The sequence below is a fragment of the Symphalangus syndactylus genome, chromosome 10 (assembly GCF_028878055.3).
Source record: "Symphalangus syndactylus isolate Jambi chromosome 10, NHGRI_mSymSyn1-v2.1_pri, whole genome shotgun sequence".
Lineage (NCBI taxonomy): Eukaryota > Metazoa > Chordata > Mammalia > Primates > Hylobatidae > Symphalangus > Symphalangus syndactylus.
The window spans coordinates 130476934-130621112 of NC_072432.2; the positions used below are offsets into that span (position 1 = coordinate 130476934).

The 144179-nt window shown below is 44.0% G+C and overlaps 1 long non-coding RNA gene across 1 annotated transcript; it reads right to left on the reverse strand.

The window, feature by feature from the left end:
* Window positions 1–6382: 6382 nt before the first annotated feature.
* On the reverse strand, window positions 6383–91304 carry LOC129491823 (uncharacterized). The gene is made up of 5 exons (XR_008660635.2): window positions 90890–91304; window positions 69185–69355; window positions 66403–66545; window positions 7589–7800; window positions 6383–6776 (listed from the first exon to the last, which is right to left on the reverse strand). It is a non-coding gene; the product is annotated as an uncharacterized lncRNA (long non-coding RNA).
* Window positions 91305–144179: the final 52875 nt, after the last annotated feature.

Genomic DNA, 144179 nt, shown 5'->3' on the forward strand with positions numbered 1-144179 from the left:
TCTCTGATAGGTCTCTTAGCTAGCAGTGAGTTCAGTATGACAGCATAGAGTCTAAAAATATTAATTAAAAATAAGTTGCTTTGGTTAGCATTTAATCCTTTCCCAAGAATGGGTTTTCTCACTTAACACCAACACTAATTATTTGTGATAAATACATAAGATCTAAGTAATATACTAAAATTATCCTAGTTCATCACCTATTATTAAACATTCAGGTTCTTTTCAGGTGTGGTTTTGGGGGGTTTTTTTCTATGACAAGTTTTACTGCTAGAGACTTCTGTTTCAAATAGAATTTTCTCTTATTTGAATAATTCAAAAAAACTTATTTACACGTTTTCCCTTGGGGCATGTTGGCCTTAAATGATCACACTGATTAGTCAAACTACTAATTAATTTAGAAGAGAGTATAAGTCAAAATGATTGTTTGGCAGATCCATTAAGACTTGAACAATAGCCTCATAATAATAGCTAGTAATATGTAGCTCTTTACAAAACTGCCCCAAGCCAAAACTGAACTTTGTTAAGCACGGTCCCACAACTTCCCTCTATAATAATGGGGCTGGAAGTCTGAAAACTACACTTCCCAGGTCTCTTTGGCAGTTGGCTTCCAGTTAAGTTTTGTCTGTCAGGAAAATCAAGACAAGAGAGGAAGGGAGATGTCTTTGTTTCTCTCTCTCTCTCTTTGTCTCTCTCTCTCCCTCTTCTGCTCTTTTCCTTTCTTCTTCTGATAGTGTTTCTTCCATCATCTCAGTTTTTTACTTCTTTTGAGACAGAGTCTTGGCCTGTCACTCAGGCTGGAGTGCAATGGTGTGATCATGGCTCACTGCAGCCTCAACCTCCCCAGGCTCTAGTGATCCTCCCATCTCAGCCTCCCAAGTAGCTGGAACTACAGGCACACATCACCACCATCACAGCTTTTGAGGCTATAATCCGCTTTCTATGCTCTTAGGTTCTGGAAACCGCATCACCATTTTTTTGTTCCTCCAGCCCTAGATAATCTCTGATTTACCTTAATTTCCCCTTTTTTGCCCTTTGAATGTCTAAGGTCTTTGTAGCCTATTGCCTGTATTAAATATCCTCTGTTTGAAATACATAGGTTGGTTTCTTTTTCTGACTAGACTGTGATTGATACAATAAAAACAAAATTTTTTAATGAGGAATTGCTCATCTCACTTGGGTTTTGCCCACTTTGGTCTCCAAAATCTAGACTTTAGAAGTCAATCAGGGTACACTGATCCAAAATATCCCTGTATCGCTGTATTGATTGTGTTTTTGTATTTTTTATATTTTATGATGTTTTGACATCTTAAAAAGCTTTCTGACCAAGGAGAGAGTGATCCTTGCTGGCAAGTCCCTTCTTAGTCTCAGTAAAAGACTCAGCAAGGAGTATGTTTCTTATGTACAAACAAACCAATCCCACATCTCTAGCCTCAACCACCTCCTTCTTTAACCCTCACACATCAAGCCAATATTTCCTCTGCCCTAAATCATCCCAGAGCCAGGTACCAGGCAACTAGAGACCACTCCTATAGCTCAAAGCCCACCAGAATTATTCAAACTAGCCAATCCTAACCTGTCCACTCTGCCCTGCCTTGCGTTTCCTGTAGAAACCCCAGCTCTGGCTCAGGCTCTCCCCACACTCTTGTCTTCCGCCACCTGGCCCAAACCTGGTGCTTCTCCTGTGGCCCAGTGTGGCATGTGGCGACCTCTTCTCTGGGATCTGTGAGTATAATCAACTTTTTCTTTTCAAGTTTTATTCTCATTCCCTCTTGTGGTCACACCAACTTTACCATACCATAGCCAACATGAACATTCTTAGAATAGTAACAGTGTTTCCTAAGCTCTATTCCTCATATTATTTGTGTCCAGAAGGATTTTAATAGGAGCTCATTAAAAAAAGGTTTCATAGTTAGGCCGGACGCGGTGGCTCACGCCTGTAATCCCAACACCTTGAGAGGCCAAGAAGGGTGGATCACTTGAGGTCAGGAGTTCAAGACCAACCTGGCCAACATGGTGAAACCCCGTCTCTGCTAAAAATACAAAAATTAGCCAGTCATGGTTGCAGGCGGCTATAATCCCAGCTACTTTGGAGGCTGAGGCAGGAGAATAACTTGAACCCAGGAGGCAGATGTTGCAGTGAGCCAAGATCTCACCACTGCACTCCAGCATGGGCGACAGTAGTTAAATGAATTTGGGGAATGTTGGGTTAAAGTTCAACAAGCTTCATCACTGAAGGACTTCTCAGAGCCTTTAATATACAAATGCGCATTTTGAATCTCCAAGAGTCTTTCCCAATTTTTTTAACCAACTAGTCTTTTATCACACAACTTACAGTTATATATCTAGAGATGATAGTCTTTCAAGGAACACTATTTGGGAAGTGCTAGTCTACAATAATACTTCAAAAATTATTTTAGTGTCTTTATGAAGAAGATATTAAGAGGTTAAGAATGGCTAAAGTCATATTTTGTATAAAAATCAAACAGAGTACCAAAATATTGATATGCATCTGACTATACAGGTTATAGAATCATTATGTCTTCAGCTGCTCTTCTTTAGGGATGTGGCAATAACCTTTATTCCATCAGCTAAGGGAATGGTTATGGTCCAGGAAAAAATGTTCTTCTGCTTTTATTCCTTGCTGTCAGGCTAGAATGTCAAGCCTCTTATTACAAGAATACTGTTACTAAATCTCAGCCTTTACTTATTCCCTGTGAATATGGCAGTCTTTAAGTAGAAAATAGTTATCATTCTACTTCGTTTTCTTTCTTTTCTCAGGAGATTAAAAAGGGATTAGCTGTAAGAATATAAGCGGAACCTTAAAAGGAAGTTCATGGAAACCCACAAAGTAGAACACTAGCTCAGCAAGGCCTCATAGGAACTGGAATAGAGAACTCAAAGGCATCATGAACTAAGTATGTGCCCTCTTCTCCTCCCTCTCTCTGTCTCTGTCTCTATCTTCCTCTGTCCCTCTCTCCCTCCCTCCACATGCCGTATCTACTTCTTTCGGAGGTTGCTGCCTTGTTTTCCCCTCCCCACTGCCTGGGCTCTGTTTAACCTCAGCATGAATATGGATCACAGGGGCTGTCCCGGTCTCAACTGGCACAATTGCCACCTGCGGTCCCTAGGGGCCCCATCTCTCGGTTTTATCATCGCATGATTTCTATGGGCAGTTTCACTTCCTCCTGTGCTCAGCAAAATGCTGACTGTGAGCTGTGTGATAATAAAACTCTTCTTCTCGAACCTGAAGTTTGCATTTTCTCTCTGAGGAAAAGTATTCTGAATACTGGATAATGAGAGGAGGGTTTTAAATCTCTTTTTGCAAAAAGAGAATTTTCCTTCCTTCCTAACAAAAGTTGGCTTGAAGTCCAAAATTATAAAGGCTTCTTATTGACATGATCTGTCCCTGCTTCACCCCTTCCCTTACCTCAGACTCTCTAAGGCTCCGCCCCAGTCTTTCTGGTCCACCTACCACAGCCTTGCTGCATTCTCTTAGATTTGCATATTTACATATTCTGCCCTTTCTACCTGGAGCTCACTCTCCCTTTTCACCTGGTTAATTCCGACTCATCTTTGAGATCTCAACTCAGTTGTCACTCCCCTAGGGAAGCTCTGCCTGACCCCCCTAATCATCTCATCATCACACCCAGTCTGAAATTGGTTGGTGTGGTTATTGTACAAATTCCTTTCTTACTTATTAGTATGTGAGTCCAGAGGCCATGTCTGGTTTTGCCCATTAGTGTATCCCCTGCATCAGCTAGCAGAGAGCACCTGGTGGGCTTTAATAAAAATTTGATTGAATCCATTCTGTTCCTTAGTAATCATATGATTCATCTTTAAGCTCTTTAACTAGTCTCATATAAAACAATTTTGGGCTGGGTACAGTGGCTCATGCCTGTAATCCCAGCACTTTGGGAGGCCAAGGGAGAAGGATCACTTGAAACCAGAAGTTTAAGACCAGCATGGGCAGCATAGCAAGATCCTATTTCTACACACACACACACACACACACACACACACACACACAATGTTAATTAGCTGAGCATCATAGCATGTGCCTATAGTCCTAGCTCTTTGGGACGCTGAGGTGGGAGGATTGTCCAGGAGTTCAAGGCTGCAGTGAGCTATGATCACGCCATTCACTGTACTCCACACTAAGCAACAGAGACCCTATCAAAAAAAAAAAAAAAAAACTGTCCTTGTTTTATAATTTCCTATTCTTGTTTCATGCATATAATGCCCTCTTCTATCTATTTAAGGATATTAAATATAATTGCTTTTCTTTTAAAGGCCTGTGCTGATGGCTCCATTATCTATGTTTCCTTGCTTATAAGAACTTGTTTTGTTTATTTCATTTTAATGGGTTTCCTCAGATGTTTGGCAATTTTTCGTTGAGTGTTCATCTTCTCTGGCAGAAGATTTTCACATGTGGCCAGAGAGGCAGCTTTCCACTGTAGTCTCAGGACAAAGTCACTGTTTACTCACTTTACGCTTAAAATTTTGTAACACTTTTCTCTAACATGTTTTACCTCAATTTGTCTTGACAAAAACTCTAGATTAGACAGAGCATGTAATATCATTATCTTTATTTTACAACTAAATAAAATTCTGAGAAACTGTGTCTTCCCCCAAATGATGCAGTTGATATAATATCAGAGCCAAACTCAGACTCAACCACCTGATTGCATATCCCAGCATCATCACACCACACCACAGCTGCCCTTCACGTGGGTCTGCTCAGAGGTCAGCATGATAGTCAGCGTTTCCAGTTCCAAGCGACAAAAACCCAGCCCACGCTGTTCACTTGTGTTTAGGAGCTTGTTTGTTTTGTTTATTTCATTTTGATGGCTTTCCTCAGATGTTTGGTGATTTTTCATTGAGTGTTCATCTTCTAACAGAAGCAAGCAAGAAAGAAAGGTAAACAACTTAAGGACAGTAGAACTCGGCCTTGACAATGGCTAGACCCAGGGACCTTCAGGCTCTCAGGATTCTCCTTCTCCATCTCCTGGCTCTGCTTCTCTGTATGCTGGCTCCCTTCTCTCCTTCTGCAGGATGTATTCTTTACATGGTGGAGGACAGGACTTCCAGGATCCCTGGATCCACATCCCAACAGCTCTGCCTACCCACCCACCTTCATCCCACTCCCCAGAAGAGAGAATTTTTCTCTCCTACCTTCAGTTTCTAAAATCCTCAAGAAGGACTCAGGTTGGACCAGCTTACCTGCTTGACCCTCCCCGCTGGACCAGCCACTACAGTCATGGAGATAATCATCATTGGCCTGATACAGGTTATGGGATCCCCTCTGGGGCTGGAGAGCAGGGCCTAAATGTCAGCCCACCAACAAAATTACAAATAACTTCTCAAAAGGAGAGTACTACTGTTCTACCCTTATTACAGGAAGCCATCTAGTAGGGTTTGTGGTGAATGGCTGCCCTGTAAGGTTTGCACACACAAGAACATTGGTTAGCAAAAGATATGGAGACATAGTTGTATGTTATGAACACTGGCCATGCTTCAACCCAATGTGGTGAACAGCATCTGGACTTAGGAGTCAGATAGATTCCAGGTTCAAATCCCGAAGCTGTTGTTTAAGAGCTGTGTGACCTTAGACAATATACTTAACAAGAATACTAGAATATTTGTTATTCCCTTGGGCAATATATTTAAGTTGGCAGATAATAAGCACTCAGCAGTTGCAACTATATCTCTCTAACAGCTGTACTAAGTGTGTTTCCTTCTCAACTGTCCAGAAAGCAGGGATTCTCAGCCAGGATTTTGTAGAAGCTCCAGGAAAATCTTCACTTACTTCAAAATTTGTCACAAGTGTCTCAAAATAATTTTTAATAAAAATCAGTTTTGTTCCTTTCACTTAGTAATTCTATTCATGAAGTTCTTTAGGAAAAGGAAGGCATGATGCCAAATAAACAGAATCAAGCAACCAAAAAGGGATTTTATGGGCCAAACTGGATTGCCCCAAAATTTATATGTCGAAGCCCTAATCCACAGTACCTCAGGATGTGACTGTATTTGGAGTTAGGGCCTTACAATATGTAATTAAGGTTAATGAGGTCGTATGGGTGCACTTCAATCCAATAGAACTAGTGTCACCAGAAGATAAGAAAGAGTTCCCAGGGGCACACATGCAGAGGGACAGTCATGTGAAGAGACAGCAAGAGGACGTCCGTCTGAAAACCAAGGAGAGAGGCTTCAGAGGAAACCCAACTCTGTCGTCACCTTGATCTTGGACTTCCAGCCTCCAGAATTACAGGAAAATAAATTTCTGTTGTTTAAGCCAACCAATGTGTGGTATTTTGTTATGATAGCCCAAGCTGACTAACTCATGGGTATCACAACTCTACAAAAAAAAAAATCTAAGAGTCACTACCTTTGCTCAAGAAGGCCATTTCTATGCAAACTCTGTCACCTTGAAGCCAGATTCTGCCCTTTGCTACCCCCCAAACCCATTTCAAATTCTCCAGTTGCAGAAAAAATTACAATAGCAGGCCACCTAAGCTCCATGTGGCTGCCTCCATCCACAGCCAGGTGGCTTCAGAGCAGCTCCTTTTCAACTCTTCTTGTCCTCGCCTTGTCTTTTCAACACCCATAGAGGTCTTTCCCTACAGTGTCATGGCCAAGGAACTGCCCTTCAGGTACCAGGCCCAAGTCTCTTTACCAAGCTCTAGCAAGCTGCTGCTGTGCCACCAGGAGCCCCGGCGTCTTGAGAAATGTAACTCAGGGTTGCTGCTCTTCTGTTTGCTCTTTCCATTCTCCTAGAGCTGAGTAATTTGAAAACAATGTAATTGCTTGGTGTTTCTGTGTGTGTTTTACATCCATTCAACTTGAGTGACGTGAACCGAATTGACAGTTCCTGCCAGGTACATACAGATGAGTGGTGCACTCACTCACCGTGCACCCCAGCAGGGGAGCTGCCAGCCCTTGGGCGGGAGCAAAGCAGGTTTGCTCCCCTGTCACATCCTACTTTCATTAGGATGGAACTCTGAAGTGTGAGCTTCTGTTTACAAATCTGTAAAATGGGGATAATAGTATTTCTTTTAGGCTGGGTGCAGTAGCACATGCCTATAATCCCAATACTTTGGGAGTTCAAGGCAGGAGGATCACTTGAGCCCGGGAGTTCAAGACCAGCCTGGGCAACATAGCGAGACCCATCTTTACAAATAAATAAATGAATAAATAATATTTATTTTATACAATTGTTATGAGGACTAAATAAATATGTGAGAGACCTAGCAAACCTAATGTTTAATACAAACCGATTCACTTCCCATCAGTTTCTTCATCTGAAAAAAAAAGAAGAAAACAAAAAGAAAAAGAATAAACTCCCCACCGTTGTAAAACGATCCAATGACATCATATGCGGGAGATATGTGTATGCATAATATCATCTGCATGGAAAGTCTAATGGTGATCACTTTTATTTACGTAATCAATAGATAGCACTTACCACATAGCGCTTACCATATGCCAGGCGATGTTCAAAGCACTTTATAAACATGAATTAATTTAATTCCTACAACAACCCTGAGGTGGCTCCTAATCTTAGACCGTTTTTACAGATAAAGAATCTTACATGGAGAGGTCAAGTGATTTTCCCAAGGTCACATGGCTAGTAAAAGGCAGAGCCGGGATCCAAGCACAGTCCCAGAAAGTTTCCACTTGCAGACATGTGACTGCCTAACCCCATTGTCTAAGTCCCGCTGGGAGGTCTGGAGGTGAAGGCGGCTTCTTTGAGGAGGGTCTTCTGCTTCCTCTCCTGGTCTTCTCCAGGCACCACCAAGGAATCTGCAAGGAGAAACCCTGTCAGTGTCCTCAGCTGGGCTGCCATGAAACCACAGCAAGATGGGCTACTAGGGCCGCAGCAGGGGAGAACAGGAGAGGGAAAATTTGGGTGTGCCACCTGCCAACCCTGCCATCAGTCAGAGACCCTTTCCCTCATCCCTTCTCAGCCCAAGCTCAGCTATCAGGCACCCACAGGGGCTTCTCAGCCCCGAACCATAACTAAACAGCACTACGTTTGTCACAGGCAAGGAGATCATTGCTGCTTGCTGTTGCTCAAGACTGTTTTCCCCAGGCCTCTACCAGTCAGCATGCAAGAAAGAAGGGCAGAGTGGGAATAGCTGCAGTTATTCTACGTGCTACTTCCCTCCCTCTGTGCAAAGGTGTAAGCACCCATATGCACAGAGGGCTTCATAGCTGCAAGAAGAGAAACGAACACAAAAGGAGCACCAGGGCAGCGCAACAGAAAGGGGACTGAAGTCGGAGTCTGATTTCTTTTACTCATTTGTTTATTCATTCGCTCTGCAAAGATCTACTGAGTCTACGTAGTGCTAGGCCCTCCTCTCAACCTTACAAGTGTGGCAGTCAACAAGATATAGCCCTTGTCTTCCTAGAGTTTAGCATTCTTAAACAAATAAGGGAATCTCAGAGAGCAATGAGCACTACAGAGAAAATAAAGCAGGCCAGGTGTGGGTGGTGTCTCACGCCTGCAATCCCAGCTACTTAGGAGGCTGAGGCAGGAGGATCAATTGAGCCCAGGAGTTAAAGGCCAGCCTGAGCAATACAGCAAGACCTCATCTCTAAAAGTAAAGTTTGTTTTGTTTTGTTTTGTTTTGTTTTGTTAAAAAAAAAAAAAAGGAAAGAAAAGAAAGCAGAGCATTGGCCAGGTGCGGTGGCTCATGCCTGTAATCCCAGCACTTTGGGAGGCTGAAGCTGGTGGATCACTTGAGGTCAGGAGTTCAAAAGCCAGCCTGGCCAACATGGCAAAGCCATTGTCTTTACTAAAATTACAAAAGTAATTAGCCTGGCATGGTGATGAGTGCCTGTAATCCCAGCTACCCAGAAGGCTGAGACAGGAGAATTGTTTGAACCAGGGAGGCAGAAGTTGCAGGGAGCCAAGATCGTGCCACTGTACTCCAGCCTGGGCAACACAGCAAGACTCCTTCAAAAAAAAAAAAAAAAAAACAGAAAGCAGAGCATTGAGACAGAGAGTGACTGAGGAGTTGCTAGGTGCAGCCACCTGAAGACCTAGAAAGAAGAGTGTGTCAGGCAGAGGTAACTCCATGTGCAAAGACCCTGGGCTGGAAGTGCTAAGTATGTTGGAAAGATACTGTAGTTAGTGTAATTGTAGTTTAACAAACAATGGGGAAAGTCCTAGGAGATGAGGTCAAATGTCCATCTATAGAAGGCATCAAAGGCCTTTTGGTCAATAGATGTTTGCTGGTTGGTAAATTATTTACATTGAAAAATAATAGAAAACTGTTGCCCCCAGTCCTGGAGCCAGTGTGGTGGAGTGGGGAGAACGCCACACTGGGAGTCAGGAGGCCTCTAGTTATCTGGTCAGATCAGTTAACACCATGAGCCTTCATCTTCTCATCAGAAAATGGAAAAAGGACCCTGCTTTAGAGGTGCTGGTGAGAATCAACTGCAGCAGTGGCCGGGCGAAGTGGCTCACACCTGTAATCCTACCACTTTGGGAGGCTGAGGCGGGTGGATTACCTGAGGTCAGGAGTTCAAGGCCAGCCTGGCCAACATGGTGAAATGCTATCTCTACTAAAAATGCAAAAATTAGCTGCGCATGGTGGTGCACGCCTGTAATTCCAGCTACTCAGGAGGCTGAGGCAGGAGAATCACTAGAACCTGGGAGGCGGAGGTTGCAGTGAGCTTAGATCCAACACTGCACTCCAGCCTGGGTGACAGAGCGAGACTCCATCTCAAAAAAAGAAAAAGAAAAAAATGCAGCAGCGTACACAAAAAGTGGCAGCGTATTATTTGGCACATGAAGTGGTCAAAAACTGGGGGGTGTCGGTATTTCTAGCCTGAGCATTATGGGACCTTGGGCAAGTTCCTTAAGAAAAAAAGGACAAATATCATTTACTGAGTATCTACAAGGGGCAGGCCCCTGCACTGGGCAGTGTTCATGGGTTACACCTCCTTCCCGATTTGTGCTGTGAGGGGGCAGGACCCGGTGATACCAAAGATTCCATAAGCTTAGACATTTTCCATGGGACCACCAATCCAGGAGAGACCAAGGATGTCATTCCAAGGAGAACCAGGACAGGAGCAGTGCCAGGCAAGGCCTGAGGAACAGGGATCTGCAAGAGCTTCCAGAAGTCCACAGGGCCTCCATGACGGTTAATATGAGGTGCTGGCTTGACTGGATTGAGGGATGCCTAGATGGCCGGTGAGGCATCGTTTCCAGGCACCTCTGTGAGGGTGTTTGGGAGGAGATTGGTGGGCGAGTCAGTGGACTGAGAGACAAAGACCTGCCCTCAGTGTGGGGGGCAGCATCCCATAGGCTGTGGGTCCCAGCTGGTAGATCGCAGGTGAAAGAGAGGGGATACTCAGCTCCCTCTTGCTTCCTCTCTGTGTCTCAGAGCAGGATGTCTTTTCACACTCCAGGTTCTCAAGGGGATTCTGTGCATCCTGAGCTTAGGACAAGAAAAGACCTTCACCTTCCCCTCCTAGCAAAATATTTTCTTTTTTTTAAAAAAAATGTTACAAACTCAGCCCAAGTCATTATTAGCCTTCATTCTGTCTTTGTCTTTCCCGCTGAAGGCAATGCCCCTGCCCCTGCTGGAAGTCCTGAAACTTTCTTACCGGAAGAAATCTTTCCCTTCTTTCTTCCCCGCCTCTTTCCTTCTTCTTTCCCTCCCTCCCTCTCTTTCTTTCTTCCTCCCAGGCTCCCTCCCTGTCCTCCCCGCGCCGGAACTCTCCTTGGCTTCATCTCTGCGGGAAACCTGGAGATCGTGGCAGGGAAATTCTTCCAGCCGCTCTGCTCTCCTCAAACCTGGGGAGACTGATTTTCCTCCTCACCCCTCGAGGGCTTCTCTCCTGCTCTGGCACTTCCCCAGCCTTCACAAAAGAGGCTGCGGGTGAGGGTTTTTCCATTTAATTTCATTTTTCATCATTTTTACCCTTTTTGGATGGTTCACATCTGAGGGTCTCGGTGGATTAACTGGCCAATCAGATTTCATTACAAGCCCAAGTAGTTCTTATCATTAAACCTGTAATTTATTTCTTCTATGTTTCATAAAATGTGAAATATTACCATTCTCCAGGAGCTTGAAGAGTGCAGGGATGCTCCATTAAGTTCAACACTGCTCCTCCATAAGAGGCTGTAATTATATGCGGGTTTTTTTTTTTAACAGCTAAGTTTCTACTTGCAGATGCTAACAAAAGAAATAAGCTTTTAATCCAAACATAATTAATATGAATTACCTCCCCAGTACACCCTGGCTTTGCACCATTAAACTTAATTTTTGTTTTGCATGATAATTGTGTTATCATTACCGTTTATAGGAGAACTCAGGGACCCTCACTTTGTTTTCAGTCAAGACCAATGGGACTGAGAATGACTTCCCTCCCCTCTGCCAGCCAGACGCCTGTCGGCCAGCCTTCCTGAGCCGTCCCTCCCAGCCCCTGTGGCCTAGGGAGGCTGGGGTCACGGGCTGCATTGCCAGCCAGAGACCTTACTCCAATGAAAAAAGGAAACAGATTCCTACTTACACATTGGAGGATTTGCCACCCTGGAGACAGGCTCAGCCAGAGCTGCTGCTTAATCATCAGCATCAGCATCAGCATCATCATCATCATTATTATCATAATTGCTATTATTGTTCCTAACAGTAATGAGTACTACACAATTTCTCTGCAGCATGCTTCAGCTACCCTGCTAGTGGTTATTTCTCACAGCTATCTGGGGATCCTGGACTCTGGATTAGTTAAGCAAAGCCCCAGAAAATCTTAGATGGAGCTCCAAACCCTGGGTCTTATTAAGGATTCTGTTCATGACTCTATTCAAGACCAGTTGATTCTCTCTCACCTCTGTGTGCCTCAGTCTACCTCTTTGCCTCCCACTCCAAGACAAACATTTATGTTTTTGAATCTGAGAAGGAAACTGAAAATGATACTCTTTCTTTAATCTCAGAGTTATTAAATACCTATGGACTAGACAGTAGATAGATAGATAGATAGATAGATAGATAGATAGATAGATAGATATAGATAGATACATAGACAGATGATAGATAGATAATAGACAGATAGATAGATGATAGATTGATGATTGATAGATAGATAGATGATAGATAGATGATAGATAGATAGATAGATAGATAGATAGATAGATAGATAGATAGAGATAGACATCCCATGACCCCATCATCAAGGAATTTACAATCTAGTCGAAGGAAGAATATAGACACTCAAATCTTTAAGAAAAAGAGGAATTAAATGACAACACAAAACCATACCAAAAATGACAAATGGGGCGCCTGAGAGTGTGAGCACTCATGGAAGAGGAGATTGCAAAAGTGCTCAGGGAACACTTGGAATAGGAGCAAGAGCTTGGGCTGGACTCTGCGCACGGGGACAATTTATGGAGGTGACACCGTGGAACAGAAGCTGCGGGGAGGGTGAGCACAGGCCTGGAGGAGGGAACACTCTGGGCATGGCCTTGAGGGAACCAACCCGGCTACAGCAAGATCTCCCCGCAGAGGCACAGGAGATGGGTTGGAAAGGTAACCTGGAGTCAGAACATGAAGAGCTCTGAGTGCCAGACCAGGTCATGGAGAGACATGGAATAATCTCAAACGACAGGGAGGCCTTTGTGGAAGTGATGTCATCTGCTGGTCAGCCTGGGGCACGTGGCTGTTGGGTTAGACAAGGAAGAGGCCTAGGCCAGGAAGGCAGGAAACCATGGCAACTGTGGGCAGCAATGAGGGCTCAACTTGTGTGGGAGAAGAGGACTGAAAAAAAGAAATAGCTAAAAGAGAGTCCACGGTACTTACTAAGGGAAAGTAACTCACATTATTTAACAGAAATGTGTAACTCACATTATTTAACAGAAATGATCACTCTAGGTGCTCTGCAGTACAGAGCACTCAAAACATGACACTAGGGGCCTAACACAAAGTTAGCACTCATGACTACTGGCTCCTGCTACCTATTAGTATTAGTATTAATAGTAATTAGTATTAATTTGTATTATAATAATTCAAATACTATACTATTTTGTCCTCCCAGTGTCCCTGTACAATTGTCCAGGATACTGTCTTACATATATTATGTAGTTGGGCAAAGGAAATTCACTGAGAAATTGAGGAATTATCAAAATGTGATTTATTTTTCAGTGGCCAAGTGAAAACCATGGGTCTTCAGATTCTTTCCTCAACAATGTCACTTAAAAAATTAAGATGATAATAATAAGCAGTGCCCAGCCCGGGCCCACATATCAGTCACAAAGCCACGAGAGTTCTCCCACAAGGGAATCACATCACTCAAGGGCCCTTTGTTCACAACCCTCCCTCTCTCCTCTAGGGGGTGAAAGGAGGAGTTAAAATATTTATCATTTTTCAAGCACGCAGGACCCTGAGGAGCTGAAGGCTACTGTTGAAGATCCTTTACCATGATATTGGCCCCATTTTTCTGGTCAATCTAGCCTCCAGCAGCTTGGATAATGTATTGCTTGAAGAGAGGTTTTGCTGTAGCAAAGACTCTTCTATGAAATCCAGTCTCACCAATGACCCAGAAACTGTAAATAGGGAATAAATTTTAATTAGAAGATCAACTTGGCAAACTGGGCTCTCAGTCCAAAATAGACCAAATGAAATTTAGTGATACAATCAGTATAAAGTTTTAACCCATGAGGAAGGGAGATATGATACCATTAAGTAAATGGATAAGAATTAAAAAGTAGAAAAACATGAAAGAATAAAATCTAACAGGAAGAGACCCACAAAGGCAGAGTGAATCACAAGGTAAACATGAAGGAGCAGGAAGAGCCGAATGCTTTGCAGTGTGGTGGGACTGTGCCTGCTGTGTGTCGTTCCTTTGAGAACAGTCAGCATGAGGGTAGAATGAGAAACTGTGGGCAACACAACAGAGACCCAGCAAGCAACCATCCCATGAGATTCGAAAGTTGGCCCCAACTCGGCACTGCATCCTCTTTGGAGCTAAACAGCTAACTTGGAAATGTGAATGGAGAAGTGATACAAAGAGTTGGAGAAGAGGGCCTATGAAACAACTGCAGGGCCCAGAATTATTGTTTTTCAGCAGGTCCATATCCATTTTCACTACCCGGCAGTATGTGACAGAGCCCACACGACACACCCAGAGCGAGGCAAGTGGCCAGAAGGCTAAGAGTGGGGCCGCTGATGGCTACTTTCAGCAGCCTGTGCAGTTGTCAGAGCAAGTGTCAACCCTCTCCTCTCTTTCACCTGCGTCTCTCTCCCTCAGTTCTTAAAACACAGACTCATCAGGGGCTCCAGTTTGTGCAATTTCTGAGCTAATCCCACAGAGTAAAGAACACACCAGTGTCCCTTGTCACTAAATCTACAGGCCACAAAAAGAGATCCTGCTCCCAGTGGAGCACTGGTAGTAAATGTTTAACAACCAGCAACTCAAGGGGAAAAACACCCTGATTTGTAGCATTTGCCACTTCCTGTGGTGTAAATACTCTCGTCACAGCTGGTTTCCAGCTAACAACTTACCAGCATAATGTCACAGAACTTGGAACTGGACAGACATGTGCATAACAGGCTCTCGCAAGCTAGTGGGGCCGGCCTCAGACATCACTGCCTGTTTGTCTCTGGCCCATTGAAATTTTCTCTCTTCTCCATACTTGACTCCCCCCCCATATGGATTCTAATCCACATCTGACCACACGCAAGATCCAGAATAGCAGAGGCCTGCTCTGGGTTCTCCCACATCCCTGGGTCACAATACTGTCACACTCATACGACACTTGGGCTTCAGCTTGATTCACTAGAGAGGTCAGTGGGATTGAAATGCCAAGCACCCTCACCCACAGACAGCTTAACCCTGTGGCATCAACTCAGGCTGCCCTGCTGTGCAGCTGTTCCCCCTCCTCCAGCCTCTCTGTTCTCACTACAGAGTCTTAGACTGTCTTGCCTCACACCCCTGCTTGCTGGCTCCTCACCTTCCACTCCACTTTGAGATTTACCAAGCTCCTGACCTTTCCTTTGCCTCCAGTTTCCCAGCCAGCATTTACCCCATGGATCTGATGACAAATTCCATTTTCACATGAGTGAACAAAATTGGGTGAGATTTTAAAATTACTCTCTTTCTCTCTGGCTATTCCAGAAATTCCCTTTGCCAAACCCCTGAACCCCCATGAACATGTATTCACCCACAGAGAATTAAACAGACCCTCCACTCTGTGAGTGGGCAGGCCCTGGTACCCTGCCAGCCCCCCAACCCCAATACCAGATACTATTCACTGCATCCTCCACTGAGTATGGTCAGAGATTCTTCACTTCCAGACTTGAGACTATCAGATGCCCAAATTGAACTCTTGGTTGGAACATCTTGCTGTGTGTTCCATCCATCTGACTCGATCACCCATGCCGCCTATTCCAAAATCACAGCTGGGAATCACTCTGGCCCCTTGAGAAATCCCAGCTGTCACCCAAGCCATGTCCTGCAGGACAAGTGGAGCCCGCCATTGCTAGTGTGAGGAATCTACATGAGAAAGCACCCTCCCCACTGCATACACATGATGTTGTCCTGAGTGTGGCTTATCTGTCCCTACTGCTTCCTTTTCCTCTCACAGTCAGTAGGGACAGCCTTATTGTTCTCTTGTGTCAGTCTCAGCTGGGAAGAGGAAGCTGGGATTGCAGAAGAGGGCAGAAGTGAAAAATGCAAGCGGAAAAGGAAAAGGAGAAAATGCTATGGCCAAATGGAAAGGAACCATCGAAGGTACTGGAATGATGGAATGTGCTATGGTCTCCAACATTCCACTGGGAGTTGCGGACCCTAAAGAACATAAATGATATCTTTTACCTAAACACAGAGAAATCAACGGATCACTTTTAAGATCCCGACCAGGATCTTAAGATTCCATTCCAGCTAGGAGCATTGTTGCCCCATCCAAACACGTGTATGAAATAGTTAACAGCAATATTCTCGAGTTAAATCAGGGAGGATGCCTCACAGTGTTACAGGGAAGCATATGGATCCCCATATTTTTTACCCAAGGCATTCTATTCTAAGCTTGGGCTCAATCTGGAAGTTACTCTTCCCCCAAAATGAGTCTAGCTCAAACACCTTCACCCTATCAGAGTGTAGGGCACTGTGGTGAATATGGGACAGCTGTCAGGGAGTAGGCATCAAGAAACAGAAAGCCAGGATCATTCAAATCCAAATCCCATGGAAAGTAAAGCTGGCAGTCGGGATTTGGCTGATCAGATTAGAGGAAGCCCTTTCCTACGTATCCCAGGTAAAGATTCTTTACTTCAAGAAACCTAGAGGATTTACTTAAACAGAGATAACTTTCTGTGGTTAGTAAGGAGGACTTTGATGCAAAGAACGCCATATCCCAACCAGAACCACTGGAGGAACAAGCACATCTTGCTCATCCTGTGCACAAAGCACATCTTGCTCATCCTGTGCACAAAGCACAGGAGAAAAAAATAGCATAACATGGAAGAAGAAAAACACAGAGTAAATCATAATAAAAACGACCCCCTCCTCCTCCTCACCCCAGCCACACATGATTTGGTTAATTCCTTAATGAGGATGGAGTGTAATTAATATCAGAACTCCACAGTATAATTACTGCATATAATTATGCTTGAGTTAACTGTAAAGCAAATCATATATAGTTTGCATTCTATAAGTTTTCAATTCGTCTTTTTAGGGGGAAGCTGGGGGGGGATTTTATAATATTCTTCAATAAAGAACACCTCTAGGAACAAATACATCAGACGAACCCCTTTGGACATTTCATCCTAGACTGTGATGCCCAGAGTTGCCTAATCTAGCAGCTGCACAACCTACAGAATTCTGCCTTTAAAGGCTTGTTCCTGTCTGGTAGACCAGCCCAGGGAATGAGCAGCTCACAGGGACACATAAGCGACGACGGGCTAATCTGAACCTGCCTCAGAATTAAGGTCCCCTCGTGGTGGCCTGGCTGCTGAGTTCTTGTGTGGCCTCGGCAGGCCGTGTCTCTGTATCCCAGGCCCTTCACCTCAAAACAGTCATGTCCTCAACCTGTGTGTTTCTCTGTTGTCCCAGGCTCTCCACCCCTCCCCAAGGACCTGAATGCTCTGTCCATTCCCTTCCTGGTTCTCGGAGTATAATCTATCACATTCAATAGAGGAAGGAATACAGCCCTCCAACTGCTCTAAAACGCAAACCACATGTGGTTAATGAAACTAGGCCTCTGTATGATGCACTTTGCATTTTGTGCAAGTGAGTGAGAGAGACAGAGAGAGATGAAGAGATCTGGATGGTGGTCTATAGAAGAATCTTAGAGAATTTGGGTTGGAGAGAGTTAGCCAAATTGCAGGAGACATTTTCCCCGGCTCCCACTTTCTTCCCACTAACCGCCCCCGCCACACAGGTGCTTCTTATGTGGGCCCTTTCCACAGTCTTGGAATATCTGTTCACTCCACCAGGTGCTGCTCTCACTCCCAGCACCACCCTCCCCTCACCCCCACATTCCATTCCCTGGCGTGGCTGCAAGAATCTTTTCCAGGAGCATAAGCCTTTATTTCAGGTGAGAAGACTGCTTGAAAGCTAAGCTAATTAATTAATGTTGAAGAAACCTCTAATTCTCCCTTATCAACTCAACTCAATATCTGAGGGCCCTTCCTTTCTTTGCCCTCGGAAATGCCTCTCCCCTGTCCATCATTGGACTCTTTATCCGTGAGCTTTCTTGCCCCAAATCCCTCCCTCCACTCCTGGGCTTCCTACAGCACTGGGTCTGAGTGGCTGAGCCTTTAAATGCAGATGTCCAGGCCTGCGTCTTCTGCTGCTGATCAGGAACCCAAGCAGTGAACTCCTGACACCTTCCCTCTAGCCTCCTTACCTCTAGAATGGGGTCTAAAGATCTGACCTCCTTCAAAAATCTCTCAGGCAAGCAGTGCCCCCTCCCACACCTCAAACTCTGGAGGGAGTCAAGAGGGCTTAGAGGGCAGCTAGGTGCACTGCTCATCTGTGCAGCCACCACTCGCTCCCCTCCAGCAGCCCCTAGCACCTCCATGAGGACTTACTAGATCCAGAGAAAGGGACAGACCATCCCCATATGCCCCGCAGTCCCCCTGCCTCCTGTCCCCACAGTCAGCCTTCAAAGGCCACCCTTAGCCACAGTAAGTGACACTAAAAACGATCCCCCAGCTTCCACACACCCGCCCCCTGCCTGCCCACTGATAATAATGGGCCAAGACACTTTTATTATCATTATTAATTAGCACTTTCAAGCAATGGAATTAAATCAATATGGTGGACTGAAACTAATTTTAACAAGCCATTGAGATCAATCATTGGGACTTTTATCTACATAAATGCCACTAAACTCAGCTCGTTAGTGTAACATTAGCTGGGAAGAAAAAGAAGGGAGACTGGCGGGGTTTTAATTAGGAAGACATAAACTGAGCCACAATTTTTCTTCTTTGATTTGCTTTTAATCTCGTCTGCAAAGCTCTTCTGGTGCTGCCCGGGCTGATTTTCAGTCCCAGGCCACTTGGGCAGAAAGAGGAGGGAATGAAGTGATGAGAGTTGAGGGGTGAGTGGCTGGGAATACTGAAGATGCCCCTTCCCCAGGGGCACCACAACATGAGTGGGGCTATCACCCTGCTGACCCTGAGCCCTCAGATCCTCACAGTCAGCGCTGACCACTGCTTCCTATATATTCACCTTTGTTTAGCATTTATTCATTTATGCATTACATGAAATTTATTTATGTTTATCGACTCATTCAATGAACAACAGATGAGCACTTAATATGTGCCAGGCACCCGCTCACTGTTCTCAGAGAATTAAAGTTAAAATGAGCAAGACGTGGTTCTACTCCCACAAAAAACCTGCAGTCTAGTCTTATTTGCTCCTAGATTGACAGGCTGGAGAGCAAGGACAATGACTCATCTATCTGTGTGCCCCTCCCTATCTGGCTCTGCAGAAGCCCAGAAATACCTGGGGTGTGTGGTTAAGAAACCCCCTTCCCTCCCCACCCTTCATTTCTCTCTGTGCCCAGCACCCTGCTCCCTGCTGCCACACCTTCCCTGTTTCGCGGGTACCCAAGCCTACCTACCACTGGTCTTACTCAGTCTCATAACATTTTTCTAGCCTGATTCCCTGACAAGCTGTGGCTTCTTATTCTTCAAGACTCCATTCTAGGGCCACGATGTGGAGGGAACTGGGTGGCTGGCTGCCCGGGCTTCCCCAGGGCTGCTCATTTCTGCCTGTGGGACAGCCATCCCCATGTGTCGCTGTGGTCTTCTGTCTGGTCCTGCTGGCCTCATGGACCAAGCTGCAAGCACTTGGAAGGCAGGGACTGAACGTGAGCCACATTTCTGTCCTCAATATCTCCTAGGATGCCTGGTGCAGAGCTGGCACTCAATTCAGACCTGCAGACAAGCATGGCACGATCTATGTTTACCAAAGACTGGGATAAAACCCCAACTCAGCATCTGAGGTCCACCCTGAGCACTGGAGGTTCTCCAAGTACTTCCTCCCTCTGCCTCTCAGTACAGATCGCCTCTTCTAGGTGTGCTGTGCACATTCCATCACCCACCTTCTGGCTCATCACACATGCTCTGCTTCCAGTGAGTCTCACCTTCCCAAATCCTACTCATGCTTTCAGGCCTATCTCAAGCCTTCCTCATCCACTAATGCAGACTTCTCTGATTCCATGAGCCTTCCCTGTCCTCTTCTTGCTTGGCCACCCTTAGGGGCCCTATCACAAACTACTTTCTGCTGCTAGCTATATGCTGCACCCTGACTTTTCTCTCTGAATTTGGAATCGAAATCTTCCCATGTGGTCCTGCTTATGGGAAGCAAATCAACCCTCAGCAGAGCAAAGTGCCTGGGGTCAAATTCCAGCTCTACGCTTATTACATTCACTGCCTTGGGTAAGTTGCTTAACCTTGCTATATCTCTGTTTCCTCACCCGTAACTTTGGAACAAAACAGTACCTGCTAGGATTACTGTAGAAATTAGATGCAATAGTTCAGATAAATCATTATGCCTGGCACTTAGTAGTTGGTCAGTGTGTTGGTCATTATTACTATCATAGCTGTACTACTATTACCAATTCGTGTGCTCTGATTTCATCTCCATCAAGTAAGCTATTGATTATAATTTGGCTTCCCTACAAGAAAAGACCCTGCTGATCTGTTAAAAGGAGGTTCAATCTACTTATTAGATGTTTCTCATTAAAAATTCATAAATTGACATTCTAGATTGCATCTATCAGTCTCTTATAAGTTAGGTTTAGATTAAATTAACCCATAAGTCCAGTTCACACTTGCATATACTAGCAATCAAATTTCTGAGGCTCAGGTCCTAGATCTTGGCAACCAAACCAAGCTACCGCCAACTTGGGGCTTTGTCTGTGCAGCCAGTGTGGCTTCAGGGGCCATATGTCCTTCAGTCTCATTGTTTCACCTCTGTGAGCAAGCTACTGAAAACCTCCAAGCTTCAGTTTCCTCATCTGTAAAACATAGAAAATAGAAAAACGTCTGCATCCAATGGGTGCAGGTAACAGTTAGACGAACCAATGAATGGAAAGCACTTGACCATTGCCTTCACAGCTAGGTGCTCAATAAGCATGAACTCTAGGCGCAATTAATTATTCTGCTGCCTCACCATACATTTTTTATGCTTACAGTTTAAACAGTACTTTCTATTTACAAAGCCCTTTCATAGGTGTTATCTTACTTCTCACGACAACCACTCCCACCTAATAATAAAGAAGGAACTAGGAACAAACTAAGTCACTTTCTTGAATGGTGGCTGCCAGGGACTGGGGGCAGGGGATGGGGAGATGTTTGTCAAAAGGTACAGAATTTCAGTTAGACAGGGTGAGTAAGTTCTGGAGATCTATTGCACAGCATGTGACTATAGTTAATACTAATATAGTGCATACTTGAAAATCTCTAAGAGAGTAGATCTTAAATATTCACGCCAAAACACAAAAATAACTATATGAGGTGTTAGGTATGTAAATTAGCTTGATTGCAGTAATCATTTTACTATGTACACATATATTAAAGCAACATGTTATACATTATAAATATATAAAATTTTTATTTGTGAATTATACCACAATAAAGCCAGAAAAAATTAAATAAAGTCACTTTGTTAAGATCACAGTTTCTAAGTTATGAGACCAGGACTCACACCCAGCTCTTCCAGGTCTTCTTCCCCTGTCTAGTGTCCTCTCTTTATAAAATATCGGCCTATTCAATAAATGAACAACAACAAAACCCCTCTGTTTTGTTTAATTACACTTTAAAACTAGTTTGAAATTTTGGCATTACTCTAAAGTCCCTTCCATGTCCTGGCATCTGTGGCCTTATTAGTCATACTAACAAGCTACCCTAGTTCTAGAGGCCCTGAACAAAAAAAAAAAAACTAACTGATTCACTTGCACTGTGATGACTGTGAAATGTGGGCCATGAATCTGAGAATGGACCAGATTTTCTATATCCTTTGGGCATTTTGCTGGGTGCCTCGCCATGGGGTCATCCATCACTACAGCATCTCCTGACAAAGAGCGAGACAGGTTGTGGGAGGACGGAGGAGCCCCAGGCCCCAAAGGGAGCATCTGGGATGCCTCCCTTTGTCTTTGCAGCTGCTTGTCTGTCTCGTGTAGTTAGACAAGTTCTCCAGCCACAGAAGCTTGAGGGAAAGCAAGTTTACTTCATATTTCATAGTCACAGATCTGGTAGCCTGTGTACTGTGAAGCAGCTTAAACTAGAGAATTTCCTTTCCAGAGAGTCCCTACATCTGGCAGCCCCGGAAAACACATGGTGGATGGTGCAGGCCTTGATGGTAGAATCCTTGAGACAGGTGGGACTGCAGCCCCCCAGTGCTCCAGCAAGCTGTCCAGGCACATAGATCCATGGGAAGTCCCATCAGTTCCAACTTTCATCCTAGCACTGTATTTTTACTTAGAAACTAGACGTTTCAATTACCCTCAAGACTCAAGACTTCTTCTTGAACCAAATTTCTCACCATCCCAATCCCTCATCATCTCCCTGCCCCAAACAAAAATGTCCTGACTTCTTAGTGTCTAACAATGAAACCACCATTCTCAGGGTCTCTCAGACTCAAGACCCTGCCATTGTTTTTCTAAATTCCTTCACCATAATTCTCTAAACTCAAAAAAATAGCTGCAGATGCAGACTAGGTACTAGGTATAGACCTCCGTCACGGCTCTTCTCATCTCAGATTTGGAAATCTACAGCAATTCCCAAATTTGTCTCCTCAATAATAGGGTCCTCCCTGATCAGTTCTACTAAATCAGGGGACAGCAAACTTCTGGAAAGGGAAAGATAGTAAATGTTTTAGACTTTGTGTCTGTACTACAAATATTACAGGCTCTGTTGCAACTACTCAGTCAGGTGTTGCAGTATAATAGCAGCCATAGACATAAATGAATGTGTGTAGCTATAGTATAATAAAGCTTTATTTACAAAAACAGGTGGCAGGCTGGATTTGGCCCAGGGGTTGTTATATGCCAACTCCTGTTCTATATTATTCTCATATTAATCTCAAACACCATAGTCCCTATCATTTTGTAGTGTTTGCATAAGTGTAATTAGGTCAAGAAATAAGACACAAACTCCAGTCTATGGCAGACATTGTTGACACCTTTCCTCACAGTCCTTAGTCCACTGCTGAGTTTACCTGTAGCCTCAGGGTGCAGCTCCCAGGAGCACTGAGAGCTTCTGAGCTATACCCACACTCTCTGTTTCACTGCCTGAGGGCTTTCTCTAATACCTTGGAAACTGCTCAGCTCCTGTGCAAGGCAGGCCAGAAATAACCAGGGATTCAACACCCCTCACCAATAGGAAATGTGAACTGGTGTATACATATTACACTTCCCCATCCGTTAGGAAGACAATTCTACTTTTTAAATTTTTTTTTAGTTTGTTTGTTTATTTATTTATTTACGTATTTTTGAGACAGAGTCTCGCTCTGTTACCCAGACTGGAGTCAGGGGCGCGATCTCGGCTCACTGCAACCTCTGCCTCCTGGGTTCAAGCAATTCTCCTGCCTCAGCCTCCTGAGTAGCTGGGACTGCAGGCATGTGCCACCATGCCCGGCTAATTTTTTTGTATTTTTAGTAGAGACGGAGTTTCATCATATTGGCCAGGCTGGTCTCAAACTCCTGACTTCGTGATCTGCCCGCCTCGGCCTCCCAAAGTGCTGGGATTACAGGCATGAGCCACCGGGCCTGGCCCAAGGAAGACAATTCTGAGGCACATTCTAGATGGATCCACAGAGAGTCCCAGCAGGGTTGAGAATCAATCCCAAAGCAGAAACCTGTTGGTTCGGCTATCCTCCTCAGCTTCTCTTCCACAGCTGTCACATTTTCCCACCCACTCTGGTGCTTCCTAACAGTGAAACCATCATTCTCAGGGTCTCTAGGAGATTTCTCTCTGGGTCTGAATTCAGGGTAACTAAACTAAGACCTCTTCTGACTCTTAATCTAGGACTTCTTTTTTCCCTGTTAACTCCCTTCAAAGAGTCTACAACGGCACTTTTATTTCTGATAATACAGCAGGCTGAGCATTCTGAAAATATCATCTGATCCTAACATTTAGGTACTGGATAAATCACGCAAACACTTTTAAATACATTTCTGTGTTTTCAAGGAAGTAAGGAAAGTCGACAAGGGCCACATACTTACATACACAAGTGAAGAGTGAGTGGAAACAGGAGTGGTAAGTGATGTCCTGGAAGCAAGTGTCAAAAACCTACAGTTTTGGAGATTAATGTGTGTGATGGTTAGTACCAAGTGTCAATTTGATTGGATTGAAGGGTGCAAAGTATTGTTCCTGGGTGGGTCTGTGAGGATGTTGCCAAAGGAGATTAACATTTGAGTCAGTAAGACCCACTCTCAATCTGGGTGGGCACAATCTGCTCAGCTGCCACCATGGCCAGAACAAAAGCAGGCAGAAGAACGTGGAAAGACTAGTCTGGCTAAGTCTTCTGGGCTCTGTCTTTCTTTTGTGCTGGATGCCTCCTGACCTCCAACATCAGACTTCAAGCTCTTCAGTTTTGGACTCTTGGACCTACACCAGTGGTTTGCCAGGGGCTTTCAGGCCTTTGGCCACAGACTGAAGGCTGCACTGTCAGCTTCCCTACTTTCGAGGTTTTGGGACTTGGACTGACTTCCTTGCTCCTCAGCCTGCAGATGACCTATTGTGGGACTTCATCTTGTGATCGTGTGAGTCAATACTCCTTAATAAACTCCCTTTCACATACACATCTGTCCTATTAGTCCTGTCCCTCTAGAGAACCCTAATACAATGTGGTTTTGATGTGAATGAAAAATGGGAGGTCAGGCTTTGGCCTCATGCAAGGTCAAGGAGCTAAACTTACTAAGGCCTCCGCATAAATATATATCCTCATTGAAAGGGCTAACTGAAAAAAAGCAGCCTTCTAACAAAGGAAAACTGTCTCTGTGGTAGCTCTAGATGGAAATATGTATAAATAGTCTTCCCTTATAATGTGTAACCTAGATCTGCTCTCACTGGGACATCAGAAGTTTGAATTTGTACTGCTCATATGGAAAAAACGCCAATCTGAGAAACTGAAGTCTACCTCGTTTAATAGTGTTACCAATTTCAAACAGAAGCAGATTTTTTGAGGGGGAAAATAAAAACCACAAAGTCCTCAAATCAGATCCCACAAATTATGTTCAATCAAACAAGAGCCCAAGTAAAATTTTAAGAAATGCAAAAAGTAACAAGCAAACAGAAGCCAGCATCAGTAGAAATGGCAAACATTAAAGTTATGCCCACCAACAGATTTGAATCCTGGGTTATCAGAGAGTGAATATAACTAATTATTAAATTATTTAAAGAAAAGAGATAAAATTGGGGAAATGGACAAAGTGCCAGAGAGTATCAAAACATGGCAAGACAAATTTTTTTAATTAAAATGAAAGATACAATCATTGAAATTAAAAACTCCAAGAAAAGTTTTAACATCATTTTAGACACCATTGAGAAATAAATTTATGAAATGGAAGAGAGCTGACAAGTTATATAGAACTCAGCATAGAGAGGTAGGTGGTAGAAAATAGGAAGGAAGGTGAAGTCTAGAAACATGAAGGATAGAATTAGAATTTCTATAACACATATGTAACTGAAGTTACAGAAATAGTCAATGGGATAGAGGCAATATTCAAAGTAATAATTGAAAGAAAAATAATAAGAAATTTCCAAAATTTGTGAAAGATATACATTCATATAAAAAACAAAATTATATGAAGTAGTATAAATAAAATATAATGCATTCTTATAAACTTTGTAGTTAAACTGCAGAAGAGCAAAGAAACTAAAAATATTTTTAAACACACAAAAGACTGATTGCCAAAAATAAAAATGCAAAAAAGAAATCAATAACTAGACTAACAACAGACTTCTCACTATGACAATGGAAGTCAGAATATAATGGAATAATATCTTCAATGTGCCAGGAAAAAGTAACTGTCAACTATGGACATTCTATGCAGAAAACCCACATTTCAAGTTCCTATCAGATTGAAAAATAAAATAAAATAGTTCACTGCAAAGATATCCTCACTAAGGAATTTAGCAGAAGGTTAGCAATGCAGGAAGAAACTGCGAACAATGAAAATGTAACATGTATATAAATCTAACAAATATTGACTAAGTAAAACAAAAATAATAATATCTATTTTGTGTATTTAAAAACAAAATAACTGGACAATGCTGAAGAGGACAGGGGTAATACAAAATAAAGCATTCCAAGATCCTTGTACTTGAGAAAATTGTAGTTAAGATTCTAATAGATTTTAGACTGTTAAAGTGCACATAATAAAATGTAAATGTTTATCTTTAAATAAATATTAATGGAGTGAATAATTTCCAAGCCAGTAAAAGGAAACCAAAATGAACAACAAACAACCCCAAAGAAGGCAAGAAGGGTGGGGGAGAAATAAAACACAGAAAAGGTAAGGTTAGTAGCCTGAAATAACAGGGAGAAATTAATCTATATATAATTTAAAATTATATGAAACTTAATATATACATAGTAAAATTAAACCCAAAGGCAAGAGAATAATGAATATGTAATTCAGAATAATGATCACTCTTGGGGAATAGGAAACACAGAATTGGAAACATATGGAAGAGGAACACAAAAGGAATTCAAAAGTATTGGCTATGTTCTAATTCTTAAGTGGAATAGGGAGCACACAGGTGTTTGTTTTATTCTTCATTTGTTATATTCACATATATATGTATGTTTGCATAAATGAAATATTTCATTAGAAGGTTTTACATTTTAAACAATATCTGCAGTAGTTCCATGTTGCCCTATGAAGCTTAAACTCATGGGCCTGGCATTTTAAGTCCTCCGCCAGCTGGGCACATCTTCTTGCTCACTTCTGCCTAGCACGGAATGTTCCCTCTCATGGGAATTTTTTTTTTTTTTTTTTTTTTTTTTTTTTTTTTTTTTTGAGACGGAGTCTCGCTCTGTCGCCCAGGCTGGAGTGCAGTGGCGCAATCTCGGCTCACTGCAAGCTCCGCCTCCTGGGTTCATGCCATTCTCCTGCCTCAGCCTCTCCGAGTAGCTGGGACTACAGTCGCCCGCCACCACGCCCGGCTAATTTTTTGTATTTTTAGTAGAGACGGGGTTTCACCGTGGTCTCGATCTCCTGACCTCGTGATCCGCCCGCCTCAGCCTCCCAAAGTGTCATGGGAATTTTTTGTTGTCATTTCTTTGCTCTGCATTTCCACTACTAGACTCACTCACATTTCCAATATTTTATTCATTCTGTTCCCCTCATCTTTCTTTCAATCTACAAAGCAAACACTATAGTTCCTAGAAGAAAAAAAATAATAAAACTATTCTCTCTTGGATGAAGCCTGCCTGAGTTTACCTCAGGACACAATTATGTCACAATGATGTGAAATAGTCCCAGGACTAGTGAACTCAGTCAGCTACTGGTGTTCACTGTAGGTGGTGTTCATTGTAGGGGGAGAGGGAGAGTCTTGTCCCTCAACTAGCCAGTAAGCTCTCTGAGAACAAAGACAGTGTCTAAGCTTCTCTTTATCTCTCACTACCTCTTAGCTAGCACTGAAGTCATAAAATGCATTCAAACAACAACCACCGAAGAAAGGATGGCATAAGAAGAATTCTAAATTCTCATGAACAGACCTTGAGAACCTGGATCTTGAGTCTTTCAGTTGTATCCAGCCATGCATACCTTTCCTACTTAAGCCATTTTTCTTTTTAAGCCTGTTCAAATTGGTTCCTGCTACTTTTTAGCCATACAGTTCTCATTAAGAAATGTGTATCCAAGACTCAAGGCAGCTCAAATTCAAACCTCAACAAAAATGACAAATTATATCACACACCATGCACCTTCAAAGTTGTTCACAAACAATAAATCTGTCAATGGCAAAGATGTACTGGGTTGATTTAGGTACTCAAGGCCCACAATTAGATCTCTGCATGGTCAAAATTGGGATCTAAGTCTCTTGACACTCCAGGGTCCTTCTCACTCCCCAACATGTTCAGTGATGTTGCTTTATAGAGGTTATAAGGTTATCTTCTCTGCTGGAACCTTATAAAGAGGTTCCTGATAAGATAGCAAGAGTTTACACAGAACATGGTGGGAAGAGGCTGTTGTCCTAAAACACCAAACTGGTGGGAACTGAAAAGAAGAAGGTGAGTGTGAACTTGAGGTGGAGGAAGATCTAAAAATTCTTACCATGGCCCAATCCAAGGAGAAAGTGGGAATTATTCTCTGCTAACTCTAGATGTCCATGTGGTCCTAATGACCAGATTATCCATTAACCAATACCTTTTGCCAATAGATAGCTGGAAACCATGGCATTCGATGAAAATTTTTTGAGTGTCTACTATGTGTCAGGCATTGTCCTAGGCACTAGGGTCATATCAGTAAACAAAACAGACAAAATCTGCCCTTATAGGGTTTACATTCTAGTAAAGAGATATTTGACAATGAAGTAAATAGGTCAAATGTGTGTTTTTTGTTTGTTTGTTTGTTTGTTTGTTTTTGAGACAGAGTCTCATTCTGTCACCCACGCTGGAGTGCAGTGGCATGATCTTGGCTCACTGCAACCTCCGCCTCCTGGATTCAAGTGATTCTCCTGCCTCAGACTCCCAGGTAGCTGGGATTACAGGTGTGCACCACTTCGCCTGGCTAATTTTTATGTTTTTAGTAGAGACAAGGTTTCACCATGTTGGCCACGCTGGTCTTGAACTCCTGACCTCAGGTGATTCACCCACCTCAGCCTCCCAAAGTGCTGAGATTATAGGCATGAACCACCGCACCCAGCCCAAATGTGTTTTATATCAAAAGTTGATACATGCTATGGACAAGAATATGGAAGAAAGGACATTAGGAGTATGGAGTGTTAGGAGGTCAGGGTAGACAAATAAGCCTTCCTTAGTAAGGCAACACTTGAGCACAGGCTCAAATAAAAGAAACAATAAAGAACAAATGCAAAGCAAGTTTCCAGTAGCACCTAGACGGCCCTCCAGGCCTGATTTGTTGAGCTTTTCCTTAAACCAAGAAGATAACAAAAATGAAGAGCTGGCAAGGCCCTCTACCAAGGCAAAGTCACAGGACTGGCAGAACCTGGCATTAGCAGGCTAAAATGGTAGCTAACAAACCCTGCCTCTCAGGAAGTGAACATCCGGGATAAAGGCCTCCAGGGCCAGAACTCCCCACTTTTATAGCAGAACTTTAAATTCTTTTGATTCTTTCTCTGTCACAGATATCACACACTACGTAACACACACACACGCACACCAGTTTTTAATGGAATAACTGACAACAAAACACTCCCTCACTCCTTTTGGAAGCTTGGAGGCAAACTCTTAGGATGTCTGTGGTTTCACCAAGTTACTCATGGGATAAATCTATCAAAGCCAAAGAAATTGGTTGGAAAGTGAAGGGAAGAGCTATTTGAACATAAGCAGTATAACACTCTCTTCTACTGAAACAAAAGGTCAAAAAAACAGTCCCATCAAATTAGCTAACCATTCTCAGAGATAAGTCTGTCTCTGGAAGTAACCCAGACCCCTGTGATGCCCTTAGGAAGTTCAAGACACTAATGTGACTGTGATATCTCACCTCTCATTCATCCTCTGAATCAACATGGGCCTCCTCCTGTATGTTCTATGGAAAAAGCAAGGGGTTTTGGGGTTAGATATGGGTTCTGGGTTCAAATCATCCCAGCTCTGTGTTTTACAGAAACTTGCTTTTTGGCTTAATTTTCTTATTTTTTCTTTCTTCACTCACAATCTCCCCCACCTAGCGCATATCCCCAAGAAAAGATCTGTTTTTCTTGAATGCATTATTCTATTAACCTCCTCATGAGACCTCCAAGGGACATTCTTGAGTAACAGTGGATGGGCTCACACTGTTTTATAGGAGCTTTCTCTTCCTCTGTCTACCCTTCCTTTACGCAGCTTTTAAAACCCTGTCCTCCCACGAAATTCAGCTCTGCCTCAACTTGTATAGCAGGTTCAGCAAAACAGAAGACTCAGTAATTCTACTTCCATACCCTAGCTAATGATGTCCACTCTCCAGGCCATCTCAGGATCCAAGACAGCTGTGGAGCTCAAGCCATCACATCTGTATTCTAGGCCAGGAGGAGAAGAGGCAGCAAGACAAGAAGAGTGCCTCCAAGCTGACCCACCTCCCTTCGAGAAGCCTGCCCAGAAGCCCCACACAATATTTCCACTTACATCTCACTGGCTAACACTTAGTAACAAGACCACACATGGCTGCAAGAGAGACAACAAAAGTGCCTTGTAAAACATGAGGACCGGTTATTACAGAGGAAGGCAAGAACAGAGGTTTGGGTGGGCCACAAATGATCTCTACCAAAAGAGTACAACAAAGAGAACAGGCATGGACTTGGGAGGTCATCCAGATGTGGATCCCACACAGAATGAGGATCTCACCCCCTCCTGCTCTCATGGCTTTTCACCTTTGCCCATGCCCACCACCAGCCTGGAGGATCTTCTGCCCTTCTTTATACTTTTTTTTAAGATGCAACTAATATGACAACTCCAGGAAATAATCCTTCGCCATCACCCAGTGCCCTACCCCTCAAACCTCTGTGTTTTTGCCTATTATTGTGCTTTTCTCACTTCTTATAATTAGGTCTTTACTGATTTATCAGAATAAGATCCAGAATAAGAATACATCCTTGCACTTTATTAAGTGCTACTCATTTATTCCTATTATTTCTCTTTTTTTCCTTTGGCTTTCTTACTGTCACTTTTCCATATTTTTCTTTCTCTCATTCCCTTGACTGTTCATTGGACCTAACGGGAACATTTAAGGTAGGTCGCCATTGAGCTCCACTGATGGTCTATAAAGTCAAAGAGGATTCTGATCTTAAATCTATTATATTAAAGGTTCAAAGTTAAATGGGTCGTTTAGGTCCATTAGACCTAAAAAGTCAATACAGCTCCAAGCTGTCTTGAGATACTCTTAGGAAATAGTTAATGCTCTAGGAGAATCTGGTCCAAATTAAGCCATTTCAGTGTCCTTGACCCTAAGAAATGACAGAGCTCCCCTTATAGAATACTATGACAAAGAGTGTGGCAAGGCACAAAAACATCTTTTGCAGGGTGTGTGTAGATTTATGTGAGTTGTGTGAGTTCTCAAGTTACATTAAGATAACTTTTCCTAACCAAGTCTTCGAGATCACACCCCGGTGGTTGGGGAAGATTGAGGAACTGGGAAGACCCTAGTCGGGAGGGAGCAGGTGGGATGCAGGCTTCCCTTCCATAAGCCCTTTGTATCTAAAGGTCCCTGCTTGTCTCTCAGCTTCATATCTTGGAGGTGGGCTACAACAGGGATTGTGGCAGAGGTGGTAAATTCATGGATGAGCTTTCTAGGAGATGGGAGCCAGCTTCAGGCATTCCACGAAAAGGGCCAAGAAGCATGAGGGAGAAATTCCCCAAGAGCAAGGCCTAAAGCCATGGAGTGCAAGCCATTTCTTACAAAGCAAATTATCAAATTTCTTATAAACTATTTGATTGATCTCGTTTTTACAATCTTCTGTTTTTTAGTAAAGACCTATTTAAATGTTCCATATGTACCTTTGTGGGCTACACAGTATAAAGAGAGACATTAGGTCAGCACTTGCCCCAGGGGTTACAAAGAAAAGAATTTCTTCTTCCACCTTCTCATCCTTCCTGCTCGCAGTAGTAGCTGAAATTATAATTGCCAAAGAGACAAAAATAATTTACTTTTTCTATGAAAAGGTAATATTTAAAGTATAAGAAAAATTTTTAAATTTCCTACCAAAAAAAAACTAACCAGGGCAAAATGGGAAACATCTAACATTTCGGGCTTGGACTCCTGTTCTGCCAAGTACTGAGTGACCCCAAAGCAGCCACTCAACGTTCCCAAACCTCAGTTTCCTCAGCTATGAAACAGAGATCTTAAAATCTACTTCACAGTAATGTCATGAAGATTGAAGATTTTAGACTATAAATATAAATTGCATATCTTGCATTAAGAGTAGATATCAATAAACGCTTTTCTAAATTTGGCAGACCCTAGAAGGCAAATATCAGAGATTTATATTTCTTTCCCATAGCCAGATACCTTTCCCTCTATCTAAAAGAGCAGTCTGTCTTCCACTCACCCCACAAGTTAGTTACTTCTCCTGAATGCTTCGAGAAATTGGCATAGTTCACAAAATTACTACCAATAAATTTGTATTGAATAACTAATACTAAAGCACTCCCCCAAGGGTTAGGGAAAAATAGAGTCAGCTAAGTGAGGTTTACCATTCTCTGGAGCTTCCAGTTTATTTGAGGAGACAAGACTAAACCACAGAGATGGTTGGCAGACAACAGCCCTCTTTTCAAGTCGCTGGATTTATCTATGCCATTTATATATTCTGGAGCTGGATGGGGGAGGACTACAGGGAGGGTCTATAGATCCACTGAGTCCTGTAGGAGATGAATTTGTTCAATACTTCATTTATCACCTGATCACCAGAAGTTCCCACTTTGATTAGTGGGTCACAGTAGCATTTAGGATCCCTATATCAATTCAGAGCCAATTCAGTATCTAGTAAATCCCTGAAAAGTCTGAAGATTTCCTTTCCCCCAGTGCACAGTAACCCTAGTAAATACCTAAAGGCACCTTTGGGGAAGACTTGAAGGACTATTTACAGAATATAGTTATAGCAGTGTTGCATGTTCTTACTCAAGGGAGCCAGCGTCCCCTTCAATCAAGGGCCTCAGGTCTGTGATCTGGCTTATGCCTGGACATTAATTAGGAAGCTAAGACACTCCACTGTGTCCACTCAAATTAAGCTCCTAGACATCAGACCTAGAACATTTCTGTCATGCAAAAGAAGTAATATTGTAATAGGCTGCATATCTATTTCATTCCCAAGAATACAGTAATCAATTAGACACTGCCAAAGATCCCAGCAGGTCATTCCACTTACCTATTCGTCCTTGCTGTCCATTACAGTAATTGTGTTAACCTTGCCTCTAGTGGTTAAGAACTACTCTTAGCCACTAACTTTCCAGGATCCCCATGGAAATCAGGAAGCACAACTAGTAGCTGCATCTCCCTGTGTGTACAAAGGAAGTCACCATAATGCCTTTCAAAGATGTTGATGCTCCCTAATATGGTTTGGCTCTGTGTCCCCACCCAAATCTCATCTTGAATTGTACTCCTATAATTCCCACATGTTGTGGGAAGGACCCAGTGAAAGATAATTTGAATCATGGGGGTGGTTTCCCCCATACTGTTCTCATAGTAATGAATAAGTTTCACAACATCTGATGGGTTTATCAGGGGATTCCGCTTTCGCTTCTTTCTCATTTTCTCTTGCTGCCACCATGAAAGAAGTGCCTTTTGCCTTCTGCCATGATTCTGAGGCCTCCTCAGCCATGTGGAACTGTAAGTCCAATCATACCTCTTTTCCTTCCCAGTCTTGGGTGTATCTTTATCAACAGCAGGAAATGGACTAATATACTCCCATTACTAATACATACTATTTCCCAATTGTTCCTCTTAAAAAAGATACTATGTTCTAGGGCTTTTTGGTATATATAAAAGGGATGGGGAAGAAGGGTATAAAATTTGCATATGATAATTCCATCCCAATATTCCTATCTTGTCAAGTCTTGGAGTTAATCTTGTACATTGTGCCTCAAACTCACTGAATTCACGAATTCAGGCCATTGTGGAGTCCAAGTTTCAGTCAAGCAATCAGGCAAACTAATCCTGATCCACCATCTCTGGTGGATCTACCATCTCTGGTAAGTACACATATAAAATCAGCTTGGCTTGATCCAGTTTTATATTCTGTGCTTTTTGTTCTAACAGCCTTAGAATCCAATACCACGTTTCCCCCCATACTTATGCTGAAAAAAAATAGCAACATCTTGCATTTATTTTGCAGTATAAGCTTTTTTTATTCAGGTCAGACAGAGACAACAAAGGATGGGGACTTAGAAGCTTGAGAAAAATAGGCATCCCTTTGCAAGGCAGCTGGTCTAGGTGGGGTTGCTACTGGGAAATAACAGAAAGGGAAAACTAATATCAGTAGTTAGAGGGGTTGCTTCTTCTAGCGAGGGAGGCTTTAGAGAGGCCTCGGAGTTCAAGATTCTCAGTTTCAAACAAGTCAAGGTGAAGATGTGGTGTGTCTGTGACTTTAAATTGTTGTCATTCTGCAACCCACACACTTAATTCCAGGTTTAATTTTCTTTTTTAATTTTTTACTTTTAATTCCTGTGGGTACATAGTAGGTGTATGTATTTATGGGGTACATGAGATGTTTTGATACAGATATGCAATGCATAATAATCACATTATGGAAATGGGGTACCCATCCCCTCAAGCATTTATCCCTTATGTTACAAACCATCTAATTATACTCTTCTAGTTATTTTTTAAATGTACAATTAAATTATTATTGACTATAATCACCCTGTTGTGCTGCCATATACTAGATCTTATTCATTCTTTGTAACTTTTTTGGTACCCATTAAGCATCCCCACCTCTTCCCCATCCCCACCCCCATTACCCTTCCCAGCATTTGGTAACAATACTGCTCTCTATTTCCATGAGTTCAATTGTTTCTGATTTTTAGATCCCACAAATAAGTGAGAATATGTGATATTTTTCTTTCTATGCCTGACTTATTTCACTTAGCATAATGACCTCCAGTTCCATCCATGTTGTTGCAAATGACAGGATCTTATTCTTTTTTATGACCAAATAGCCCTCTGTTGTGTACAAGTACCATATTTTCTTTATCCATTTGTCTGTTGATAGACACTCAGGTTGCTTCCAAATCTTGGTTATTGTGAACAATGCTGCAAAAAACATGAGGGTGCAGATATCTCTTCAATATACTGATTTCCTTTCTCTTGGGTACTACCCAGCAGTGGGATTGCTGGATCATATGATAGCTTATTTTTAGTTTTTTGAGGAACCTCCAAACTGTTCTCCATAGTGGTCATACTAATTTATGTTCCCACCAACAATGTACAAGGGTTCCCTTTTCTCCACATTCTTACTAGTATTTGTTATTGCCTGTCTTTTGAATATAAGCCATTTTAACTGGAGTGAGACATCTCAATCTCAATGTAGTTTGGTTTGCATTTCTCTGATGATCGATGATGTTGAGCACCTGTTCATATGCCTGTCTGCCATTTGTATGTCTTCTTTTGACAAATGTCTATGCAAATCTTTTGTCCATTTTTTAATTGAATTATTAGATTTTTCCTATAGAGTTGCTTGAGCTCCTTATTGTATTCTTGTTATTAATCTCTTGTCAGATGTGTAGTTTGCAAATATTTTCTCCAACAACTAATTTTGTTGATTGTTTTCTTTGCTGTGAAGAAGCTTTTTAACTTGATATGATCCCATTTGTTCATATTTGCTTTGATTGCCGTGCTTATGGGGTATTACTCAAGAAATTTTTGCCCAGACCAGTGTCCTGGAGAGTTTCCTTAAAGTTTTTTTTGTAGTAGTTTCATAGTTTGAAATTAACCAAATAAGTGAAGGTTCTCTATAATGAAAACTTGAAAACACTGATGAAAGAAATTGAAGAGGACACCAAAAAATGGAAATACATTCCATGTTCATTGACTGGAAGAATCAATATCATTTTAATGTCCATACTACCCAAAGTAATCTACAGATTCAATGTAGATTTGAGGTCTTAGATTTAAGTCTTTAATCGATTTTAGTTTGATTTTTTTATATGGTGAGAGGTAGGGGTCTGCTTTCATTCTTCTACACATGGATATCCAATTTTCCCAGAACCATTTGTTAAAGAGACTGTCTTTTCCCCAGTGTATGTTCTTAGCACCTTTGTTGAAAATGAGTTTACTATAGGTGTGTGAATTTGTTTCTGCATTCTCTATTCTGTACCATTGGTCTATGTGTCTGTTTTTATGACAATACTATGCTGTTTTGGTTATTATAGCTCTGTAGTATAATTTGAAGTCAGGTAATGTGATTCCTCCAGTTTTGTTCTTTTTGCTTGGAATGGCTTTGGCTATTCTGGGTCTTTTGTGGTTCCATGTCAATTTGGGGATTGTTTTTTCTATTTCTGTGAAGAATGTCATTAGTATTTTGATAGGAATTGCATTGAATCTGTAGATTACTTTGGGTAGTATGGACATTAAAATGATATTGATTCTTCCAGTCAATGAACATGGAATATATTTCCATTTTTTGGTGTCCTCTTCAATTTCTTTCATCAGTGTTTTCAAGTTTTCATTATAGAGATCCTTCACTTATTTGGTTAATTCCTAAGCATTTTATTTTTTATGTGGCTATTGTTAATAGGATTACATTTTTTATTTCTTTTTCAGGTTGTTCACTGTTGGCAATATAGAAATGCTACTGACTTTTGTGTGTTGTTTTTGTATCCTGCAGTTTACTGAATTTGTTTATCAGTTATAATAGTTTTTGGTAGAATCTTTAGGTTTTTCCAACTGTAAGATCATATCATCTTATATTAGGATGTTGAATTTTATCATGCTTTTTCAGCATCAATTTAAGTGATCATATGGTTTTTGTCCTTTATTCTACTGATATGATGTATCACATTGATTGATTTGTGTATGTTAAGCCATACTTGCATCCCAGGGATAAATCCCACTTGGTTATGATGAATGATCTTTTAAATGTATCATTGAATTTGGTTTGCTATTAATAGTATTTTGTCAAGAATTTTTGCACCAGTATTCATCAAGGATATTGACCTATAGTTTTCTTTTTTTTAATGTGTCTTTGTCTCTTTTTGGTTTCAAGGTAATGCTGACCTCATAGAATAAGTTTGGAATATTCCCACTTCCTCTATTTTTCAGAATAATTTGAGTAGGATTGGTATTAGTTCTTCTTTAAATGTTTGGTAGAATGCAGCAATGCATCTACCATCAAGTCCTGGGCTTTGCTCTCCAGGGAGACTTTTATCATGGCTTTCATCTTTTTACCTGTTATTGGTCTGTGCACGTTTTGGATTTCTTCATGGTCAATCTTGGAAGTTCTATGTGTCCAGGAATTTGTCCATTTCTTCTAGATTTTCCAATTTATTGGCATATAGTTGTTCATGGCAACCACTAATGAGCCTTTGAATTTCTGCACTATCAGGTGTAATGTCTCCTTTTTCATCTCTGATTTTATTTATCTGGATCTTTTTTCTTTTTTTCTTAGTCTGCCTAAAGGTTTGTCAATCTTGTTTAACTTTTCAAAAAACCAACTTTTTGTTTCATTAATCTTTTGCATTGTTTTCTTCTTTTCAATTTATTTATTCTCTAGTCTCTATTATTTCTTTTCTTCCACTAATTTTGAGTTTGGCTTGCTCTTGCTTTTCTAGTCTTTAAGGTGCATTATTAGGTTATTTATTTGAAGTTTTTTATCTTTTTTGATGTAGGCACTTATAGCTATAAGCTTTTCTCTCAGTACTGCTTTTACTGTATCACATAGGTTTTGGTATGTTGCATTTTCTATTATTATTTGTTTCAAGAAATTTTTCAATTTCCTTCTTAATTTCTTCATTGACTCACTGGTCATTCAGGAGTATATTGTTTAATTTCTATGTGTTTGTATAGTTTCCAAAATTCTTCCTATTATTGATTTCTAGTTTTATTCCATTGTGTTCAGAGAAGATGCTGGATATTATTGCAAATTTTTTAAATGTTTTAAGACTTGTTTTGTGACCTAACATATGGTCTATCTTTGAGCATGATCTCTATGTGCTGAGAAAAAGAATGTTTATTCTACAGCTGTTGAATGAAATGTTCTGTATAATATCTATTAGGTCTACTTTGTATATAATGTAGATTAAATCTCATATTTCTTTGTTGATTTTCTGTCTAGAAGATCTGTCCAATGCTGAAAGTGGAGTGTGAAAGTCTCCAGCTATTATTGTATTACAGTCTGTGTCTCTCTTTAGCTCTAATAATATTTGCTTTATATATCTAGGTGCTCCAGTGTTGGGTGCATATATATTTTAAATTATTACATCCTCTTACTGAATTGACCCCTTTATCATTATATAGTTACCTTCTCTGTCTCTTCTTATAGTTTCCATCTTGAAACCCATTTTGTCTGATGTAAGTATAGCAACTCAGGCTCTTTTTGGTTGCCATTGACATGGAATATTTTTTTCCATCCCTTTATTTTCAGTCTGCGTGTCTTTATAGGTGAAGTGTGTTTCTTGCAGGCAACAGATCAATGAGTCTTGGGTTTTTTGTTGGTGGTGGTGGGTTTTTTTGTTTTGTTTTTTGGGTTTTTGTTTTTTGGGTTTTTTTGTCCATTCAGCCACTGTATATCTTTTGATTGGAGTATTTAGACTATTTACATTCAATGTTATTACTGATAAGTAAGGACTTAGTCCTGCCATATTGTTATCTGTTTTCTGGTTATTTTGTGTTCTTCTCTTCCTTCTTTCTGTCATTCCTGGCTTCCTTTTAGTGAAGGTAATTTTCTCTGCTGATATGATTTAGTTTCTTTTTTTTTTTAATCCGTTGTATGTTTTTTTGTTTGAGGGTAACTTGAGGCTTGTAAATACCATCTTATAGGCCACTATTTTAGGCTGATAACAACTTAACACTGTTTGCATAAACAAACAAACAAACTAATAAAGATGCTATGCCTTAACTTTGTCTCACCCTCCACTTTTTTAACTTGCTATTGTTTCTATTTATCCCTTACTGTACTATGTCTTGAAAAGTCATTGCAGTTAATATCTTTAATTGGCTTATCATTTAGCCTTTCTACTTAAGATGAGAACAGTTTACACATCACAGTTACAATGTTATAATATTGTGTTTTTCTATGTACTTACTATTACCAGTGAGTTTTATACCTTCAGATGATTTCTTACTGTTCATTAATGTCCTTTTCTTTCTGACTGAAGTACTCCCCTTAGCATTTCTTGTAGCACAGTTCTGGTGTTGATGAAATCCCTCAGCTTTTGTTTGTCTGGGAAAGTATTTCTCCTTCATATTTGAAGGATATTTCCATTGAATATACTGTTTTAGGGTGAAATGTTTTTGCCTTCAGGACTTTAAATATGTCATAACACTTTCTCCTGGCCTGTAAGGTTTCCACTGAAAACTCTGCTGCCAGACATATTGGATCTTCATTGTATGTTATTTGTTTCTTTTCTCTTGCTGATTTTAGGATATTTTCTTTATCCTTGACCTTTAGGAGTTTGATTATTAAATGCTTTGAGGTGGTCTCCTTTGGGTTAAATCTGCTTGGTGTTCTATAAGCTTCTTGTACCTGGATATTGATAACTTCCTCTAGGTTTGGGAAGTTCTCTGTTATTATCTCTTTGAATAAATTTTCTACCCCCATATCTTTCTCTACCTCTTCTTTAAGGCCAATAACTCTTAGATTTGTCCTTCTGAGACTATTTTCTATATCCTGTAGGCATGCTTCATTGTTTTTTATGATTTATTCTTTTGTCTCCTCTGACTGTGTATTTTTAAATAACCTGTCTTCAAGCTCACTAATTCTTCCTTATGCTTGATCAATTCCACTATTTAAAAAACTCTGATGTATTATTTGGTGTTCCAATTGCATTTTTCAGCTTGAGAATTTCTGCTTGATTCTTTTCAATTATTTTAATCTCTTTGTTAAATGTATTTGATAGAATTCTGAATTCCTTCTCTGTGTTATCTCAAATTTCTTTGAGTTTCCTCAAAGCAGCTGTTTTAATTTTTTTCTGTCTGAAAAGTCTGTTATCTCTTTTTTTCTAGGATTGATCCCTGGTTCCTTATTTAGTTCATTTTGTGAGCTCGTGTTTTCCTGGATGGTCTTGATACCTGTAGCTGTCCCTCTTTGTCTGGGCATTGAAGATTTAGATATTTATTGTAGTCCTTGCAGTCTGAGTTTATTTGTACCCATCCTTCTTGGGAAAGTTTAGATACTTGGAAGGACTTGGGTGTTGCATCTGAGCTGTGTCTGCTTTAGGGGACATGCTAAGCCCAGTAATACTGTGATTCTTTCAGCCTCATAGAGATATTGCCATGATGGTCTTAGACAAGATCTGGAAGAGTTCTAGTTTGAACGAGTTTTGCTTTCTGTTACAGTAGGGCAGCACTGAGTTTGATGCCTCGTAATTGCTGCACTCTCCCTCTCCCCGGCATACAGAAATGCTCTCTACACCACACCACTGCTGCCTGGGGATGGGGGAGGGGTGGCATCTGTGATTCAAGCCTGTTTTTCCGACCTCTTTAATGCCTCTTTCAGTGAATGAAGTTAAAACCATGTACTGTTTATTGCGGCACTATTCACAATAGCAAAGAGTTGGAACCAACCCAAATGTCCAACAACGATAGACTGGATTAAGAAAATGTGGCACATATACACCATGGAATACTATGCAGCCATAAAAAATGATGAGTTCATGTCCTTTGTAGGGACATGGATGAAACTGGAAAACATCATTCTCAGTAAACTATCGCAAGGACAAAAAACCAAACACTGCATGTTCTCACTCATAGGTGGGAATTGAACAATGAGAACTCATGGACACAGGAAGGGGAACATCACACTCCGGGGACTGTTGTGGGGTTGGGGGAGGGGGGAGGGATAGCATTAGGAGATATACCTAATGCTAAATGACGAGTTAATGGGTGCAGGAAATCAACATGGCACATGGATACATGTGTAACAAACCTGCACATTGTGCGCATGTACCCTAAAACCTAAAGTATAAGAAAAAATAAATAAATAAATAAAAATAAACTATATTAAAATGCAAAAAAACAGGTATATGAATTTTGGTACCTTATATATTCAAATAAATGTGTTGATAATCAAAAAAAAAAAACATGTACTGTGAATGCTTACCTGATTTTTGGTTTTTATGAAGGTGGTTTTTTTGTGTAGATAGCTGTTAAATTGGTGTCCTTCTGGGACAGACAATTGGTTGAGACTTCTGTTCCACCATCTTGCTCTGCCCCCTCCTTCCAGATTTAATCTTTATCAAGATTGTTCCTGTACATTGAAAAAGATTCTTCTAGGGTCTCTGTAGAAGCACCTTAGTTGTGTGAACATTGAGATGAAAGTTTAAAGACTTGATCTCATTGTCATCTGTTTCAAGTTCTCCAGTGTATTTAGAAGCAGCCATTGCATACCAGGATTCTTGTAGACATTACTATTATTGCCATATTCATCAACTACAGTAGGTATTTGGTTCCCAATGCATTGATACAATAAGTAGTTGCCACAAGCAATCAAAGGTGACAATTTGTCATGTTACCACTGCATGCTGTGAATTAGCAGTAGCTCATTTGCCATTGGCAAGGAGTTCGGCATTGTGTTCAAGGGTCCAAAGAAAACTAAACTAAGTCCATACAGTTTTGAGGGTCTGTTTCCTGTCACTACTTCCATTCTCAAGTATTGTACCAGTCAATGTCCAATCAGGAAAATAGACCATGGTAGGTATATCAGCAGAAAAAAATATAGACCATTGGTTATACAAGTATTGAAGGGCTGATGACAAAAAAAAAAACAAAAAACAGTGAACTATCATAGGGATAATAACTAGAGAAAAACAGCTACTACAGCAAGAGCTGAAGGAAAAAGAGAAGAGGTTAAGGTTATCAGAACTAAAAGCTTAAAGTATAAATCTCAAGATGCAGGGCTCATACTGCGGAGGACAGGGCATACTTGAATGCTGCTAGTTCCTTAGGAGTTCATAAGAGGAAGCCCAGAGAGCTGAGACTTACGCCTCAGAAGAGGGGTCATTGCCTAGCTGCTGGTGGTACCTCTGATGGGTCATAATGAGCTGGTTTAGGAGTGCTGAAAGAAGCTGAAGGATAGAACTAATTGCTGCATCCAGGGTGAAATATTCTCAGTGAGCATTATGGATAAGTACAGAAGCAAATAAGAAAGCAGAAGTACCTTCTTCCCTCCTGTCTTCCATCTTCTTCTAGAGTCCCCAACTGCAGAACCCACCAGGAGGCCAGACAATAAAGGAGAAAGATTGTTTGCAGACTCCCAGCACTGGCAGCACAGAGCAGAAGCTACAAGGAAGTACTTGAAAATAAAAGGCAACAGCCTAATAACCAGTACAAATATGTCTTACAAAAACTGAAACAAGAAAGGTAGAAAATGTGTGTTCTGATCATTAAATTTTTCATGAAAGAGGACTCAAAAATCTTTCTCCAGGCCAGGCACAGTGGATCACACCTGTAATCCCAGCACTTTGGGAGGCTGAGGAGGACAGATTGCTTGAGCCCAGGAGTTTCAGACCACCCTGAAAATACGGTGAAACCCTGTCTCTATAATAAATACAAAAAATTAGCCAGGCGTGGTGGCATGCCTGTGGTCCCAGCTACCAGGGAGACTAAAGTGGGAGGATCATCTGAGCCCGGCAAGTTGAGGCTACAGTGAGCTGTGGTTGTGCCACTGCACTCCAGCCTAGGTGACAATGCAAGAGCCTTTCAAAAAGAAAAAAAAAAACAGTGCCTCACACCTGTAATCCCAGCACTTTGGAAGCCTGAGGCAGGCAGATCAAGAGGTCAGGAGTTCAAGACCAGCCTGACCAATATGGTGAAACCCCGTCTTTACTAAAAATACAAAAATTAGCCTGGCGTGGCAGTGCGTGCCTATAGTCCCAGCTACTCCAGAGGCTGAGGCAGGAGAATTGCTCAAACCTGGGAGGCGGAGGTTGCAGTGAGCCAAGATTGCACCACTGCACTCCAGCCTGGGTGACAGAGCAAGACTCCGTTTCAAGAAAGAAAAAAAAATCTCTCACCAACACAGCCTATCAAAGACAAATGGCTTCACCAAGAGGTTCTACCAATTATTCAAGAGGGAGAAAATAATTTCAATCATACACAACCTCTACCTAACACACAACATGAGGTTAGCATTGCCTTTATATCAAACTCAACAAGGATAGATATTCTAATCTCACTCATAAACATAGATGCAAAAATCCTAAACAAAATACTAGCAAAATGAATCCAGCAATATGTAAAAAAGGATAATAAATCTTACCAAATTGGATTTATTGCAAGAATGTAAAGTTGATTCAATGTTAGTAAATAAATTGTTGTAATCTTACATATTAAGATATTAAAGAAAACAACATTTGAACATTTCAATACATGAAGAAAAAAGCTTGATATAATTTAATATCCATTCATATATATATATATATATATATATATATATATATATTTTTTTTTTTTTTTTTTTTTGAGACAGAGTCTCGCTCTGTCACCCAGGCTGGAGTATAGTGGCGCAATCTCGGCTTACTGCAAGCTCTGCCTCCCGGGTTCACCCCATTCTCCTGCCTCAGCCTCCCAAGTAGCTGGAACTATAGGCGCCCACTACCATGCACGGCTAATTTTTTTTTTTGTATTTTTAGTAGAGACGGGCTTTCACCATGTATTTTAAAAAAATACTTTTAGTGCTAAGAAATAGAAGTAATTTACCTAAGCATGATAAATTTTATCTATTTAAAAAATTACAGAAAATATAATATTCAATAAACCTTGAAAGCTTTCCTTCTGAGACATGAAACAAATCTATCACCATTTCTTCTCAACCCTTTACTAGAGATGCCAGTCCATGCATTAAGACAAAACACAGAAATAAAAGGGATATTGAATGAAAAAGAAGAAATAATACTGTCATTATACACCAATAATATAATTGTGCATATTAAAAAGCTGGAAGAATCTACAAGTGAATTATTTGAATTTGTAAAAACATTTCAAGATAGATAGACAGACAGATATACTAAGTACCACTCTATGATAAGGCAGAGTAATTTGTATTGAACTAACATTCTCACAGATAATATGTAGAATATGTATATTTTTTAAACAACTATTTGGAAGTACTGAAGGTCAACAAAAAGCAGTCAGAAACTGGTGAAGAGTCAAATATGAAAGAGAGAAGCTGTCCTGGATATGTTTTTGCCCAAGGATACTCTATGGTCCACACGGCATGAGTCAGCTAGAACTCAAACAGAAAGGTTCTGGCTTACTAGCTTAAGGAGCCAGAAAAAATGGGCAGTCAAAAATAACCAGAGTAGCTGTGTAGTAAGAGGTGAAATCCTGGAGAAGAGTAAGTAATGAAGAGGGCTCCCGAATCAATGTATAGTTTCACCCAAAACCCTGACCAACTCCTGAACTGCACATATGTCAGGGAGATCCTAAGGAGAACAATGGGAAACAACAACCATAAGACTAGGCTGAAAGAACAAGCAAGGATTTAAACTATTGCCTATTCCCGGAAGATGGTTTAAAGCTGAGCCCAGCCAAGTTAACTACTTGCTGAAATAAAAACTAACATTCTTCAGAGAAAGATAACAAAATTCAGAATCTCTACATCTTATCAGCAATGTCTGGTGTACCTAAAATATTATTATATATGGGGGATAATTTAAAAAAATGTAACCTAGAGTCAAGAGAAAAAAATTTAATGTTGTCTATAGAAACCAATCACCAGATGACCCAGATGTTAGCAGTAGCAGACAAGAACTTAAAGAAACCATTATAAATATGTTCAAGGACTTTAAGAAATTAATGTCATAATGAACAAATAGGAATCTCAACAGAGAAATGAAAACTATAGAAAAGGTCCAAATGAGAATTTTAGAATTGAAAATTGCAATATCTGAAATGAAAAAATGATTAGATAGACTTAACAGCACATTGGAGACAATGAAAGACGAGGCCAGCAAGCTTGTTGATAACTCATTAGAAAGTATCCAGCCTGGACAAAAAGAAGGAAAAGTCTTCTAAGGAAGGAACAGAACCTCAATCACCTGCAGGACAATATTAAGATATCTAACATATGTATAATTAGAGTTCCAGAAGGCAAGGAGAAAAAGAATGGGGAAACATAAATATTCAAAGACATATGGTAAAATTTTTCCAAATTTATGTGAAAAACATAAGGATCTAGGGAGTACAGCAAACCCTAGGAAAGTTAGTTACAATGAAAACCACATGTTGACAAGTTATAATAAAACTGTTGAAAACTAATGATTAATAGATAATATTGAAAGCAGTCAGAGGAAAATGATATATTACCTACAGAGAACCAACAATAGAAATTATAGCTGAGTGTCATGTAAAAAAAAAAAAAAAAAAAAAAAAAAAAAACAGCGAAAGCCAGAAGACAGTGGAAAGATATATTTAAAGCACTGAAAGGAAAAGAAAAACTATCATCCCAGAATTCTATATCAAATGAAAATATATTTCAAAAAGGATGGTTTAGATCAAAGAAAACTTCCACATATATACACATTTAATATATGATAGAGGTGTCATTGCAGATTAATGAGAAAGCGATTTACTTGTCAATAAATGATCTGAAGTAACTACATATACATTTGGGGGAAAAAAAGAAATTGGATCCCTAACTCACACCATACACAAAAACCAATTCAGGATGAATTAAAGACCTGAGTATAAAAAGCAAAGCAATAGAGAGTTTCACACAGGATATAAAGCCATTAGTCCCAAACTACACACGGAGGTTCCCCCAGGACACCACATTGAACTCACAGTGGTGCCATGGGATATTTTAAATTTTTGAAGAAAACACATTGATCCTTGACCCCTGTCAGACACTGAATAAATGATGAGCTCTAGACAGTTTCAATATTAAATTGAACTACGGTCCCCTCAATGGCATTAAGTCTTTGCAAAGTTAGGCTTTCAGCAGTTGCTATAATAACAAACATCCCATAAAAATCAACATGAAATAGGAAGTCAGAATGGTAATATCCAGTCATATTCTAAAACTTGAGAAGTTGTACATCCCCTTAGTAAGTAAATGCAATCATTTAAGGATGAAAAAATTCATTGTTTTTCTTTCAATCAATTTGTATTACTTTTTCAAATGACTACCAAGTTGTTAGAAGATAAATGCTTATTAAGTTGATTGGAACTAACTACCTAATAAATGGAAATTTGGGGTATTTCTTTTGGCCTAGGCATTCCATGAAAAAATAACTGACACACAAGGGTATCATGAACTGAGAAAGTTGAGAAGCCCTGATATCGGAGAATATATATGTGACCTCAGGGTGGGAAAGAATTTCTTAAACAGGAGACAGAAAGTACTAATCATAAAAGAACTAAAACATAAATTCAAATTCCTTAAAATTAAGAATTTCTGTTCACTAAATAACATCATAAAGATATTAAAAAGGCAAGTTGCAGAGTGGGAAAAAATATAAATCATGAATAAAACTGACAAAAGACTCTCTCCAGAATACATAACAATTCCTAAAAATCAGTAAGGGAAAGAAAACTTCACAGAAAACGGGCAAAAGGCTTAGACACATCATAAAATAGGAAATCCATAAGACAAATAAACATGAAAAGTGCTCCTTTTCATCAGAAATCAGTAAAATACAAATTCAAACCACAATACAAAATATAAAACTATAAAATTTCTAGAAGAAAACATAAGAAAAAGTCTTCATGATTTGGGGTAAGTGAATAATTTTTAGATAAGGCACAAAAAACTCAAAGCATAAAAAAAGATAAATTGGTCTTTATCAAAATTTAAAATTTTTTTCTTTTTCTTTTTTTTTTTTGGTAGAGACGGGGCCTCACCATGTTGCCCAGATTGGTCTCAAACTCCTGGCCTCAAGAAATTCTCCTGCCTCAGTTTCCCAAAATGCTGGGATTATAAACATGAGCCATCCATCATGTCAGGGAAAAACTTCTCTTCAAAAGACACTCTTAAGAAAATAAAAATACAAGCCATGGACTGGAAGAAACTATTTGCAAAATACATATCTGATAAAGAATTTGTATGCAGAATATATAAAGAACTTTTATCAATTCTAAGTAAACAATTCAATTTAAAAATGGGTAAAAGATTTAAGCAGGTACTTTACCAAAGAAGAGACACAAATGGCCAATAAGCAAATGAAAAGATGCGCGACATCATTAGACACCATTTTGCATTATTTAAATGTAAATTAAAATATGAGCTACCACTGCACAAAGGCACACACACACAAGAATAGCTAAAAATTTAAAAGACTGACTATACCAAGCATTGGAAAGAATGTGAAGCAACCAGAACCCTCACAGACTGCTGATACGTAAAATTTAAAATGATAAAAAAAAAAAAACACTTTGGAAAACCACTGGTGATTTCTTATTAAGTTAAAATTACACCCGCCCTATGACCCCGCAATGCCACTCCTACACATTTATTAAAGAGTAATGAAAACATATATCAACAAAAAGACTCATTGTATGCTTTAGAAGCTTTGTTCATCACTACCCAAAACTGGAAACATTCTAAAAGCCCAATAACAAGAGAATGGATAAACTGATTTTGTATGCAGTGGAATACTACTCTGCAATGAAAAGGAACAAACTGCCAATCCACGCAGCAATATGGATGCATCTCAAAAGCAGTCCACTAAGTGAAAGAAACCAGACGCAAAAGAGTGTGTTCTAGTTGGTTCCACTGGAAAAGGCAAAGCTATAGACAGAAAGCAGATCAGTGACAGGAGCAGGGGACTGACTGCAAGAGGCATGAAGGAGTTTTTGGGCTGATATAAATGCATCTGATTATGGTGGTGACTGTAGGACAGCATACAGTTGTCAAAACTCATCCAACTGTGCACTTCAAAAGAGGAATTATTTTACTGTTTTTCAACTATACCTCAATAATTGCAAAGGTTTAAAATATTTCATTAAGGATTTAATTTTCAAATTTTTAATTAAGGAAAAAACCACAATGAGCTACCCTTAAATACCCACCAGATTAGCGATACATTTTTAAAGTCTGTTGATATCAAACGCTGGCAAGGATAAAGAGTCCAGTAACCGTTGCAGTTTGAGTTCCCAGGAAACAAGCTCTGAGACAGAGTTTGGTGTAGGAAGTGTTTATTAGGGATCAGCTCCTATGAAAGGAGGGGAGGAGCAAGAAGAGGCAGAGGAGCCCAGATGGACCACTCCGGAGCCAGTGCTGCCTGTCATAATCATCCCACAGTGGTACACAGTGGCCAAGCCTTCCCACCTCCACCCCACACTGCCATGACAATGACAATTCTAATATGTATGTCTTAGAAGCTTTGTTCATCATTACCAAAAACTGGAAACATTCCAAAAGCCCATCAACAAGAGAATGGATAAACTGTGATTTGTATATGCAATGGAATACTACTTCAATGAAAAGGAACAAACTGTCAGGCTGTCCCAGACAGGGCAAGGCCCTGGGAAAGGCTGCTCTATAGTGGAGGTAGTCTCTGCAGGAGCTGAGCTGGGCAGCAAGTCTTTCTGGAAGGGAAATCTGCACAGCACACCTTTGGGTGTAGCACGGAAACATGCCTACTCTGCTGATGGCATTGTAATGTAACACAAGCATTTTGGACCCCAGTTTGGTAAAGGTGAGGATGCATGTGACCTATTACTCAGCATTCTGCTCCTAGGTATGCATCCTAGTGAAATGCAAGCCCAGGTACACCGAGATAAATATTCATCACAGTACTGTCCATAACGGCCCCAAACTGGAAACAGCTCAAAAGTTCATCAGTGATAGAACACATTACATAAATTATGGTACATTTATATGGTGGAATAATCAATAAAGAATCACAGGTCAATAAAAGTACATCTACATATACATATAAAATGTATAAAACTTTATGGATCGGTAAAAAATGAACTAGCTACACCAGTAAGCAAAAACATGGATAAATCACATTAACATAACATTGAGCAAAAAAAAAAAAAAAGGCACAAAAGTGTACATATAGGATGATGTCACCCATGTACAGATTTAAAATGGGCAAACCATATGGTTTGGAAATGAATATATAAATTAGAAATCTATGAGGAAAAGCAATGGAATGATTTGCACAGAAATCAGAAGAGTGGTTACTTTGGAGGGAGTGGGTGTTCTGATTAGGGTCATAGCTCCAGGTAAAACCATCCATTTTAGCCATCCCTGGGTGTTCACTTTCTGAATATGAATCAAGCCACCTATATAGGTTTGGAGTATTTTTATTTGCATTTATTTCCCAAAAAGAAGGAGATACGTCACATATGTAATTGTTAGAGGAACTGGGCATGTTTAGCCTGAAAAAAAGAGAAGGCTTAGGGGCCATATAACAGTTGTCAATTACCTAGAGAAAAGAAAGTAAATTTACCACGTGCTTCTCCACAGGGCACAGCTCAGACCTTGGAGAGAGAATTTTTTGTTGTTGTTTTGGTTTTATGTTTGTAGAGATGGGGTCTCGCTATGTTGCCCAGGCTTGTCTCAAACTCCTGGCCTCAAGCTATCCTCCCCCTCAGCCTCCCAAAGTGCCAGGATTACAGGTGTGAGCCATCGCACCCACTCATTTTTTTAAAAAGTGTCTAATGATTTAAATACAGGAAACGGTACTCCAAGCTCAGCAGTCCATCCACTGGCCTGTTTCATCTGAAGCTGAAGTTAAGTTTAGTGGCTTCAACCTCTCTTCCAGTTCTGTGACCTCAAGGTACAAAGAACTAGCTTGGAAGAGGATGGGCTGATGGGAGTCAGGAAGCCGTTCCACATATAAGAGCAAAGAATGAAGGAGGACATGTTTTTGTTTTTGGATTTTGGAGGTTTTTTTTAGACAGAGTCTTGTTCTGTCGCCCAGGCTGGAGTGCAGTGGCTTGATCTCGGCTCACTGCAATCTGTGCCTCTCGGGCTCAAGCGATTCTTCTGCCTCAGCCTCCCGAGCAGCTGAGACAGATGCATGTCACCACGCCTGGCTAACTTTTGTATTTTTTGTAGAGGTGGGGTTTCACCATGTTGCCCAGGCTGGTCTTGAACTCCTGACCTCAAGTGATCCACCCACCTCAGCCTCCCAAATTGCTGGGATTACAGGCATGTTTATTTTTTAAAATAAATGTCAGTTAATGGACCCTTACTGTGTGAGCTCCACCTACCTGGCCATTTCTACCTAGGAAACTCCTGTTGCTTTTAGGTAGGCAGTGTGCAGCTCCCAGTTGAACACGTTCTGCTACAGCCCTTCAGGCCAGGCCCTCAGGAGGCCCAGCATCTCCCTCAGAATAAGAACTGTCCTAGGGCTGCTGACTGTGATTCTAAGCCACCCTGAAGTCCACCAGAGACAGTGCAGGGTCTTGTCTTCCAAGAACTGCCCAGGTGGATGCCCTCCCGGAAAGATGAAGAGCATTGACGCAAGGCAGGGGGTGCCAGTGCCACCACTCCCGATGGTCACGAGGACAGGCTGTTGGTTCACAGGCGTTGTCTCTTTTTTGGTTGTTTCGTGTGTCAGTGCTTTATTAGGGAATGCCGTCTCAGGAAAGCAGGAGTTGGGGAAAGGGAGGGGGCTGGGAAGAAGGGAGAGTCAGGAGAAGAGGGGCCCCTGGCTGAGTGGGGCACGGCTTTATAGAAACTGATTGCTTGGTGTCAAAGGATATCTTCAAAGAGGCTGACGGAAGCCATTCCATCTTCAAAGAGTCCGCACAGGGGAGAAAAGGAGAACAATTTACCCACTGGTGGCCATCTCTTATTGGTCAATGTATGTCCCCCGCCCAGGGTGTTAACACCAGTGTGCTTCAAGGATGCACATACCCTAGTGCTAAGTGGGAGCCGCAGTATTCACTTCATGCCTAAACAGCAACAGAAAACTCCAGGGTAAGAGGCAAAGGACAAGATGCATGGGCAAGAGCAAGGCGTGTGTGCATCCGTTGTCCTCAGGGACTCTGTGAGGAACTAGAAGAAGCCACCACAACAGGCTCCTCGGGCAGCCGTGGCTCCAGCAGCAGCAGCAGCAGAAGCAGCAATGGAACCCAGCTCCAGGCTTCAAAGATCAGCACAGGCATTTTCCAGGGCCCCTCTGGCAGGACAAGTGTTCCCTCTCACTGTGATGCAGAGACAGCAGGAACTGCAGCCCGCTGCCCAAGCCAGGAACCTGGGAGTGCCCCCTGACTTTCTCCTTTCTGGGCTCCACATCTACATTATCTCATTTAAACAATCAAGCTCTATTTAAGCCTTATAGTCACCATGACTCAGAATATTAACCCACCCACGTTTACCATTAGCAATGAGACACTTCTGGCAGAAGGTGAGCTCACCTTAGTTTGGACAGGCTGCAGGGTGTGGGTACAAGTGATCAGGTTCTTATTCCAGACTAAGTGGAGGAGCCTGCTGTCTCCCACTGCCAGTCCCCTTTCATTTCCTTGTCTGCCATCTCCCTTGCTTATAAATGATAACCCTTCCCACTGACCCCCAGGTAATAAGTAGCATTAAATTCGCCTCTCCTGTGGATGAGACATGGAACTGGAAGTTTTGCAGACTTATTTAATTTATTCATCTCAACACCGTTTAACTGATAAGCAAAGCAAAGCTCAGAGAATTGAGGTAACCTACACAAGGTCACACAGCTATTTAGTAAAAAACAGCAAGAAAGAACTCAAACCACCTCAGATAACCAACTGAGTTCTCCTCCAACCTTCCACTGTTATGCCAAGCCATTCCTCCATGGAGAAACTGACTTGCTACTTCCTCAAGAAAAGGCCCACCCGACTGTCCAGGTCTAACTTCTTGCCGATTAAGACCCATCACCCTCCCCAAGTTTCTCAATAAAACCAAGAGGTTTTCTCCATCATACCCCAAAACAAATACTTCTTAACATGTTGAAAAATGTAATTCACTCTGTCCCTCCCTACTCTTTTTTCTGCTTAATTTTTGTGACGCCCTCTCTGGTAACAGAGTATGAGGCTCAATCCATCCTTATATATGTATTTGCCAAGGAAGCAGTGGACGGAGCTTGGTGGCTGAAGGTTTTGCGGGTGAAATCCATAGAAACTCAGCAAGTCTGATGACTTGGGAAAAAACTATTTTTGAGAGGGCATGATGTTCCGGACTTTTCAGCTCCAAGGAACCGGGTCAGCGTACAAGCAAACGACACAGGTCAGCTGCACGCACTCGGGGTGTCGCCCACCAGGCTGTCTCAGGCTGGGGACATGATCCCACCAGGGCCCACTGAGCATGCCCCATCCCCAGACCCCCTACAGAAGTACAAGTTCACATTCACCGAGATTGCCACCTCACCAGTCAAGCCCTGAATCACGCGTGTGACTCACTTGTCAGCCGATTTCTCTGCAGAAAGCTCTTAGCAGTTAATTTCTGGCTAATTTATTATCCTTCAGCTTAGCCCTACAGCGCCATTAGCTAGGAGCCTGCCACGACTGAGTGAAATATTGTCTAATTTATTATCTTATTACTCCTCTGGAACAGGATCAATTAATTACCCATTAAAGTATTTCAACTGCAGAGATTTATTAGGGGCCCTCTGCATTTTAACAGATGATTAGTTATACATGTTTGTTTGCTTGAAGAGCAGAGACTAGCAAATGAATAGAGGCAATGGAGAGAAAGAGAGAGGGAGCGAGGGAAAGAGGGAGCCGGTGCGGCAGGGGGCGGCTAATGGATCTCCTCTAACTCCGTGAAAATGGAGCAGTCAATGACAAGAATTATCGACTCATTCACTTGCGGTTTTGAGATAACCATATGTACAGGGGAAGGGGAGGAGGGGGAGAAAAACCCTCACTCAACTGCTTTTTCCATTCAATAAATTCGCTTCAGAATATATTGGATTGGGGTTTGATGGCTATTTCGTGTTTTGCAGAGTGCTGACACTGGTATGATTCAGTAATTATTGTTTCTTTTAAGTTATTGCTGTAATTTTGCTCTCTAAGATCCCAATCAATTTCTGCCTCTCAAGGGCACGCTTGAAAAGCGATATTTGAAAACAGCCCTCTGATAGATTGTGCTGCTAGACAGTGGCTGAGACAAATAGCCTAATCTGGCACAAATTAGCTTGGCTTCCACAGATAGTTTTATACAGCAATGTAAATTATATTGTCAGGCCGAGTCACTTTCCTGCTTAGAGAGCAGCTAACAAGAAACCATGGAGACATTATTGGTGCTGCCGTGCACTCCCAGGGCCGCTGCAAAGCCATTTGTAAGGAGAGGGGGGAAGGAGAAGAGAGAGAGAGAGACTTTGAGTAACAAAAGCAAGGTAGTCAAGCAGAAGTGAGTTAGAACAAGGAGGCGTGGATCAGGTTCTCCAGTTCTCTTGATTGGACTGAACTAAGCCCTGGGAAGGGGAGGCTGCTGAGTGTGCGACGGGCCAGTCCATGCCATAGGGGACCGCACGCTCCGCTTGGAGGGCTGGAAGCAGGAGAGGCAGTGCTCTGAAAGCAGCCGCGGAGAGATGATCTGAACCCAAAACTCCTCTCTGCCTGAAGAATTGGTTTGCACTGGACTGAGCCGGGGGAGGGATGAGGAGATGTGCTAAGCTCAGCAGAATTAACAGCGCGCTGAGCAGAGCTGGAGGAAAACCGGCTGCTCAGAATGTGCTGGCTGGGCTGCACTGCCCATCCTTGGAAGGGCCTGGCAGAGTGCTCCTACCAACCCGGAGCAGGCTCCTTGTGCGGGGGCAAGGCCCCAAAACCCAGGCGGGCACTCAGCAGCGCCTGCATCCTCCACTGCTGGCTCCTCCTTCCTCTGGCTCTGGAGAGATCTCCCCTTCTCTGTGCTTCTCGACTTCCGCCCTCTCTTCAAACCCTGCCTCAGCCCCTGCTCCTGGGCTGACCCTTGAGGAACACTGCCTTGGGGCTATGTGACAGCCGCCTAATCAGATTCCAAGTTCTCAGAGGCCTGCCCTGAGCACCAGTGTGCTGGCAGGCCCAGCCCCCAGGGCAGAAAACACTGCTAACCTAACCAGGGGCCACAGAACCCGCTCTGGGTATCTGCCTAGGCTGGCCTGATGACACAAACCCAAGGAAGAGTCAGTGTCAGGTGGCAACAAGGTACCAGAGGTGAGCAGAGAGACGTCCCATCCACCCATCCCAAGGCCTCGCTTGGTGGGCTACAGGGAAGGTGCTTTCTTACTGCCCTGAGCCCTTGGACCTACAGGATTGCTGGGTTTGGTTTTTTGGAGATGGTCACACAGTCCTTCATCCTCTCAGTTCCAAGCCTGCCCTGAAGCTGTAATTGATGGTCAAAGACCCATCTTTGTCAATGACTGAATATACACTTCTAACTGAATGTGTCACATGCATTTTAAGTAAGGACACTCAACAGAAAGATTTCTTAAGGGAAAACAGCTTCTCCCCAAACTCCTTGTCTGATAATGGCCCAACAACATTTGCTCCTTTCAAGAAAGATTTTGTTTTGAGTTTCATTTCGTCTCACCTGCCCCTTCCAGTTATCATCTGATGTTTCCGGAATACTCTCAGCCACAGCTTTCACATTCCTGCTGAGTAGTCACTTATTTCTCAATGACTCTAGGAGGGCGGTTGGTATTACTACCTCTGCTTGGCTTATTTGGGAAATGAGAGTCGCATGTGTAGATGACAAAAATACAACATAAGCAAGAATGATGTCAACTCCTCATCCAATCTGATAAAAATATCCTTGTCAGGCAGAAGGGCACTTTTATTTATTTAACCCTGCCATGTGACAGATAACACGCCAGATGCTTTACGTAACTTGTGCTTTCTAAGTGAACAAGGTAACGCTGTAAAAAGAAACCCCAAAATGTATGACAGCTCTAGCACAATAGAAATGCATTTGTCACTCATGCTCATTCTAAAACGGCATCTGTAGGAGTGGGGTAGCTCTGCTCTAGGTAGTAACTAAGGGCCCCAGCAGCCTTGAACCTTGTGGCTCTACCATCTCCAACACGTGGCTTCCAAGCTTGCTGTGCTCTTGCTGTGTGCCAGGTCTGAAGGGGAAAGAACATGGAGGTTTGTCCAGGAATGGGCTTTGTGGGGAGGGGGCTGCCCTGTTAGTGGACTGCATCAGCTTCTGCTCACGTTGGATTGATGAGAATTAGTCATGGACACACTCCCAGATGCAATTCCTTGGCACTAGCTGAGCAGCTTCCAGAAACTATAGAAGAGAAGCAAGACTCTTTGGTGGACAGCTGGTCCTCTGTGCCATACAATCTAAGCATTATTATCCCTGTGAGATAGAGGAGAAAACTGAAGTATACTATCCAAGGTTACATACCTAGTGAGTGCAGAGCTAGAATTTAAACCAAAGCCTATGTGTATTCCACTCTATCAAATTAAATCCTACAGGAAAACAAAATTGAATCAAGAACATAAACTTCACAGTAAATGTCTTCAGTCATTCTGCCCAAGACTCAAGTTGGAGAATTGGTTTCAGAACACCTATTTCTACGTGATTTTAAAGTATTGCATGTGGACCCCTGAGCCAAACTGACCTTGGAACCCAGGAAACAGAGCTAGATTTCTCTCTTTAAAGAGCAATGGCAGAGATTACTAGCCAGTTTTGCAATTGATGAAACTGAGGCTTAGAGAGTCTAAGTGAATTGCAAAGTCACGCAGCTGAGCGAGCAGTAGGCAGGACTGGAACCTCGTCTTCTCACTCTGAGTCAAGGGCATAAACCTCAGCCTTCCAAACCTCCCATCTCATTGAGATCTTTCCCACTACAGCTAGAAAAGAAATCAGAGAACATCATCCTCTCCATATAGAAAGTCTGCTTAGAGCACCTATTACCTGAAGCTACAAAGATGGGTGTTTTTGAGGTTCCCACTAACTCTTTCCCTAAATGGCCCCCAAAATGACAAGATTGAGGACTCCACCAGTGCAGAAGTCAGAAGAGTCTTCATGGGGGAGAAGAACAAAGTTCCTTGAAGGTAAGGATTATATGCTATTTTATTTATATCCTCAAAGCCTAGTACAGTGTCTGAAAATCTCATGGCTGTGCAACAAATATCTATTGGATGGATACACATCTGAATGAATAGATGAAGGCATTCTTCAGTTTCCACTGACAACTAGTAATCAAGATGACTTTCAGACAGAGAGGGACAGGGAAAAATAAATCTATGTATCTGTTGGCTTTTCTATAACTCATTGCATTATTTTTGTTTGTTTTCTCTAGTGATTATCATATACATTCTTAACTTTTCACAATCTACTAGAATTACTATTTTGCCTTTTCATGCGAAATATAAAACGACTATGACTGTATAGGTCTGTTTCCCGTCTCTGCCATCCTTTCTGCTGTTGCTGTCACTTGTATCACATCTACTGTTATAAACACCACAAGTTAATGCAATATTTTATGCTTTAAATGTGTCACATGCATTTTAAAGAAATAAAAAAATAAAAAAGGAGTGTTTTATATTTACCTTTCTTTTTTTTTTTTTTTTTTTGAGACAGTGTCTCACTCTGTCACCCAGGCTGGAGTGCAGTGGCACAATCACAGCTCACTGCAGCGTCGACCTCCCCAGCCTCAAGTAATCCTCCCACTTCAGTCTCAGAGTAGCTGGCACTACAGGTGTGCACCATCACGCCCAGCTGAATTTTTTTGTATGTTTTGTAGAGACGGAGTTTCACCATGTTGCCCAGGCTGGTCTCAAACTCCTGGGCTCAAGAGATCCACCCACCTCGGCCTCCCAAAATGCTGGGATTACAGGTGTGAGCCATCATGCCCAGCTGTATCTAGCAATTTTTATGTTCTTCATCCTCCCTGAAGATCCACTTGTCCATCTGATATCACTTCCTTTGAGCCTAAAGAATTTTCTTTAGCATTTATTGTAGTGTGGGTCTGATGAACTCAGCTAGTTTTCTTTTATCTAAAAATGTCTCTTTTTTACTTTTATTCTTAAATAATATTTTCACTTGGATATAAATTCTGGGTGAACAAGTCTTTTTCTTCTTTTATAATTTTGAAGGTGGTCCTTTATTATTTTTTGTCTTCCATTGACTCATTGTCCTCCTGTATATATTGTGTCCTTTCTCTTGAGATTTTTTTTTCATCTTTTAGGTTTTCAGCAGTTTGACTATGATGTGCTGAAAAATGATTTTCTTCATATTTATCCTGCTAGGGGCTTGCTAAGATTCTTGAATGTGTAAATTTATGTCTTTCATCACCTTTGGGAAATCAGTGAAGACCGATCTCTACTTGGTCAATATATTTCATATTTTTATATTTTATATTTTCATATTTTTCAGTATACTTTTGCTGATTATTTCTTCAAATTACTTTTTCCTACTCCATTCTCTCTCCTTTTTTGGAACTCTGTTAGACATATGTTCGATATTTCTATTTTGTCTCACAGGTATCTGAGGTTCTATTCGTTATTTGTTTGGGATTTTTTTGTTGTTATTGTTCTATTCTTAGGATTGGATACTTTTTATTGCTCTATCTTCAAGTTTACTGAATCTTTCTCCTTCATCTCCATTCTGCTTTTAAATCCATTAAGTGAATCTTCACTTCAGATATTCTATTTATCAGCTCTATTTGGTTTTTTTAATAGTGTCTCTACTGAGATTTTTTAAAATTTATTTCAATCATATTTTCTCTGATGTTAATGAGTACGTATAATAACTACCTTGAAATCTTATCTATGTATTCCAACATTCGGACCAAGTAGGGATCAGTCCTCAGTGACAGTGTTTTCTGTTGAAAATAGCTCACATTTTCCTGGATCTTTCTGTGTCAAATATTTTTGGATTATATTCTGGACATTGTGAATGTTGTGTTGTGGTTACTCCAAATTCTGTTATGTTTCACAGAAGAGTGTTGAGTTGTTGTTGTTGTCGTTGTTGTTGCTATAGTGGGTAATTAACTTTGTTAGACTCAGATTGCAAACTGTCTCTTGGGTGTCAACTCAAATCTTAGTTCAATTCTTCTATCTTTAGCTGAGCTTCTTGGGTTCTACTCCATACATGCTTGATTCACAGTCACCAGAGATTTGGATGAAGTTTATATTTAGCAGCTGTGGTTGCCTGAATCTCTCATCTGGTTCTTCTGGCCATAAAGACTGCAGGTTTTCTATAGAAGTTTTTAACTTCCCTATGTGGTGCTGACTGCAGCCAAAGGCCTCAGTAAGGGGAAAACTTATCCCATACTCTTCCTTCTTCCAAATATCAATATCCCTGGAAAATCTGCTCACCTTTGTTCACTCTCCAGTGCCTTTGGGTAGCTGATATTTTAAACCTTTTTCCTAGAGTTTAAAGTTATGCCTATTTGTAGAGGGTTGGTCTGATAGGAGTCTGCTTAGCCATACAGAAATTGAATTATCTCAATATATTTTGAGATGGGGCCAAAAAAGCCAGCTATTTCAACAAAACCTCTTCTCCTAATTCCTTGTCCTACTGCATGTCACAAAACTTTCACAGGTGAAAGAGCTGTATGTGGTGGGGGTGCAAAAGGACAGAATCCAACTATAAATTCAGACATTACTTGACCTTTAACATGGATCATTGCAACATCTTTAACACATTAAGAAGCACTTATCGAGTGTCCACTATATGCCAACCAGCAGTCCTAGTGGATAGTACATGTCAAAGCTCTTCTGACTCTGGTTAATATGAATATATAGATTGTTCTGTACCACCTAAGGCACAATTAATAGTGATAGCTACTATTTTGAATGCCAAATATGTACCATGTGCTGACTCTAATCATCACAACAATTCAGCATTTTTGTCATCTCTATTTCACATAAGTAGTGTTATGAAGTGGAAAATAACCAGGTGTTGGAATCAGACAGACATGGATTTAGCTCTAGCTTTGACATTAGCTAAATGACCACATCCTAAGGCAAATCACTAATGTCTCTGAGCCTCAGTTACCTTACCTATAAACTTGAGCATTCAAAGTTGCTATAATGCTAAGAAATAACAGGAATATAAGACCTAGTAGAGAACCTCACTCAAAATGGCTACTGTTATTTTCATGGCTGGAAATAAGATTAGAATGTTTCAATAACTTGCTCATGAGCAGAAAGCTATGTTGCCACCTAATAAGCGTCAGAACTGGGTTTCAACCCATGTCCATGCACTTTCTTTATAGTTGGCTACATTATCTTCATAATTATAACCAATTATTGAGCACCTATTCATATTATGTTCAACAAATATACTAGGTGCTTTACATACCTGTAGCTAACCATGAAACTAACCAAGAAAATTAAAAATGCAAGACCCTCAGATCAGGCAAATTTTCCCCTCTTAGAATCACCAGAATGGTAGGTCTTTAAGATAATTCTTACCATCCCAGAGTTAAGGTCTCCCCTTGGGGGAAGCAATGTTATTGATGGAGGTGCTGTCTACCCCAAAATACCCCACCCAGAGAAGGATATGCTATCTACCCCAAAATGCCCCACCCAAAGAAGGATATGCTATCTACCCCCAAATACCCTACCCAGAGAAGGATACACTGGCTGTTCTGGAGAAGCTCTGTAGATGGCCACCTGGTACCCACTTTAGTCAAGAACACATTCCAATGCTCAGATGAGGTTAGAGAGAGAATGAAGTTTTGACAGAAGAATATTTAAGCCTTCCCAAGCCAGTGACAGAGACAGCAGCCTTCTGTTTCTTCCTGTGCATAGGGGAAAGTCAAACTAGGTATTATTCACACATTTTACACCTTGCATTTCAATCAAGTCCCAAGTTATAATAAAACCTCCTTTGTCAAGCCCATCATCAGTGGTTTCAAGATTCTTGAGATGTAGATATAGACCTCCCACACCCACATAGTTATTTAAAGTGATCTTTGAACTCACTTAAGAGCAATTACCTAGTCTGTTGGCCAGATTACATCTCTCTCCTGTATAGTATAATGTATTTTATTATTTCTCTTTATTACTCCATAATTGTTGACTTACATGTTGGTGTAAAATCTCAGTAATATTGTTAGATCTACTGGTATATCTATTTGTACATATATTTGTTCAACAAGTAATTATCAAACGCCTGCCTGTATCAGACACGGAAGCTAGAGATATGAATAGTTGTATTTCATGTTCCCTGTCAGGCCTGACACAGTAGACAGGACTCTGGCTCTGAACTCAAGAGATCTGGACTCATGCTCTGGCTTCTTTATTGATTAAGTCAAGGACTTTGGTTAAATCTCTTAACTTCACCGAGCCTCAGTTTTTACATCTGTAAAGTGGAAATAATTCACCTGACGTTTCCGACAGAGTCTCATGAGGATCAATAAAGTTATATAAGTAAAAGCATCACAATTATAAAATAGTATCTATAAATGTGAGCTATTATTACAATTAAGTATTATATATCATTTGTGTTTATTACTGTTTCTTTCACTGTACATTTGTAATAATTTTATGAACAGAAGCTGCTATTGTTATCATTGTAATACGTAAGCCATACATCATTATACAAAGACCTTGCTTAACGTAACAGTGGGTAAATAAATAAAGGAATTACTTGAAGGTAGCATGTTTTTTCCAAATATTTTTACATATCTTATTCATCAAATAAAGAAGGTAACCCAGCCTTCTTGGAGCTTACGATACAGTCGCAAATACAGTTCCTTGTCATTGAATTATTGGCTAGATCGGTGTTAGTAAAGATGAATGACAGGGGTAGTAGGAGCACAGACCAAGGAGACGGCCCTAGCACAAAGGAGGAAGGTCTCATTGAGAAAATCATCCCTAAACTGAGCTTTTAAATTAAATAATATTTAACAAGCAAGAGAGGGAGACAAGAAGAGTGCTCCAAAAGAGAGATTAGTGTGTTTGACAGACCAGAATCAAGTGTTAGGACTGGAGAGAACCAAGGTCAGGGAGGCATGAGATAACCCTGGAGAGACTGGCAGAGGCCAGATCATGCGAGGTCCTCTAGAGCACATGAAGAATTTGGGGTTAAGGAAAAGCCACTGAAGGATATGAAGCAGGAGGAATATGATCGCATTTCCATTTTTATAATGGAACTTTGACAACGAAATGGAAAATAGATCTGAAGGGTCAAGACTAAGCGTAGGAAGGTCAGTTAAGAACCTTTGCAATGATCCAAAAAAGGGGGATCATGTCTTGGACTAAGCTGGTAACAACAAGGTAGAGAGAATTGTGTGAATCTACAAATATTTAAGACCAGGCGCAGTGGCGCACACCTGTAATCCCAGGACTTTGAGAGGCCAAGGCTGGGAGGATCACTTCAGCCCAGAAGTTTGAGGCTGCAGTAAGCCATGATCACACCACTGCACTCCAGCCTGGGTGACAGAGTGAGACACTGTCTCAAAAAATAAATAAATAAATAAAATAGAATAAAAAAAAATTTCAGAGGTATGAGTGACTAGGGTTGGAGAAAGATTGGATATGCAGCAGTGAGGGAAAGAGAGAACACAAGAATGATTCCAAGTTTCTGGTTTGAGCGACTGGGTATATGATGAGGATACTTAGTAAGAGTATGATCGAACCATAGAAGCAGCAGGTTTGAGGGGGAAAATAATGAGGTGAGTCTTGGAGATGCTAAGCCTGAGGTGCCTGTGGCAGAGGGAGCTAACTGTCCTCCCAATAATCATTCTGAGGGGCTGCGGGTTATGTGTGCTGTAGACACTCAGCTCACCTGAGTCTCTCTCTCCAACTTTCTATTAGGCAGTGCCACATGGTTGCTTTGCAATACCAAAGACAATACACAATATAATGGCTCGGATAAGACTGAAGTGTATTTCTCTTGCACAGCATAGTCCTGAGTTTCTGGCCATTCCAGGGAGAGCAGGTGAGAAGGTGCAAAGAACCTTGGCCTTACAAGCCAGTTGGACAAACTTCATCCCTGTCATTTCCCTTGGGTCATTTTAATAGATTTACTTAATTTCTTATTATTCTATCACTGGGTTGATAATGCCTAGGGCCTTCTATTTTTCATTTTCACAATAGAACATCCCAGGTTTTAACTGACTACTCAGTCACCCAGGTGATACCACGTTGCCTAACTTAGCTTGCAACTAGGTATGGCCACATAGGTCAAGTATACAAGTGCCAGGCATGACTACTGGGTCACTTTCTTTGTTTTTGTTTTTGTTTTTGTTTTTTTCTTTTTTCTTTTTTGAAATGGAGTCTTGCTCTGTCACCCAGCCTGGAGTGCAATGGCGCGATCTCGGCTCACTGCAACCTCCGCCTCCCAGGCTTAAGTGATTCTCCCACCTCAGCCTCCTGAGTAGCTAGGACTACAGGCACCTGCCATCATGCCTGGCTAATTTTTGTATTTGTTTAGTTGAGACGGGGTTTCACCATGTTGGCCAGGCTGGTCTCGAACTCCTGACCTCAGGTGATCCACCCGCCTCAGCCTCCCAAAGTGCCGGGATTATAGGCATGAGCCACCGCGCCCGGCCTACTGGGTCACTTTCTTAAGAGAAAGCGGATTGCCTTCAACTTCCTCTCCCACTTTGAACATGCTGGAAACAGTGCATTCAAGACAGCTTTCTCTGTGTGGAAAAGGATAATACTTTAAATGGTAAAGTCACAAGACAGAAAAAAAAAAACTAAATCTCTGGGCAACTTCATGGACCCACTTGGCCTCCCTGGAAAGCCCAGGAAATCTGGACTATGGTGTGAAAGAAAAATAAACTTGTCTTAATTTGAACCATTGTACTGTGTATTCTCTTTGGTACGGCAAAGGAGTCAAGAAGAGCTACCTAGTAGAAAGTTGGAGGAGAGGCTCATGAGAGTTGGAGAGTCTGCAGCCTTCAAAAGGCCCTTGAAGTTGTGACATGTAGACAGATTGTCTAGACAAGGGGAAAAATAGAGAAAGGAGAGACTTGGTCAAAACCTTAAGGACTCCAACAAGGTGTCAGGGACCAAACCCCAAGCTAACGAAGTAAACTGACAAGTGAACCAAGAGGCAAGCAGACCCCAGGAGAAGGTGGTGCTCCAGAACAGAGTGATCACATGCTAGCGAGGGGGCTCACAAGATGAGCACCTGTAAGATTTAGTGCCTTGCAGCTCTTTAGTGACCCTGGAGAACAATTTCAGAGGCATTGGTAAAGGACAGAAGCCACATCCAAGTGGACTGCAAAGTACCTGCAGTGATGACTATGACACGGTCATTCAGAAAGTGTGGCTGGAAACAGACAGAAAGAGGTAGTAAATCAAGAGATTATGGCAGGAACATCGTTTTTAAGATGGGAGCAGTTTGGCCATGTTTAAGTGCTAATGAGAAAGGAGAGTATGCATGCAATCTGTAGTTCCAGATCACAAGGCGGTGAGAAAGAATGGGATGATCTAGTGATCCAAAGTGGAGGAACTGGCCACAGAGAGGGTAAAAAAGATCACTTCTATCTTAACAGAGGGGAAGAAGTTTATCCAACTACATATCCACTCCTCTAATCTGAGTGCAGATTAACAACTTCTTTTTTTAAACTTTTATTTTAGGTTTAGGAGTACACCTGCAGATTGATTATATAGGTAAATTGCGTGTCACAGCAGTTTGGTGTACAATTATTTCACTACCTAGGTAATAAGAATAGTACCCAATGGGGCTTTTTCAAACCATACCCTCCTTCCGCCTTCCACCCTACAGCAGCCCCCAGTGTCTGTCATTCTCTTATTTGTGTCCATGTGTGTACTCAATGTTCAGCCCCCACTTATAAGTGAGAACATGCAGCATTTGGTTTTCTGCTCTTGCGTTAGTTCACTTAGGATAATGGTCTCCAGCCCCATCCATGTTGCTGCAAAGGACATGAGCTCATTCTTTTTTATGGCTGCATAGTATTCCATGGTGTATATATACCACATTTTCTTTATCCAGTCTACCATGGACGGGCATTTAGGTTGATTCTATGTCTTTGCTATTATGAATAGTGCTGCAATAAACATACACATGCATGTGTCTTTATGGTAGCACTATTTATATTCCTTTGAGTATATACCCAGCAATGGGATTGCTGAGTTGAATGGTAATTCTGTTTTAAGTTATTTGAGAAATGGCCATACTGCTTTTCACAATGGCTGAAGTAATTTACATTCCTAATAGCAGTGTATAAGCAACAACCTTTTTTTAATCATCACTTTAGACAAGCTAGTTACCAAATCAGTCAAGTGGAACTAATAAGAGTTTTTGAACAAACATTTATAATAGTAAACTCTCTCTTATAGAATTTTGAAAACACCCTAATCAGTGGATGCTGGATGCTGAAACTGTCCACATTTTATTATCTATACTAATGTGTATAGGCAAAATGCATGCCATTCCCAATTCGACATTTAGATTAAGAGCCTCTTGAAGGCAAGAATTTGATAGTTTTTATTTGACTCCCGAGTACTTCATAGGTGCTCAATAAATATTTCAGGATTCAGTTAAAAACTAGAGACTTTACAAAGCTTTTTTTTTTTTTTTTTTTTTTTTGAGATGTAGTTTTGCTCTTGTCACCCAAGCTGGAGTGCAATGGCACGATCTCAGCTCACTGCAACCTCTGCCTCCCAGGTTCAAGATATTCTCCTGCCTCAGCCTCCCAAGTAGCTGGGATTACAGGCACATGCCACCATGACCAGCTAATTTTTATATTTTTAGTAGAGACAGGGTTTCACCATGTTGGCCAGGCTGGTCTCGAACTCCTGACCACAGGTGATCCACCTGCCTCGGCCTCCCAAAGTGCTGGGATTACAGGCGTGAGCCACCGAGCCCAGCCAATTATTTTTCTTTACCAAAGAATTCATCACGGGGTGACTTCAAATAGTCAGCAACCCTGGTGCATTTAAAATTTAATATAAACTTACATTCAAATTTGGGATATAAACTTGGCATTTTGAATTGTTAGCATTTGAATTATATGAATTATTACCATGGAATCTAGCCATTATGATGTTTTAGGGGCATATCTGTTAAGTAAAATCAAGAACCCAGAGCCTTTCTAGTCAGTGATAAAAGGTATAAGATTGAAAAAGATAGCAGTCAAAGAAATATTTCTGAAATTTCCAAAGCTAGGGATGGAGGGAAGATGCAAAGAACCCCAACCTGACCAGCCAGTTGGATAAGCCTTATACCTGTGCCTCGAGTCATTTTAATAGTTTCTCTTAATTTCTTATCATTTATCGTGGGTTGACAAAGTCCAGGGCCCACCTATTTGTCTTGCCCCTGGAGTGAATTTCTTTTTGAGGCCAAGAAGTGATTAGGGGAAGGAAATATGGTGCCAGTTTTTACTCAAGCTCTAAAAGTCACCCTGCCATGCCTTTGGTTTCTGAATTATTAGTCTATTCACACTCTTTGCCCCCTGTCAGGAGATGGAACTAAGACACACTGACAGTTCCTGGAGAGCCGTGTTTCTCTCTTCTGGGTCACTGCAAGTCACCCTCAAGAACACAGCTCGGACGATGTGGTTGATGGGAACCCCAGCCTTCTGTCTTTATCTGCCTTCGGGAACAGAATAGGCAAGTGGCTGGGAGCATTAAAACATCACTTCTAGAGAATCACCATCCAGTCCAGTCCCATCATTTTGTAAACAAGGACACTGTGCCCCAAGATGGGCAAGCAATTTGCCCAAGGTCATGCAGCCGCGTCAGCAGCAGGCTGAGGCTGGGATCCGAACTCCTGACTCCTGGGACAAGGTTTCCCCTGGAGATCTCCAAATTAACACAATAACCCCTTTTCAAGTATTTGGTTCCAGCCATTTCTACCTTTCCTACATGTCTCTAAGAGGAGAAGAATGTACACATTCCTATCCAGAGGCTCTATGTTTTTCTAAGATAAGTATTCAGTTGGGGCAGAATCTGTCCCTGAGTGACATGTACTTTCCATTTTTCCATCTTACTGTTTTCTACAAAAGTCCCCAGGAGGTCACGGAGACTGGAGAACTTGCCTCAGAGCTCTGCCTTCCTTATTAGCATCTTCACAGCACCCCTACTCCCTCTCCTAAAAACATTACTCCCGAATATCTAACCTGCCTGGCTCCTTTCCCATTTTGCAATTTTATCCTCTCAAAGCAAAGCATCTAAGCCTGTGAGGTCTGCACAGTCCAAAGGCACACATTGGCCAGGGAGTCAAGACAGTCCTTGAAAGTGGCCTCCGAACTTGGAAGCAGGAACCACACCTTTAGGGCCCCTTTGTGCCTTTCAGGCCCTTTCAAACGTGCATACACAGATAAATATGCACGTACATACATAAACAAGCATGCATGTATGCAAACTCACACTTGAAAATGTGTATATACACAAAAGCATACACACACGTATGCAACGCACACACGCACGCACGCGCGCGCGCGCACACACACACACACACACACACGGGACAGCCAAAAAGCCAAAACAAAACAAAAAAAAGGCCCATGCAGGAAAGGAGAAAATGTCCCCTTTCTATCTGGATGCTGCCTCCGGCGAAAGCATTCCTAAATACGATAGGTTAAATATATTGCTGCCGTTACACTCTACAAGAAACACATTCCATAAAAACGAAGGTGCTGTAAATTATACAAATATGATGCTAACAAGCCAGGAAACGCGCTGCTAATGAGGTCAGCTACAGAACTCCCGCAGCGCTGCAAATCATATGCCAATCCAGCATATGAGGTACAAGAACGGCATTGGGTCAGCATTTTCTGAGTGTGTTTGTAACCTGCTGTTTGGTGTATGGTTACACAGGTAGATAAAAAGCCTCCACTTCTCCCCCCAGTGGCACCCCCACAACTTTGTTTATGTGTCAAATATCCAAGTCACCAGACGAGCACACTCTGCATTAATGTACCTATTATGCCTATTGTTCTGCTCAGAGTAGAGAATTAGTCACTCAGATGTGTAAATATCGGTTACAGTTTTGAAGCATGCAAGCTTTGTGTTCCTATCAGCCCCATTCCTGGAGGAATTATGCATGCTGTTGGCACCGGGTTTTGTACACACTGTATTTGCTAAAGCTCTAAAAATCAAATAAACATGTTCTCGGCTCCTGAATTATTAGTCCATTCGCCATCTTTCCCCGTTAGGGGGGGAAACAATAAACACACCAAAATATGGCATTTAGGAACTGCGACAAGATTTCTGCGTGGCATTTACAAGTTGGAGAACAATTGAAACACCCTTCCTCTGCCTTTGTCAGCAGCCTTCAGCACAGAGAGCCGAGACGGCTTTGAAATCCCTCCTGACCTCTTAGCAAATGAGATCTTTACCTAGGGTCAATGTTCAGGCTCCATTTCCAGACAGGTGTCAGACATGGGGTTCGGTGCTGCTCCCAGGGATGAGCCAGGGAGGGACTCAAGAATCTAGGCATTACCAGGCGTTACCAGCTGGGCCGTATAGCAAGACTCCATCTCTACAAAAAGAATTTAAAAACAGTATTAGCCTGAAGTGGTGGTACACACCTACAGCCCCTGCTATTCAAGAGGCTAAGGCAGGATTGTTTGAGCCAAGGAGTTTAAGGCTGTAGTGAATTATGATCATGCCACTGCAATCCAGCCTCGGTGGACAGAGCAAGACTCTGTCTCTTAAAAAAAAAAAAAAGGAAAAATAAAAGAATCTAGGCATCAAAGAAACCCGCTCCACCCAAATTCAGAGGCTACAGCCACATCTACCAATAGCAGCCTGACTCCCCCCTCTTAGAGTTCTCTAACTCTGTACTCCCTGCCCGAGGTTGGGATTAGCAAAGTCACATGATACAGTTTAAAAGACATTGTTCAAAATGGTTAGATTCACTCCATAAACCAAAGAACCCCCAGACTAGCAACTATTTGGAAGAAAAGAGGGCTGCCAGTTTCATAGGCCAATCCCATCGTTTCTTGGCGCATTTTTTTCCAATACTAAGATCCAGGGCAATTAAGGTTTAAAGCCATTGAGGGTGAATGAATAGAAAAGTTGAGAAGTTTATAGTGAGATGCTCAAAAGGATATAAGTGAACATTTAGCAGATAAATATGATCACAAAAATATCTCCTACCTCCCCCAACGCTAAGCAAGGTATTTATGGTACAGCTTAAGTTTAGAGCCAACATCAGGGGTGGGGGGTATTTTTCTGAACCGCCTGGCCTAGCCCTAGTCTCAGACACCTGTTTATACTCCATCTCAAAGGTTTTATTGAGTCTGTGTTCTCCCCAGTCTAGGGGCCCTGCCGTGGATCTATTTGTACACACACATCACAGGTTTTGGAAATAACTTCAGCACATAAATGCCATTATTTCCAACACAGTTGGTGTAAACCATATTTACTACCCAAACACTCAGCTAAAAATTGAGCTGCAAGGAAACAGTCGCAGCCGCAGCAACAACAACAACAACAAAGAAATCAGTGACAGCTACAAACCACAACCACAAATCAAACACATTCGTACAGTGGCCTTGAGGTGGGAAGCACAAAACGAAGGCGTAGCAAGATGGCAGGCAGCAGTGGCGGCGCTCCACACGCTGGAAGGAAAATTCGATTAGTAATTCCCTACTCTAAATTAAATACAGACAGTGTGTGGGGAGCACACAGGGATGTACAAAGGAGTGGGATAGGCGCAGAGGGAGGGGGACACAGTGAGAGAAGCACTAGTTTTTTCTCACTACCATAAAATCTCAACGGTCTGTGTGGTTACTACGAGGAAATCTCAGGGTCTATACAGAAAGTGCTGGGACTGTCACTGATATTCAACAGCCACCTAATATCCAGCATCGTCCAAACAAGAGGGGACATCCAACAGGCAGCATCTCTGCAAGTCAAGGCTCTCCCCATGCCCTGGAAGTGGGAATTGTCTTGCTTGTTACTCCAGTGAAGAAAGAGAAGAGGCCACAACATCAAAGCCACGCCCATATCCCAAGTGGGAATTTTCATTCATTCCTTTTTTTGTTTTTTTTTGACAAGCATTCACTAAGCACCTGTTTGGTAAACAGTAAAAACGATGTGTTTGGCACTGTAAAGGACAGAAATATAGGTAAGACCTTATAGTCTAATAGAGAAATAAGAAACATTCATAAGCTCAGCACAGTGACTCACACCTGTAGCCCCAGTACTTTGGAAGGCCAAGATGGGAGGATGGTTTGAGCCCAAGAGTTCAAGACCAGCCTGGGCAACATAGCAAGACCCATCTCTACAAAAATACAAAATAATCAGCTGGGTGTAGTGGCATGCACCTGTAGTCCTGGCTACTTGGGAGGCTGAGGTGGGAGGATCACTTGAACCCAGGAGGTCGAGGCTACAGTGAGCAGGGATCACGCTGCTGCACTCCAGCCTGATCAACAGAGTGAGACCCCGTCTCAAAAAATAAATTAATTAAATTAAATTAAAATAAAGGAAAATTATTTTAAGCAAAAAAGAAAATGACGGTTAAGTAGAAAAAAATGATAATAGCTTTTTTTAAACTGTCAAAAAAAGCAGTATATGATTGACAACCCAAGAAGAGAATGATGTGAGCTGTAACTCCTGACTGAGTCCCAGGTAAAGAGGGACTACTATAGGCTGGGGGCAATCCAGGAAGGTTTCAGGAGGAAGTGGACCTTGAAAGTAGACTGAACTGAGCTGGACAGAACAGAGTCAGGAGGAGCAGACTCAATGCAGGAAAATTATAGGTGTGAAGAGCCAGGAGATGGGAACAAACATAGGCTGTTTGGGAAGTCTAAAGCGACCGTATTGAAGGATGTGCAGATTTGTAAAGGGGAAGGGAGGCAGATAAAGTTGGAAAGGTTGTTTGTTTCTGCTGAACATTAACCAAGCTAATAACGTTGAAGATTTGATCATAGTTGAAAATTACCTGTAATAAACACTAGGCAGTCTTCAGTAGAAGATAACCCTTATTCCTATATTCCTCATGTGTTTTCACAGAGGGAGAGGGAGTCACTGCAGAAGCAGGTACAGGACTGTGTGCAGGAGGATGGAGGCGTCTGTCTCCAGCCTGTGTGAGTCCATCGTGAACCCTCGAGCACTGGGGTCTTTCATGCCACCTCCCTCCTGGAAAGCACTAAGGCAGCGTAGTATACTTACCAACCGCCTCTGCCTCCTGTCAGGCAAAATGCGTGTTCAGGGGAGGGCAGGTGAGGGCCAATGGAAGAGGGAGACAGAGAGATATGGTTCTTCCAGGCCAGGCAGAAGGTACTTGAACTCGGTAGGAAGGTCGGCTGTTTGTAACGGGAATGAGTTGACAATCGCCATCACCTAGAACAGACAAAGTGTGAAATATGCATTTTTCTCTTTCGTTTTACACCATTTTTATGAGACCTCTGTGTAGATGCAGCAAGCAAGCCCTTGGCTCAAGCCCTGCAGGGTTGGCAGATTTATTACTGAAGAAGAAAAAAAACGAAAACAGTTCAGCTGTCTGGCCAGGTAGAAGGGAGTATCTCCACTTGAAAGAAATAGACAAAAAAACACTTGCCGGGGTGGTGAGAAGGACCCTTGCCCTGCCCAAAGCTGCACACCCTCCACTGCAGCTAAAATCCGCCACTAATTCTTCAAATGGCTCTTATTTCCACCTCCAACCTGGCTACGAGAACCAAACTGCCTCTCCTGCAAGCCCCCTCACTGGCTCTCTTTGTACCAAGCCCTCTTGGTGCCTGTCCCAGCATGGTGTTGCCAGCCTGATGCGGATGTTGATCCTTCTGCCACCACCAAGGGGGTGGGCCCAGACCTGGAAAGTGCTCCCCAGCTGAGGCACCTGGTGGGACCTGGGTCTAGAGCAGCAAATCACCACAAATTCCAGCTCCTGGAAAGGCCTCCAGTCAGGAACTTGGAGCACCTCCTCTATCTCCTCTGACCTTTTCCGGGGCCCTATCCTACCCAGGGATCAGCCCAGAATCAGTTCAGCCTTGGGTCAAATACCCCATCTTATTTTCAGAAATAGTAAGGCTGTCAGAGTACCAAAAATGGCTGTTACAGTTTACAAAATGCCCTTTCACTCATATTATCACATTCAACCAACTTTTCATTTTAACAAACTTCATTCTTACCATGTGCCAGGTACCGTGCCAGGTACCAGGCATAGAAAGGGGTCATGATGACACAGCTCCAGCCCTCAGGACTCTCACAGACCAGTGGGCTGGCGTCTTAGTCCTCAGGCTGCTATAACAAAATACCCTAGACTGGGTGCCTTATAAATAACAGAAATTTACTGCTCACAGTTTGGAGGCTGGGAAGTCCAAGATGAAGGTGTCGGCAGATTCAGTGTCTACTGAGGTTTCCCACTGCTTCATAGATGGTGCCTTCTTTCTATCTTCATGCAGCGCAAGGCACAGAAGGGTTCCTTCAAGCCTCTTCTGTAAGGACATTGATCCTAGGCATGGGAGCTCTGTCATCGTCCAAAAAATCCTCACCTCCTAATACTATTGTACCAGGATTAGGTGTCAACATACAAATTTGGGGTTGGGAGGGGGGACACAAACATTCACACCCTAGCAGCTGGCTTCTCCCAGCCCCCACTCAGGTAGGTGCGATTTTCATACCTACTGCTTCCTGCTTCCTGTCCTCCCTTCCCCTCTCCAGCCCCTGCTTCCTGTCCTCCCTTCCCCTCTCCAGCCATCCTTGGAAGACACTTTTCCATCAGTTCTCTTCTCCCAGGAGCTCTATTGCTGCTCACCTTTATCAAAGGCCACACTCACCCAGAGGGGAAGAGGTAGATAAGAGAAAAGACACTTCCTACATCCCAGGACCTGAGCCTGGTGCCTTGTCCCTGGCTTCTTACTACTAGCCTTGTCTGGCCATGGAGAACTGGTTGGCTCTCCCCACTTCTGACTATACCTCCCAGTCCCCCAACCCTTGTCTGACCCCTAGAAACTGAGATCTTGAAGTCCCAGCTGGGGTTCCTTTTCTGAGACCATTGCAGACAAGGGAGGCTCAAGCCCTCACCGTACCTCTTATCCATCAGCCTTACCCCCAGCACCAGCCTATCCTGCACCACTGTCCTGCCAGACTCTACCTCCTTGCACCACACCCCTACCCTCTCTCCAGCCCCCAAAGAAGTGAGGGATGAGTGTTTGCAAGGTGCTGTGAGAAGGAAAGAACCCAAGTACTTCCCATCCACAAGAAGAAAGCAATTTTAATTGAAAAACAGAATCACAGATTACATGCAAATCTTTGTTGGCAAATTTCAATTACCGCCAAATTAAATGCATAGCTAAGCTAAGCATCTTCCGGACACTCCATTTAATGTTTTCTCGGGATGTGTCCACAGCAATCAGAGGCAGCATGATAGGTGTCCTCCTAAAGAATGACCCCCAGGGAAGAACTCCAGGATGCTCAAGCTCTAGCTGTGTGGCGCCCACATTTGGACCTTCAACAAGGTTATCTCAGCTGAGAAGTGGCCCAGGAGGGAAGAAAAGAGAAGAGTTCTTCCTGGCTTTACCCCTCCAGCCTCTTGTCCTTCAAACAAAAGCAGGCACCAGCAAGGGAAAAAAGAGGAAGTATTCTAATAGCAATAATACTAAAAATTACCCTCCAAAAAATTGCCTTGTCTTTTCCCTATTGTTTTACAAATGAGAAAACAGAGGCTAGAGCATGCCTTGAGCAAGCTCAGGCAGCTCGCTGCAGGGCCAGGACAGGAGCACAGGTTATCCATGCCCAGAAAAGGATTTCGTTCCTAGATCACCCAGTTAACCCTAAAGAACAGGGCGCACACTCTGCTGGGGCCTGGGAATGATGATGCTGTTTTTATTCAGCTCTTTTTCATTTCACTCTCATACTCTACTTTGTATTGGCAACTGTGTCGGGCACTTTGCTCCCTGCCACATGTCCCTCAATACAGTTCAACACACATACACTGGGTGCTTCGACACACCAGGCACTGTGCTAGACACTGGGACTAGAAGACCAGAAACCCAACCACTCGTGCATCCCACACAGCTGTAGGTCGTATCCTGCAAGCACTGTGTCTTGCTGTGAGAGTGAACACTACAATCACCACACCTGAGACTTTGGTTTTAAGCTAGTCTCTCCAAGCAGATTGTAAATGCCTTAAGGAAAGAACTGTGATCATTGATCTAAGCAACTCTACCCTCTAGGTCCAGCATCCTTTAGAACCTCCCATACTGTGCACTCACAGAAAGTAATACATATTGGAAAGAAATCTGTAAGATCATGGTAGTTGTTGCTCAAAAAACATGGGGATAGACATGTGAAGAAGCATCGCCCTGCATTAAGAGGTGCTCCTTGATGCCTTCCATCCAAACAGGAAGTTACTTATCACTACGAGATTGCTTTGATGCTGGCCAATACTCATGTCTCTAGAACACACCAAGGAGCATTCGCTTAGGCAACAGTCATGCCCATCACAGCACCTGTCTTGGCCTAGGGTACCCCTGCTCTGGCCTGGTGACAGACCCCGGCACCTTTTGGACACCTGGGTGTAGACAGCGTGAGAAGGAGGTGATCTGTAGGCCTAGCCCCAGAGTGGGAAGCCACACGGTTCAGGGAGCTGGAGCAGCTGCCCTCTCCAGGGCCCCCATCGTCAGTCTCATGAGATAAGCCAGGAAGAGTCTGACAGGCCAGGCTGCTGGAGAGAAAGAGAGTCCCCCTCAACAGGGCCTGGGGCTACCAGGGCCGCCTCTCACTCTGACTCCGCCTCTGCAGAGCATGTGGGTTCTCATGGCCTTATCTGCCAGATGGCTCCCGGAGGGGATGATTTATTAGGTGCAGAAAGCTCGCTGATAAATTTTACTGCAAGTCCCCAGCAGAAGACTGGGGGTAGCAACAGCCCGGCACAGGCAGCTCTAATGGAAAGTGCCGTCACCAAAGAGCAAAGTGTTATTTATGACTGTCTGTAATGCCGTTCGGGGGAAATTCATCATCGCCTCCCTGCTCCGTGCAGGCAGGGACAGCAGCACCGGGGGGTGGCGGGGGGAGCACAGGACAGGTGGGGAACAGTCAGAGCTTCTCTGGGAATCTGCCAGTGGAGAGCAAGGCCATATTTTCCCTGGGTGACCCAACTCCCCTTGTCAAGCATCGACCTACAATTCCCTTTACCTCCCCCTCTTTTCTCCCCTACACTATTCTCAACCCCCGCCCCACTTCTACCACCAAAACACAGAGAAGAGAGAAAAAGAATAATGTTTCGCTGTTCTGCATATAGAGTGCAGATTCTTGCATGTCAGCACGGGTGAGGGCAGTCCTGCCCAGAAGCAGAGATCTAGACCAAATGACCACCCAGTTCCTTTTAAGCTCCGAGCAAGAAAGGGGATGTTCTCCCATTTTGCAGTGGCTAAAGAAGGCAAGACAGTGACCCAGCTATGCTCACCCGCAGTCAGAGGCAAGGAACTCACGAGGCTGGAGTCCCAACTGGACCATGAAGCGTGTTCCCTGCCCCTTCAGCTGGATGGAGACATTTGGGGGGAAGCCCTGTCCTAGCCCACCTCACTCTCACCATGTCAACAGGTGAGGTCTTAATCCCTGTACTCTCTTGTAGCACATATGGAGTAGTCATGGATTGCTATCTGCCTTACATTGGAATTATTTATGTCTAAGTCTGTCTTTATTATCAAATTAAGTGCTCCTTGAGGGCAGGGGCTGTATCTTACTACTCATTTTTATATTCATCTCAGCAGTAAGCAAAGCTCCTGCATGCACGTGGTAGCCTTGATAAATGCGTGATAATAAAATTACACTGACAGGCTTAGGACATACTGGGGCTGTGGCCCCATGTGTTCGCAGTCATCTGTCACCATGCTGGTATTCACAGCAATTTAAAGGAGCTCATGCGCACCCGCCCGTCAATCAGCATGGTATAATGGAAAGATCACTGGATTAAGAGTCAGGAGGAATGGGTTCTAGTGTTCAGTAACCCCAGACATTTTTTTAATACATAACATGCGCCAAGTCAGATTTTGCCACTAGGGCATGATTAAACGTGGGCAGCTCAGCTTACTCCTGTATGGGTTGGCATTCTGCAGAGTAAAGGATGATAAAATCTGCTCATTCTAACTCATAGGATTCCTGTGGAAATATGAGTATGATGAGAAGCAGATCTGAGTTCTAGAAAGGGAGGGAACAGCTTGTATCAGATGGTTCTCTATTCCAAGAAATGTGCTAAAGGGCTCTGTGTGTGCCATCCCATTTAAATACCTTCACAATAATTCTGTGGCAGTAGATTTTATTATTATGCTTACAACATAAATTTGAAAACGGGGTGTCAACTGCTTCACTAACTGGCTGGATATCTTTGAGTCATTTTCCCTCTTGGGGCTTCTTATCTCATCTGTGCAATAAAGTTGTTGGACTAGATGCTTGATAAGGTCCCTTCAGGTTCAAATCCCTGTGAATCATCTAGTGATACTGTTGCCCAAGCAGCCCAGGCTATTCTAGCTCATGGGAAGGGTGGGATGTGATGGGTCACCAGCATTTACAAAAGCAATGAGCTATGTATGAAGGAGTCTACTCAACTTTTTGCTTGAAGATTTCACCCCAACAAGAAATATCAAAGAATGTAGTACTACAATACACTACAACTGTCTCCCGAGAAGAAAAGAATGTAACAACCTCAGGCCAGAAAGGAGGCAGACCAGAAGTCAGGGGACAGTAGGCATCTCAGGAGCCTGGTCTGGGTTGCCCACCCTCTGACCATTCTGATCTGGTGAGGGCATTGACAACAGTGCCACTGATGAGGCCCTATCGGTCTCTTTGCCAGCTCCCTGGCTAAAGTGTTTTTCAAGAATCATGACATATTAGATCAAGTAAATAACTTTATGGCCTCTAGTCCAAAAGATTTGCATGGAAACGGAGGACTTCTAACTCACAGGACTTCTGTAGAAACATGAATTTGGTGAGAAGCAGATCTGAGTTCTTGAAAGGGGGGAAACAGCTTGTATCAGATAATTCTCCAAGAAATATGCTAAAGGGCTCTGTGTGTGCCATCACACACACAAATCATTTTGTCTTAGGTAAAATGACTTGCTCAAGATAACAGAGTTACTGAGTGGCAGAGCTACTAAGAAACCAAACCTCCTGACTACTCATCAGACTTCCTTCCTTCCTTCCTTCCTTCCTTCCTTCCTTCCTTCCTTCCTTTCTTTCTTCTTTTTTTTTATTTTATTATTATTATGCTTTAAGTTTTAGGGTACATGTGCACAATGTGCAGGTTTGTTACATATGTATACATGTGCCATGTTGGTGTGCTGCACCCATTAACTCGTCATTTAGCATTAGGTATATCTCCTAATGCTATCCCTCCCCCCTCCCCCCACCCCACAACAGTCCCCGGAGTGTGATGTTCCCCTTCCTGTGTCCATGTGTTCTCATTGTTCAATTCCCACCTATGAGTGTGAACATGTGGTGTTTGGTTTTTTGTCCTTGCGATAGTTTGCTGAGAATGATAGTTTCCAGCTTCATCCATGTCCCTACAAAGGACATGAACTCATCATTTTATGGCTGCATAGTATTCCATGGTGTATATGTGCCACATTTTCTTAATCCAGTCTATTGTTATTGGATATTTGGGTTAGTTCCAAGTCTTTGCTATTGTGAATAGTGCCGCAATAAACATACGTGTGCATGTGTCTTTATAGCAGCATGATTTATAATCCTTTGGGTATACACCCAGTAATGAGATGGCTGGGTCAGATGGTATTTCTAGTTCTAGATCCCTGAGGAATTGCCACACTGACTTCCACAATGGTTGGACTAGTTTACAGTCCCACCAACAGTGTAAAAGTGTTCGTATTTCTCCACATCCTCTCCAGCACCTGTTGTTTCCTGACTTTTTAATGATCGCCATTCTAACTGGTGTGAGATGGTATCTCATTGTGGTTTTGATTTGCATTTCTCTGACGGCCAGTGATGATGAGCGTTTTTTCATGTGTTTTTTGGCTGCATAAATGTCTTCTTTTGAGAAGTGTCTGTTCATATCCTTCACCCACTTTTTGATGGGGTTGTTTGTTTTTTTCTTGTAAATTTGTTTGAGTTCATTGTAGATTCTGGATATTAGCCCTTTGTCAGATGAGTAGGTTGTGAAAATTTTCTCCCATTTTGTAGGTTGCCTGTTTACTCTGATGGTAGTTTCTTTTGCTGTGCAGAAGCTCTTTAGTTTAATTAGATCCCATTTGTCAATTTTGGCTTTTGTTGCCATTGCTTTTGGTGTTTTAGACATGAAGTCCGTGCCCATGCCTATGTCCTGAATGGTATTGCCTAGGTTTTCTTCTAGAGTTTTTATGGTTTTAGGTCTAACATGTAAGTCTTTAATCCATCTTGAATTAATTTTTGTATAAGGTGTAAGGCAGGGATCCAGTTTCAGCTTTCTACATATGGCTAGCCAGTTTTCCCAGCACAATTTATTAAATAGGGAATCCTTTCCCCATTGCTTGTTTTTGTCAGGTTTGTCAAAGATCAGATGGTTGTAGATATGCGGCATTATTTCTGAGGGCTCTGTTCTGTTCCATTGATCTATATCTCTGTTTTGGTACCAGTACCATGCTGTTTTGGTTACTGTAGCCTTGTAGTATAGTTTGAAATCAGGTCATGTGATGCCTCCGGCTTTGTTCTTTTGGCTTAGGATTGACTTGGCGATGCGGGCTCTTTTTTGGTTCCCTATGAACTTTAAAGTAGTTTTTTCCAGTTCTGTGAAGAAAGTCATTGGTAGCTTGATGGGGATGGCATTGAATCTATAAATTACCTTGGGCAGTATGGCCATTCTCATGATATTGATTTTCCTACCCATGAGCATGGAATATTCTTCCATTTGATTGTGTCCTCTTTTATTTCATTGAGCAGTGGTTTGTAGTTCTCCTTGAAGAGGTCCTTCACATCCCTTGTAAGTTGGATTCCTAGGTATTTTATTCTCTTTGAAGCAATTGTGAATGGGAGTTCACTCATGATTTGGCTCTCTGTTTGTCTGCTATTGGTGTATAAGAATGCTTCTGATTTTTGTTCATTGATTTTGTATCCTGAGACTTTGCTGAAGTTGCTTATCAGCTTAAGGAGATTTTGGGCTGAGACAATGGGGTTTTCTAGATATACAATCATGTCCTCTGCAAACAGGGACAATTTGATTTCCTCTTTTCCTAATTGAAGACCCTTTATTTCCTTCTCCTGCCTAATTGCTCTGGCCAGAACTTCCAACACTATGTTGAATAGGAGTGGTGAGAGAGGGCATCCCTGTCTTGTGCCGGTTTTCAAAGGGAATGCTTCCAGTTTTTGCCCATTCAGTATGATATTGGCTGTGGGTTTGTCATAGATAGCTCTTATTATTTTGAGATACATCCGATCAATACCTAATTTATTGAGAGTTTTTAGCATGAAGCGTTGTTGAATTTTGTCAAAGGCCTTTTCTGCATCTATTAAGATAATCATGTGGTTTTTGTCTTTGGTTCTGTTTATATGCTGGATTACATTTATTGATTTGTGTATATTGAACCAGCCTTGCATCCCAGGGATGAAGCCCACTTGATCATGGTGGATAAGCTTTTTGGTCTGCTGCTGGATTCAGTTTGCCAGTATTTTATTGAGGATTTTTGCATCAATGTTCATCAAGGATATTGGTCTAAAATTCTCTTTTTTGGTTATGTCTCTGCCAGGCTTTGGTATCAGGATGATGCTGGCCTCATAAAATGAGTTAGGGAGGATTCCTTCTTTTTCTATTGATTGGAATAATTTCAGAAGGAATGATACCAGCTCCTCCTTGTACCTCTGGTAGAATTTGGCTGTGAATCCATCAGGTCCTGGACTTTTTTTGGTTGGTAAGCTATTGATTATTGCCACAATTTCAGAGCCTGTTATTGGTCTATTCAGAGATTCAACTACTTCCTGGTTTAGTCTTGGGAGGGTGTATGTGTCGAGGAACTTATCCATTTCTTCTGGATTTTCTAGTTTATTTGCATAAAGGTGTTTGTAGTATTCTCTGATGGTAGCTTGTATTTCTCTGGGATCAGTGGTGATATCCCCTTTATCATTTTTTATTGCATCTATTTGATTCTTCTCTCTTTTCTTCTTTATTAGTCTTGCTAGCGGTCTAGCGATTTTGTTGATCTTTTCAAAAAACCAGCTCCTGGATTCATTAATTTTTTGAAGGGTTTTTCTATTTCCTTCAGTTCTGCTCTGATTTTAGTTATTTCTTGCCTTCTGCTAGCTTTTGAATGTGTTTGCTCTTGCTTTTCTAGTTCTTTTAATTGTGATGTTAGGGTGTCAATTTTGAATCTTTCCTGCTTTCTCTTGTGGGCATTTAGTGCTATAAATTTCCCACCACACACTGCTTTGAATGTGTCCCAGAGATTCTGGTATGTTGTGTCTTTGTTCTCGTTGGTTTCAAGAACATCTTTATTTCTGCCTTCATTTCATTATGTACCCAGTAGTCATTCAGGAGCAGGTTGTTCAGTTTCCATGTAGTTGAGCAGTTTTGAGTGAGTTTCTTAATCCTCAAACTAGTGAGTTCTAGTTTGATTGCACTGTGGTCTGAGAGACTCTTCTTTCTTTCTTTCTTTTTCTTTTTTTCTTTCTCTTTTTCTTTCATTCTTTTTTCAGACAGAGTCATGCTCAGTCATCCATGCTGGAGTGTAGTGGCACGATCTCAGCTTGCTGCAACCTCCACCTTCTGTGTTCTGTAGTTGAGTGGTTTTGAGTGAGTTTCTTTTTTTTTTTTTTTTTTTTTTTTTGAGACGGAGTCTTGCTCTGTCCCCCAGGCTGGAGTGCAGTGGCGCGATCTCGGCTCACTGCAAGCTCCGCCTCCTGGGTTCACGCCATTCTCCTGCCTCAGCCTCCCGAGTAGCTGGGACTACAGGTGCCCACCACCACGCCCGGCTAATTTTTTGTATTTTTAGTAGAGACAGGGTTTCACCGTGGTCTCGATCTCCTGACCTCGTGATCCGCCCGCCTCGGCCTCCCAAAGTGCTGGGATTACAGGCTTGAGCCACTGCGCCCGGCCCCTTGAGTGAGTTTCTTAATCCCCAAACTAGTGAGTTCTAGTTTGATTGCACTGTGGTCTGGGAGACTCTTCTTTCTTTCTTTTTCTTTCTTTCTTTCTCTCTTTCTTTCATTCTTTTTTCAGACAGAGTCATGCTCAGTCATCCATGCTGGAGTGTAGTGACACTATCTCAGCTCGCTGCAACCTCCGCTTTCTGTGTTCCAGCAATTCTCGTGCCTCAGCCTCCCAGGCACACCACCACACCTGGCTAATTTTTGTATTTTTGATAGAGATGGGGGTTTTGCCATGTTGCCGAGGCTGGTCTCGAACTCCTGGCCTCAAGCAATCTGTCAACCTCAGCCTCCCAAAGTGCTGGGATTACAGGCATGAGCCACCGCATCTGGCCTAGCACTCTTTCATACACTGGATGATCATTCAGTCTAGTGGGCACCAGATGGGTCCTTTTCCATGTACACTTCCCAGAATCCACTCTACAGGAGGAGTGGCCAGGTTGTTCCATGGAAACATGTTCCATGGAACATGTGTTGCTCATACACATGGAAAGCCACATGTGTAAGAACCACATTGGTTGTTTTGGGGGCTTTTTAACAACAGGGTAAGGAAGAGCCTTTAACTTTTCCAAAATATAAATTTGAGGACTGAAATTAATCCTAACACAGTTTAACATACTTTATACATAAAAAAGTAGACAAATAATAGGCCTAGTGCTAAACTTGATGAAATTCTATCAAGTCAATGAGAACACCAGAATTTAACAGACCACTACTACTACATCTAGTAAGCGTCCTTCTCACTTATGTCTTGAAGTTTGCAACACTAATTATGGAGCTTGAATTTGGTCCCAGCAATGTCACTAAACAGCATATTTCTTGGAAACAGAATTTAGAATGTAGTAAATAAGAATAAACATTTTGGAGTCAGATAGTTTCAAAGATTCACATCCATATCCTGTGTCTTTCAAGGAAAGTTACTTAACTTTTCTGAACCCAAATTTCCTCTTCTGGAAATAATGATCATTTCTTCATCGGATTATTTTAAGAACTGCTTTAGACAATGTATATCTAGTCCTAGTGAGGTGCCCAGTGCAGAATAGATGTACAGTATATGATACTTATTACCGAAAGTCAAGTGAACTCAAATATTGACCACATAACCAGTTCTATGGTTTGAATGTTTTTGTCCCCTCTCAAACTTATGTTGAAACTTAGTCCCCAGTGTAGTACTATTGGAATGTGGGGCCTAATGAGAAGTGTTTAGGTCATAAGGACTCCAACCTCATGAATGGATTCATGCCACTATAAAAAGGGCTTGCAGGAGTGAGTTCACTTTCTTTTTCCCTTCTGCCATGTGAGGGCACAATGTTCAGCCCCACATGCCGTTTTACTGTCTGCCATATGAGGATGCAGCAAGAGAGGCCTCACCAGACACAAGATGCTGGTGTCATGATCTTGGACTTCCCAGCCCTCTGGAACTGTGAGAAATAAATTATATTTTTTATAAATTATCCAGCCTTAGGTATTCTGTTATAGCAGCACAAAATGAACTGAGACAATGAGAAATTTCAGGATAATTTATCTTCCTGGTCAACATAAACTACTTTTCTCTCTTCTTTAATTCTTAAAACCAAGCCCAAACAATATGGATGCAAGATAATTCAGACACATCCTAAAGATTGATCTCCATGAAGCATGACTTATGTTCATCCAAATGGCCAATCCCTTTGGAAATTGCAAACTCATTTCCAATATCCAAATGAATGCAGTTTTTCAGTACCTGGAACACCATGGAATGTAAGGTAGCTCAGCCATGGGAAATGAATATGGCATTTTTGGCCAACCATCCAAAGACGTAAACAAGGGCTGAAATATTTCTGTCATTTAAGTCTCTGGTTCCCAAACATAGGTTCATGGGCTGATCTCAGGAATAGTGCAGAAGAATTACTTAGGATGTTTGGTAAATATGGTGTTTCCAAGCTCCAAGACCAGAAATTCTGATTTAGTCTAAAATGGGGCCCAGGAATCTGCATTTAAAACAAGTGAGCAATTCAGATGTACATCCAGGTTGAGAACTATTGATCTAAGCCAATGGTTATTTTTCTGTGTGTATTTTATATTTCTTCACATATCTCCTGCCTCTTTCAACCTCATATTTATACTATTAAATCACAGGGAGGACAGGAGAGTGAGAACATCTTTGTATTAGTCTTAGAGCCCTCTCAGCAACTTCCATTCATATTTAGAGATTCTCAAGGTGCTAGATGATACAAAATTTCTCCCTGCTTTAAGTCTTTGTATTTCATGAGAAAGCTACTTGGTATTTCAGATAGTAGTAAAGTTTTAAGACTTTAAACAGAAAATGGCAAAGAGACTTCATCTGGTATAATACAACTGGCTGAATAGCAGAGACTGCCTGGAATATCTCAGGGCGCTCTGTCTGACAAGAGGCCCAGCTCAGGGGGAAAGCATGCCGGGTTCAATTAGTGATGTCTGGCACGGGCAAGGACAAAGTCAGGAAAACATCATTTCCTTCCAGCTCCACTTCAAAGCACATTACCTTCAAAAGAGGAAGAGTATGAACATTAATTTTTAAATGATATTTACATTTAAGGTTTCCAATCATCCTTCAGTTGAGCACTTCTTTTCCATTCTTATAATTTTTCTAGCTAAACTGAATATGCATTTCAGAATCTGTATACTCTTGGTCCAGAGAAAGTAGGCAATAATGTGCAATGAGACCAGAAACCTTTAAGAGGTTCTGGGCCCTTTGGACGAATGAACACCGAGCAGCATTTCCCTCCTCCCACCCCAGAATGCTTTTCAGGAAGCTGGCTTTTGTAGTTTATCTGTGTATGTGTTAACAAGGATGGACTTCAATATGAATAAAGGAATCTTTCCCCTCTCACTGCCTTGCCTTGAACTATTTCTTCTATCTTAAATGCCTTCCCCATCTTCTAATGTGTTTTTATTGCAACTATACCAATCATCTAAGGTCCAAATCAAGACCTAGCTACCTCCTAACAAAAGATTTGATGAAATCTCTTTTCTAGTTGGAAGTATTCTCCCATCATATTTAGGGACTTTATAAAAGCACCCCTGACCATCTGCCTTGTTATCTTAGTTAATTATATGTTTGTCTACCTCTCCTCCTAGATGGTGAGCCCCGTTGAGTAGAGATAGGGACATAGTCATATTCATTGTGATAGCCTCACAGTGCTCAGTGTGGTGAGTTGCCCTTGTTAGTACTCAATTGAATTGAACTCAAAAGGCAGCTAGACTTTGTTTTGTTTCATAAAACTATAAAGGAAAATAAGGTATGGGTGAATTGTGCAAGGGAAAGTCTTCTTTGTGTTGTATGTTCTTCCTGATGTGTCTGTGTGCAGGGAAGCCTGCATGAGGAAATGCCCTAACTATTCGACCTCCAACTTTCCCTCTGCTTCTTGGGATAATGCAAAAGGAACACCGGCATTGGACTGCCCCTAGCTGAGGGCATGTTCAAGGAGATTTGGTTCCTCAGAAGACTTTACCAATCTGTAGAGTGCACAGACTCTGCTGCAAAGGTTAACTTGCAGGGATTAGCAAAGTAGCTAATGACACACTTTCCCAAGACAGTGCTAGCCTGGAGATGTGGTCAGCAGAGCAGCCAGGGGGCTGTTTAGGGACATGAGGATGGGGAGATTAAAACTTCAGACTGGCCGGGCGCAATGGCTCACACTTGTAATCCCAGCACTGTGGGAGGCCAAGGCAGGTGGATCACGAGGTCAGGAGATTGAGACCACGGTAAAACCCCGTCTCTACTAAAAATACAAAAAATTAGCCAGGGGTGGTGGTGGGTGCCTGTAGTCCCAGCTACTTGGAGAGGCTGAGGCAGGAGAATGGCGTGAACCTGGGAGGCAGAGCTTGCAGTGAGCTGAGATTGTGCCACTGCATTCCAGCCTGGGTGACAGAGCAAGACTCCGTCTCAAAAAAAAACAAAACAAAACAAAACAAAACTTTAGACTAAGGAAAGACAATGGAGGTAGCATGGGGCATATTAAAGGGAAACAGAACTCCAAGGGTTCTGGGAGAAATGAAGAACTGGGCAAAGGGAGGGCAGAATCCCATCTCAGGCCCATGCAGCAGTTGGTTCATCACCATCCCATCTTCAGTTTGGGCAATGGAATGGATGTGGAGTGATATGGTTTGGCTGTGTCCCCACCCAAAGACTTGGAACCAACCCAAATGTGCATCAATGATAGACTGGATTAAGAAAATGTGGCACATATACTCCATGGAATACTATGCAGCCATAAAAAAGGATGAGTTCATGTCCTTTGTAGGGACATGGATGAAGCTGGAAACTATCATTCTCAGCAAACTATTGCAATCACAAAAAACCAAACACCTCATGTTTTCACTCATAGGTGAGAACTGAACAATGAGAACACTTGGACACAGGAAGGGAAACATCACACACCAGGGTCTGTTGGAGGTGGGGGGAGCGGGGAGGGGTAGCATTAGGAGATATACCTAATGTAATGATGAGTTAATGGGTGCAGCACACCAACATGGCTCATGTATACACATGTAACAAACCTGCACGTTGTGCACATGTACCCTAGAACTTAAAGTATAATAAAAAAATAAAAATTAAAAGAAACCCACTCTATTACTGTAAGGTAATAAACTTCCAAAATGGAAGTTCCCTACATTAAATTCAATACTAGAATGTTCTTCTGGGGCTTTAGGGTGTGAATTTGGGTTTCTGATGCTTCTCCCTTAGTCTCCTCTCCCATTTTTTAACCAAATTAAATCAGTTGCCCTTAATTCTTTGTTATTATTGCATTTGCACTGATCTTTTTTTAGTAAGATGTCTTTATCGTAATGAAAATAAAGTATTATTCTTACAACTTTTGGAATTGAAAAAATATATATATATACTAATTATGAGTCACTAGCTTTTCCTCAATACAGTATAGGTAAGAAAACACATGATTTCTGACAAGACAATGACTAAAATGATAAACCTATCCAACTTGTGTTATTTTCCCTCTTAGTTCTCAAAGTCATACTGGACAGAGAGTTTAGGTTTTACCAGAATAGAAAAATTAAATGAAGAAATTGAATGAACGTCTGTTGCATACCTATGTCCCATCCATTATGCTGGGCACATTTATATAGGTTATCCCATTTAGTCCTCACAAAATCCCATAAAGGAGGATCCATTTCCCTTCTGTTCTAAAGGAGGAAATGAAGCTTCAGATGTTAAGAGACTGGCCCAAGAAGCAAATCTAACAAGTGGTAGAACCAGGATTTGAACTAGATCTTCTGATTCCCAGCCAGCATCTTGGCACTCTTTCATGATGCCACCCTCTTGTAGGAATTTTGGCCTCTTGGGACCAAGGCAAGACAAAAGGGCAAGTCGGGGGCCAGTTAGTCGGGGTGATTTCCAACAGCCATGCCCCTGTTCCACTGGCAGTGCCCTCTGCTCTACCCTGAGCCAAGCCTTTTAAGGGCTCCAGCCTCCGGGTGGCTGTAACTTACCCTGGAGCAATCTCCCTCTGCCTTATATTGACACAGGGGAATCTATAGAAGAGGGGGACAGAGGGCTTCCTCCTGGCCACACCCCAAAGGGGGATTTACTTACAGAGGCACAGAGAGGAGAGGTCTCTGCTCAGTGTTGTTCTAATGGGGCCCCCTCCTTTCCTTACCAGGATGCTATGAGGACAAATGAAGTAATATACCTGAAGTGTTCTGAGAGCTTCCTAAGTGCTACATAAATATAACAATGGAGTTGCTGATGCTGATCACAATAATAACTACAGTGATGATGAGCCTATACCCACAGTCATTATTTAACGGAATATTTCAAATGAGAAAACCCCACCAAAATCAATCCACTGAAGTTTATTTAGAAGAGAGGCTGCTAATAAAAATGTTATGGGAATGTGAGCTCTTGGGAAATAATGATGATTTTCTTCTATTAAAAGACTCATCAGATCCATTTCCAAAGTACAGCTCAGTTATTTGTGGGTCCTTTGCTACTCTGCACAAGAAGTTCTCGTTTAAAGAGAAAGAGGAAGCTGTTCTCTCTGAAGCTCCAGAGTTTGGAGATACAACTGGCCTGTGTTTCTAGAGCCACTGCCAGCTATGCCCATTTACAGAGGAGCCTGCACCAGCAAAGCAGCTGTCTTTGATTTTCTTCTTTCTTCTCTCATCTCCCATCCCCATCAGCAGCTGCTAAATAGCTTGAGTTTAGAGTCATTACTAATGGAACAATAATGGGCTGGTGCTGTCTTTTTCAGAGCTGGGTAAGGTTACACTCCAAAGATAAATCTACCCACGTATGAAAACCCAGCACCCAGCATGGAGTGAACATGGAGTTACCCACTGCAGCAGCTGTCCACTCCCACACGGTATGGGTCTGATCCCTGCTTGCTTGCATTACTCTGTTGAGAGACATAAGGATGGGGAGATTAAAACTTCAGACTAAGGAAAGACAATGGAGGTAGCATGGGGCATATTAAAGGGAAACAGAACTCCAAGGGTTCTGAGGGAAATGAAGAACTGGACAAGGGGAGGGCAGAATCCCATCTCAGGCCCAAGCAGCAGTTGGTTCACCACCATCCCATCTTCAGTTTGGGCAATGGAATGGAAGTGGAGTGATATGGTTTGGCTGTGTCCCCACCCAAATCTCATCTTGAATTGTAGCTCCCATAATTCCCAGGTGTTGTGGGTGGGACCTCATGGGAAATAATTGAATCATGGGGACAATCCCCCCATACTGTTCTCATGGTAGTGAATAAATCTCACAAGATTTGATTATTTTATAAGGGATTTCCCCTTTGGCTTGGCTCTCAATCTCTGTTGTCTGCCACCATGTGGCACGTCTTAATGTGCCTTTCACCTTCTGCCATGATTGTGTGTCCTCCCCAGCCATGTGGAACTGTGAGTCCATTAAACCTCTTTTTCTTTATAAATTACTCAGCAGTGTGAAAACGGGCTAATACATGGAGAGAAGACTATTCTAATGCCATTTCAATCCTGGACTTTTGAATCCCCCTGACTATGAGGCATCACCAGGAGAGAAAAAGATAACCATCAGCAATATTTTGGAACTCAGTGATGAGTCTTGCTTCTGATTCCTTGCAAATGTCTCCAAAAAACACCATGAAGAAGTGGGCTACAGGATAGGTGAGGTCTGAGATTGGCTGCAGAAGGAAACTCGCCACCATTATTTTCCTTCAAAGATGGAATTCGCCACTGAAAAAAAGCTAGATAAGGAAGCCACATGGAGTGATGCTAGGCTATTTGTATTGTAGCGCCCACACTCTGGGGTTTACACAGTTGTGGGCTAAGGTGACCCAGCTTGGCCCTGGAATAAACACAAGGCAGTTTCCTGCTCACAGGTGAGGCCAAACCATGACAGGCAGACCTGGATCTTCACCAAGGCTCAGTGCACCTTGAATATGCCATCTCCTGGTATTTGCAGCAAGAAAGGGAGAATTTTCAGGACATCTCTCCTTAGTTATCACCGTGACTCAATTCAAAAATTAGTGAAAAATGGTTGCCATTTTATTGATTCTCAGAAAGCAAAAAGACCTGCCCACTAACACCAATAAGCCACCTTCTGCCCTTCTAAATTCAGTGTTCCAAGGTGGATTCAGTGCAGAACTGGATTTTTTCCCTTCAACTGAGCAAGCTAAGAAATATACATATACCATTATGTGTTTCCTGATGGTAATTTAAAACTTTTTTTATATTAAAATACAGATGTATGATGATAGAGCATATAAAACATGGAAGAATTTTTAGCATTAAACCCTAAACTTCAAACATTTAACACCTACACTGAGATGTTTCAGGCCAGGGAATCCCTGAGGACTAGTGTCCACCCCATCCGCCCTCACTTGAGTGAAAAGGTTTCAGAAGCACTGCGCTGGGTTGAGTTCCCTGCTGCATGTCCACTCTCTAGCTAAGGGATTCAATTTCATTATCTGTAGATGAAGCTGTAAAATCCTCAAAGTGTGGACATATTCTGTGGAGATTTGGTTCTGAAGCTTTTTCCCCAGAAGCCTTCAAGGACAGAAGAGGCACACTTTGTTTAGAATGATTGAACCATGGTCTGTATATTGCAGGAGGAAAAAGAAAACCTGATTTCCAAAAGGCTCTTAACCTTGTTAATTCACAATGTTTCCCTTGCCCTATGCAAGACTTTCTCTACCTAGAAGGGCACAATGATCAGTATGTCCATCCCCTTCCCTTTTCCCTATTCTCTTCATCTAAATGATGCTTTTCACTTCCACTCTCATCCCATCTTAACAAGATATTAGGATTTCCTTCCAGAAGAAAATGAGGCCACTGTCTCTCCAGCTTCATTGTCACAGAAACCAAGCTCTTTACAAAGGCATCCACATGCAGGCACTACCACCCCCTCTTGCCAGTGGGGACCCTGCCACCTTACTCTATGCTCCAAGTCCCCAAACTAGTGAATCCAGGTGTCCAAGTCTGTCATGGAGTCAGAGAGACAGGGAGCCACTGGCCTGGAACTGGAACCTGATAACCAAAGAGAATCCTCCCATCCCCCATCCAGGCAGAATACAAGATGCCTGCATTGGGCAAATGCTGCTCACACTCGAAATATTTCGGCATGACTGTGGGAGGGGCCTTGTATTTCCTTAGCATTTGGGACTTCCCTAAATGCAGTGGCTAGTCTAAAATCATGTGCCTGGCTCTGCACAGTGGCTCATGTTGATAATCCTAGCAGTTTGGCAGGCCGAGGCAGCAGGATCACTTGAGATCAGGTGTTGGAGACCAGTCTAGAAACATAGCAAGACCCCCATCTCTACAAAAAAATATGAAAAATTATCTGGGTGTGGTGCCTTGTACCTGTAGTTCCAGCTACTTGGGAGGCTGAAGTGGAAAGATGGCTTGAGCCCAGAAGTTCAAGGTTGCAGTGATCATGCCACTGTGTTCCAGCCTGGGCAACAGAGCAAGACCCTGTCTTAACAAATAAATTATATATATATATATATATATATATATCGTGTGCCCAAAACCACTTCATCTCTGCTTATTCAAGCTATACCAGAGTGACCATTTGTTTAGCTAAGGGGAGTTTGGGTTTGCAGAGCAGAACATGACCTAAGTGCCATCCCTGGCTGGTGTTCAGCCCATCAGACTTTCACTGGGATTCTGATCTCATTCTGAGCTGGCCAAGTCATTCTCGAAAGAAATGGGGACTTCTCACTTATCTTTGACCCAACATCCTGGACTCAGAAACAATTTTGAACAAAAGAGAGGGAGGTTTTAAAAAGAAGCTTCAATAATGTTGGCATCTGGTGCAAAGGGAATTCAATCTCATTTCCAACACTCTCAGATTAACACTGCTATGATTTATTCCTGAGCCCTAATATTATGTGTGAGGTGCTAAAGCATTTCGGTTGGGTGTCACATCCTGTCACCAGAAAGCTTAACTATTTTCAGGATAGTTCTTGAACCACAGACACGACTGTACTCAACCTTGCCCACAAAGTATGTATCCATACAATTCCATTGTCCTCAAGACAATGGAAAGAAAACACAAGATAGAGTTTTTTAAAGAACTTTTATTCGCTCATTTATTTAAAAATTCTTGCTGAGCTTATATTATCTGCAGACACTTGGCCTAAGATCTTTGGTCCCAGTGTGGGTCAGCAGAATGACCAGTAAAATATGCGTTTCTTATGTGAGACTTCAACTGCATTTTTGTTGTTGTTTTGTTGTTGTTGTTTTTGAGACAGGGTCTCACTCTGTCACCCAGGCTGGAGTGCAGTGGCATGACCTCAGCTCACTGCAACCTCCGCCTCCTGAGTCCAACCAATTATCTCCCACCTCAGCCTCCCAAGTAGCTGGGACTACAGGCATGCATGACCACGCCTGGCAAATTTTTGTATTTTTAGTAGAGACAGGGCTTTGCCATGTTGGCCAGGCTGGTCTTGAACTCCTGACCTCAAGTGAGCCACCCACCTCGGCCTCCCAAAATGCTGGGATTATAGGCATGAGCCATGGCGCCTCGCCAAGACTTCAATTGAAGATGCACTGGGGCAATACACTGGAGTGACACCTTTATTTCCTCCATCACTTTCACCATCTCCATCACCCCACCCCCATTAAACGAGACCTTACCCTTTACTCCCAGGGAAAGGACAACAGAATAGGAATGCTGACAAAAACAAACAAGAATTCTTCATTTTCCAGTTTCCAGGAGCAGCCCCTGCAATATAATACTTCTCCGAAATACTTTTGACTTGACTGAATGCATCCCTCCAGGGTCTCGTTCTGTCACCCAGGTTGAAATGCAGTGGTGTGATCATAGCTCACTGTAACCTCAAACTCCTGGGCTCAAGTGATCCTCCCAAGTGTCTGGGATCACAGATGCGTGCCACCATACCTGGCTAATTTTCTACTTTTTTGTAGATTCAGGGTCTTGCTATGTTGCCCAGGCCAGTCTCAAACTCCTAGGCTCAAGCGAGCCTCTTGCCTCTCCACTGATTTTAGAAGGCAACACCTTACTGAGATGAGACCTCACTGTATCTCCAGAAAGAGTTACTGTTTATAAACTACCCCAGGCTGAAAACCTAAGTGCAGAACCCCTACCTTCCCACTGGTAAGCACTACCCTTGTCCTCCTAAATGTGGCAAGGAGACCACGTGGGAGCCTTTCCACTCACTTCCTTAAGCACAACCAGTGGAAGTCATTTTCAATGTTTAACACCTAATCCTAGTCACACCTATAGTTAGGATAATGATTGCCTTTCGATGCAGTGGTTCCTCGGCAAGGCAGCTGTTCCCTTTCCATGGGCCCCATTTCCCAATGAAAGAATTTTCCACCCTTCTGGCTGGAGGGTCTCAGATTCAAGCTTTTTAACCCTCTCCCCCAAACGCTATTACCCATAAGAATAGTAATCACGTCACCCACAAAGTGTCTAGGAGATACTTTAGGACCCAAGAAGCTCCTGTTTCTATGTAGTAAATCTATTTATTTTCAGCTAAGAGTCAGGTCACTCCCATATCTTCCATAAACTCTGTCAGGGTATGAGGTATCTTAGACCTCAGTCTTCCCCTCTGCCAAATGGGTCGTGCAGCATAAATGGTATCCACGAGGAGACCCAGAGAGGCCAATCGCAGTCTCAGAGAAGTGACTGGATGCCAGAAGTGATGATGTGCTTTAGTGATCATTACACAGAAGGGAGACCCAGAAAGGGGAAGGATCTCCCCCAAGTCACAGGCAGATCAGAACATAACCTAAGTGCCATCCTTGGCTGGTGTTCAGCCCATTCAGACTTTCACTGGGATTCTGATCTCATTCTGAGCTGGCCAAGTCATTCTCCAAAGAAGTGTGGACTTCTCACTTCTCTTTGACCCAACATCCTGGACTCAGAAACAATTTTGAATAAAAGAGAGGGAAGCTCCTAGTTCTGCCCTGAGGGAACTAGGAGCCCCGCCCCACCCCCTCCCGCAGTTACTGGATTCCCTGACCAGGGCTCTTTCCCCAACACAAAAACTCTTCAATACACAAATGCCTTCTAGTCCCGTCAGAACCTGGGGATGAGAGTCCAGAGAGCCAGCACCGTCTTGCCCTGTGCGGGGAGAGGGGTGATGACACTTTCAGTTCGCGGCCCCCAGCCACTGGGGAGGCCCGGCTGCAGCACGCCCCTCCGTCCCCTGCCTGGGTGGAGGCTTCCACTCCGCGTGTGTAACTCAGAGCCACATGACACTGAAATGCTAAGTGAAGAGCAATTAACTTTTGCTTCTGAAAACCCACTTTAGCTTTCCATAACTCTTCGGGGGCCATTTCAGCTCAGCCAAACCTCCCGCACATTCTCCCTCAGCAATAAATTACCTTCCTGGCTTTAATTAGCTGCTGGCGCGCAAGCGGGGCTGGGCGCTGACGTGCTGCTTTCCCACAGGTCCCATTCTGTCACACAGACTCCAGGAGAAGGTGGCGGCGGGGGGCTGCGAGACCAGGCCTGTAGCAGACGCCTCACCTGCCCGCGGTGTGAGGGCGGAAGCCTGAAAGTCCAAGCCTCATGGGGGTTAAAGTCTAATGTAGACCAAGTCCAAGTTCGATGGAGAGCCTTAGACTCCCCCTTTAGGCCTCTTGACCCCTTAGCGATGTGCCCTCAGACCCATGTTCCCTCTCTCCAGCCTTCTCTTCCTTCAGTCGGCCCCCAAAACACACACGCATGAGACACACCAGCCCCCAGATACCCAAGCTCTTCATCTCCCTCATTCTTGCTAGGGGAGAAATTACTGACAGAGCTTAACATATAAACCCTCCCAGGAGACTTGGCTGTGTAATTGTGAGCTAAGCTTGAGTCAAAATGAATAAATCTCTAAGTACGGGGTTTAGTCACATCTGTGGGCCGAAATGTATTGGCTGGGGAAGAAAGAAGTAAAACAGCACCTTCAGAATCCCAGACACCATTCTAAGCCCAGGATTAAGATTTGGGGTACAGCCAACCCTATCTCTAACTAGAAATGGGTCCCTCAGCAAGTCCCCTCCCTTCTTCAGTCCAGGTGCCCATGAGAAAGCTGTGATGGGTGAACCCAAGTGCCTCGGGGCCCTGCCGTACTGTGATTCCGGAGGTCGGGCATGTGCACACAAGTGTGTGTGAGTGTGAGTGTGAGCGTGTGTGGGGGTGGGTGTATGAATGTGTGTGTCAGAGTGTGTGTGTGACTGTCTGAGTGTATGTGTGTGTCAGTGTGTGGGTGTGTGAATGCGTGTGTCAGAGAGTGTGAGTATATGTGTCAGAGTGTGAGTGTGTATCCAAGGGTGTGTGAGTGTGTGTGTGTGTAATTGTGTGAGTGTGAGTGTGTGAGACTACGTATGTGAGTGTGTGGGTGGGCATGTGAGTATGTATGTGTGTGTGTGTGTTAGGGTATGTGAGTGTGAGCTTGTGTGAGTGTGACTGGTCAGAGTGTGTGTGTAGTGTGTGTGAGGGTGATAGTGTCCGTGTGAGTGTGTGTGAAACTGTGTGTGAGTGTGAGTGTGTGTGAGTGTGTATAGGGGAGTGAGCAGGAAAGATGCATCCTAAAGCAGACCTTAGTGCATCCCTCCTGCTTTCTTCTAGAGTCTGTGGCATCTGGGCTGAGGGAGCAGCACTCCTGGGGGCCTGATTTCCAGGGGGCAGCCAGGCCAGCAGGAGCACCAACGGTGACAGCCGGCAGCCAAGGCACCCACACTCTTCATCCCGGAGGCTCTCCCTGACCAGGAAGGGCCAGGGAGAAGTGAGCCTCTTTCCTGGTCTGCTGTAGACATTTATGCTAATGGTGCTTCTCCTCCGGGCCCAGCTTGCACCTCCTCTGACAGGTAATGAACTCCCCAAGTCCAATTACAGGCCACCTCTTCCATCTTTCGTTTCTCAAGGAAAAAAAAAATTGAAAATAAAAAGTCCAAACACAGAAGGCCCACAGCCAGGCCCTGCACGTTGGGCCAGTGACAGGCAGGCTGGGCACAGCCTCCCTCTGATTAAGAGGGTGAGCACCAAGCAGGCCTAGGAGCCCCAGCAAGTCCTAGCTGCAACTTCTCTCCACACCTCACAATGAACAGGCAGCTTGTCAGGAACGAGGAGACGCCGGGCAGGCAGTGGGGCAAGACCAGGCTGTCACCACCACCAGACAGGGCCCGTGTCACCCCACCCAGCCTGCTAGCGCCTGCCCCTGCTGCCTACGTCTTCCCCAGCCTTTCACACACCCCACGTGGTGACAAGTGAGCACTTCCATCAGCCAAAGAGAGTGCAAGGACTTGGTGGCTTGTGCGACTTCCCTTCATCCTGCCCTGGAGTGGTCTGGTGCTAGAGATGACCTGGAGTCCACCTTCCTCATCCCATCTTCCCAAAGTCAGTGATGTCCTCAAGAGATTTGTGGCAGGGGGACCCGGAGAGTCGCAGGGGCCTCTTAAATGGCCTGTGAGACAAACTCAGCTTTGGCTGGTACTTTGGGAATCATAGAAAATGAGCAACACAGGCCTGGTCAAGTGCAGAAACTGACCAGGCTCTTTGAGTCAAATCACCCTGGCGCTCCTTGGACCAATTAACCACACACCTGCTCCTCCTTGGCCTCCATCAAAAGGGCACCAGCAGAGATTCTAGGAGGGCCTCACGATTCCACTCCTGCCACAGCATAATCCCATGCATTGAGATGTCTCACTCCAGGCCCCACAGGTAAGGCCCTTGGTGTCCTCCTGTAGGCTTGGCCTCCCTCAATCACAGGGACCAGGCTCGCTCAGCCACACCTCCCACAAAAGCCCAAGCCTTGCATGACTGAGTTGATCTCCATAACCACTCCCTACTTGGTGATCTGAGTTAGAAATCCTCTCCTTGCCAGTTTTCCTGGGAAATGCCCACCTGTCACTGACTCCCTGTCTGTCTCAATAGGTGAGTGGTACTGGCTTTGAGACCTCCCACAGGTGGAGAACCCACACACACCACACACAATTCCATGCCCTTTCCAGACCAGATGATGCTTTCTACACAGACAGCCATGTGAATTTTGCCTCTTGGAGTGGGGTAATGTTGTAGCCCCAACTCTTGCCTGACAACCAGGATTAAATCAATACTTATGTGCAACTACTGTGTACTTGGTACCTTTGGAAAATGCCTCTGCCCCTTATCTTCTCCTGAGATTGGTCTAGAAGGAAACCTACTCTCCTTGGCATAGATTTGTGGCTTTGGCCATATCCAAAGAAGGCTGGGTAGAAGCGTATGTGTCCATCCCAGAGATAAGTAAATCATCTGGAATGCCTTAAACTCAGTGTGAGGTGGGAGGCGAGAAAGTGGACCACATTGACAAAGGCTGAAGGGTGAAGAATGATAGGTGAGGCAGGCTCCATAACTCCTAAAGGGAAGGGACTGCCTTGGTGGTCTTCCTGTTCCTCAAATAAATATTTGCTGAATGAAGGAGACACAGGAATCAGCTTATATGGTGGCTCTCCTCACGTCTTCAGCACCAGAAAGACTTATTATATGTCCTCTTTAGGGGTCAATTCAACCCTCATCACCCCTAATGATTGCCCCCTAAGGAAAGAAGGCCACAAAGAAGAAAGATGCTGGGGAAATTAGATCAAGAATAAAGGATGGTGAGAGAACGCACTTGGGCCAAGTCAAGAAACATGTTACTCCTCTCCACCTTACACCAAGAATTCTGGCCTGCTCAGCAATAGCCAAGCAGCTCTAGGAAGTCATCATGTGTTTCAGAAATTGCAAAATTGGTACTAGAAAGAAGGAGAGAGGGAGGAAGAGAAGGAGAGAGAGAAAAATGATCTGCTCCCAACTGCTTGCTAAGCTACAGAAGAACTCACAAATATATAACCTTTCATTTGCAATGTGGTAACATCCCCCCTTGGAAAGGGGAATATAAAGTTATGGAGATGTAGATAAATGGAAACTAAATGCCAGCTCCCATCCATGACAAGGAAGAACATATATCATGATCCAGTTTGTGCTTGCACTGTGAAAGATAATCATTTACCATCAAAGAGATGCCCTTCCCTTATTAAAGCCACTGAGACTCTCAGGAAGTGCTCAAGGGTTTGAAATTCTGTATTTGAATTTCACACATGCTCTTTACTGCTGGGACCAAAACTCAATCAACACTTGATAGTGCTGACACCAACATTCAAGCCACAGGGGTCCTCACTCCTTTACAACAGACCTACAGATTGGGTCTGGCTAATACATTTGCTAATTTGTTGTCCTCTGGATTTGTGTGCCTGTGTGTGTGTGTGTGTGTGTGTGTTTATGCATGCATGTAACATATGCATAAGCCTATATCTTTTTTCAAATGGAGTTGAGGTAGGAATAAAAGAACCGAGGCCAAGTTGGAGAAGGGAACAACTAACCTCATCTCTCACATGCCCAAGGCCTGAGAGGAACCCAGCCGCCCAGTAGTGGAATCCACATCTTCACTTTCATCTCAAAGCCAAACCAATGTGAACAGGTTGCTTAGAGACCAGGCTCCTCTTTCAACTCTGGGCCCGAGCCTTTGGTCCATGCCCAGACAGGGCTTGAGTTAGAAGCCGGAGCTCAGAGGTTATTGCTCTTTCCTTCGCAAGTTCTTTGGCAGTACCTTAATTCTGATTTGCCTTTTCCAAGCCTGTTTCTTGCTCTAGGATTCAGGCCGATCCAGAGAAAGTCATTGGGTTTCCTGACTCATGACACTAAATGCTCAATGAAAGCATATTAAATGGTATTGATGCCATAGATGGACTGCAATGGACTGGAACAGATGGAATATAGTTTAGAAAGGCCCTACTGCCAGCCAAAGAGACCTTTCCTTTCCTCAAGCTTCCCACTGAAAGCACAGAGATTTCCACAGTCTATAGCATACTATAGCATACAGCATACATAGCCTAACATACACTATAGCATGTAACATAGTCTATAGCATATAGCACATGTAACATAGCACATACTATAGCATACAAATAGTCTATAGCATATAGCATACATAGCCTAACATATATTAGGTTGGTGCAAAAGCAATTGCGGTTTTTGCCATTGAAAGTAATGGCAGAATATAGTATAGCATATGCTATATTACACATACTATATTGCTATAGACCATGCTATATGGTATAGTATATGCTATGCTATGTATGCCAAATGCTATAGGCCATGCTAGATGCCATAGTAATGGCAAAAACTGCGATTACTTTTACATCAACGTAATACTATAGAATATAACATAGTCTATAGCATGTAGCACATGCAGCATAGCATATAGTATAGCATATAGCATGGTCTATAGCTGATAAGGTTTGGCTGTGTCCCCACCCAAATCTCATCTTGAACTGTAGTTCCCATAATCCCCACATGTCGTGGGAGGGACCCAGCGGGAGGTAATTGAATCATGGGGGTGGTTCCCCCATGCTGTTCTCATGATAGTGAGTAAGTTCTCATGAGAACTGATGGTTTTATAAGTGTCTGGCATTTCCCCTGCTGGCACTCATTCTCTCCCCTGCCGCCCTGTGAAGAGGTGCCTTCTACCATGATTGTAAGTTCCCTGAGGTCTCCCCAGCCATTCAGAGCTGTGAGTCAATTAAACCTCTTTCCTTTATAAATTACCTAATCCCCGGCAGTTCTTTATAGCAGCATGAGAATGGACTATAGCATATAGCACATGTAGCATAGCACATACTATAGCACACAACATAGTAACATAGTCTATCACATACACAGCCTAACATATACTATAGCATATAACATAGTCTATAGCATATAACACATGTAGCATAGCCTATACTGTAGCATATAACATGTTCTATAGCATATAGCACATGTAGCATAGCACATACTCTAGTATGTAACATAGTCTATAACATATAGCATTTATAGCATAGCTCATACTACAGCATATAGCATGGTCTATAGCATATAGCATACATAGCCCAACATATACTACAGCATATAACATAGCCTGTAGTTTATAGTGTATATAGCATAGCACATACTATAGCATATAAAGCATGGTTTATACTGTGGCATATAACATGGTCTATAGCATATAGCACACATAGCATAGCATATACTATAGCATATAGCATGGTCAATAGCATATAGAATTGTGATATAGCGTAGCTCATACTATAGCATATAGCATAATGTATAACATATAGCATATAGCATACAGAGCATACTATATAGTATAGCATACAGAATTGTGATATAGCACAGCTCATACTATAGCATATAGCGTAATGTATAACATATAGCATATAGCATACAGAGCATACTATATACTATAGCATATAACATAGTCTACAGCATATAGTGATATGGTTTGGCTGTGTCCCCACCCAAATCTCACCTTGAATTGTAATAATCTCCACATGTCAAGAGTGGGGCCAGGTAGAGATAATTGAATCATGGGGGGTGGTTTCCCACATATTATTCTCATGGTAGTAAATATGTGTTACAAGATCTGATGGTTTTATAAATGGGAGTTCCCTTGCACAAGCTCTCTTGCCTGCCTCCATGTAATATGTGACTTTGCTCCTCATTTGCCTTCTGCCATGATTGTGAGACCTCCCCAGCCATGTGGAATTGTGAGTCCATTAAACCTCTTTCCATTATAAATTACCCAGTTTCAGGTATGTCTTTATTAGCAGCATTAGAACAGATTATTACATAGAGCATATCTAGCATAGCACATACTATAGCATATAAAGCATGGCATATACTATGGCATATAGTGTGGTCTATAGCATATAGGATACATAGCATAAGATATACTATAGCATATAGCATAGTCTATAACATTTGGTATACATAGCATAGTATATACCATAGCACATAATAACATAGTCTACAGCATATAGCATATATAACATATCATAAGATATACTATAGCATATATCATGGTCTATAGCATTTGGCAGACACAGCATAGCATATACTATACCATATAGCACGGTCTATAGCAATATAGCATATATAACATAGCATAAGATATACTATAGCATATAGCATGCTCTATAGCATTTGGCATTCACAGCATACCATGTTCTATAGCATATAGCATGCTCTATAGAAAACTATAGTCTATAGCCTTCTTGGCCGTAGGCTGAGTGAGGTAAATCTGCCTTGAAATGAAATTTTTATGCAGTATCAAAGATAGTAATAATAATACTGAATCCTCTCACGGCCTAACGAGATGCTGTTGTTATCTTCATTTCGCCATGAGAAATTCTGGCCAGAGAGGCGAGGTAACTTGCTCAAGATCATACAGCTAAGAAGGGACAGAGAAGGAATTCAGAGCTGGCCCTCTGTGAATAAACTAAGTGAGGGCAGGCAGGAGGCCCGGCCCTCTGTGTGGAATATTGTTTGTGTGGCACATCTTCCCAAGCCCAGAGGACCCATAAGAGGCATGAATGCAACACACCCCCTTGAATTACCGACAGAGGGAATTCCTCCCTGCGATTTCTCTTGCTTTGGTATCAAGCACTGAGCTGTCCTTGTAGCTCTCTCGTGAACAGGGGAGGGCAGGTCTGACTGTGTTGAACAGAAGGGAAGGCCGAAGCACAGAGAGGTGCAATACAGTGAGAAGTCGGAGGTCAGGCCCAGATTATAACTTGGGTCACCTGCCCCCATCCCCAGTCACTCCCAGCCCCAGGGCACAGCCCTCCCTCCTCCCCTCCCACCTGTGTCTGTGCCCCGCCAGCCTGAGGCATCAGGGATCAAGTCTTTCGGATAGAGTTCTTGACACCAGATGCTTTTGGAGTGGCCAGGCAGGGCAGGGAGGATGACTCTTGTGGGGGAAGGAAGGACACCATTTCCAAAAATAGAGTAAGAAAAGGCCGGAGGAGTAAGCAGTGTGCCCCAGAGACAAGAAGCGCCAGGTCCAGCGGGAGAGAGGGAGCTCAAAATACCACATCCAGAGAGCCCAAGGTTCCACTCAGGATCAACAAGCACCCACTCCACCTCAAGTGCCAATTACTCACATTTTCCCACACTGCACCCAGATTTCCTCCTCCTGGCTTCATGACCTGGCCCCAAAGGCAATTTTTAAAAGGAGATTTCTATGCCTAGGCTGTGTTGTTGTTTCTCCCTTCTCTCAACTCCCATTGAAGCTTCTTTCTGAAACTCTCTAAAGAAGAAACAGTGAGATGTATAATTTACATATCCTAATGTGTATGAGTTCTAAAATATGACACTCTCCCTCCACAGGGCCTCCTTCTAGCAAGCTGGTCCCTGGTCAAAACCCTTGCTTGCCTCCCACCCTGGACATCTAACTGCACCTGCTACGTTCCAGACACCAGACTCAGCACTGACAGCAATACAAAGAAGTAGAAAACAAAGTTACGCCCTAAAGAGAATTGAAGTCTAGGAAATTAAGAGTTCTTTTTCTGCCACTACAAATTCAGGCCAGTGATGACCTGTGCCTCAGTTGTCCCTCTGAGTCCTTTGGCAAACTGTGCTGTCCTCTCTCATAAAGACCAGCTAGCAGGAGCTAGCCACTCTTTCAGGGAATGATGATAGCGGATATTAAGTACCTACTCAGTACCACGCGCTGGGCAAGAAGTTTGACAAACATTCCTTCGGTCCCCAAGTCTACTCTTCAAGAGAGGTACTGTCATCTCCACTAAGAAGTCCTGCCTCTGGGAAGTCAAGCAAACTCTCCACAATCCCCCAGCCAGTGAGGGCAGAGAGGGGATTTAAATCACACACCCCCGAACGTGGTGGAACCGCCCCTGAATGGAGTGGGTAGTTGAATCACACTAATAATTGGATAAACTGTCAAGACCAACTTCCACGGCATTTACTGAACACATGAAAAAAATGCAATGTTTAGATTGATGGCATAAATGAGGACAACCTGGAAAGCAAATATAGCAATATCCATCAAACTTCTAAAGGCACAAATCCTACATACCAGAAATTTCATTATGTGAATTTATCCCACTGAACAAAGATGCTCACTGAAGCACCGTTTGTAATAGAAAAAAAAGCTGGAATCAACCTAAGTGTCTATCAATAGGTAATAGGTTAAACTGGTTCATCCATAAAATGAAATATTAATACTGTGCATTCATTAAAAAGAATGAGATATGCCTGCTGATACTAACATGAATGCATGTTTAAAAATGTTCTTTAATGAAAAAGCAAGTTTCAGTATTATATGTATAGTATGATCCTGCTTACAGTTAAAAGCATTTTAGGCTGGGCAGGTTGGCTCACTCCTGTAATCCTAGCACTTTGGGAGGCTGAGGCGAGCGGATCACCTGAGGTCAGGAGTTCGAGACCAGCCTGGCCAATGTGGTGAAATCACGTCTCTACTAGAAATGCAAAAATTAGCTGGGTGTAGTGGCAGATGCTTGTAATCCCAACTACTCAGGAGGCTGAGGTAGAAGAATTGCTTGAACCCAGGAGACAGAGGTTGCAGTGAGCAGAGATCGCACCACTGCACTCCAGCCTGGGCAACAGAGCGAGACTCTATCTCAGAAAAAAAAAAAAAGCATTTTATATATAACATACATACATATATATACAATATACCACACTTCAAATGCCTAAAACAAGGGTCCCCAACCCCCAGGCCATGGACCAGTACCAGTCCATGGCCTGTTAGGAACTGGGCTGCACAGCAGGACTTGAGCGGCAAGCAAGTGAGCAAAGCTTCCTCTATGTTTGTAGCTGCTCTCCATCGCTCAAATTACTGCCTTAGCTCCGCCTCCTGTCAGATCAACAGTGGCCTTAGATTCTCACAGAATCCTATTGTGAACTCTATTGTGAACTGTGCATTCGAGGGAATCTAGGTTGCACACTCCTTATGAGTATCGAATGCCTCATAATCCGTCACTGTCTCCCATAACCCCCAGATATGACTGTCTAGTTGCAGGAAAACAAAGTCAAGGCTCCCACTGATTCTACATTACGGTGAGTTGTATAATTATTTTATTATATATTATAATGTAATAATAATGAAAATAAAGTGCACAATAAATATAATACACTTGAATCATCCCAAAACCATCCTCCCACTCTCCCACTCTGGTCCACGGAAAAACTGTCTTCCACAAAACCAGTCTCTGGTGCCAAAAAGGTTGGGGACCACTGGCCTAGAAGACACATGGAACTATTAACAATAGCTACTGCTAAAGAGTGGGTGCGGACACTTTCAGAATTATTTGGATTGCTTTTACAGACCCTATATTACTTTTAAAGCTTTTAATGATACTTACAGCAAGCCTGTTAGAAATAACTGCTTCAACATAGGCTGTCGTCCCTAAAAGCTTCAACATAGACTGTCCTCAATGAACCTACAGCCCTAGACTTTGAGTTCCTCTGCAGGGGCCTTCATGGTAACACAAGACTGCTAGAGCCACTGACACGTCACTCTTGCCTGGTCTTTTCCTCAGGAGCTGGGGACCTGAAGGACAATAGAGAGCTCATGGTGGGCTCTGATATCAGCAGATGTAGATCCAATCTGTCTTCAGGACACCGTGTGGGTCAGGCATTCTCTGAAGCCCAAGCTTCTTCATCTCTAAAATGGGGGCCATGCTAGAACCCACCACGTAGGACTTCTGGGAGGGTGCGTTACAATGAGGAATGTTAAAGGACTTTTTAAAGACCAGGTTGGAAATGGACAACAGCAACTTAAGTCATCTTTGATTGGCACCTCTCATTGGAGAGGCTGAGTCATCAGAGGAAGCTGTTCGCATCCTAACCCTGACACCACTGTCTCCCTGTCTGCATTAACATAGCAACGTGAGGGAAACTGCCAAGTGTTCACAAACTCCCCAGAGAACGTCGCCCACCCATCAGGGGCTGGAGGACTGAGATTGTGAGGCTATGGAAATGACCTCAGTGCAAAGTGCCCTCCAAAAATGAGTCTTATGCATCAGTTTCCAAATCCCCAAGTAATATCAGTTAATTAGCCCATTGGTTAAAATCACCAGTGGCATATCTGATGGCTGCCCAGAGACCCAAGGTGCTGAAACAGCAGCAAGTCAACCCAGGAATCCTTCAACAATGAGCCTCACATGATCTCTAAACTCAGCCCTTCACTCATCCCCTCCCCTTTCCTCTCTTCTCCCTCAATTTCCTACCACTGCCTCCCTACATCCACCGTGAATTAACCCTCCCTACATCAACAGAAATTCACTCCCTTAAAAACACCCCCGGGCTGGAGAAAATATCATTAACTTAATAGGCTGCTATCATATTAAATAATGATGATCATAATCAGAATATAGACTTTGGAAAAAGAAAACTGAGTTGGAATTCTAACTCCACCACTTATTAGGGAAGTAATCATAGATAACTAAACCTTGGTTGCCTCAGTAAATTGGGGTTGAATATAAAACAACTCACACAGTTATGAGAAGATAAGTGGAGGAAGCTGCTGCTATACAAAGGTTAGTTGGAAATGTACTTGAGGATTATTAAACTGCCCGATACTAAGGGTTTCCACTGTTAGCTAAGGTGACCCTTTCAACAAGCCCAGGAGGTGTCAAATGAGGAGACAAGAGCCTCCAGGAGACTAAGCCATTTCCCCAAAGTCATTCAACTGGTTCGGGGGACTCGAAGTGAGGTTTTCTGATGCTGAGCCCAGTGTTCTCCCCATCATGTGGGCAGGGCTGGAGGGGCAGGCAAGGTTGAGTGAGAGTGCGTGGGTCTTTCAGACTCATCACCAGCCCAGTTAGTACCTCCCAGGAGAAGGCAAGAGGGTGTAAGCCCCAGAAGTATCTGAGGCTGGAGGGCAAGGCTGGGTCACAGAAGCATGACAAGATGAGGAATAGCAAAGGGGCTTCCGACAGCTTACTCAGGGGACAATCCAACGCCAGCCCCACCAACAGGTCTTGGACACCGGCAAGGCTGAAGGCACTGAAAAGTCCCACAGCCTTCTGAGCCCTCAAGCAATGACTCCATCAATCTATGAACACTTGCTGAGCACCTACTCTGGAAAAGGCACAGGATGGAGCCTCAGAGGAGCCAGAAAAATGAGCCTGCTGAGCTCTCACTGTCTTCCATGTGCTGCTGTGTCTCCTCCTAGGAATGTGTTTTCTCTGCGAGGAATGTGTAATCCCTCTTGTTGGGGACAGAACATGCAAATGCATAAAAATGTAATTAAACCCGCAGTAGGAGGGGCTAAGATCCCAGCGGAGTGCCAGGAATATGAGTTTTAGGTGCCCAGAGAGAGGAGGAAGGAGAGAATTCCAAATGGCTGGCAAAGCCGGGGAAGGGCATAGCCCTTCGTTCCATGGGGTTTTGAGCACAAAAACAAAAAAAATTCTGCCTGTCTGCCAGCTATGACAGAGTGGAGTTAAAGCAGGATTTCACACTGGGGGCTATGCCTCAATTAGGGACATCATTATCTGAATATTTAATTACATAACAGAAAACATCAGATTGCACCACATGTAGCAAAGGTAAGTCAACACAAAAACACAAGAAAAATGCATGCATCCACAGATATACGTGTGTGTGTGTGTGTGTGTGTGTGTATGGTGGGCCACAGAGGAAAATACGTTTCTTGCTGTGGATTATGGTCCAAGTCTGAAATACACTGAACTAGAATGGAGAGGGAAATGGCCCTGGAGAAAGGTACTTCATTTAAGAAGGAAAGGAGAGAGCAAAGGTGAGGGCTAAAGAGGAGAGAGAGCATGACAACGATTCCTGGTCTCTAGCTCCCCTCCTGCTGGCGTCCTGCCCACATCCCTGGCCAGAATGTGTTCCCTCCGTGCTGGCCTCCCCTATCCTCTCTGCACCCCCAGTCTGAATCCTTCCCTTCCTGCAAACTGGCAGTGATTATCCCACGGCCTTGGCTCCTCAGACCTCCCACATCTCCTAGCACCCCACACCAGGCATCTCATTCTTTAAATGTTTCATGTGCAAGGCCAGAGAACCCTGGGCCTGGAGTAGCTGTGTGACTTTGGGAAAATCACTGAGCCTCTCTGAGCCTCTTAATCTGGCAGTGATGAATGATAACTGAATGCATCTTGTCTCTTTTATAATACCATAAACATCTCTCGAGGGAGAACTCTATCTTCCACTAATTTTGTAAACCACTGCCCGTTGGTGTTGTGAGTAGTGCTAGACACATGTAGATACTTGATATTATTACTTAACTTGGAAACTGTGCTGAGTAAAAGGAAAAAGAAATTAATTAACAAACACCAACACCATCACCTTCTACACCGGCATGATAGCAACAGCTGACACACACACAGCACAGAAGAGGCAGTTTATAGCATGCGAGTTATATAGTTACACTGTACTCCCAACACACACTCAGAAATAAACCATGGTCTACTTGTCACCATCTTGAAATTCTTAATAATTTCTGAGCAAGAGACTCATATTTTCACTTTGCACTAAGCTTTGCAAATGCTGCAGTCTGTCTTAACCACATCTACAAAGACACACTAACAAATACATTTTGGGAATGTGTTGACTTCTTTAAAATTCTCCCTTCCAGGAGTTAGAACAGGTGGTGTTGACCTGTAAAGCGTGCATATAAAATTTCTCATCTGGCCAAGGGCAAGATTCCCATGTCAAGCAGCTGATCTCCCCTACAAGGGAGCTGCCAGACACTGGTTTGCGATGACAGGGCTTTGGTCCAACCGTGAAATTCATTTGTGTGCAATGAGTACTGAGCCCTGTCTAGTGGTTCTCACAGTGCCTCCTAGACCCACAGCCAGCCTTTGAGATAAAAGCTTAACCATCCTGCCCACTAAAAAGAATCTAGGAGGAAAGACGAAGTCATCCAAATCACTCCTGTTTCTCCCTACAAAATACTGTCAAAGCAACACTAGATGAGCAAAAGCTAAAACACAAAGCTTGGGAGTGTTTTTTAAAAAAAAAAAAGGCTGAGTCTTGGTCCTGTCCTTTGCCCTCCAGAAAAGCCATGCTCAGATGGCTAAATAATACTGTTTAGCAGAGATAAGGACTCTAAGAGCTCAAATAAAAGGCAAATCGCTGCAGGAAAGGCCTGGACAGGAGGTGGAACTTCAGCTGTGCGTGGAGGCAGCAGCAGCAGCAACGGCTCCAAGGTGACCCCTGAACCCTGTCTTCAGGGAACACCCAGGAGAGTAGCTGCTGGAGCAGATGGAGCAAACAGAGGTGCCATGTGGGGAGTAGCAAGAAATATGAGGATTCCTCCAGGGGTGCTTCTCATGACAGCCAAGGTGGCTGGACTTGATCTTATGGGTAATGAGAAAACAGATATACCCCAAGCCTGGTTCCACCTAGGGAGAGAAAGCCCAAAGAAACCCACTGCAAGGCTGAACTCCCAGCAGAAAGGCCACCAGCTCCAGGAAGCAGCTCCTGCTCACTGTGTGCACAGAGCCTGGTCCAGATTCACTGCCTGAAGCCACACCAAGGGCCACACACATCCCACAGAAGGAGGGAGGCTGGGGGCAGAAAGGCCAGGTCTGCCTGTGAGAGATCCTTGCTCCACCCACCCTGGGCCTCTGCCCCTTCTGCCTGGCTTTCCAGATTCCAGCTGTCCTGCCTGGGAGGCTCCTCCAGCTGTGGCCAAATTAGTCACATCTGCCCTGGCCCCTAATTGGTTTTTCACCACATGTGTATGGTACATTGCAATTTGCAAAGCGCTTGTCACAAAGATTGTCTCATTTAATCCTCAAGAGCCCTGGGAGGCTGGCTGGAGAAATGAGAATCAGGAATCCAGGACTGCAGGCATCTGATTCTAAACCCATGCGCCTTTCTCAAGTGTAGTGATTTCCCCTTTATTTGAGCTTGTAGAACCCTTATCGCCACCACAGTGTTGTGGAGCTATCTAGGCACGGCTTTCATGGAGGGCAAAAGACTAGACCAAGACTCAGCCTTTTTTTTTTAAACACAAAAATCACAAAGACAATCCTGGTTACTTAACTTCTGTGTGCCTATGTCCTTATCTGTAAAGACCTGGGTCGCTGTGATTAGAGTACTACGCATACTCTATCAGATTATTTCTTCATGTGGATCCCCACTACCTGTGATCTTGACAGTGATATGAGTGTTTGTCTACCCAGCACCTACCACATGACCCACCGTGGTTGGCCTACACATAGGCTGAGTGATGGGCTTACACCTGACATCCTTGCTCAAGGGTGCAGATGGCATTAATTGCTGTCAGATGAATTTGAAAAGGAGAATGGGAGGGAGAGAGGAAGGGAGGGAGGGAGGGAGAGAGGAAGGGAGGGAGGGAGAGAGGAAGGGAGGGAGGGAGGGAGGGAGGGAGGAAGGAAGGAAGGAAGGAAGGAAGGAAGGAAGGAAGGAAAGAAGGAAGGGAGGAAGAAAAAGTGGAAGAGAGAGACGGAGGGAGGGAGGGAGCAGACTCCATTTTCTCCTTCATTCCCTCTTTGCCCCATCCCAGGAGAACACAGTCCTTCTGACTTTCATGTACACTACGATGGTTATAATAGCAGCTTTACGTGCTTCAAGGGACTGTGGTGCAGAGGACACAGGAACGGGTGGTGCGATCAAGTACTGTCTTAGCAAAGCGCTGTGTGCAAATGAAACACTCAAGACAGCATCATTAGCATATGACAGTGCCATTTCTGGACCATAGTCCACAAAACCTTAACAACAAGAACTGCAAAGCTGAGGACTGTGTGCAGAGAGGGTGACTCCCCAGAGGGAGGGCCAAGGGACCTCTTCTGACCTACAGAGCTATGAAGCCCTAAGACCCCCTCCACACACACACACACACAACACAAACATTCTCCCTTTCCACCACCCCCAGGTCCCCCAACTGCAAGATTGAAAAGTAGTGACAAAGTTCTTGCATAGGTTTCTTTTAATTAAGCACACACACAAAAAGAACCGCTCTGGGTTTTGTCTGTTGTACTTTTGTTCCCTAGTCTGTTTGTACTTATTCAGAAATTACATAATTTTTAAAAAAATATATCAAGTAAATATGCACATCAGCCTGTCAAGTTACCTGGGCTCACCTTCACTTGGGAACCACACTGACAGCCCCTTTATTTCTCTTACTTGTTTTTAAGCACAAAATGTGTCACATCTGGAAGTAATTAGCATAATTTTTACTAATTTATAGCTAATTACACAATTACTTTACTATGAAAGGTTCTGGAAAGACACTTGAAGTAAGTTTCACAAAATCTAGTGGCAAGAAATTGCTTGAAAACATTTTGTTAGCTTCAAACATTTAGGAGGAGGAAGGGAGAACGCCCAATAAAGTAATTCTTTCCTATTTCAGAGTGTTCAAATATGACAGGGATATAATTTCTCCAGTAATTTACAAAACAGAATGTCTAGATGTCTCTGCTAAGCCAACCTAATCAGAGACTGCTCTAGGGAAAGACTCCAAAAAGAAGCATTGTCAAGAGCACCCAACACAGAATCTAAAAGGCACTATTTTTTTTTTTTTTTTTTACTGCAATTGGTTTCCCAGCAGAAATAAAATTTGGCGATGACTCTCCCTCCAGGAGTAAACCAACCTCTTGACAGAACGTGATCCCTGGCAGGTGTCTTGCTCAGCTCCTGAGAACAGGTGAGCAGGTAAGCTCAGAAGATCTGTCATGGATTCAAACCTTTGGAGCCAATAGACTCTCAAAGTGAAGTTCCAAGATGTCAAGCCTGAGTGAATACTTTTTAGAGAGTGCAAACAGAAACAAAAAATATTCTCTAATTCAACTTATTCAACTCATATTTTTTTATTTCAATTGAAAATAATGTTTATTTTTTCAGATTATTATAGAAATACATTTTCACTGTAGAAAATTTGGAAAACTGACCATTGGAAAGAAAGGAAAATTGGTACAAATCATATTACCAAAAGACTAATGTTGAAGTCCTGTCATATTTTAATCCAGTCCTTTTGTCTATGTGTGTAGATATTCCATATTTTGTTTAATCAACTCCTTACGTTTGTATATTCAACTCATTTACTTTTTAAACTTTAATAAATAACAATATGATGAATATTTCTTATACATAAGTATTTGTGCTCAGCTGTGCTAGTTACCCTTTAAAATTAATATTATTTCTGTAATTTTTGTTTTACTTATTCATTCTGTGTTTGTATCATCTATCAATTTCATAGCACTTCTCTATGAAATTATAAACTATCTAGATATTATCTAGATATGTTATTATTTAACAAACATCATATCTGAGATACAGTATATCTTTCCATGACTTGGAAATTAATTTAGATTTGTAAGGCATTTTCATTTGCTGAGTGAGCTAAGTTATTAAAGGCTTACCATGTGCCAGGCACTGCGCTCCATGCATTACACGTGATTAGTTAATTTATCATCGGCATTAAAGAGTGGTTAAGATCGTAGACCTGGAGGTGGACAGCATGCTTTCCAGTCATAGCTCTGCTACTCATTGGTTTTGGGACCTTGTGAAAATTACTTTATTGCTCTGTAGCTCAAGGATCCCCTCTGTACATCCATATAAAGTGCTTGAAAAGACTAGCTAAAAAAATTCACAAACCTCCCATAAACGTACAAGATCAGCACTCTTATTTCCATTTTATAGATAAGAAAAACAAGCCTTAAAGATAAGTTGTTAAAGGTTCCATGACAATAAATAGGAGTAGGCTTTCACCTCAGTGTGATTATAGAGCCCACCTGCTGAACCTCTGTGCTATCCTGTCTCTCCGTGTCTATGGGAGATCATTAAACTAGGTTCTTTTCTGCCTGTTTTTTTTTCTTTTCTTTCTTTCTTTTTTTTTCAGCATCATTTAGCTAGTTAGTGACACAGCCAGGACCCAAACCCACTTCTTATTATGGAGTATTTTTACGAATGCACTGTGATATTGCCTTCTATCATCCCAACAGACCTTCTGTTATGGCTTGTATTGGGTTTTTCCTGTTCTTGTTGCTGAAGCTATCTTTCATTAGTTATCTTGCTTTTCCTCACTCATCTCTTTAGATTCATCATTGCCTGAACACTTATTTCATTATTTTCTGCTCTCTTTCACAAAAAATGTAAGGTGGCTTATAGAAATATCTACAGGACAAGATAAACTAAAATGAAACAAATCAGAGCAAACAAAAAGATAGAAACCTAGTTAAATAATTAGGATAATTCAACCGTTATTGGCACTGAAACCAGAGACATATTTCTCCTATGGCCTTTTGTGGCCAAAGGTAGTAAGTGTCATTAGAGAACAAGTTCAGGGGATTTTATGTTAGCTGGTCACTTCAGAAAAAGCAGATCTACAGTGATGCTGATAACATGCATCTAGGTATGAAGCTCTTTGAAGCAGCACTGCCCCCTTTGGAGATACTTCCTTGGTAATATGCAAGACAGTCATATACAACCAAGTTTTCCTGCTTAATATGCCAGTGGAGCCTTCTATATGAAGGCCTGATAAATAGACCGTGTCCTTCGGGCCACATTGTATATAAATTGCTTTTCTCGATTAACTCAGTCACTTCCAGCTGGCAGTGATTAGGTGCAGGTCCAGCACTTCCTCAGGTGCCTTCTGGCTCACCATATGAAGGACTCTTCTGCATGCCATGCTGAAGGATGCCCATTTTTCTAGTTTTTTGGTGGGAAGATGGGGTGGCAGTGGCATTGTGATGCTTCCTCTGAGCACATGTTCTTGCCTACCATGTAGAAAAAAATGCCCCAGAGAAGCTGAGCTGCATGCAGCTCCCGCCTAAGCAGTCAGGGCCACAGACAGGAGCTGTTTTCTCCCCAGGATGGGGCTCCAAGTTGTCCCCAAGCCGCTGCAGTGCCCCCTCAAGTGGGTCCTGAAGGAACCAGAGCTGCTCTCCTTCTCATTATGGATGCCATCTCAACTCACATTTTTTAAGCCCCTACTCAGTGCCTGGTACTTAATAAGAATATTTACAAAGGAAATCATTGCTGCTTTCCCTTGTGTGCCAGTCCATTTTGCATTGCTATAAAGAAATACCTGAGACTGAGTAATTTATAAAGAAAAGAGGTTTATTTAGCTCACGGTTCTGCAGACTGTACAAGAAGCACGGGGCAGGCTGGGTGCAGTGGCTTACGCCTGTAATCCCAGCACTTTGGGAGGCTAAGGTGGGTGGATCATTTGAGGTCAGGAGTTTGAGACCAGCCTGGCCAACATCTCTCCTAAAAATTCAAACATTAGCCAAGCATGGTAGCAGATGCCTATATTCCCGGCTAATTCAGAGGCTGAGGCATGAGAATCGCTTGAACCTGGGAGGTAGCGGTTGCAGTGAGCCAAGATTGTGCCATTGCACTCCAGCCTGGACAACAGAGTGAGACTCCATCTCAAAAAAGAAAAAAGAAAAGAAGAAGAAGAAGCATGGTGCCAGCCAGCACCTGCTCCTGGTGAGGGCCTCAGGGAGCTTCCAATCATGGAGGAAGGGAAAGGGAGAGCCACAGTGTCACATGGGGAGAGAGAGTGCGTATTAATCCATTTTTACACTGTTATAAAGATATTACCCAAGACTGGGTAGTTTATAAAGGAAAAAGGTTTCATTGGCTCACAGTTCTGCATGGCTGCAGAGGCCTCAGGGAACTTACAATCATGGTAGAAGGGGAAGCAGGCACATCTTACATGGTGGCAGGTGAGAGAGAGCGTGTAAAGCGAGAATAGTCCCTTATAAAACCATTGGGTCAAATGAGAACTCACTCACTACCACGAGAACAGCATGGGGAAAACCGTCCTGATGGTCTGATCACCTCCCAACTGTAATTGAGGATTACAATTCAAGATGAGATTTGGGCGGGGACACAGAGACAAACCATATCAGGGAGCAAGAGAGATGCCAGGCTCTTTTAAACAACCAGCTCCTTTGTGAACTCATTACCAAGGGAAGGGCACCAAGCCATTCACAAAATATCTGCCTCCATGACCCAAACACCTCCCACTAGGCCCCACCTCCAACTTTGGGGCTTATGTTTCAGCATGAGATTTGGAGAGACAAATATCCAAACCATATCACCTAGTCATGCTGAGAAGGCAGAAAGGATGCCAAACAACCAGTGAGTCTTTATTGAACCCTGATTTAGAAATAGGGGGACGCAGGGCAAAAGGGCCAGACACAGCCCCTGCCTTGAAGAAACTGACAAACTGGAGACCCGAGCCACACCCAGGAAGCACGGGGTCTAGCACAGCCTCAGTCCTCATCCAAGCGGTGTCCACAGGCAGCCTGGGCTCCACATGCTGCTCACATGGAAAGATGGCACTTGGGAAGCAATAGCCCAGGAAGAGGTGATGGATCCCCAGCTCCGTATGATGGGCTGGGGGTGGGAACATTCGGTCAGGACCACACAAGGATGCTGGGGAGGCAGGAAAGGTGACGATGGGTAAAGCGTCCCAAATTCCCTGGCAGGAAAAGGAGGTTAGGGAGCCAGTAGCACCCTGAAAGCCATTAGACCCCTGGAAAAGCCCCCTAGAATCCTGAGTTCTAGCCCATATCTGTCCCAGGGCTGGATATTTGGTAACAGTCACAGAAGAAAAGGAATCCATGCCATGAGACCTGTAGGAGAAATTGTCTCAGGTCCGCAGAATTGGTGGAGAGGGGAGAAAGCACGTGGCACTTGCCTGCGTTCACAACAGGGGTGGTAGCACGCCAACAGGACGAAAGCTGGTTCTTGGGGGATTTTTAAAAACCTTAGCTATTGCAATGATTTGTGAGCCTTGAAAGGACCATGGAACATAGCAGATACATGGGATAGATGTGTTAGTAAGATTTCATGTGGGGTGCAATCAGGGAATTGTCTAAATAGTCATCTGCAGAGCCAGCCACACTGGCTCCCGCCTATAATCCCAGTGCTTTGGGAGGACAAGGCAGAAGGATCGCTTGAAGTCAGGAGTTTGAGACAAGCCTGGGCAACATGGTGAGACCTCATCTCTACAATTAAAAAAAAAAAAAATTAAGTGGTGCACGCATGTGGTCTCAGCTACTTGTGGGGGTAAGGCAGGAGGATTGCTTGAGCCCAGGAGTTAGAGGCTGCACCGAGCTATCATTGCAACACTGCACTGCAGCCTGGGCAACAGAGTGAGATCCTGTCTTTAAGAAAAAAAAAAAAAATTCAACTGTAGCAGTTGGGAGGAGGACAGCCAACAATGAAAAGACTAACACAGGTTTCTAGGAAACTTCTCCACCAAGAAGGCGGAGATTCACCTGCCAAGTAATCCTGCTGTCATCTCCCCATCTTCTTAAGGTTCACATTCCTTCCTCTCAGTACTTACCCTTGCCTATCCTGTTGCAGGTGTCCTCGTACTAAAATGTATCAGTTTGCAAGTCGGCCTTGCCTCCTGGATTGTGAGTTGCCTGAGGACCGAGGCCGCAGGATACGCCTTTGCTCTCCTGCCTCTCGGCACCCATCACACAGAGCAGGCCCCCAGTAAACGTGAGCAAAATGGAGCTAAATTGTTCTGCAACCACGTGTCTTGCTTTGAAGACCCCTGTGTAAGTCGGTGGCAGTGAGGTATTTGGAAGTTTTCCAGTTTCTGCCAGGCCCACCTCAAGGCTACTGAGACATTTTGGCAAAGGCAAGTCCTCTGCCGCCCACAGGAGAGTAATTAATAGCTTGCACTTGGCATATTTCTTTTCACTTTTTCAAATTACTTTCACAGCTGCCGTCATTTGACCCTTGCAAAAACCCTATGAGGCAAGTAGAGGAAGTCATTAGTGGCCACTCTTTTTGCAGGTTTCCTCATTCCGTCAACAGGTAGCCTTGAGCGAGCACCTGTGGCCTCGGCATTGAGCTGTTCCAACGCTGGAACGCAGAGGGGAACAGGATGTGAAAGGCCCTTCCCTCACCTTGAGTACAATCTCCAGAGACAAAACACACAAACAGCAAGATAGTTACGATCCTAATAAATGTTAGGGGGAAAAAAGGCAGGGTAGTCGTGGCTCACGCCTGTAATCCTAGCACTTTGGGAGGCTAAGTGCTATTTCCTAACACTCCTTGAGCCTGGGAGTTCGAGGCTACAATGAGCTATGATTGCATCACTGAACTCCAGCCTGGGTGACAGAGTGAGACCACGTCTCAAAAAGAAAAGAAAAAAAGTGCAGAATCATGAGACAGCAGTATCATAGACTGTGTGGTCCAGAAACCTCTCCAAAGGCATGAAGTGGATGTGCAGAATGAACATACATGCGTCATGTGAAGAGCTACAGATAGCGACCAGGGTACCCAAGGCCAGGCTCACACCTCCAGTCCCAGCACTTTGGGAGCCGAGGCGGGAGGATCTCTTGAGGCCAGGAGTTTGAGACCAGCCTGGGCAACAAAATGAGACCCCATCTCTACAAAATTTTGTTAAAAACATCAGCCAGGCCTATTGCTGCACGTCTGTAGTCCTAGCTTCACAAGAGGCTGAGGCGGGAGGATCACTTGAGCTCAGAAGTTTGAGACCACAGTGAGTGAGTTATAATCACGCCACTGCACTGCAGCCTGAGCGACACAGCGAGACCCTGTTTCTAAAATAAATAGAAGAGAAACCAAGACCCAAGGGGGCTAAATGACTCACCTGGTATCCCACTCCAAGCCTCTCATTTTCTAAGTAGAGACCTGGATTACAAGGGAGGGTATGGGAAAAGTACATACATGCACACACATACACACAGAGACATACACAGACACACACGCACACAGATACACACAGAGACACACAGATACACACACAGACACACACGTGCACACACACACACAGAGACATACACAGACACACATGCACACAGAGACAGACACACAAACACACACAGAGACACACACAGACACATGGGCACACACAAAGACACACACGCATAGAGACACACACACAGAGACACAGAGACACACACAGACACACACACACACACCCCCCGCATCTGTCAACTCTAAAGGAAGCACCAGACAGAGAGGCAGGCAGAACTCATCATAGCCAAGGAGCCTTAAGGACAACTGGAGAAGGCTGGGCCAACCCCGGTACCTGCTCTCCTGTAGCCCTGCCAGGTGCCTGGGACAGAGCCAGGAAACTGCCTCTCTGAGGAGCACCAGGCCTCTTCCCAGGCTGACGTGACCAACTCGTCTGCCCCTGTGAACAATGTTTATTATTCAACAGGGCATGATGAGACGGTTCTGAGATTTCAGAGTCGGCTGGCGGTTTCATTACAAGCAATCAGGGAAGCTTTGGACAATTAGTGGGGAGGTTTTGACAGAGAGAACGTGCACTAGCCTGGTAGCTCTCACCAGCACCCAAGTCAAAGCGTTTTTCTTTCCTTTTTTTTTCCTGCCACAGAAATCTGCATATTCATTCTTCTAAACATCCACATCGCCGGTGACTTGGTGGTCAGCCGTTCTCTCCTTCCACTCAACAGATGATTAATTGGTGCTCTAAGTCTCTCTGCCTTAGACATTCTCCTTGATCGTCTACTAGAACACTTCTCCCAACAGCCCACTTGCTGCCCCCCATGCCACACAGGCCATCACTGCATAGCCAGCCATCACCCCACACTGTGAACTTGACAGTGGCTATGAAAGAAATTTAAGAGGTGGTCCTGGGGAGTCTCTGCATCTCCTAACCCATACAGTGAGTAAGGGGCTGAATTTTTGGTTTATGGCAGACCTACTACATGCGTTAGAGCATTCTGGGGACTTAAACACATTCTATATTCCCCACTACAGACCTGTAAGCAAACTATGATATTATAAATCCCCATTTTACAAGTAAAGACACGGAGACTGACGGTGTCTGCATCTAGCAAGTTCCTGCAACCACAAAGTTGCAGAGCTAAGATTCCAAACCCTCATCCATCTGACACGGTATCTGGCATCTCCGTGTGACACGGTGGTGCCTCTGCTCTTCTCAGCCTCCAGGCCTCAGGATGGCAGCTGTGGAAATAAATGCTTCCAGAAGGAATGAATCTTGGCCACTCGAGCAAATGCACAAGGGCAAGGTGAAGGTCTCCTAGAGGTGCAGCAGGGGTCTGGGACCTGGAGGCAGGCAGGAGTGTCTCATCTTGCACAGGAAAGGCTATTTATGTCCAGTGCTTCTGTGCTGGACAGCTGGTGACCATGGCTGAGGCTAAAGCTGTATGCAAGCCGCTGCCAGCCATGATTCACTAAGGAAGCACTCCCTTCTTGATTCCAGAGCAGGGACCCTGAGCCCAAGGCATCACAGCTGTTGGAATGACGCACCCCAGAAAACCACCTGGTTTGAGGGCCCCTCCTGATTATGCTGAGAAAGGCCCTATTCACTCCAGGAAGGGGACTCGGTGCCCTCCATTACCTTTGCTTCACCAGGATGTGTTTTCCCATAGGTAAGAAAGTTGGTTTCGAGAACCGCCTGATTTTTCCATATGCCGTTGTATGTACAGAAGAAGGTACAGTGGATTTTAAATCATGAAACCAGGCTCCCAGTTCCAACCTTGCACCTAACCGACAGCAACACCTTAGGCAAGTCACTTCTCTCTGGCTCTCATTGCTCCAAGTGGCAAATGGGGGAAGTGGGGCGAAGAGAGTTGCAAGCTTCCAGCTCTGGAATTCTATCACTGCAAGCTGCTCCCGAACCGTGTTTCCCTCCAATACAAACACCGCAGTAGGTTATCAGAGGGCTGGGATGTGACAGAGAGAGAAACACGGGAGACAGAGAAACAAGGGCACAGCCGGATGGACAGAGACAGATAGAAATAGGGGAGGCTGCCTCGCCAGGGAAAGGGAGAACAGCCTGGTGGCGTGGAGAGAAAATTGGAACCCCTGATGTAAGCAGACTCTTGCCAGAATTGCTGGAAACAAACAGTGACAGATTGCTAACACGTTACAGTGAAAATTACCAACATGATGGGACTTTTGCACCATAACTGGCACCTCTTGTTATCCCATTAACAAAACTGATGAGACCAAATTGCTAATAGGAGAAAACGTCCATGTTGGATTATATCACTCCTGTCCTGCGTAAAGAACACGACCAAAGCACAGACCAGAGGCACACAGAAACCTCCCAAGAGCCAATTTATTTTAGGCACAATTGGGGAAAGCCCTGGAATGCCCCCAGCCTCTTCCATGACAGCCAGAAACAACCGCAGCCACCACCGGCACCGTGCAAGGTGTCTGTTCACATTGCTGAGCTGGGCAGGATCGCCTGTCAGTCATTACATAAAACAGGAGCCAGTGACCTTTGCGAAGTACACAAGGTACGCTGGCAGGGCCAGTGGCAAGGAGGGAGGGACAAGTGGACAGTGGTGTGTCTGAATTGTAGGGTGTTAGATTCCAGGTCATTCCCATCTGCTCCTAGAACAAACGAGCGCATCAGAACTCACCACTATTTACATTTTTACCACCCCCATCTGGCCACTTCCCACTATAGCCAGGCCAGAGAGAGCCCCGACTCACAATTCCATCAGCCGCACAGTTCAAGCTGTCATCTAAGCCCGGGCAGGCGTAAGGAACAGGCCACATCTGGTTCTTGGAAGTATATGCCCAGGCATTTAAAGCGGATCTTTCCTCTTTGGGCCATGGGTGGATTTCCTGCTCAAGCAACCTTCATCCAGAGAGGGCAAGATTAGGAATGTATTTGATGCTCACTTCTCTCTCAGTTGCCCAAACCTCTCAGTGTTTTACAGCAGTTTTTTCTTCCCCCTGGGATAATCACTGACTACCCCAAGCCCCCCGCCACCACCCCCAGAGAATGCGACCGGCTGTGGACTGTACGCCCCAGTAGTCATTCAGAGATGTAACTGGCCAAAGATTATTCTGAGTAATTGAATGGCAAGGGCTTTTATATACCAAACAGGGACTTGTCTTTGTCAAAAAAAGTCTTTACAAAGTACCCAAGTACTGGGTGTCAGACAGGACAAGTTTTTTAATCATGTTAAAATGATTTATTTAAACGTCAAGCCATGTCACCTCACTTCCTTTCATTTTTCAAACTGTTTGTGTTTTTTCTGGATGATAAATTTATCTTCAGACAGCCTCAATATGACTAATTAACTTTGAAATATAAGAACCAGATGTGTGAGTTGGAGAGTTTTCTGAACTCATGCCAGACGGGCTGACGAGTTTTTTCTTCTCCTCCTTCTTCTTCCCTGCCTTTCACCCCCCCTCCTCCCCCGACCCCACATTCTCTCTCCCTGCTGGCCGCCCTGAAATTACCAAGCAGAGACACATTCAGGAAATGGAATCACAGGACTCCAGCTAGCCATGAGCACCCACCGTTTCTGCTCTGATTTTAGCCTTTTGGGGCCCCATTCTCTCCCTTGGAAAGTAACCCCGGAGTGTGGTGCATATGGGGAGGTAGCGCTGTCTTAAGAGGGGAGACAGGGAAATGGTCCCTTGCCCTTCCCCCACACGAAAGTCAGTCACCCAACACCAAGGCACACAGCAACTTCTCTTCAAGAAAGTCCTCCCCTGGGACGTGCTCCCCAGATCCACCAGCTCCCTGCTGCCTTTCGATGAGCTCCACACACGATGCCCAGCTTGTGGGGACAGGAGAGGCAGGACTGAGCCCATGGCTGAGCCGTGCAGCTCCTAGGTGGAGCGCTTTTCAGCAGAGGCCAGTTTGGGGGCTAGAGGCTGCAGAAGAGCGCCTGCGTCTGAATCTGCACACATTGTGCATACGTGTGTGTGCCTGTGTCTGTGTGTGTCTGTGTGCTTCTGTGTATATATACATGTCTATATGTGCATGTGTGCCTGTATCTGTGTGTTTGTGTGTCTTTGTGCCTGTGTGTGTGCATCTGTGTATCTGTGTATGTGTGTGCATGTGTCTGTGTCTGTGTGTGCATCTGTGTGTATGTGTCTGTGTGTGCACAATCTCTGTGTCTGTGCGTGCATACATCGTGTCTGTGTGTTTATGTCTGTCTGTGTGCATGTGTGTGTGTCTGTGTGTTTGTGTCTGTGTGTGCATGTGTGCATGTCTGTGTGTGTGTTTATGTCTGTATGTGTCTGTCTATGCGTGTGTGTCTGTGTGTTCATGTTTGTGTGTCTGTGTGTTTATGTCTGTGTGTCTGTGTGTTCGTGTCTGTGTCTGTGTGTGCATGTGTCTTTGTGTGTGTTTATGTCTGTTTGTGTATATGTGTTTGTTTCAGTTGTGTGTGTTGATGTCTATGTGCATAGGTGTGTGTGTGTTTGTGTGTCTTTGTATGTGTCTGTGTGTGTCTGTGTGTGTGTGTACGTGTGTGCATGCTTCATTCTCAGGGACAGGATGGCAGCTGAAAATAATCCAGTGATGGCAAAAATGAGGATTCATTTTTCCAGGACTCACAGAGCAAAGCAAAAGGGACCGAGTGAAAGGCCTGAGCTCAGTGCCTCAGTTTCCCCACAGGCTACTACAGCCTGTCCCACCGGATCTCTCTGCCAGAAGTAGGCTGGGATCATGTGAGATCACCAGTCTGGAAGTTCTTGGAGCCCTTTGAAAGGCATGATCTCCATCCTGAGGATTATTAGGATAATTGCTGCCGTGATTAGACCGTCGTGACCATTCTTAGCATGGCTCTTAATGGCTGGGATGCCCCACCTGAGATTATCTCACGCACTTTCAAAGTCAGTAGACTTGCTCCCCACTCCAGGCCCCAAATGGGAGCATAAACAGCAGACTCAACTCCTCTCCTCTTGGGAAGAATGCCAACAGAGCACCCTCCTCGGCCCAGGGAGAAGAAAATCCCCCGCTTCACGCCTAAGACTCCAGGCTGCTGGCGGAAAATGACTCAGCCACCCACGAACCCCAAGCACTTGTGTTCTTGGGGGACAGGAGAAGGGGTCTGTGTGGAAGTCCCTTCCCTTCACTGCACAGCCCTCAGTGTCTTTCCAGCGCCCCTGCCCTCTGCAGTCCCCTCCTGCCTCTATGAAGAGCCTGGCTCCTGGCTCTGTGGACATGGGGAGGAGGTGCTGGCAGGCAGGGCCCTTGGAACAGCAGGAGGTGGGCCAGGTTCCCTGGGGCCTCCAGCCCCACCTGCCTGGTAGCAGCCCTGCTTCCTTCCCACAAAATACTTCTCTTGCTTTCAGCAGGGTGTCACCTAATCCCCAGGAAGGAACGAGTGCCACCCTTCCAAGAGGTATTTGCATTTGAGCAGGAGTTTCTGGAAACCTAGGAGGAAAAGGGACTGGAATAAAGGAGGAAGGGGGCAGGGATGGAGACAGCGAGCTGCTCACTTCTCTAATCAAATCCTGCCTCATCCTGATTCCTGCCTCATCCTGATGCTGAGACCCCACATCGCACAGGCAAACGGATGGACCAGCATGGGTGGCCGTGGGCACTGAGGTCAGCAGTGGCTCCCAATGCCGTCCTGAGAAAGAGGCAGGGAGGACTGAACTACAGGGGAGGGGCCCTGGGCATTCACATCGGGGCACGCCACTGTCGTCCAGCATCCGCATCCTCCACACTGGACACGAACAGTGTTATGCCCCCAGAACCTCTTGGGGAGTGGGAGAGTGAGGTTGTAGGAATATTGAGCCCGACAGCTTTGCTTGGCGTTTTCCAGCATCCCCGGGTAGCCACACAGATAGATGAGCAGACACCACCGCAATAAGCTAGTGCAAGCTTCCCCAGCCATCACTGTATCTCCAGTTCTGCAGCACGGTCCCCGCCTCCCAAGAGGGCATCTTCTCAGTACTAAATACCCGTGCCACCCGGACACTTGCAGTCTGCCACCTGCAGAAAGCTATATCCGGGGCCCTGGTCAGGGGTTTTTCTCCTGCACTCCCCACCCCAGGGGAGAAATTCAGATAATTTTCTGACCATTAGTAACATTTCCTGCTATGCCAAACTAAGATAATTATGGAGCTTACCAAATCGTAGGCTCCTTAACTCATGGGTGGCTGGGGAATGGGGAAGCCTGGAACATTCGGGAAGCCCACAGGCCGGGAAATCGAGCCACGGGTGTGCTGGGACTGTCTTAGGACCGTGGCCTCCTATGGCCTGCACCTGAGAGCATTTCTCCCTCCCTCCCCACCTCCCGGCTGCTTTTTCTCTCCAAGGGAACAAGGAGTTTGCATCTGTGGGCTGAAAGGTGCGCCCTCCATCTGGCCAAGGGAGCCCAGGAGTACCCATCCACCCCCACAGACCCACCCAGTGTTTTTTGAAACTGAAAGATCTGGATTTGCTCTCCCTGCCTGTACAACCAAGCGAGCCCCCCTTGCCTTCTGCCACTAAATGAGCATAACAAGGAGAGAAACTAGAAGCTGCAATCTACAGAAGCCATCGTTTGGGAGCTGTCAGACTTGATGTCTCAGAGACCCGGGATCCAAAGGCCTGTCCCCCTGTACAGCTTGAGATATTTAATAAAGTAAAGCCTCGAGGATCAAGGGGCTGCAATCCTTCCCACTCCTTCCCGCAGCTCGTGCTGGAGTTCTTTAAAGCCTGCCTTACGTCTGTCTTTCTCTCCAGAAAGCCTTTCATGCCGCCTCGCCAGACTGACATTTTGACAAGTTGCCACGAGTGACATCTGATTTGTACAAATTTCAAGACTAATAAATCTACCTGTCAAAGCGGAAACTTTAAAAGGAGCTAAGCCCAGCGGGTATAGTTTAACAGAACTCAAGTTGATGAAACTGTAGGATGGAGAAATTATATCTGTCACAATCCACCCACATTAGTTCTGCAGAAATGTTGGCAACTGAAACAAACGTCTTTCACAGGCGTTACCGAAAAAAAAATTAAAAATTAAAAAAAAATTTAATCGAAAAAGGAGATTGTTAATACCCCGAGTAACAAGTAACAGTTCTATTTTGTAAACTAACAAATTTTATTTATTTAATTTTTAATTTTGTTGCAGATGTTAGACGTGTTTCTCCTCCTACCTCTTAAGCTGTGTTGCTGGAATCTGGACTTTCCATTCAAGCTGGGGCCCATCAATCACTCAGCGGCTCCTGCTTGGAGAAGCAGAGGCAGTGCAGGCTGCAGGGTGAGGCAGGACTCATAGCCCACAGCCCTGCGTCCTGTGGGGGGCCCTGCAGGGCCCGGCTCCTGCCGTCCGTCCGCAGGCCCACAGCGCTGAATCATGTCCCCTTCACCCTCTGGCCTTGAGCTGGACCCCAAAGTCTGGCTCCCACTCTGTGCAGGGCTGTGGGATTTTTAAGATTGTGGATATTTATGGGGAAGGGCAGCGGGGGATGACTAAGATGAGAGGAACTCATAGGCCTGGCTAACTTGATTTTATTTTTATCTTCCCTTCCTCTCTCTGACAAGTCCACTTTTTTCCTGAATCATCATATCAGAAATGTTGGAGAAGCCAGAATTCACAGATCAGAGGAAGCAACTGGGGGAGGCGGGGCTTCTGGGGGTTCCCCTATACCTAGGAAATCAAAGGACAGGAGAGTCCAAGACAAAACCCCTTGTGTTTTGCATCCTTCCCGCACACCACCTCACCCTGCAGTCAGAGAGGAGGGTCCGCTGCTCTTGCCTCCTGGAGGTGGCCTCAGTTACCCTTTGGGGTGAGCTGTTTTCTCTTTAATGGCAGCCTCAACAAGCCATAACCTCCAAATAATCACTGTTATTACTACTGCCTTCCTCCTGGGAGTTCAAAATGGGATCTCATTTGCCCTCTCACTCACATGGTTAAGAAGCAAGCAGGCAGGGACAGAAAAGAGCTTTTTTCTCAAGTTCACCTAGAGGCAGTGGCCTCGGGGTCACCCTGCAAGCTGACGATGGACCCCAGCACTTCGGGGTGGGGAGGAGGCCCTCGCTCACAGACCACAGGCTCTTTCCCCCCATGCTCGCCATGGGGGTGGCTTCCTCCCTCCAATCCTGAAGCTTCAGCTTAATTTTTATTTGGCAAGGACGATATCAGACGCTAACACTTTCTTTTCTATCTCTTGGCCTACTCGATATGTGAACGTGGTGATAATCAGGATAATGCCGTTAGGTGTGAGCTTTTTTCTATTTCCTGATAACAATGAGGCTGGATCAGAGCTAAAGTGGGTCTTTCATGACCAGTGGGGAAGAGCCCAGAGACCCAGAGGAGCTGTCTTTCAGGTCAGGAAGCACAGTGCCAATCTTTCTGCAATGAACTGGGGTTACCACTAGTTCTGCCCAATTCAGTATTTCTCTCTGTCAATTAGCTATTTATTAAGCAGCTTTCATGTCTAAGACACCCTGCTCAGCACTGTGTGAATTACAGAGAAGTACAAAACACGATCCTCATCTTAAAAGAGCATGCAGTCCATACGCGGTGTTGAAATGGTGATGCAACCAAGATAACACAGAACAAAATAGATCCTGACCAGGAACGAAGTGAGTGCAAGTACAAGAAGAAAGCATGGTGAGTGAAGGGGGCGTGAAACCCAGCCCTGCCACCAACTGTGGGGTCTCAGAAAGAATGTTCTCCCTAGAAACTGAGATGGTTGGCCAGATGATCAGAAGGCCCCTGCATTTCCTGTGGATTTTTTAGAAGAAGAGGAGCTGGGAGATTGTGAACCTAAAAACTCTTTATAAACTGTAAACAGTTCTGAGATTGCTAGTGCTGGTATTGTCGCTGTGGGCTGGGCCGATCAGGCCTGTCTTCACTGGGGGATCAGGTTATGATTCAGCACCGAACAGAGCAGATGAAGGAGCAAATGAACACACAGATAAAGAAGCAAGCTGGGCCTTCAAAGAGGGATAGAATTCAGTTGCACCTTGCTCACATTCTGCCTTTGGCACCCATAGCTTCAGCTCCATCTCCCAAGCTCTCACCACCCCATGGTAAGCTCCAGGGCCTGCCTGATGCCGGCAGACAGCAGGCTGGGAAGGTGAGAGTGCATGGAAGCAACTCAAAGGAAAACACCAATATTGCTTTTCCAGGCCAGGGGGAAACAAAACCACAAATAAGGACGCACATCTTGGGAGTGAGAGATCCTAGATCAGCTGGATAGAAACCCTGTGGTGGGACCAAAAGCCACCGAGCCATGGAACCAGGGAATAGCCAGGTTCACCAAGCTTACAACCCACAGGATTCAGAGAGGCATACAGGTCTGTTGACCTGTACAGATCAGTCCCAGGGGAGGAAACAGCCCTACTGAAATTTGTTAGGTAGACCATGTATTGGACACACCAAGGACACCCCATGTTCCTGCCACATAAAGATGCATCCATTATCTAACATGAATTATCAGGAGAGCCCCCAACTTATTGGATTCCTGTATTTGGATCAAGTCAGAGAAAACCCTTAGAGATGGTTATTAAGAAACCAAAGCAGGCCCATGCCTATAATTCCAGCACTTTGGGAGGCTGAGACAGGAGGATTACTTGAGGCCAGGAGTTCGATACCAGCCTGAGCAACATGGTGAAACCCCGTCTTTTTGCAAAAATTTAAAAATTAGCTGGGTATGGTGGCATGTGCCTGAAATCACAGCTACTCAGGAGGCTGAGGCAGGAGGATGGCTTAAGCCCACGACTGGAGGCTACAGTGAGCTAAGACTGCACCACTGCACTCTATCCTGGGTGACAAAGTGAGGCACTGTCTCTGGGGGAAAAAATATGAACTTAAAGAAAAAGAAACCGGCCGGATGCAGAGGCAGCCTGTAATCTCAACACTTTGGGAGGCCAAGGTGGGTGGATCACGAGGTTGGGAGATTGGGACCATCCTGACTAATACAGTGAAACCCCGTCTCTAATAAAAATACAAAATATTAGCCAGGCGTGGTGGCACACACCTGTAGTTCCAGCTACTTGGGAGGCTGAGGCAGGAGAATCGTTTCAACTTGGGAGGCAGAAGTTGTAGCGAGCTGAAATCACACCACTGTACTCCAGCCTGGGCAACAGAGCGAGACTCTGTCTCAAAAAAAAAAAAAAAAAAAAAGAAAGAAGAAGAAGAGAAAAAGAAACCAAAGCAGAGTGAGGTTTGGTGCCTTATGTACAAGCACACAGCCAGCCAGCAGATTTAGAAACTGCTGGGTCGAGTTTTCCTCTGAGTTGCTTTTTTTTTTCTTCCCCTCAACAAGATGGTCCCTCCAGGGAAAGGTTCAGTTATGCCAAATATGACTAATAAAAAAAAATTGTTTAAAGGTTTTTCTGTAAAATCAACATTTCACTTTGTATTTTATTGGATTAGTGTTTGCTAACCTCCAAAGTTTCTTGGCCAGCAAATTGGAGACCATTTCCCTTATATAATGAGCTTCTCCTGATTGGATGAAGTGACTCAAGTCTTAGGGAAGGCAGGAGCTCGCTGCATGACCTAGGTAGGGCCCCAGGGCAGGCCCAAGTGACTGAGGCCCAGCCTAGGAGCTGCAGGCTCATAGCACTGCCTTCTGCAACAAATGGAGGCAGGACGCTTTGCTCCCGGACACAGTCACTCCCTGGTGCAATGCTATAGCCCATTGCCTCCTATCTAGGGTCCATTACCCACCCGGCAGGAGGAACTTCAGTTTGAAAGGAAAATGGAGACCCACCTCTTTCTACTGCCTCCAGGCAGTATTTTGGGTTTTGCAACCAAAGAGAAAAAGAAAAAAATCTTGAACTGTTTTTCAAATGTTCTGGGTCTTGGCAAACCCCAAAATGCCTTTTGCCAAATGCTTTTTTCCCTCGATTTTTAAACCTCGGGTGTATTTCCAGAACAATCCAATCCATCTGCTTCTGATTCATTTACACTTAACTCATTAGGAGGCTGTTGCGTAAGGAGCAGTTTGACGTCCCCAAGATCCCGGTGAGGGATTCTTCTTCCCCTTTTGAATCAGAGAGAGGAGACTTGCCAGTTGGGCATGAGTCACAAACCCCCCAAAAAATGGAAGCCTGGCTTGAAACGCCAAGCTCCAGGGATGAGAACCAGCTTCTCTGCATCCCTACCCATCATCCATCCTTCTCTGCACTACCCATCAGATCATTCTCACTATTACTGCTGTTACTGTCATTAAGGATATAATCAACAGTCATAGATTATTGTGAGTGGCTTAGCATTGTAGTTCACTGTGTGCCATTTTTTATTCATCCACTCCAGAGTCATCTATTGAGGCATTAGACAAATGCTCCCAGACAACTGTGAACTACCAGCAGGGCCTAGGGTGGAGTATCAAATATGGGACTTACATCTAAACACCCATCTCATCTTGTTTTACTTTCTGCAAAGATTGTGAATGCTACCAGGAAAGTCCAAGGGAGGCGTGTGGGGAGAGAGAAGTTTGTCAGGGTAGAAAGCAAAGCTCGAGAGAGTGAGGAAGGCCCAAACAGAAGCACAAAGAGAGAAAGCCTGCTGATTTCAGGGCCCATGAGTGACTGCTCAACCTAAGCCATAGGCTAGTGTTGCATCTGCGGGAACCTATGTATCGCATAGGCTTGCATTGTCACCCCCTTCTTTAGTGGAAAAGGGGTTCTTTTCTCCATCTTCCAGTTCTTCATTAGCATCATTCTCCAAACCACCTTTATTAAAAAAGAATGCAAAATGTGTTGAGTAACCAGCCATAAAAAAGGAATGAATTAGTGGCATTCACAGCAACCTGGATAGGATTGGAGACTATTATTCTAAGTGAAGTATCTCAGGAATGGGAAACCAAACATCGTATGTTCTCATTCATAAGTGGGAGCTAAGCTGTGAGGATGCAAAGGAATGACACAATGGACTTTGGGGACTCAGGGGGAAAAAGGTGAGAAGCAGGTAAGGGATAAAAGACTGCAAATAGGGTGCAGTGTGTACTGCTCGGGTGATGGGTGCACCAAAATCTCACAAATCCCCACTAAAGAACTTACTCATGTAACCAAATACCACCTGTTCCCCAGTAACCTATGGAAATAAAATTTTTTAATAGAAATATTGAGTAACAACTATATGTTCAGCCCTGCCCTATGCTGGGAACCATAGGGGACAGAAAAGGCAGATGAGGCGGTCTTCCCTTGAGGCCTTTGCACCCCATCTGGGGAAATGTGTCATTTTCCATGACTGTATGTTTTTAGTAGGGAAGCCCTTGGCCAAATGGGTGAAGCACAGAGAAAGTATCAGAGATGTCCAGCAGGGAGAGAGGTCTCATGAGCTAAACTGGTCACGAACAACTTCATGGAGGAGGTTGGTTTCAGAGAAGCCAAGCTGGAAGATGAGCCCTTGGCTATGCAGAGAGGAAGAGGAAGGCTTATCCCTGGAAGAGGAGACAGGATGAAGGCTCTCCAGCAGGAAAGAGCATCGCAAGTTTGTGGGGCAATAAGACCAACTATGTGAAGGAACGAAGGCAAATCCATGGGAAAGTGGGTTGTAAGTGATTCTGCGAAGTCTGCATTTAATCGCAAAGAGCCAGCGTGAGTCACTGGAGGTTTTTGAGCAGGGAAGCATGATGGAGAAGGCATCATTTTAGGAGAGATAATCAAGTGCGAATGCACAGCGTGGACTGAGGCGAAGACAGACCGAAGGCGGGGAACCAGCTGGGAGTCTGTGGCAATCGCTTAGGCACATCACTTCAGGGATCTCAAACAAGGTGGTGACAGCAAGGAAGAAAATGAGGGAATGAATCAACTGAACTGGATGACTCAGTGGCTGAGGACCCTGTAGAAGGCAGAAGAGTTAAGACGACACAAAAACCCAGGAGCCTCTGGAGAGAGGGCAGAATGTTTTCAGCTCCAAAGGATATTAATGTAGCAGTGGCATACGTGCCAGGCAGAACTGAGTGTCTGGCATCAGTTACCTCGCAATTCTTGCCACAGAAAGGCAAAGCAGAGGCCGGGTGCGGTGGCTCATGCCTGTAATCCCAGCACTTTGGGAGGCCAACGCGGGCTGATCACCCGAGGTCAGGAGTTTGAGACCAACCTGGCCAACATGGCGAAACCCCGTTTCTACTAAAAATACAAAAATTAGCTGGACGTATTGGTAGGCGCCTATAATCCCAGCTACTCAGGAGACTGAGGCAGGAGAATCGCTTGAACCCCGGAGGCAGAGGTTGCAGTGAGCCAAGATTGTGCCACTGCACTCCAGCCTGGGCAACAAGAGCAAGACTCTGTCTCAGAAAAAAAAAAGAAAAGAAAAAAAAAGGCAAAGCAGCTATTATTATTACCCTTGCTTTACTGTTGAGGAACTGGGACATCGATGCGTTTATTAACTTGCCCCCAAATTCACCCAAAGAACGTGTAGGACTCCAGCATTTAACCTCACCAATTGCTGCCCTGGCTCCCACCACCTCCCTGAGCCAAGCCTCCATTCCTGTCTCCCTCATCTCCTCACTTCAAATGTCTTAATCCATCCTGAAATGCCTCTGCCTGCTGCATTACGTGCCTAAATCCAGATCATGCCTCGACTCTTTCCAGAACCGTCTGTTGCCATGCTAGCATCCACAGACCTGCTCCCTTGAACGCCTCCTCTGAAATTCACTGTCCACACACTGTGCTTTTCCTGGCTTGGTCAGTTCCTGTGTTCACGTACTTCCTGGCTTTGGAGCTTGGCACTGGAGCTGAGTCTGAATCCCAGCCTTACCCTGAAGTAGTTACGTAGCCTTGGGCAAGTTACTCAACCTCTTCAAGTCTGTTTCCTCAACTGTCGGCTGGAGATAAAAGGGTTATTGTCAAAAGTAGATGAGAAAATGCCTGGCACATCGAAGACACTCCGTGAATGGCATCAATCAATATGATTACGGTTGTTTTATTAATAGTCTTGTGATGGACAATGTTATGTTCAAAGCTTTGGCTGTGGTAGGTGTGGTAGAAATATTCTTCTGCTTGATTTTTTGATTGTTTCAACAGCTGTCTATAGCAGTTTGATATTCAGGGCTTAGAATCTTAGAATTATTACATTTATGTCACTGCATGGAGAACAAATGTGTCGGGTGAGGGAGTCTTGTCATGGTATGCTTTAGGCAGTGATGTCCGGAGCAGGGCAGGGAGCTATAGAAGCTGCGCAGACACCCACAGCAGAGAGGCAGGCATGCTCAACCTCCCTCGGGAGAGGTGCCACCCGCTCATCCCAATCTGGGTATATAGGACGCAGCCCATGCAGAGAGCTAGGCTAGTCCTGGCAACATCGTGCCCTCCCCAAACACTGCCCCTCACCTCACTAGCCCCTGAGAGGAAGATATGGAGAGGGAAAAAGAAACAGGTAGAGTTCATGATTGAAAATCGGGTCACCTTTTCCATCAGTGCCCTGTCTCCTCTCTGGGTCCCACTAAGCTCTCCCTCCCTGCCTTCCTTTTAGTCACCTGTGAGGCCAGTGTCTTGGGCACCCCTGAACAGCTCAGAGCACCTCCCCAGCAAGACAGCCCAGGCCATCTCTCTGCTGCTCCTGCAACCCCTTCAAACCCAGCTCCCACCTGCTGTGCATAGGAAATGACAACCCACAGTGAGATATGAATGCCTCATAGCGTGTTAGGCACTTAGAGCAAGAAAGACACATCCTTAACCCACTCCCCTACCCAAAAACCAATTACCAATGCGGAAAAGAAGTGAAGAAGATAAATTTTGCAGGGGAGAGGGGGCTGGTGTTTCAGCAACAGGTATCTAAGGAAAACACCCCACTTTTTGATTCTTTTTTATTGTTTTCAGATGCACACATTTCAACAAAATGCAACAAAGGGGCTCTGCAGGAGACAAATATGGAGACAGAAACAAAAAACTAGGGGGAAGGGCAAGGGGAGACCTCTAGGAGCTGCACTCTGGGAGTGAAGAGCCCAAGCAGGCCATGAGGAGCTGCAAGGAACGTGTTCAGGGACAGGGGCCAAGGATGGGGAGAAGGTACCCAGCTCCACATGACATCGAAATGCTTCCTGCAGCTCATCTGGGATGGGGTGGCCATTCACTGTCCCTGCGCAGCCAGAACCCTGGCAGGACTGGCTACTGGAAGAGAGGAGATGAAAACCTGAGAATAGAGAAGGGATTCAGGACACACTTCCTGCAGCTTTACAGGGAGATGCAACCAGCGGAAGAGGTGACCTGGGGCCTTGTCCTTCCCCAAGCAGGACAACGAGTGAGTGAAACCTTCCTCTCCCCTGCAGCACCCCTGCCAGGGTGTTGGGGCTGCTCTCAGAGGAGAGAATCACTTGCGGATGGCTCTGCCTGCATCCAAGGGCAGCTAGCAGCGGGGACAGGTGGGCAGTTTTTCAGGCTCCATGAACTGCTCATTAATCCTCGGCCCTGGCAATTGACTTTCTTTTTCTTTTTAATGGGGATTCAAGGCCAAAAATCGGTACTCTCGCACACACACACACACACACACACGTTAGAAGGGAAGGTGGCAGGGGGAGTCAAACCCCAAAGCGCATCTCAGGCTTTAAACGGCACAGGCTGTGCTTGGGAAAATGTCACTGCTTGGCGGAGGCACGGGCAGCCTGGCAAGCTGGGAGAGGCAGAGAGCGGGAACCGAATTTAGGAGTGACTGGAAGGTCGACAAGAAAGAAAAGCCAACGTGCAGCGTATATACATAGAAACAAGGACTGCTTCCCAGCCGGGGCCCTTTCAGGGCACCCATGGGTGCCCCTGAGCTTGAAAAAGGGTCCCACGTGTGTCCCCCCTGGATGCCATCCACACCAGGTTCATTCCTACTCCTGAGCCTATTTCTACTGATTCTGTTGCTTGGAATGTTGTTCTGCCAACCCCACTGACGCCACCATTACACACACACATGCACACATGCATGCATGCATGCACACACACACACACACACACACAACCTATCCAGTCTTCAAGGATAGGTCCAGCTTCCATCTGCATTCAGACACTTTCCTGTGAAACAATATTGATCTCCCATCCTCTAGCCCTTTAAGAATCTTCCCCACACCTCAGAATTTTTGAAAATTTAAGCCAAGTGTGACTTAGCCTTTGATCCTAATCTGCCCCTGCATTGTTTCTTAGAGATTCAGGTACATCTTGTGTCTCCCAGTAAAAACAGCGTGTCACCTGAGCCCAGGCTCGTTGCCACCTGCTCCTCCTGCGTGGGTCGCTATGTCCGGCATATGTCAGGGCAAACATGGAAGGGCATGCGTGGTGGACCGGCTCGATTCAGGACCTTGCGTTCCTGACTGGGCACCAAGGATTTGCATGACTGAGGACACCCCTGGCCCTGCCAAATACCCACATATCCCTCCTCCTTTCCTCTTTGGAGCAAAGCTTCTTTTCCATGTATTTTTTTTTTCTACCCGAAGCTGTTCTGCAGAGAGGCCCCTCTTTCCAGGCTAGTCACTATTCGCCTGATGCCTAATCAGATCCAGTGGCCCATAGTTGACATTTTATATCAAAAGATGTCAAAAGCTTTATACTCAAAAAACCACAGCACATGGGGGATTAGACCAGGAGAATTTAACTCACTTAAGTGCGAGAAAGCCTGGTTAGGGAGATTACAGCTATTTACCCGAGAAGTAAATATCTCTGAACTCTGACTAGGCCATGAGGAAGGGAGGGCTGGCCTGGTAATTTTATTATCTTGCAGGAAGAAAAAGGAGAGGAGAAAAGGGAGAATAAAAGATGAGAGGTGATAATCTCTGAAGCTGGAATCACTCTTGTGTTGCAGCACATGCCAGAAATAAAAGATAACCGCTCTTGCAATCTTGCTGAGAGATGGCCCGCTCAAACAAGAGGGCTGCCTGCCTGCTGCTCCGCAGACAGGAGAGTCAAGGGGTGGCCTAGAGGGGAACAGAGAGAGATAAATGTTCCAGACAAAGAAAAATAGTGGGGGCAGGGGGAGGTTCCAGGAAGAGAGATGGGCAACTCAGAAAGGCTGCTTGTCTCCTCTCTCCCAGAATATATATATATATATTCTAAGTCTCCAACAATCCTAAATGCAGAGAAAATTCTCAACTACCAAGTAAAGGGACCTCAAGAGTGGGCAATATGTCAGGTCAGAGGAAAGATCACCACATCCCCAGAAAGGCAGGTGGAGGAAGAGAGGAATGTGCAGTTTGAAAAAGCACATTTTGGCCGGGGAAAGTGGCTCATACCTGTAATCCCAGTAGGTTGGGTGGCAGGCAGATCGCCTGAGGTCAAGAGTTCGAGAGCAGCCTAGCCAACATGGCAAAATCTTTTCTCTACTAACAATACAAAAATTAGTGGGGCATGGTGGTTCATGCCTGTAATCCCAGCTACTCAGGAGGCTGACGCAGGAGAATCTCTTGAACCCAGGAGGCAGAGATTGCAGTGAGCCGAGATCATGCCATTGCACTCCAGCCTGGGAGCCAGAGGAAGACTCCATCTCAAAAAAAGGAAAAGAAAGGAAAGAGAAGGGGAGGGAAGGGGAGTGGAGGGGAGGGGAGGGGAGGGGAGGGGAGGGGAGGGGAGGGAAGGGGAGGGGAGGGGAGGGGAGGGAAGGGAAGGGAAGGGAAGGGAAGGGAAGGGAAGGGAAGGGAAGGGAAGGGAAGGGAAGGGAAGGGAAGGGAAGGGAAGGGAAGGGAAGGGAAGAAGCACATTTATGATTTACTTTGAAAATAAGAAAACTACTTGCTTTTGGAATATAAACTGGAGCAAGTAACACTCAACAAAATCTCCTTAGCTGATGTGGTATGATTTTTTTTAAAACAAGAATGAGTAGAAAACACTGATTCTAGTTTGTCTTCCCCATTTCACAGACCAGAAAATTGAAGCCCAGGGAAGGCAAGTGACTTAGGCAAGATCACACAACTGGCTCCCAGGCAAACCAGGAAAAGAAACAAAATCACAGATACTTGTGCTACCAAAGAATTATTCTTGTTACCCCAAGTTTTGATATCCCAGAATGCCAAAGAGTTTTCCCCAAGAGCATCATTCCTGGACTCAGCCTGCAGTTTGGCCACCTGGATCCTGTCATCAGCATGAACCGGGGCCACAGTCATTCTTGGGAGGTGTCATGACGTCACAGGGAAAAGCATAGGCTTCTGACATGATGATATAATTCCTGGTTCCTCAGTTTACTAGCTGGATGACTTGAAAAACTGCTCAACCTCTCTCTGGCCTCTATGTTCTCATCTATAAAATGGAACCCACCTGACATAATGACCTCACAGAACTGTTGTGAGGAACTAATGAGATTATGTAACTAACATGCTTGGTATTTAGAAAGTGTTCCATTGTTTTGGCCAGGCGCGGTGGCTCATGCCTGTAACAGCACTTTGGGAGGCCAAGGTGGGTGGATCACTTGAGGTCAGGAGTTTGAGACCAGCCTGGCCAACATGGTGAAACCCCGTCTCTACTAAAAATACAAAAATTAGCCAGGCATGGTGGTGCGCACTTGTAGTCCCAGCTATTCAGCAAGCTGAGGCAGGAGAATCACTTGAACTCAGGAGGCAGAGACTACAGTGAGCCAAGATTGCATCACTGCACTCCAGCCTGAGCAACAGAGTGATAATCAGTCTCAAAAAAAGAAAAGAAACTGTTCCATTATTTTGCATTTCTCTTCTCCAGCATCATTTCTGAATACTTCAAATGATAAAACATCAAAGAGACCTCCTGAGGTCACTGGATATTCATCTCATGGGTAAGAAGACTGAGGGTGAGTGTGGGGAGTCCCAGCCTAACCTTCTGTCCCCAGAACATGCTGTATGGTGTGGCAGTGACTGCTAAGGGCTGACACACGGCTCTGAACCTGCATCCCCGGGACCCTCCCCCACCTAACCACACACTTCAAGTTTAGAGGAAAATTCATAACCTGTGCCATTGCCTTTTAAAGATTGAATATTGGTGGTGCTTTTATAGCTATCCTTACGGGAAACTGTTCTGGGGTCTTAGCAGTCTTAGCGATTCTGTTCCTGGTGTCCTGAGGGAAGGGGCTTGAGCAACTGAACAAGAACTGTAGGCTAAAGGTAAGAAACATTTTCTTCATGAGTCATGGGTGGAAAAGAATAGAAATCTGAATTAGTTTCCTACAGCTGCTGTAAAAAAATACCACAAATGTGGTAGCTTGAAACCACAAGAATGTATTATCTTACTCTTGTGGAGGTCACAAGTCTAAAATGGTTCCTAAAATCAGGACTAAAATCAGGGGGTGGGCAGGGCTGTGTTTCTTTCTGGGGACTCAGGAGAAATCTGTTTCCTTGCCTTTTCCAACTTCTAGGGGCTGCCCACATTCCTTGGCTCATGGCCCCTTCTGCCATCTTCAAAGCTCACAATGACCAGTCAAGTCTTTCTCACATGACATCACTGACCCTGGGTCTCTGGTCTCTCTTTCTTACTTATAAGGATCCCTATCATGACTTTGGACTCACGCAGAAAATCAGGGTAATCTTCCCCTGTCAAGAGCAGCAAATTGGCAACCTTAATTCCATCTGCATCCTTAATCCCCACCCCCACCATGTAACATTCCATATTCTCAGGTTCCAGAGATGAAGACATGGATATCTTTGGAGAACTATTATTCTGCCTACCCGATATTCAAACCTCTTCCCCATCCTTTTCCCCTTCGGGCTGACAGAGACATTGCTGCTTGATCAGAACACTCATTTCCTCCTCACATCCAGTCTCAGATTCCTTTCAAACACCACACTTTCTCAGCCACCATGAATCCACTGGCCTTGGCATAGAAGCAGCATCCACTTGCTAGCCCTGAATTCAACATACAAAGCAAACCCTTGAATGCAGGCAGGGTGGTCTAGGAAATGCTGATCTTTACAGGCCATCTCAGGGTTTTGGTGTAGCCCCAGCCAAAGACAGAGATGTGCAGAATCTTACGTCTCATCTCTGACATCAAAGGGACTCCACTGGCTACAAGGACCCATCCTAGCTCTCCATCTGGAGCCACAGTTAATAGCAGGACATTTTCCTGGTCAGTTTTTCTTGGGAGATTTTTTTGTCTGAGCACTAAGTTATTCCATGTGGACAATTTTCCCACTTGTTTTGGGGTCACTGGACCATACTTCCTTCTGTCACTTTCTGCTTCTGCACAGAGCACCTGCAGTGACCTTATTCCTTGCAAGGAAAGAGATGCTTTTTCCACTGAGGGGCTCCTCCTGCTGGTCTCTGCAGAGGGAATGCAGAGTCCCTGAGAGTCAGTGAAAATCTGTGTCTGTTTCCCTCGCCCTTAGAGGGTTAAAACCAAATGCTTCTGACAACTGCTGGATAGTCCAAAACTATGGCCATGAGAACATAATGGGTGCATTTGCCCAGACGTTGCAAGCCCCTGGCTCAGAAACAAACCCAACAACAGAAAAATAAAGGGTAAATAAATCTGGGTGGGAATAAAAGAAAAAACAGGGCTGTGTGCATTGAGTGAAGTCCTTGCTCTTCTCCTAACTGGACACAGAGTTGGGACAAGTCTCTTCAAGCCTCTGTGGGCCTTTCTTTCATGTAGCCTAAAAAAGAATGTTAGGCCAGATTAATTCTGAGATTTCTGAAAACCCTCATAGCAAACAGCTTTGGCTCTCACAGCCTGGAATGGTTTCAAAAGAGAGTAACAAGAATGGTAGAGGGCTCAGAAAGGTCGGTTCAGAAAAGAGATTGAAAACACTGGGAATGTTCATCCAGGAAAAGGGAGGATGGGGGATGGTGATGGTCCTCTGGGTTTTAGTCAGCCCATTTGCATGTGATCCTGTTAGTGTAACTTTCTTTTTTTTTTTTTTTTTTTTTTTTGAGACAAGGCCTTGCTCTGTTACCCAGCTGGAGTGCAGTGGCACAATCTCGGCTCTCTGCAACCTCTGCCTCCTGGACTCAAGTGATCTTCCTGCCTCAGTCTCCCGAGTAGCTGGGACCACAGGCACACACCTTCGTGCCCGGTTAATTTTTGATATTTTTGGTAGAGACAGGGTTTCACCATGTTGGCCAGGCTGGTCTCAAACTCCTGACCTCAGGCAATCCACCCACCTCAGCCTCCCAAATTGCTGGGATTACAGGTGTGAGCCACTGCACCCGGCCAACAGTGACTTAACTTTCACCAGCTCACTCAGCACGGTAGCCTCTTTGCAAGTGTCCCCCAGTATTTCTAGAGTGGCTGGGGGTGCCTCATGTGTGCTCAACACACATGGCAGTTTTCTGATCCCCACAGTTCTATTCTCATTGGCCTGATCCAGGCCCCTGCCCAGGGTGCTGCTACCTCTTGCTGGGGATCGCTGTCCTTGCCACCACAGAGATGCTCAAGGCCTCTCAAGGCCAGAGAACCGCAGGCTCTGCAGTGCAGTGGAGGAGCAAGCCTCTCTCCCCATTTTGTGTTAGTCTCAAGACGAGTCCCAGAGCTGGTTCCCCAGTGACTACCACATGTTAGTGTCAACCATTCTTTCCATTTTTGTGCATAGCTTTTTTGCTCTCCATAGATCTCTTAATGAAGTCCAATGGGGGCTGAGTAGTGAGACAGATTTCTGTACACTGGGCCATGCTCAGAACCTCTCCTTTCCTGTCACAATTAAAGCTCAGTGACCGGGTTAGGTGTTTATGCCCTGTTCCTTCTTCCTTCAGGACGAGCTCCTTCCCCTGATCTCTGGTGCACATAGGCTTCTAATAGGCCCATGCAGCAGTTCACCAGACCTGCCCAGACCTGCCTGAGCCAGGTCTGGGCCCCAGCTGGGACTCCCTGCATATTTAGTGTGTGGCAGCCTGCCATGTCATAGAGGTACTGTGCTTAAGCTGCCCAGCGAAAAGAAGACCAGCAAGCAGAAGCTACACAATGACAGGGATGCTTTCCTTATATGTTGAACAAAATCTAATAGATCTGTCTATTAGAGATTTCTCAGATGGTTGTGAGTACCCTGTAATGTGACCCATTTAGACAGATGCCGCAAAAGCCTTAACAGGGATGTCATAGAGAAGATGTCCTGAGTGTCAGACATCCAGCCCTAGAAATCTGAACATCCTTCATGTTTCGCTGCTGGGATGCTTGTTGGGAAAGTACCTCCTGAATTGTCCCACAAATAGGCCCCAGGCTTCACCACCAATTTCATTGCCCATGGAGAATAACCACCCCAAATTCCTCTTCTAAATCTTGTACTCAAGGCTGAGGCCCTCCCGGTTTGCAAATGGAAGAGTGTTGTATAATAGCCAGGACCTTCTGCAACGTGGAAGGGTACTTCCACATGACTGGGTCCAAAGAAGACCCACTGGGCATCATCATACTTTTGGGAATCAAGTTTATGCAGGAGAAAAGATGATATGGGGAGTACAGTAGCTACACTCAAATATACTAGGGGCTGCATGAAGCAGAAATTTCATATTTTCACCTTTGGGAAGTAAAAAATGCACAATAGGTTGGAGTCAAAACATTTAAGATTGAGCTATAGTCTCCCTGCATGCAAACTGTGGAATCCCAGAAAAGTCACATGAACTCTCCAAGACTTTATTTCCTCACCTGTAAAATGGGCCTAATAACACACACATTGCGAAGTTGTCATGATGAGATAATTATGTGGAACATTGTGACCTGCAATTGGTATTCCCTAAGCTGAGCTTTTCAAGTGTGTCTTACCCAGCGCTCCACACCCAGTGCCTGGCATGTCACGTGCTATATACAATGCCAGCGTTCAGTAAATGGCCCTTGAATGAAATTGATGTTTCTCCAAAAGACAGAAGGCAGTCAATAGTTAGAGGTTCTAAGGAAGCTAAATCTCTCTTTAACTCCAGGAAGCTCTATCTAACAGCCAGAGCTGTCCACCAGGCTGATTCAGAGGCAGAGAGCTCTGTTTCATGGAGGTATTCAATCCCAGAGCCTTGACCAGCTGTCAGAGATGCTCTAGAATGCACTCTCCCTGTAGAAAGATCCCCATAGGATGTGAGAAGCAGAGAGTAGCAAAGCCACATCAAGGTGTAGCTACAGCACTGAAAATCTGTCTCACTCACCAGGGAGGAATCTGCCTCACACACTGGCATCTCAGCACATGCAGTGCAAGCTCAGACCTCACCACAATCACAAATTGCTATATGCCGTGAGCCTTAGGGACACTCACAAATTACGGCAAATATGAAAGCTACTCACACCAAGGTCTGTTGAAAACCATGTTATCTGCCTAGACTTCCCAATCCAACATGCTGCAATGTTATGGCTCCTCACTTGTATGTTTGCAGCAGGTAAGAATCGGCATCACTCATTCATTCAACAAGCATCGATTGAGTATCTCATCTATGGCAGGCACTGCACTAGGGTTGGGGAAGTGAGGGCAGTGGCTGAGTCAGGGACCAGGGATGAAAGCAGGAATAGGGTACAACCTTTCACACAACAGATTTGCTCTGCCTTAGAGACACACATATCTATCAGGGACACAGACATTATGTAGCAACCAAACAAATCAGGGTATAATTACAAACTGTAATAAGTAGCATGAAGCAAAAGTAAGAGGGATATTGAGGGACTATATAGAGGGCCAGTGTCAAGAAAAGGTTTCTCTGGGGAAGCAACATTTGACCTGAGAGCTGGACGCTGAGTCCACTTTAGCCAACTAAAGACTTGGGTGAAGTAGTTTGGAACAGCAGGAACAGCATCTGCGAAGGCCTGAGGCAGGAAAGTGATTGAAGTTAGTCAAAGGACTGAGAGAAGGCGCACGTGGTTGGAAACTCTGAGCAAGTGAGGCAGAGGAGGAACTTGTTAGATATCTTTTTTATCTTATCCTAAATGCGAGGGATAACCAGCAAGGGATTTCCAGCAAAGAATGATGAGAACAGATTTGTGGCTTGAAAAGATCACCCGGAAGAAGAAAGTGGAAAGAAAGCAAGAGTGGAAGCATTTTAAAACAATCACGGTCTCAGAATTTAGAAATAACTTATGGTCACCATCAGAATATTTGGAGCTAGTAAAATTGAGTGTTTATATTACATTCTTGAAGTTTCAGTAATAAAATGGATCCCAAAGTTGAAAAAAAAACAATCATGGTCTGCCAGGCGCGGTGGCTCATGCCTGTAATCCCAGCACTTTGGGAGGCCAAGGCAGGTGGTCAGGATTTCAAGACCAGCCTGGCCAAAATGGTGAAACCCCATCTCTACTAAAAATATAAAAATTAGCCGATTAGCCGGGCGTGATGGCTGGTGCCTGTAATCTCAGCTACCTGGGAGGCTGAGTCAGGAGAACTGCTTGAGCCCAGGAGGCGGAGGCTGCAGTGAGCCGAGATCGCACCACTGCATTCCAGCCTGGGCGAGAGAGTGAGACTCTGTCTCAAAAAATAAACAAACCAAATAATAATAATAATAACAATCCTGGTTGTCTAGAGGGGTGGGTGGTGACTTGCATGAAAGTAAGGTGGCAGCAGAGAGGTACTAATAAATACCGATTCCGTTTGAGCTACCACTTACAGGAAAAGGTAAGAGAGCCGGGGGAAAAAACAACTCTGCGTGCTCAAGGAAAATTATGAGAATAAATTTCAAGCAATCCTAAAGTCTTACAGAGTCTGAAGACATATAATTAAAGCAAAAAGATAGATCTTAAGCACAGAACATTCGCATAGCCTCAGGCTACTACTTAAAGAAGAAAGAGTGGAAGGAAATATACCAATATGTTAAGGGCGGTTATCTCGCATTAAGGGTGCTTTTTATTTCTATATTTGTGTATTGCTGTTTTCCAAGTTTTCTACAATCATTTGTGTGTTCCTTATGTAATTAGGAAAAAGCAACCATGTTACTAATTTAAAAAATAATAATGTCATCTTTTCATTTTCTGGGCATGTCTACAGGAAAGACTTAAAACTATCTCCTGGATTTTCACCTTCCTAGTGTGATCATGACCCTTCCTGGGGAAGAGGTAGAGGGGCATTTGGAAACAGTGATGGCCAATTCTCAGTCTCAGCCCTCACTGATCCTCAGGACAAAAACACATCCCTGTCATTGCTTTCTTCCATTTCCCTGATACAGTTCCTTTCTGTAGCTGACCTGCCTAGCGCTGCTCCTGAGCAATGGCTGATTACATCAGAGACACATAACTGACTCACATTAAGACAATTGAATTTTCTCTTAGGAATTTGGGGTGGAGGCAATGAGACTAAGGTGGAGAATGATGAGCAGAGTTAAACAAGAATGGGATGGCGCAGCATTGGGACACAGGTGATGTGCAGCCAGCCAAAGCCACGAAGAAGCAAAAGCCAAGAATCTCCCTGAGGAAAGCCCTAGGCAGAGAACAGAACAGAAACCCAGCGGCAGTAAGAGGCCACACAGCTCCAGAAAAGCAGAGAGCGCAGCTCTGGTGCAGGCTGCCCACCCCCATTCCCCAGACGGTCTTTCTTTTCTTAGATGTCCGTGAAATGGACTGTTATGTCCTTTCAATAAATCTTGTTCACTTGAATTTGGGGAGTTTCTCTTCCTTAGAACCAAAGGAGCTTTGACTAGGAAATTTCCCTTCTATTCAACTAACAGCGCAACTTCTCGTTATCTGCAAGCACACATGCGTACAGAAGCCCACAGGCTAAAAACTTCCTTTTCCACAGTGCTTCCTCGATCCAAAGCCCCCTACCTTAAACCAGCCAGGTCAAGCCATGCTTCAGCTCCAAGATGGGTGCACCATCTCTGTACTCTCTACTTACAAGCCAAGTAAAGCAAGATCGGGCTATAGCCCCTGCCTTAAAGCCCATCCTGCATCTCCACCGAGAAATATGCAGCGCCCGGTGACCTCATGCACTCTCCAAAGGCAGAAGTCTGCCCCTTGGGGAGAAGTCCCTGCAGGACAGCCAAGGGCCTTGCAGCCACTGCTTCAAACCAGAGGAGAAAGGGAGTTTGACAGCTCCAAGGTAAAGCCTCTTTTTATTAAGACAACACAGCAAACTTTTTTTAACCACAGCTGACATCACTCTAATAAATCACCATCATGTCTTGTGGGATAGAAAAAGCCAAAACACTGTCACATTTGATTTTGCTGGCTACTCACGTCTGAAGAACAAACCATGTGTTTTTAATCAACAACACTTTGTTTTGCATTTTTCAGACCCCAATACTCTTTAAATAGTTGCTTTTACCAGAGGGCTATTTTAAACCCAGGGCCAGCTTCTTTGCAGAGGACATTAAGAAACAGAACACCATGTTACCGTCTCCCTAGGCTCAACCCAGGCACTTTCTCTTCTGTGATTATTATATACTATGAGGTCGTATCTGTCTGTTTCAGAGGGGGCTTTCCTCTTCCCTCCTTGGGAATTTAATTAGCTGTCTTCCCAGAAAGTTGGAGTTTTTTGGTTTCTCTAACAGGCAACTCGACTGGGTTATGGGAAAACGGCAAATTCCCAGCCAAAGGAAACAGAGAGAGTCACATCTGGGACTAGGATTCCTAAGGAGGGAAAGAGGCGGTGGCAGAGGAGGGGGACTGTCGGAGGAAAAGGAGCAATAAAACAAGATTTCCGAAATGGCACATGTCGATTTCTGCATGCAAACAGGCCCCAGACTTCTTGGAGGTGGATGTGCTCAGACAAGCCAACGGAAGCCTGTGTAGTGCTCTCCTCTGGTTTTCTGGAAATGGGTAGCATCTCAAGGCAAAAATAAGCTGTGTGCAGGAAGCTTGCAGGAAAAGGGGTTCCTTGCCTGACCACCCGATATACCAGGACCTCAACAGTGATGGGCAGCTGGGTTCATGGTGCCCAGATATCGTTTCTAACAACCTGACTTTACAAAGACAATAAAAAGGAACTGAGACAGCCAGGCACAATGGCTCACACCTGTAATCCCAGCACTTTGGGAGGCTGAGGTGAGCGGATCACCTGAGGTCAGGAGTTCAAGACCAGCCTGGCCAACATGGAGAAACCCCATTCTACTAAAAATACAAAAGTTAGCTAGGCATGATAGCACATGCCTGTAATCCCAGCTACTCAGGAGGCTGAGGCAGGAGAACCACTTGAACCCCAGAGGCAGAGGTTGCAGTGAGCCAAGATCGTGCCACTGCACTGCAGCCTGGATGACAGAGCAAGACTCTGTCTTAAAAAAAAAAAAAAAAAAAAAAATACTGAGACAGATGATCCCAACCTAAAGAAAAACTCTATACTGTTTGCTGAACAGTTAACTTAGGCCCAGTTGTACGGTCCAACCAAAGAGACAGGCGTGGCTACCATGTGGTTCTCATGTCAACTACCAGCCCTCAACCCTACAACAAAATTCTTTTCCTTGAGCGAAATCCTGCAAGGCGGGTCAGATCAGGGCTTTCTTCTTCCATGGTGGTCTAATTGTTCATCCTCTGCTGATCAGATCATGTCACATGCTGCATGTCACATGGGATGGCCCCTAGCTGGTATAACTATCCACACTGCATATCAGATTCATCCTTTCCAGGTCTTAGCAGAGAGTCTAGCTGCAGAGGACCCTCAGTTGCTCAAAGCTCAGTTTTTAATGAGGAGTCTTCATCAGCTAGATACTCTGGTGATTCCATTCTCTATGTATCATGCCATTAATTCATAAAATGTGCTGTAAGCTTGATCTTACTCCCTGGAAAACCAACTCTGCCAGTGTCTACTGCAAAAGTGTCTGCTCCCAAACATCTTCTGCACCTGCGCTGAGAGAGGGGCAGTAGTTTATACACATCCCTGTCATTGGCTCTAGGGAGAATCTTCCAGGCTGAGTGCTGTCTGGAACGCTGTCTCCCATTGCGCAGAAACCCTTTATTCCATGGTCAGTTCTGTCTCCCTCTAATAAATGCATCCTCCGTTCCATGTGCCTGTATTACCTGTCACTTTGCAGCCTCACTGGGTTTTGCTGCGTTATCCTAGCCACCTATGGGGTTTCATTTGGTAATCCCTAAGCCCAGGTTAGGGATTACTTTTCCACTTGAGTATTATGAGTAGGTATTTAAACTCATGGCATGGGTCCTCAATGTTCCATGGCAAATGTTTTCATTCATTTGATTATCTTCAAGAATGAACTAGAAAGCCTGGAAACATAGAAATATTTCCAATATTTTCAAACTAGATAACTTGGAAATATTGGAAAACATCTTCTGGTTGCTATTTATATGGGTATTCCAGACCGGATTCGGAAGGAGGTGTGTGTGTGTGTGTGTGTGTGTGTGTGTGTGTGTGTGTGTGTGAAGGATTGCAGATTCCAGGACTGGTACCTGGCAGGAACATTCTTAAGGAAGCCTCAGTAGTTTCCACCCAAGTTTCTTTATGTATTCATCTCCACTTGCTTCCCAGGGCCTCCCATCCATAGTCTTGGCCAGGCACACTGAGGCATAAGGATCAGGGAACAATAGAGACTTGCTCCTCCAAGTGTGGTCCAGGATCGCGGCATTGGCATGCTTGGCTTGGTAGTAATGCAGAAGTCCCACTGCCCCACACTTCTGACTCAGAATCTACATTTTTTTTTGAGACAGGGTTTCCCTCCTGTCACCCAGGCTGGAGTGCAGTGGTGTGCTCTCGGCTCACTACAACCTCCACCTCCCAGGCTCAAGAGATCCTCCTGCCTCAGCCTCCCAAGTAACTGGGACTACCGGTGCACACCACCATGCCCAGCTAATTTTTTTTTTTTTTTTTTTTTTTTTTAGACAGAGTCTCGCTGTTGTCTACCTGGGCTGGAGTGCAATGGTGCAATCTCGGCTCACTGCAACCTCCACCTCCCAGGTTCCAGCAATTCTCCTGCTTCAGCCTCCTGAGTAGCTGGGATTACAGGCACCTGCCACCACACCCAACTAATTTTTGTATTTTTAGTAGAGATGGGGTTTCACCATGTTGGCCAGGCTGGTCTCCAACTCCTGACCTCAGGTGATCCACCCGCCTCGGCCCTCCCAAAGGACTGGAATTACAGGCGTGAGCCACTGTGCCTGGCCTGAATCTACATTTTAATAAGATCCCCAGCCGAGATGTATGAACATTAAGTTTGAGACACTCTGGTATTTCTTAACCTTGGCTACACGTTAGAATCACCTGAGAACTTTGATAACACTATTGATGTTAAGGTTTAACTTCAGATCAGAACAACCAGAATTTCTAGAGGTGGGGCCTGGGCCTTGGAATTTTACCTAGTAATTTCAATGTACACCCAGGGTCAACACTACTGATCTTAGAAAAATAATCATTTCTTGAGCATCTACTATGTGCCCAACACTGATCAGGCGTTTTACAGAGGCCTGGAAGGGTTTCCTCCATGTCAGGGATGGCATGTCCCAGGTCCCACAGGCCCCATGCCAGAGCAGGCATTGGAACCCAGAGCCTGAGCTCCAGACATCACCCATTCAGCTTTCAACCGTAGCAATATCCTCACATCTGAGGACTCACTGACAAGCAGAGAAGCTCCAGGGAGCCCAGGCTGGAGGTATGCAATGTTCCTCTTATGAACAAGCAAAACAGGCTGAAGTGGGAATGAAACTGTGCACAAGAGCACAAATTTGAGAGTTGCTGCCACTTGCTCAGCTGGGGACCCACCCTCCCTGGAAAGGCCGGGTGCAGCAGCCCAGAAGCCAAGAGACACACCACTGGACGGAGCACCCAGTGCCCCTGTATTGTCCCATCCGGAAAAGCCAGGCCAGCCAGGTGAAGGACTGCAGCCAGGTTTAATGGAACATTGATGAACAAGACGTACTTATCAGTAAACAATAATTACATGAAAGCAGGTGCCCCAAGGGGAGCAGGTAACACGGGGGCCCCTTTTGCTAATGCCCTCTGTGCGCCAACCCTGTTTGAAATTAAAACATCCCTGCTGTCAACACGAGCGTTTAAAGAGACCTGGATTTCTGTAATAGAAGAAGTATTTCTAATGCCTGCTGTTAATTGAAGGCTTCATCATTTACAGGGTGCTTTCACAGAAACTAATGCATTTAATCCTCAGAACAAGCCTGCGAGGCAAGGATCTTTCCTTATCTCATTTTCTAGATGAGGAAATTGATGAAGGGGCAGGCCCAAGGTCACGCAGCTAGTCACTGAGTCATGGAGCCGGAATTTGAACTCAGGCCTTTGGAGGCAAGGCTGGTGCCCTCTGCATTGCCCCACAGCTGCTCCCTAAACCATGCTAATAGCATTTGGTTAAAACCCCAATCCCCCCAGAAAATGTGCCCTGCACTTTGGAATTCTCTTTGCTGCTAGTCATCATCCTGTATCCCTCTCAGCCCACATCCTGTGTTCTGGCTGAACTCTTGGGAGACATTCTTATTGTTCCCAGTGCTTCCCTTTTCGGAGTCTTAAGGCAGCTATGAGCAACAGTTTGGCAGCCCAGAAGAAGACCAAGGCAGGCAAAATCTGAAAAGTTTACACATAAGCATACACTCACAGAGACAGACACACACACATGCACACGCACTGCATTTCAATAGCAGCACATGTTCAGGGTAATGTTTTAAGTCTCCTCAAATTCTAGGTGGAAGTCATGAGCGAAAGAGATCATGAACGCTTCAAATATGGCTACGGAGTTATAAGCGTCATCACCAACTCACTGAAGATTAAGGAATCTGGGAACAAATTAGCCTGTTGTAGACAGTGACTTAAGGAGAAGTCTCAGGGAGGAGCCAGAGAAGCCAACAACTTTAAATCCTGTAAAGTTTTTTAATCAAGTTAACACTATTATTTGAAATTGGCAGAACACCAATGGATTTAGTCCAAAGACATAATTTATGATTTTTTTTTTTTGGTTTTCTTTTTTAAGGGCATTAGGGTTTTAGTTCCTTTTTTCCTTCTTCTTGAGGCTTTTTTTTTTTTTTTGGCAATATGTCGCTTTCTTTCCTCAAATCTGTTTTCATCTAACATGTATAAAATGAAGCCAGTTCGAGGGAGCCCTCTATCCCCCTTCTCCTCACACCCCTAGAAGAGCTCACTTCTGGACCAGCTCAGTGGCTCATGTCTGTAATTCCAGAACTTTGGGAGGCTGAGCAGGGAGGATCACCTGAGCCCAGGAGTTCCATACCAGCCTGGACAACATGGCAAAATCTCATCTCTCCAAAACATTAAAAAATTAGGCAGAAGTGGTGGCGTGTGCCGATAGTCACAGCTACTCAGGAGGCTGAAGTGGGAAGATAGCTAGAGCCTGGGAGTTTGAGGCTACAGTGAGCTATGATTGCACCACTGCACTCCAGCCTGGGCAACAGAAGGAGACCCTGTCTCAAAAAAGAAAGGAAGGGGAGGGGAGGGGAGGGGAGGGGACGGGAGGGG